The 144,179-nt window shown below is 38.6% G+C and overlaps 1 protein-coding gene and 1 long non-coding RNA gene across 2 annotated transcripts; one reads left to right on the top strand and one right to left on the bottom strand.

Moving 5' to 3' along the window:
• The first annotated feature begins 33,902 nt into the window (after positions 1 to 33,902).
• Positions 33,903 to 134,236, top strand: LOC125093885 (uncharacterized). Its single transcript, XR_007125362.1, has 6 exons — positions 33,903 to 34,020; positions 34,825 to 34,962; positions 39,971 to 39,995; positions 42,835 to 42,894; positions 82,382 to 82,473; positions 131,966 to 134,236. It is a non-coding gene; the product is annotated as an uncharacterized LOC125093885 (long non-coding RNA).
• Positions 111,308 to 118,710, bottom strand: CXCL13 (C-X-C motif chemokine ligand 13). The gene is made up of 4 exons (XM_047719615.1): positions 118,582 to 118,710; positions 116,654 to 116,786; positions 112,476 to 112,553; positions 111,308 to 112,187 (listed from the first exon to the last, which is right to left on the bottom strand). Exons 1-4 carry the CDS (start codon positions 118,643 to 118,645, stop codon positions 112,133 to 112,135), a joined length of 330 nt encoding a protein of 109 aa, XP_047575571.1. The 5' UTR covers positions 118,646 to 118,710; the 3' UTR covers positions 111,308 to 112,132.
• Positions 134,237 to 144,179: the final 9,943 nt, after the last annotated feature.

Genomic DNA, 144,179 nt, shown 5'->3' with positions numbered 1-144,179 from the left:
CCTCCTCAATTTCTTCCAGAAGTGTTCTGTAGTTTCTAGAGTACAGATCTTTTATCTCTTTGTTTTGGCTTATTCCTAGGTAGCCAGTGGTTTTTGGGTGCAATTGTGAATGGGGTCACTTCCTTAATTTCTCTTTCTTGAGTCCCATTGTTTGTGTATAGAAGTGAAAGTGATTTCTGTGCATTGATTTTATATCCTGCCACATTGTTGAATTGCTATATGAGTTCTAGCTATTTTGGGGTGGAGTCTTTTGGGTTTCCCGCATAAAGTATCATATCATCTGCAGAGAGAGAATTTGACTTCTTCTTTGCCAATTTGAATACCTTTTCTTTTTGTTGTTTGATTGCTGAGTTGGAATTTCTAGTACTATGTTGAACAATAGTGGTGAGAGAGGGCATCCCTGGAGTGCTCCTGACCTTAGGGGAAAAGCTTTCAGTTTTTCCCCATTAAGAATGATATTCATTGTGGGCTTTCCATAGATGGCTTTTATGATGTTGAGGTATGTTCTTTCTATCCTTATGGTTTGAAGAGTTTTAATCAAGAAAGGATGCTGTATTTTGTCGAATGCTTCCTTTGCATCAATTGAGAGGATCATACGGTTCTTGTCTTTTCTTTTTTTAATGTGCCATATTACGTTGATTGATTTGCAAATGTTGAACCACCCTTCAAGCCCAGGAATAAATCCCACCTGGTAATGGTGAATAGTCCTTTTAATGTACTGTTGGGTCTTTTGGCTAGGATCTTGGTATTTTGGCATTCCTGTTTGTCAGGGATATCGATCTGTAATTTTAATGTTTTTTTTTTTGGTGGGGTCTTTGTCCGGTTTGGGGATCAAGGTAATGCTTGCCTCATAGAATGAGTTTGGAAATTTTCCTTCCATTTATATTTTTTGAAACAGCTTCAGAAGAATAGGTATGATTTCTTCTATAAGTGTTTGGTAGAATTCCCCTGGGAAGCCATCTGGCCATGGACTCTTGTTTTTTGGGAGGGTTTTGATTATTGCTTCAATTTCCTTGCAGCTTATTGGTCTTTCAGATCGCCTATTTCTTCCTGTTTCAGTCTTGGTAGTTTATAAGTTTCCAGGAATGCATCCATTTCTTCCATATTGCCTAATTTGTTGGCTTAAAGTTGAGGATAAATATTTCTAGTGATTGTTTCTATTTTGTTGGTATTAGTCATGATCTCTCCCCTTTCATTCATGATTTTATTAATTTGGGTCCTTTCTCTTTTCTTTTGGATAAGTCTGGCCAGAAGTTTATTATTCTTATTAATTCTTTCAAAGAACCAGCTTCTAGTTTTGTTGATCTGTTTTACTGTCTTTTTCTGGTTTCTATTTCATTGATTTCTCCTCTAATCTTTATTAATTCTCTTCTCCTGCTGGGTTTAGGCTTTATTTGCTGTTCTTTCTCCAGGTCCTTTAGGTGTAAGGTTAGCTTGTGCATTTTGGATTTTTCTAATTTTTTAAGAGAGGCTTGGATGGTTATATACTTCCCTCTTAGGACTGCCTTTGCAGTATTCCATATGTTTTGATCCGATTTTTGATTCTCATTAGTTTCAGTGAATTGTTTAAGTTCTTCTTTAATTTCTTGGTTGACCCATTCATTCTTTAGCAGAATGCTCTTTAACCTATAGGTGTTTGAGTTCCTTCTAAATTTCTTCTTGTGACTGAGTTCTGTTTTCAAAGCATTGGGGTCTGAAAATATTCAGGGAATAATTTCAGTCTTTTGGTATCTGTTGAGACTCGATTTGTGACCAGTTATGTGAACTATTCTGGAGAAAGTTCCATGTGCACTCGGGAAGAATGTGTATTCTGTTATTTTAGGTGGAATGTTTTGTATATGTCTGTGAAGTCCATCCGTCCCAATGTGTCATTCAAAACTCTTGTTTCTTTGTTGATCTTCTGCTTGGATCTGTCATTGCTCTGAGCGGAGTGCTGAAGTCTCCTACTATCAATGTATTATTATTGATATGTTTCTTTACTTTGGTTATTAATTGGTTTATAGAATTGACTGCTCCCATGTTGGGGGCATAGATATCTAACAATTGTTAAATCTTCTTGTTGGTAGACCCTTAAGTATGATATAGTGTCTCTCTACATCTCTTACTACTGTCTTTGGTTTGACATCTAATTTGTTTGATATGAGGATTACCACCCCAGCTTTATATTGAGCTCCATTATTATGGTAAATGCTTCTCCATCCCTTCACTTTCCATCTGGAGGTATCTTTAGGTTTGAAATGCCTCTCTTGTAGACAACATATGGATGGGTCCTGCTTTTTTTTTTTAATCCAATCTGATACTATGTGTCTTTTAATTGGAGTATTCAGCCAATTTACATTTAGAGTAACTATTGAAAGATATGTATTTCATGCCATTGTATAACCAGTAAAGTCCCTGTTTCTATAGATTGTCCCTGCTACTTTTTGGTCTGTGTTGCTCCTGGGATATCTCTTCACTTACAATATACCCCTTACTATTGCAGGGCTGTCTTAGTGGTCACATATTATTTCACTTTCTGTCTGCCCTAGAAACTCTTTATCTCTCCTTCCACTCTGATTGATAGCCTTGGTGGATAAAGCCTTACTGGATAAAATTCTTGGCTGCATTTTCTTTTCATTTAGCACCCTGAATATATCTTGCCAGCCCTTTCTGGCTTGTCAGTGTCTATGGATAGTTCTGATGTAATTCTGATGTTCATCCTTCTATACATAAGAAATTTCTTCCCCCTAGGTGCTCTCAGGGTAGTTTCCTCAGCTGTAAGATTTGCAAGCTACACTGTTATGTCAAGATGTTGATCTTGGGAGGAGTCATCTCTGCCTCTTGGGTATGAATGTTTGTTTCCTTCCCCAGATTATGGATGTTCTCAGCCATTATTTGCTCAAATATAGCTTTTAGTCCCCCCACCCCCCTCTTTCTTCACCCCTTCTTGGATCTTGATGCTCCTGATACTGGTTCTTTTCAATGTATCATTAAATTCCCTAAGTCTCTCTTCATATGCTATGTGTTATTTTTCTTTTTTCTTCAGTTTCCTTCCTTTCCATCAGCCTGTGTTCTAGATCACTTTTTCTCTCCTCTGCCTTACTTACCCTAGCCCTTAAAGCATCCAATTTAGACTGCACTCCATACATAGCATTTTTACTTTTGGTCTGATTAAATCTCATTTATGCCCTTAGAGATTCTGTATTGTCATGTATGCTTTTTTCAAGCCTAGCTAAAGCTATTTGCTTTCCTGAATTCCATCTCTGACATCTATGAATATCTATTATATCTACTATCTACTATCTATCTATTATCTATTATATCTACTATCTACTATCTAATACCTATTAGTTCTGTGGCAGAAGACATTGTCTTTGGTTCTTTTCTTTGTTGATCATTCCTTCTCCTAGTCATTCTGTCAAGGGATGGTTGAGTAAATGAACAGAATCCAACATATCAACCACAACCCAAGTAAAATGCACCCTAGGAAAACAAAAAACAAACAAACAAAAAACCCAAAACAAAATGCAGCCTAGATAAAATCCAAAGTGATCAAAAGCTACCACAGATATGCAAACAAAGCCAAGATGATCCAAAACAAACAAACAAAAAAGAGTGGGGGGGGGGAGACTATAATCTGTCAGGGTGGACAAAGCAGGGTGATCTATCTGCCTGTTCATGATTGATTATTGGTCTCTGTGTCAGAAGACTCTATATCCCCCAATTGCAAAGAAATCAGAAAAAAAATATATCAAGATAAAATGGGTAGAGTGAAAAACAGTCTAATATTGGGCATAAGTCTGTAAGACATGGCTGTAAAAAATAAAAGTTAAAAAGCGACTTAAAAACAGAAGTTGGGAAATTAGAATCCATTTGAAATGGGAACAGGGTAAAAAAAAAAGAAAAAAATAAACAAAAGAGAAATGTAAAATTTTAGCCTCAAGTATAATCGAGTCATGAGGGAACACCTGGAGCTCTGTATATTATTTTCCCCTGGTGCTGGAATTTTACAGTCCTATGAGAAATGAGCTTATCATTCACCTGTTCTTCCAGTCTGTCTTCTGAGAGAGGGGCCTGCTGCTTGGCTTCTCAGGTGTCTTTGCCTGGATGGAGTTGCCTACCCCTTTTCAGGGGGATGGGCTTAATGTGAGCTGGTGGTCTGTGTGGCTTTTGTTCCCTTTCTCTTCTCATTCTGCTTCTCTTTAGAGGGTCAGAGCAAATATGATGGTGCAGGAATATCTGGCCTAGATACACAAGTTCGGGCTCCCCTTTCTTCAATAAACCCTCCAGGTCAAACCATCTCCACTTCTGTGTGTACCAAACTCCACAGACTCAACGCTATTCATGACTGCTGCAACTCTCCCAGGGACTTCTGGAGACCCATGAGCATCTCTGTGCTTTGTGCCTTTGCAATTGCTAGTGGCCATGGGCTTTTTCATGCACCACCCTCTTCTGCAGCTCCCAGGTCATGGCTGGGTGCCCCCTGGTGTCCTTTCAGGGGCCACACTGCCCTGAAAGTTGTTGCTCAGTGGTTGGTGCAGCCACTTCATATCTCCCCTGGGATGCTAAACAGCGTGCACCTTCTAGTCCTTTTCAGGGTGGTCAGGCAGAGAGTGGTCTCCCTACTGGCCCAGCTCAATGTTTATGGTGACCAGAGCTGGGTCCCTTCTGGGTTCACTGACCATAACCAGTCTCCCTGCTCCACTGCTTGCACACTGTATCAGTTTAGGCTCACCTGTTCTTTCTGAGTCTTCTGGGATCCTGAGACCACAATGATCCACCTAGAATTCTGCTGTATTCATCCCCTGTGCCCTTTTCAAAAATAGATGTCTCTCACTGGAGCAGATTTCTAAGGGTTCCTGTTTTGTGCTCTGGTGTTATATCACTTTTCTGGTGGCTGGCTTATGAAGGCTCCCTCCCCTCCATGGGGAGGGGTATTTCCCCATGGAAATCTTTGGTATTTCCCCCAAAGATTCAAGGTTCTACATCTCCTACCTGGCAAAAAGTGGTCATTTTTCTTCTTGTAGAGACATAGATTAATTTTCTTACATCTCTTGTTGAATTTGTGTGTGTTCAGAATGGTTTGATAGATATCCAGCTAAATTTGAGGGACCAGATGAAATGAGGTCCCCTACTCTGCCACCATCTTGCACCTCCCTCTTGATATTCTCATTTTTGTTCATGCATCATTTCCTGATTTTTTTTTTTTTTTAGTAGTTGTCTATCTGTGTTTTCTTACAGTTCACTGACCATTTAAAAGAGGGTTATTTTAAATTCTTTGTCAGGTAACAACTCATAGATGTCCGTTTCCTTAGAGTCAGTTTCTAGAGATTTATTTTGTTTCTTTGATTTTGCCATGTTTCCCTGTTGCATTTTATGCTGTGTTATATTTTGCTGGAAATTGGACGCTTGAAAGAATGAGCACCTCTACCATTCTTTACAAACTGGCTTTCTATGGGGGAAGCCCTCTACTAATCAGCCTGGCTAGAGATTCTGGAGGCCTCTAAAGTGTTTTCTGGAGATGTGTCTTCTCGGCTTGTACATATAATTTCCCAGCTAGAGAGGTTTGCCTTTTTCTTTTTCTGAAGTTCATATCCTATCGTTTCCTCTGATGTCTCTCTGAATTGCAGGTTCTCAGGTTCTGCAAGAAGCTACTGAGTTCTCCTTTGTTCTCAGTGTCCCTCAGACATCCAAAGCACGTCAGCTCCCTGTCAGTGTTCCAAATTGGGTTAGACAGAAACCAGTACTTGGTAGTACATGAAAAGCTGGAATGTTAGATGGTATTCTACTCTTTCCTTCCTGAGGGAGAAGTCATGAATTGGGTATTTTATCCTGGTCGAGCTGAGCTGTGCCAACTTGGTGAAAGCATTATCTTGGATAAAATGTAATGGCTTTTGTTACTCATCTCAACACCACTATTCTTGTCTCTGCACTAGCCTGGAGTACTATAACTTCTTAATTGTTTTCTGGAGTTCTCAAAAAGACTCTTTGTACCACTTACTGCCGTCAAGTTGGTGTCTCTATGGGGGAATGAGGTTTGGGCTTCCCATTTATCTTGTTGATGTCACTCCTAATTGGAACATTTTTGAGTGAACTTAATTTATATGTAATATATAACAATGGGGACACTTTTGAGAGGGGTGGTTAAAATCATTAAAATGATATAATTTTTGGAATTTATTAACTTTGTAAGATATTGGCTTTGCTACACTGGTAGCACCTATAAAACAGTTCTATTTAAAAATATTTGCAAAAAAATCTTTGCAATTAAATTATATACTTATGTATGTCAAGCCAAAATACCTATATTTATTTATAATAACTACAAAAGCCAAGTAAATTTATCTCAAATGTTGAAATTTTAAATTGAATTACAATGACATTAACAATGGTGAGAGCTGTTTCACTTTCATCATAATGAACTAAACTTGATTCCCTACAATACAAGAAATACAAGACTTATCCTAAATAACTTTCTCTCAGAAGTGTCTGAAGACTTTGAAGTGAAATTGACATATTTTAACACTTTGAGAAGTTCTTCTGCTATTGGAGTCAACCCATTGGTAGTTCTCACTTTACTTTTGTACATGCAAAAAACACTTAGAGCTGAAAATGAGCAAAATAATTTATAAATTTGCTCCAAATGAAGTCATGCTTTATCTGGAAATATATAAGTACTAACTCCTGAAGCTACATGTGTTAAATCTGCTTCTTTGGGCACAGTTCTTACATAACAACTACTAACTTTTTATAGAAGGAATTACATTGTCCTTTTTTTTCCCCCTTAGGTAATCATTCTGTTGAAGCGTAATTTATGTAACCCACAGGAAAATGCGCAGATTGTAAAGGATGGAATTTTATAAACACTTTGAATCAAGAAATAGAACATTAGCACCATCCGATTCTCCCACCATTATACATCCTTCTTCCCTAAGGGTAATCATTATCCTGATACTTAGCATTATCAGTTATGTTGCTTACTTTTAAACTTCACATAAAATTTTTTTTGCCTTTCACTCCTTTGCCTCAATATTATATTTGTGAAATTCATCCATATTTCATATAACAGGCGCATCTCTCTTTTCTTTGCTGCAAAGTATTCTTGTGTGTGAATGCCACAATTTATTTAGCTGTTTTACTAAACTTCCACTATTTCTTTTCAGTTTTGACTATTATGAACACTCTTGTACCTTTTGGGGGTGCTTATATACTCATTTTTGTTGACTATATGCCCAGTAGTAGAGTTGCTATGTCATAGGGTAGTCATGTGTTCAGTTTTAATAGATACTGCAAAACAGATATTCTGCATCTGGATTACTTGGGCTCACCCATATTTCCTGTCTGGAGGCCCAGTAGCTTCAGGCATCTCAGGGGCTGGGGGATAGGCCTCTGTATAATTAGTTGCTACGCTGAGTTGCCATTGAAGACAGCAGCATGGAACACTTCCCTCTTCTGATTTCTTTGTAGGGAAGGGGTAAACTTGGTTAGTCCCTCTTCACCCCCAAAGCCCAGGAAGTGAGGAGTGGTGGGGAAGAGAATTGCTAGTAAGTAAGAGGGTATCTGGAGATTGGCATTTTCTTTCCTAGTTGCTCTTTGTCATGGCCTTGTTGACTTCCTCTTACCTGAGAAGGGGAAAGATCAGGAAAGAAGTGAGAAGATATAGTGTATGATAATGCAGGTAAGGAAGGAAATTTGTGTTTCCAAATATGTACAGAAAATGGATCTGGCCCATTTCCACATACAGCAGAATTGAGACCATGGAACATAGCTGAAATTTGGGGTTGCAGGCTTGCTGTTCTAGTAGGTAACAAAGGGGCATGCACTCAGAAGAACATGGTATGAGGCCTCCAGCTGGAAAATATGACTGAATCTCTCAAGGGACTACCAAACCTAGACAAATTACTTGGGATAAATTCCTCATCAGTGAACCTGTTGGTCACTGGTTCCCCACATCTTGTCTGTGGACAGCAAGCTTGATCAGTGGTGATGATCAAAAGAAAGGAAACAGCAGCATTGCCTGGGCTGTTCCATAACCAGAAGTCTTTTTCTCTGACCCCTCTGAGGTTAGACTCAAAAGAAGGGACATTGCAGGGAAGGAGGATGTGCTATGAAAGGGAATCCCCACGTACTCCACCCATACCTGCCTAAAGCTTTAAGTCTAGTTGCAAGGTAGGTGGGAGAGTCTATCAAATAAGTGATTGATATTTAAAAATAAATAGGACTTCATAAACAAAAACATTCTGTTATAATAACTGGAAGGGAGAGCAAATAAATGGACTAGAGAAGAGACAACAGTAGGGGTCCTGCTATCCAGTAAAAAGAAGGATTCACAGAACAGAATTAAAGATATTTGTTAGAAAAATAAAATAGTTTTATATTTGTACGCAAGTTGTTGAGGCTGCTGGATCAAATCCATTACATAATCTGACATTAATTTCTTGGCTAATGTCACCTGCACCAAGAAGACAAGGCCTGCATCTTTTTTTGGCCCCCACTATATCCCTATGCTGGGACTTAGCAGATGATGGTTCAATATTTGGTGAATGGGTAACATGAATGATCTATTTTTTTCATTACCACTATTTATGTTCTAACTAAAAGCTTGCACAGACTCCTAATGATAATTAAATGCTTTCTGAAGGCAATTGTTTGCAAAAGTATAATACCGTAACATTCAATTTGCAACATCGTTTGAAAAATCTAGCTTTGTGTCTAGAGTTAAAGGAGTAGTTAAAGTAAAATTTACAGAGATTCTGCTTTTCAATTAGCAACTAGTATTAGTCAGTCTAAAACTTTAACTTATTACTTAAATTGAGAAAAAACTGAACAGAAAAATGTGATTAACAAATAAAACAAATACTTATTTATATGTCTACAAGCTTCTTTCCAAATTGGTTTACTTTACAATTGGGAGCAGATTGGGCTATTAAAATTTGCCTATTGCTACTCAGTTTGAACTTTATGGTATTTTTATTACATTGAGAAAGATTTGTTCCAAGAAAATCCAATTACTAATTGCATAAATAATGGTGAGTTCCGGCCAATACCAGAATGGCAGTATAAGTGGCTAGGCTAAAACTTTTATCTGTTCAAGTTTAGTGTGATCCAGGGATCTACCTACTTTTTGTGGGGTGGAATACTCTCTGGGGCATTGAAGTTTATCCTATAGTGATCTTATTTATATGGTAATTATTTTAATCACATGGCATGGACTCCAGGATGATGTTTTACAGAAAGTTCCATAACAAGTCATTCATATTCATTTTCTTTAATAATTTATTAGGGGCCTATACTAGAACAAACAAGCAACATATCTCTTTTCTATGTTTAATAAACCTTTTATTTTAGAACAATATGGGTGCAAAGAGTTCCCATATATTCTGAACCCAGTTTCCCTATGGTTAACGTCTTGCATTAGTATGGTACATTTGCTCTAATTAATGAACCAGTATTGATATATTATTTTTTTTTAAGATTTTATTTATTTATTTGACAGAGAGAAATCACAAGTAGGCAGAGAGGCAGGCAGAGAGAGAGGAGGAAGCAGGCTCCCTGCTGAGCAGAAAGCCCAATGTGGGGCTCGAACCCAGGACCTGGGATCATGACCTGAGCTGAAGGCAGCGGCTTAACCCACTGAGCCACCCAGGCGCCCCAGTATTGATATATTATTAGCTAAAATCCATAATTTATTCAGATTTCTTTATTACCTAATGTCCTTTTTTCATTCCAGGTTCTCATTCAGGATACTACATTTTATTTACTTATTTATTCAGTTGTTTATTTATTCGAAAGATAGTGAGAGCATATAAGCAGGGGAGCAGCAGAGGCAGCAGGAGAAGCAGGATTCCCACTGAGCAGGGATTCCCCCCAAGGGCTCTATCCCAGGACCCTGGGACCATGACCTGAGACAAAGGCAGACACTTCAACTGACTGAGCCACCCAGGCACCCCAACACATTACATTTAATTGTCATATCTGCTTTGGCTCCTCTTGGCTATGACAGTTTCTCCAACTTTTCTTGGTTTTGAGGACTTTGACAATTTTGAGGAATATTCATCAGGTATTTTGTAGAATATCCCTCATTTGGGATTTTTTTTTTTTTTTGAGAGATAAAGCTGGGGGAGGGGCAAAGGGAGAGAGAATCTTAAACAGGCTGCACACCCAGTGCAGAGCCTGATGGAAGGCTTGATCTCATGACCCTGAGAACCATGATCTGAACTGAAATCAAGAATCAGACATTTAAATGACTAAGCCTCCTAGGTGCCCCTCATTTGAGACTTCTCTGATTTCTTTTTAAAATCATGACTAGACTAGAGTTACGTGTTTGGGGGAGGAAGACCACAGAAATAAAGGGCCATTCTCATCACATCATATCAAAGGTACATACTATCCTGGGGGAAATTGGAGGGGAGATGAACCACGAGAGACTGTGGACTCTGAAAAACAATCTGAGGGTTTTGGAGGGGTGGGGGTGGGAGGTTGGGGGAGCCAGGTGGTGGGTATTAGGGAGGGGATGTATTGCATGGAGCACTGGGTGTGGTGCATAAGCAATGAATTCTGGAACACGAAAAAGAAATTAAAAAAAATAAAATTTTTTTAAAAAAGGTACATGCTATCAGCATGTCTTGTTGCTGTTGATACTGACGGGATCACTTGCTTGATAATATAGTGTTTGTCAGTTTTCTTTACTGTGAAGTTCCTTTCGCCCAATACTCTTTGGAAGGAAGTAAAATTTACCTATATTTGAGGACAGGTTAGATTTCTTTAAAACTCCAGTTTTATATTAATTTTATTCTGGCATTACCTTCTGGATCATGTCATACATGAGTATGCCACTCATGTACAAGTGTTCATACACAACATCTCTCTTTTTTCTTGTCTCTACACAAAGAGATCCAAAAAGGTCTACACAGAGAGATCTCAGAGTTAAAATCCTGGCTATGAATAAGCTTCTCTTTATGCCAGAAACTTATCAAAGTTTATACACTGAAGCCCGAGATTTGAAAGGGCAGGTTGTTTTTTTACATTTTTATTTAAATTTACTTAGTTAACATACTGTATAATATTAGTTTCAGGTGTACAAAATAGTCCACTTCCATACATCACTTGGTGCTCGCCATAAGTGCACTCCTTAATCCTGAAAGAGAAATTTCTAAAAATTATTCATGTACATTCAAAAATGAAACTCAAAGATGAAACTCAGACATAAAAGAAGCCACTACCTCTTGTTTTGATAGACTGTAGATAAAATGATACTAAAATATGGGTCCAGCACTCTTTATTAAGGAGTAATGGACTTGCCAAAGCCCAGCTTTGAAAATGGTTACTGGTCCCCCCCACCACGAAAACCCCAGAAATTTGACCTGCTAACTTCTATTTCTATTTGGAAACTGGGTTCAGTACCCAGTGGGTCTCAGGGGAGAGAAACATAATTTCTTTCTCAAAGGAGGACACATATTCATCATTTCTTCTTGTTGTTTTTACTGTTAGCAATTATGCAGAATAAAAAAATAGTATTAAAAACAAGAAATAGTGGCAAAAAATGCCCTCAAACACAAATAGTTGGTTGGTCTTCACTGAAATGAAAGTAGCTAAGTCCTTTCATAGCCACATTTCCAAAATTCCAATTAGTGGACTGTCTCAGTCTGTTTTTAGGAACCCTGTCTGGGTTAAATCCTGGACCAATTTCTTTATTACTTAGGTAGACATAACTAGCAACAGCACTAATGCAAATCTACTGAGGGTCTCTTCCATTTTGGGGGCTATGGCCTCTTCTATTCCTGGCTTCTAATCACCTGGGTAAGGAAAGACATTCCCTTTGGACTTTCAGCCCTTAACTTTGGATATCTGAGCTGACTCTGAGTCATTTTCTTCATTCCTCCTGAAAGCCTCAGTAGAACTGGCTACTAAACATCCTCCCTTATTTTCTGATATGTTGTTGATAAAAAATGAACTAGTAAAGAGGAAATGTTTAATGATAATTAGGAAAAGGAATACCATGTGGCATTCTATAGGATGAATGCATTCAGAATTTGTAAATTCTGTAGGAGATGGCCCTGAAGGAAAACAAAACAAAACAAAACAAAACAAACAAAAACCCAAAACGTTCCTTATTCTTCTGATACCAGAGGAGCTGAGAAGAGTATAGTATCACACTGTGTAATAGATATAATATCAAATATTATTACTTCAACAGGTAATCAGTATAAAACTATCAATGAAACAATTCACATTTTTTTTTTTTTTACTGTCTGAAATTCAGTTTCCATTTTATACTTACGGCACACCTTAATTCAGAAGCTACATTTTCAGTGGTTAAAATGAAATAGTCCAGCTAACACAAAACTGTGTTTTTAAAAAACTTTAAAAAAATTTTTTCAGTGTTCCAAGATTCATTGTTTATGCACCACACCCAGTGCTCCACATAATACATGCTCTCCCCAATACCCACCACCAGGCAAACCTAACCCCCAACTCCCCTCCCCTTCAAAACCCTCAGTTTGTTTCTCAGAGTCCACAGTCTCTCATGCTTCATCTCCCCCTCCGATTTTCCCCAATTCACTCTTCCTTTCTTTCTCCTTGTCCTCCATGCTATTTGTTATGCTCCACAAATAAGTGAAACCATATGATAATTGACTCTTTCTGCTTGACTTATTTCACTCAGCATAATCTCCTCCAGTCCTGTCCATGTTGATACAAAAGTTGGGTATTCATCCTTTCTGATGGAGGCATAATATTCCATTTTATATATGAACCATATCTTCTTTATCCATTCATCTGTTGAAGGGCCTCTTGGCTCATTCCACAGTTTGGTGACTGTGGCCATTGCTGCTATGAACATTGGGGTACATATGGCAGAAAGTATTTTACACTGCTTCAGTTTTTACACTTAAATGAATTAAGCTTTAATGAAATTAAAAAATTTAGTTCCTCAGTTATGCTACACATTTTTAAATAAATATTTTTAGAAAGATTTATTTATTTATTTGTCAGAGAGAGAGAGAGAGCATGTAGAAGCAGGGGGAGCAGCAGGCAGAGGGAGAAGGAGGCTCCCTGCTGAGGAAGGAGCCTGATGCAGGACTTGATTCCAGGACCCTGGAATCTGGAGTCATGACCTAAGCCAAAGGCAGATGCTTAACCAACTGAGTCACCCAGGCGTCCCAAGTTATGCTACACATTTTTCAAGTATTCAATAGCCACATGTAGCTAGTGGCCACCAAATTGGACAATTTAAGTATTGATTGAGATACAAAGCACTTTTAAGTTGGATAATGAGAGTTCATAAAGGTGGTCCTTACCATCTCTGCAAGACAGAAGTTAAAAGTCCTTTTTGAGGGCTAGAGAAAAGCCTGCTGGTGTGTGGCAAGGCTCCGATGCAGCCAGAGGTTTAACTGTGTGGTAGAACAACTTACTACTGTGGTTGTGAGATTGCCCTGGTACCACTGGTCAGTACAGCACTGGGAAAAACACCACAAGTCTGGATTTCCTGAGACTTGGGAATTCTTTAGGAACTTGTGGTATGAGATCAGGGGGGTAAGTGAATGTAGGATAAAGATAGAGCAAAATTGAGATTGTGGACCAAGATGTAAGGAAATGACTTAAATGAAGCAATCAGGTAAACAGGGAGGTGTGAAGGGATAGGATGGGTAATGAGGGCAAAGTGGTGGCTCAGTGTTCAGACAGGATTGTAGGATTGGAGAGAGGGTTTTCATCATGTGATACTATAATAGGATGTTAAAATGGGTTCTTCCAGTTGAACAGAATTACCATATATCCTCCTTTTCTATCTAAATTCCTCCACTTGTCTCCAGAACAGCATAAGCCTACTAATGCCCATGGACCAACTCTGGCCACCACACATTTTTGTAATTAAGGATTATTTGCACAACCATGCTCATTCATTTCTTTTTGTCTATAACACGGTTATTTGTCTGTAACATGGTTATTTGTCTGTAACACGGTTATTTGTCTGTAACATGGTTATTTGCACAACCATGCTCATTCATTTCTTTTTGTCTGTAACACACTGCTTTTTCAGAATCACCTTGAGTGCTTAACATATGCTTCCCAAAATTTGGCTGGCACAGAGATTAGTTCCTGAAAAAATGTCTCATGAGGAAAGCCTACTTGGAGGGTGCCTTGTTAGAGCAAGGGGAAGGGACCATAGTGGCAGTGATATGGACCTGATAAAGTGACTGGTCTCCTTCTCCTCTTCCCCAGTTTATTTTACCATTAAATTTGCCATCTTAAAATATACAGTTCAGTGGATTTTAGATGAGTAAGAGAGTTGTGCAACTATCACCATTATCTAAATGTGGAATATTTCTGTCTCCCAAAAGAGACCCCATATCCATTAGCAGTCATTCCCCATTCCATTTCTTCCGCCCATCTGCTGTAGTTAACCACTAATCAACTTTCTGTATCTATAGATTTGCCCACTTGGGACAGTTCATGTAAATGGAATTATATAAAATATTGCCCCCCCTTTTGGGGGGTCTGCTGGTTTATCTGTGTTTTAGCATGAATCAGTGCTTTATTATTTTTTATGGCTGAGTAATACTTCATTGTGTGGGTATACCATATTTGTCTATCCATTGAACAGGTGAGGGATATTTGTTTTTGATATTACAAATAATGTTATTATGAATATTTGTGTTTCAAGTTTTTGTTTGAATGTCTGTTTTCACTTCTCTTCAGTGTATATCTGAGAGTGGAATTGCTGAGTCATATGTAAATTTATGTTCATCATTTTGAGGAATTTCCAGAGTGTTTGCAAAGCTGCTGTAGCATTGTACAGTTCCACCAACAATGAGAATGCAATATATGAGAATTCAGATTTCTCCACATCTTTGCCAATACTTCTTATTGTCTCTCTCTTTTTTTAAAAAAGATTTTTATTTATCTATTTGACAGACAGAGATCACAAGTAGGCAGAGAGGCAGGCAGAGAGAGAGAGAGGAGGAAGCAGGCTCCCCGCTGAGCAGAGAGCCCCATGCGGGGCTTGATCCCAGGACCCTGGGATCATGACCTGAGCTGAAGGCAGAGGCTTTAACCCACTGAGCCACCCAGGTGTCCATCTCTCTCTTTTTTTTAACCTATAACCAGACTAGTAGGTATTAAGTGGTATCTGATTGTAGTTTTGGTTTTCATTACACTAATGATACTGATGTTGAGCATCTTTCCATGTGTTTATTGGCCATTTGTATATTTTCTTTGAAGAAATGTATTCAATTCCTTTTGTCAATTTAAAAAATTGGATAACTTGTCTTTTTATTATTGAGTTATGGATTGCTGTTTTTGAGTTGTCTTAAAGGATTTCTGCCATACAGGTCTGTTGGGAAGAGTGAGAAGGTCAGACCCTCAGAGACCACCAGAAGTCAGAGCCTGGGAGAGACCATAAGGAGGAGATATCACTTTTGCTAAAGGAATGTAGATGAGTCTCCTAAAAATCCATAAAAGCACTAAAGAGAAAAAGAGCCAGAATTTGGGCATGAAACAAGAGATTTCAGTGGCATCAGTGTAATGAGACTTCTCCTTTTCCTTACATCTTTCCCTTCCACTTACCTCAACTTCCCTAGAAGTAAAAATGAGTGACTAATTAACCAGTAACAGGGGAGGAGATAGAGGGAAATAGCTCAAAGAGTAAGGGGGAAGAAGCACTTGAATGGACTAAAAGAGTGAAATTTTGATTTAGATTTAATTGAACTTTTTTACCACATCAAAGCTATTTATTTACCATGAAGCTATTGACACCCAGGAGGAACCAGAAAAAAACATGGGACCTGCCTGAAGTTTCATTCAGGGAATGGGAAAGGCTGAACAAGTTCAATGGACTCAAAGACAGTTGTATGAAAATAAACACTAAGCTAGTTTATAATGTCACCCCTACTCAGTCCAGCTTATTTGATAAACCAGTTACAAGATCTTAGAACCGGTCAGCACTCAGTATAAACTTCTAAGGACTGACTGTGTGTGCATGGGTAGTGGGGGCGCATCTAGGTGAAGTGAATTAGGAGGAAAGGAAGAAAAGCCTGAGCATGTGAAAGGCCCGGATGTTGGCTGGATGGTCAACTTTGATATTGTAATACATTTACAGGATGGTAGGGAGCGTGGTAGGAATGAAAACTGAGTTTGACTTCAAGGAAGCTGAGGGATGGCCCTAGAGTCTATGGATGACAGCCATAGGTATGTTGGGAGAATCCTGTATGGACAGAATAACTGTGACTATTGATAAGTGTTTTGGAGCTATGGTCTGGAAGCTTCAGTGAGGAGTATGCCAACCATATCTTGGTTTGCTTTTGGGTTAGACTGGAAGAAAGGATGGCCACTAATTGAGAAACTTGAGGAAAAAAAAAAAGAAAGTATGTGTACAGTTAATAAAGTTTGGAAAGGGACAATGAAAGAAGCCAGCAAAGGTTGTTAATGGGAAGAAGCAAGGATAATGGATAAGTTCAAGGGCAGGAATAAGACTGAGAGGATAGTAAGGGCAGGGTCTAAGAGGTCTATGCAGAGAGGCCAGTGATTTTATGGATGAATGGGTTGGAGGAAGTAGCAGGCAGACAGGGGAAGTGGGAACAATGGAACTGTTGGCAGAAATACATGTCTTAAATTTTCCATTATAAATTTGATATATTGGTGTCATCAACCCGGTCATATGAGTAATGACCTCATTAAGTTGCACCCCCCAAATGCCATAGCTAATAAGAACTTGGGGTTTATCTGACTAGTGATTTTTTTATTGTGAAATTCTTCAATTTTATAAAGGGAATTTCCAGTGGAAATAATAGGCTGTAATTTGTTTACTTGGCAAAATACCATTAGACTAAGCTAAGTACCTTCTTACACAAAGATATGATAACAGAAGTTTACCTGCCAAGTGGTTTTAGAATGAGATGGTAGGGAAAATTTTCCTGACCTGCAAAGCAAAGAAAAAGCTCTGAAAGATACGATATTATTATAGATTAAGGAAAACATAGCTATGAAAAAGTGGGAATGAAAACGTTGGCCAATTAATGAATAAACTGGGTGAAAATCAAACAAAAGACTAGTTGGAATGGTTTTAAGTTGTTAGCCAAAGATTTATCCTTAATATTGGAATAAATTAAAAAAAAACCTTTTCAGGACTGCCTTGTTTAGATTTTTTTGCCTCTATCTTCCTTACAGGGTGTATTTGGTGCTTAAAAGGGACAGAGAGGAAAAAGGAGGAGAGTGTTAAATAAAGCACAAAAATACTTAGATGACATGTTATCAAATACATAAGAAGTTTATTAAAAATGTACTTCTGCAGTTTTAAACTTTATTTTCTTTAATCAAGGTGTGCCTGTTGAATCTTGATCTTGCATCTAACACTGCAGCAAGAGCTATGCATGATTTAGTGAAAGTGGAGGCATGATACTTGACTTCATGGAGCTTACACACTCTTAGGAAAACAAGACCAACCACATGTCTACATGTGGTGACACAAAGGACAATGCAGGAGACTTTGAAATAAATTACTTAACTGAATGTGATCATGCATATCAACATAAATGAAAAATAACAATTTCATAGTTAAAGTAATTGCTAGATTGTAGTAAGATGAAGAATGTTTCTTGCAAGATACTATTTCATAACAATTGTAAAAAAAGTTGCTCTTGACTATATCTGTTAAAGCCAAATTCTAACTCAATAAAGGTAGGCAATCCATCAGAATTATTTCCTAGAGTTTGCTCCATGGAACAGTAGTATCCTGAGATGTTTTGAGAAAAAGGATTCTGTTGTCAAATTTGAGAAATGTGGCATACCGTGTCTCCTTCTTGGGTAATTATAGTAACATTTGCATGCTAAAGGTTCTGAGAAACCCAGCAGCAAAGAACTCATGTTAAAACTGTACAATTCTGGCACAAAAACAGACACATAGATCAGTGGAACAGAATAGAGAATCCAGAAATGGACCCTCAACTCTATGGTCAATAAATCTTTGACAAAGCAGGAAAGAGTATCCAGTGGAAAAAGTTTTTTCAACAAATGGTGCTGGGAAAATTGGACAGCCACATCCAGAAGAATGAAACTGGACCATTCCTTACACCACACAAAAAAATAGAGTCAAAATAGATGAAAGATCTCAATGTGAGACAGGAATCCATCAAAATCCTTGAGGAGAACACAAGCAACAACCTCTTCAACCACAGGCAACAACCTCTTCAACCTTGGCCACTGCAACTTCTTCCTAGAAACATCATCAAAGGCAAGGGAATCAAGGGCAAAAATAAACTTTTTGGACTTCATCAAGATCAAAAGCTTTTGCACAGCAAAGGGAACAGTCAACAAAAGCAAAAGACAACTGACAGAATGGGAGAGGATATTTGCAAACGACATACCAGATAAAGGGCTAGTACCCAAAATCTATAAAGAACTTATCAAACTCAACACCCAAAGAACAAATAATCCAATCAAGGAATGGGCAGAGGACATGAACAGACATTTCTCCAAAGAAGGCATACAAATGACCAACAGACACATGAAAAAGTGCTCCACATCACTCGGCATCAGGGAAATATAAATCAAAACCAGAATGAGACACCACCTCACACCAGTCAGAATGGCTAAAATTAACAACACAGGAAACAACAAATGTTGGCAAGGATGCAGAAAAAGGGGAACCCTCTTACACTGTTGGTGGGAATGCAAGCTGGTACAGTCACTGTGGAAAACAGTATGCAGGTTCCTCAGGAAGTTAAAAATAGAGCTACCCTATGACCCAGATATAGCACTACTAGGTATTTATCCAAGTGATACATATACAGTGATTCAAAGGGACATATGTACCTGAATGTTTATAGCAGCAATGTCCACAATAGCCAAACTGTGGAGAGAGCTTAGATGTCCATCAACAGATTAATGGATAAAGAAGAGTGTGTGTGTGTGTGTGTGTGTGTGTGTGTGTGTGTGTGTGTGTGTAATGGAATATTACTCAGCCATCAAAAAGAGTGAAGTCTTCACATTTGCATGATGTGGATGGAAGTAGAGGGTATTATGGTAAGCAAAATAAGTCAATCAGAGAAAGAGAAATACCATACCATTTCACTCAGATGTGGAATTTAAGAAACAAAACAGGTGAACATAGGGAAAGGGAAGGAAAAATAAAATAAGAGGAAAACAGAGGGAGGCAAACAATAAGAGACTCTTAACCATAGGAAACAAACAAGGTTGCTGGAGGGGTGGTGGGTGGGGGGATGAGGTACTTGGGTGTTGGGCATTAAGTAGGCCACCTGAAGTAATGAGCACTGGGTGTTATATGCAACTGATGAATCACTAAATTCTACTTCTGAAATTAATAATATGTGTTAATTAAGTTGAATTTAAATAAAAAAATTTAAAAAACCTGTACAAGCCTACACATCCCAAACTTATAAAAATTGCTGAACCCACTTTGGCAAATGGTATGTTAAAGGATACACATGAGATGCTCAGGATTTGATGACTTGGAAAAGCAAAGTAAAACTAATTTGCACCTGGTCAGGGGTTTATTTATCAACATTCTGAATAAAATCCAAGGCCCTAGTGACCTAGCCTCTGCACAGAATCATAGGAAGTGAAAAAACAAATATGACTCCAGGTGCCTTGAGGAATAGTATAGACCTTTACTGTTGGAGTTTTATATAGCATACCACATAGAAGTCTTCCCAATGATTTTCTTTAAATATCTACATTTCCTAAATGTCTGTTTTCGTCCAGTCATCAATGTATTTCCCCTGCTCTGTTTTAATACATGTTTCTTCTACTATCTTGCTGCTCAACTCTGTTTGCTTCTTTCTTCATCTCCACTCTTTTTGGACCCATCTTCCAGCTGGTAGTGACTGGTAAGACTTGAGCGCACCTACTAGCTATATTATTCCATTCTGAGGCAGTTGTGGAACCCAGAAGGTCCATTCCTCTTGTTTCTCTTGATCCCAGTGGGGGGATATAAAGGGAGCCCCTTGACAGTCCTCTTCTCACTTTTACTCTCAAAGTGTTTCTTTGGTTTTTATAATCGAGCACTTTTAGTGATAAGCTCCCTGTTATCTATCAACGACACTTCCAATTGGATTGAATATCCCTGAAGGAATTTTAATTTTTTAAAGTGCTAATAGTTCTTTATTATATCAGATTAAAGCCAATAGATATTCCTAAGGAATAATGACAAAATTTTGCCAGATTCAGATCTATAAAATAGCTTCTATTCTGCATTTAAACTTAGGATTTCCCCCTTTCTACTTCAAAAAGTTGATAAATTAACCAGAACAGTGCCTCCTCACTCAAAGCTACAAAAGTAGAAATCAATGAAGTTGAAAAATTAAGATAAAACTATACATACAGTTGAGTGCTGGTATAGGGGACAATGGTACCCCAGAATGGAAGAGGACCTAGTGCCATTGATGCAGAGAGACCAGGAAAGCTCCATAACCCATACCCTTTTCCATCCACGAACTTGGTCTTGGAAGGCAGTGCAAGCTCCATGACAGGGTGATATCAGGGTAGTATTCAAGTCTGATTGAAATGAAGAAAGGATAGCAAGGATGCCACATACCTCAGCCTCTGGGCATTTCTTCACCCTGACCTTTCCTCCTATATCCTGAGAACTATATGGGGTGAAACATGCTTATTTGAGAGTTAGCTTATTAAATCTGATTTGACATAATGTATATAAAAATTAAGTGACTAAAATAGAAAACCCAGTAACAGAGATGAATTCCAAAGTGCATGCAACTGAAACACAACTGGTTTCTGTGTGTTGACTTTGTATCCTGCCACATTGCTGAATTCCTGTATGAGTTCTAGCAATTTTGGGCTGGAGTCTTTTGGGTTTTCCACATAAAGTATCGTGTCATCTGCAAAGAGTGAGAGTTTGACTTCTTCTTTGCCGATTTGAATGCCTTTTATTTCTTTTTATTGTCGATTGGTGAGGCTAGGACTTCTAATACTATGTTGAACAACAGTGGTGAGAGTGGGCATCCCTGTCATATTCCTGATGTTAGGGGAAAAGCTCTCAGTTTTTCCCCACTGAGAATGATATTCACTGTGGGCTCTTCATAGATGGCTTTTATGATATTGAGGTATGTTCTCTCTATCCTTACACTGTAATCAAGAAAGGATGCTGCATTTTGTTAAATGCATTTTCTGCATCAATAAAATAAATCAATTTTATTAATCTGCTCTATCATGTTGATTGATTTGTGAATGTTGAACCACCCTTGCAGCCCAGGAATAAATCCCACTTAGTCATAGTGTATAATTTTTTTAGTGACTGTTGGATCCTATTAGCTAGGATCTTGGTGAGTATTTTGGCATCTGTGTTCATCAGGGATATTTGTCTGTAATTTTTGGTTTTGGTGGTGTCTTTCTCTGGTTTTGGGATCAAGGTATTGCTAGCCTCACAGAAAGTGTTTGGAAGTTTTACTTCCCTCCCTCCCTTCCTTCCTTCCTTCCTTCCTTCCTTCCTTCCTTCCTTCCTTCCTTCCTTCCTTCTTTTTGAATCAGTTTCAGAGGTATAGGTATTATTTCTTCTTAAATGTTTGGTAGAATTCCCCTGGGAAACCGTCTGGTCCTGGATTCTTGTTTGTTGGGAGATTTTTGGTGACTGCTTCAATTTCCTTGCTGGTTATAGATCTGTTCAGGTTTTCTATTTCTTTCTGGTTCAGTTTTAGTTGTCTATATTCTCTAGGAATGCATCCATTTCTTCCCGATTGTCAAATTTGCTGGCATATAGTTGTTCATAATACGTTCTTAAAATTGTTTGTATTTCTTTGGTGTTGGATGTGATCTCTCCTCTTTCATTCATGATTTTATTAATTTGGATCTTCTCTTTTCTTTTTGATAAGTCTGGCCAGGACTTTATCCATCTTATTAATTCTTTCAAAGAGACAGCTCCTAGTTTTGTTGAGTTGTTCTGCTGTTCTTTTGGTTTCTATTTCATTGATTTGTGTTCTGATCTTTATTATTTTTCTTTTCCTGTTGGATTTAGGCTTTATTTGCTGACCTTTCTACAGCTCCTTTAGTTGTAGGGTTAGGTTGTGAATTTGAGACCTTTCTTATTTCTTGAGAAAGGCTTGTATTGCTATGTACATTCCTCTTAGGACTGCCTTTGCTGCATGCCAAAGATTTTGAATGTTGTGTTTTCATTTTCATTTGTTTCCATGAAATTGTTTAATTTTTCTTTGATTTCCTGGTTGACCCATTCATTCTTGAGCAGGACACTCTTTAGCCTCCATGTTCTTGCGTTCTTTCCAAATTTCCTTTTGTGCTTGAGTTCAAATTTCAAAGCATTGTGGTCTAAAAATATGCAGGGAATGATCCCAATCTTTTGGCACCAGTTGAGACCTGATTTGTGACCCAGGATGTGATCTATTCTGGGGAATATTCAATGTGCACTAGAGAAGAATGTGTATTCTGTTGCTTTGGGATGGAATTTTCTAAATATATCTGTGATGTCCATCTCATCCAGATGTGATGTCTTCTGAAAAATGTTCGATGTGCACATAAGAAGAATGTGTATTTGTTGCTTTAGAATGGAATGCTCTGTCTATATCTGTGAAGTCCAACTAGTCCAATGTGTTATTCAAAGCCCTCGTTTTCTTGTTGGTCTTTTAAAAATTTTTTATATTTTTATTTTTTATTATGTACAATTAGTCAACATATAGTAAGTACATCATTAGTTTTTGATGTAGTATGCAATGATTCATTAGTTATGCATAACACCCAGTTCTTATCACAACATGTGTCCTCCTTAATATCCATCATCCAGTTACTCTATTCCCCCACCCCTTCCCTTTTATGACCCTCAGTTTGTTTCCCGAAGTCCAGAGTCTCTCACACTTTGTCTCCCTCTCTGATTTTTCCCATTCATTTTCCCCCTCCCCCTACGGTTCTCTGCATTATTCCTTATATTCAACATATGAGTGAAACCATACGATAATTGTCTTTCTCTGCTTGACCTATTTATGACCTAATCTTTGACAATGCAGGAAAGAATATCCAATGGAAAAAAGACAGTCTTTCCAATAAATTTTGCTGGGAAAATTAGACAGCCACATGCAAAGAATGAAACTGGACCATTCTCTTATACCTTGTTGATCTTCTGCTTAGATGATCTGTCTGTTGCAGTGAGTAGGGTGTTGAAGTCTCCTACTGTTACTGTATTATTATCAATGTATTTCTTTAATTTCTTAAGGTTTCAGCTATGATTTGCTCAAATATACCTTCTGTCCTTCTCTCTTTTCTTCCTCCCAATAATTCTAATATTGTTTTGCTTTAGGGTATGGATGATTTCTCAAGGCCTTCCCTCATGGTCAGTTATTTGTTTTTCTCTCTTTTCCTTAGCTTCTTTCCTTTCTATCATCTTGTCTTCTATGCCACTGACTCTTCTGCCTCATTTACCATAGCTGTTAGAACATCTATTTTAGACTGCCTCTCAGTTAAAGCATTTTTAACTTTGGCCCGATTAGATTTCACTTCTGCACTAAGAGATTTCTCTAGTGTCTTTTATGCTTTTTTCAAGTCCAGCTAGTAACTTTATAATCATCATTCTGAATTCCAGCTCTGACCATTTTACTTATATCCACATGGATAGATATTGCCTCTGGTTCTCTTTTATTGTGATTTCTTCTTTCTAGTCATTTTCCCCAGAGAAGAATGGATGAAAAAGAGAACAAAGAAAAAAATAACAACCATGACTGAAGCACAATACATATTAGACAAATTCAAAGAGGCCAGAACCAGAAAAGAAAATTAAAGGGTAGGGGGAGAGAGAATCCAGGTGTACAAAACCAGGTGATCCACTTGGTTATGGTGTATTTTGGTCTGTTTGTTAGAAGACACTGAATCCTGAAACTCTAAAGAAAGCAAAACTGATTTATATACTAAAATAAAATTGAATGCAGTAATGGAAGCCAAAGAAGAATATATCTATAAAATGTAAATGTAAAAATGAAAGTTTAAAAAAGGCTTAAAAAGAAAGAGTTGACAAAATAAGAAACTAGTTGAAAAGGAAAAAAAAGAAAAAAGAGAGAAGGAAATTTTTAAATTGAAAGAAAAGAATCATGAGAAGAATTCTATATTCTATTTTCCTCTGGCACTGGAGTTCTGCAGTTCTGTGTGCTCAGTAAGCTTGGTATTTTCCTTCTGTTCCAGCTGATTTTCTGGGGAAGGGGCTGCTGCACTGATTCTCAGGTGTCTTTGCCTGGGCATAGTTGTACCTCCCCTTGGCAGTGGGCTGGGCTCGGTGTAAGCTACTTCTGGTTGCTCTATGTGGCTTTGCTCCCTTAAGGCGTTCTGCACTGCTTTAGAGTATGAAAATAAAAATGACTGCACCCTTATCTCCAGCCGTGGAGCTGAAAGATCATGGCACCCTCTCTTAGGTAAACCCTCAGGGAAAAGCCATTTTCACTTTGTGTGCACCAAACCCTGTAAACTCCAGCCATATGTGCCCACACAGATCCTCCCAGGGAAAGGCAGAGGTTCCATGAGTTCTTGCCCTTTGCTGGGCCCTTGCATGGAGAGCAGTCACCTAAACATACCACGGTTTGTTGGCAAACTGAGCTGAGAGCCCCTTCCCAGGCTCACTGAGGGTGGCTAGTTTCCCTGCTTCAATGCTTGGGAACTCTGCTGGCTCAAGCACTGCCTTTTTTCCCTGTGATCATGGGGATCCTGGGACCACACTGTCCCACCTAGGCTTCTGCCTTGTTTCACCACCTGAGGACCTTTCAGACAGGGGTGTCTCTCATTGGAGCATGTTTCTAAGGGTTCTGATTTTGCCCTCCAGGCTATATCACTTCTGGTAACCAGCTTAATGGAAGCTCACTGTGACTGCTGTTTATCTTCCAGTATATCCCTTCAGATTCACATCTCCACACCTCCACCCTTCCAGAAAGTGGTCACTTTTCTACTTGTAGAATTCTAATTATTTTCTTACATCTCAGGTTGAATTCATAGGTGTTCAGAATGATTTGATAGTTATCGAGTTAAATTCAAGTTGAGGGAAATTGGAGGGGGAGATGAACCATGAGAGACTATGGACTCTGAAAAACAAACTGAGGGTTTTGAAGGGGCGGGGAGGTGGGAAGTTGGGCCAGCCTTGTGGTGGGTATTGTGGAGGGCACGTATTGCATGGAGCACTGGGTGTGGTGCATAAACAATGAATTCTAGTATACTGAAAAGTAATTAAAAAATAAAAAATTAAAAAAAAAGGGACCAGAGGAAATGAGGTTCCCTACTCTTCCACCGTCTTGCCTTTCTCCTCTAGATGACCTTTTTTGACAACAGTTTTAAGCAGATGTTGAAATTCAAAAATTTCTTGGTCTTTGAGACCAAGGAGAAATTTAAAAAAACAGCAATAACAAAAAAAGCCAAGTGGAATAGAGTATATATGTGTCATGAAGTATTATAGAATACTTAACTGGGGCTTTAATCTCTAAGATTTTGTGAAACCTATTTTAGAGAAAATTGAAGTTGGGAATGATATCAGATGCCTTTTTTTTTTCTTTAGGTTCAGATCTTATTGGGGTCACTTCCTTGTGTGTATTAAACACAGGGCTGTTTGCTGTCACACTTCTAAAGCTTCTTTTAACAGGCCAAAGAAGGATGCCAGTGATTCCAAAATAGGGATAATGACCTTTTCTTCTAATTGGCATTACACTGTGGGAAAGATTTATTAAGACACTTAAGAGATTAATTGAAAATTAAAACAAAACAAAACAAAACAAAACCATGTGAGGGATTTTGTCCCAGAAGAAAATCTTACGAGTTGTCTTTTTCTGTTTAAAGTTGAATGGTTGCACATTTTTCCTTAAGTGTCAAGGTAATACACACCATTAAGGAGAGTACTAAGTACTTCTTGTGTTAACTCTGTTCTTCCTCTCATAGAATCCCAACTTTTAGTTTATCATTTAGGTACTTTGCTAAAATACTCTTTTGTAGTCAGATGTGATGAAATGAATAAAATCCGACCTATGATATATAAATAGAATTTCTGGTAAGTCACCTCAAAGGTGCTTAAGTGCTTTTTTCCCTCTCTCTGTCCTGTTATAGGGAACATGGGCATATTGCTTAAATATCCATCCCCACTTTGGATAATGAGAATGAGAGCAACTGCTTAAGGATGGCAAAGAAGCTAAGAGGTGCCTGAATCTCTGAGGACTATTCAGGTACTATGTCAGCTTGGGACTGTCTATTCTGATATAGTTTTATGTGAAAGAGAAAGAACTATCTCACTTTTTTGAGTCACGTTTTCTAATCTTTCTCATACACAGGCAAAGCTAATCATGACTGATACAAATATTAAGATTAATTTTTATGTTTAATACAAAAAATACAGAATTTCCTTAGAGTAGTTTTTGTGTTTATTTAAGGAAAGTGCATGGCAGAAAGATACATTCAGCTTCTAAAAAGTAAGTTAATGAAATCCATATAAAGAAAATGAATCTCAACTTCTACCTGACATCTGAGACAAAATTCAATTTGAGGTGAGTTAAAGGCCTAAACGTGAAAGCTTGCTATTGGGTTTTAGGAGAAAACAGAGGAGAATATCTTTGTGACTTGAGAGCAGGCAGACTTTTCTTAGGACAAAGAAAATAGTAACTGTAAAAAGAAAAGTTGGTTCAAATTATGTTATCAAAAATTTAATACTTAGGCTCATCAACAGTCATCACTATAAAAGGATGAATAGGCAAGTTACAGAGTTAGAAAAAAAAATTTGTAAAACATATATCCCACAAAGGAATTGTATCCAGGATATATAAGGAACTCTTGCAGTTCAACAATAAAAAGAAATTAAAAACATGAACAAAGATTTGTGTAGATACTTCACAAAGGAAAATAATGAACAACCATTAAGCATATAAAAACTATTTGATATTAGTCATCACAAGAATGAAAATTAAAACTACAATCCTGTACCATTATCTAAACACTAAAATAGATAAAATTAACAACACTGACAATATTAAGATTGGGCAAGAATGTGGAACAAACAAAACTCTTGTACATTTTTTTGGTATGACTGTGAAAAGATACAAAAATTTAGTATTTACCTAAGAAAAATAAAACCGGGTGTTCACAATTAGACTTGTATAAGAATATTCTAGCGGTCTTATTAATAATAGCCCCAAACTGGCTATTTGGAAACAAACAGGAGCTAGTGAATGGCTGAACTAATTGTGCTATATGCATAAAATGGGATGCTAGTTAGCAATAAAAAGGAACAAATACAGATACAGGCAGCAAAGTGGATGAATACCAAAAACGTTACACTGAGGGAATGAAACTTTCTCTGCGAAGTGTCTGTTAAAGTTGTTTGCCCAATTTTAAATTGGGTTATGTGTTTTCATATTATTGAGTTGTAAGAGTACTTTATGATTTTAGATACAAGTCGTTTGTATTGTGAGTATTTTACATACCAGCATTTGGTATATCTTGGTGAGTATGCTATGTACCCTAGAAAAGAATGTGTAAAAAAAAAAAAAAAGAATGCGTATTGTGCTGTTCTTAGGTTATAGTATTCTATAAATATCAACTGAATCAAGTTGGTAGTGTTTTCCAGATCTTCTATATTACTGAATTTTATCTGTCTTTGATAAAATTCAGGAAAAAATATAAATTACTGAATTTTATCTGTCTTTGATAAAATTCAGGAAAAAATATAAATAAAATTTTTATTCAATAAGAATAAAATAAAGTTGCTCTGAGAAAGGGGCATTCAAATAGCCAACTATGACTGCAAATTTTTCTTTCTCCCTTTAGTTTTCTCAGTTTAGTTTTACATGTTCTAAAGCTCTCTTTTTAGGTGTATAAATATTTAGGGTTGTTATGTCTTAATAAATGGCTCCTTTTATCATGATGAGATATTTCTCTTTATTACTAGTATTACCCTTATTCTTGAATTGTATTTTATCTGATATTGATATAGTCCCAACAGGTTCTTTTTGCTTGCTGTTTGCATGTTATGTTTTTCCATCCTTTTATTTTTTAGAGGGTTTTATTTATTTGAGAGAGAGAGAGAGAGAGCACAAGTTGGGGGAGGAGGGTCAGAGGCAGAAGGACAAACAGACTTTTTGTTGAACAGGGAGCCCAGCATGGGGATTGATCATTGTACCCCAAGGCAGGTGCTTAACAAACTAAGCGATCCAGGTGCCCCTATTTTTCTATCCTTTTAATTTTAATCTATTTGTATCTTTACATTTTAAAGTGCATCTTTTATAGGTAGTGCTATGGACTGAATTGTGTCCTCCAAAAATCAAAATCATACATTGAATGTATTTGGAAATAGCATTCTTTGTTTTTTTGTTTGTTTTTGTTTTTGTTTTTGTGGTGTGTGTGTGTGTGTGTGTGTGTGTATAGGTGAGCCTGGCGGTGGGTATTAAGGAGGGCACGTATTGCATGGAGCACTGGGTGTAGTGCATAAACAATGCATCTTGGAACACTGAAAAAAATAAAATTAAATTAAAAAAAATAAAGAAGGAAATCAGTGCTATAAAAATCCATTTTATCAAAGAGAAATACCACGAAGAATCTTATATGTGGACAGTAGTTCAAGAGTTGTTGCTGTGTTCCCCTAATTTTATAATGGTTCTTTTATTTAAATAGGAATTTCAAAGGGCATGGGAGAGAAGAGGGTCCAGGTTCCATATTGTCTGACACTATTGTGTTCTAGTAATGTGCTTTTATTTTTTACTATGTTATGTTAGTCACCATACAGTACTCCATTAGCTTTTGATGTAGCATTCCAAGATTCATTGTTTATGTATAACAGCCAGTGCTTTAAACATTATTTTTCCTTCAGAATTTTTAATTCCACATAGGAACACACTGTAACTTTAAAGGATATAATCCAAATGTGTCAAGTATGCTCAGAATGGCTCTGTGGCCTTCTGACCTCAAAAAAAATAAAAAATAAATCAGTGAAGCAGTGTGATATGAATATTGAATTAAAGCTCAAGAAGTACAGACATTGTCATATTTTTCAAGAATGATTAATGATATGGGAAAATATTTGTAATATGATAAAAGTAGCATACAGTCTAGTGTTTTAGGGCAAGTCACTCAAATCTTTCTAATCATAATTTTTCCCATGAAAATAATGTTAAGGAAAACTTAAAGTTAATATAGAGATATTTATCATCCTGTCTCTTTTACAACCTTGAAAAGTTCAAGAGAGAGAAAATTTATATCAAAGTTTTTATTTAATAGGTAGTCCACAATGTCCAGATTCAACCAGAAATCTGTTCTTCCCTGAAGTCCCATTTTTTATAAGATGGCGTATATAGTAGTAGTTAAGGGTCTTTAGAACCATACTAAAGACATTTGCTTTAGAGCCAATTATTGCCTTGGGGTGCCTAGGGGCTTCAGTCACTTAAGTGACTGACTCTTGTTTTCAGCTTAGGTCATGATCTTAGGGTCTAACCCCATCTTGGGCCTCTCACTCAGCTGGGAGTCTACTTGAGGAATCTCTCTCTCTCCCTTTGCCCCTCCTCCTGCTCCCTCCCTCTCTCAAATAAATGAATCCCCCCAAAATAAATATTGGTTTAACTGCTTACTTATTGAGAATCCTTGGTAAACTGTTTAAACTCTTACACTTAAATTCTTAAGCTTAAATTCTGAGATTACTTAAATGTAAAGTAGGGGTGATAATCATACTTTCTTCATAAGACTGTTATGAGAATCAAATGAATGTCCACAAAACCCTTAGAATAATAGAGCCATGCATGAAAGCTTTGAATAAATATTAACTTCAAAAATGATAACTGCCCAATCATGCATATTTAGGAAATTGTTGTTCAGCAGCTTCTAAAATGGATCCCAGTGATCCCTGCCCCTTTTTTACTCATACTCATGTATAATCCTTTTCCCTTTAGTGTGGGCTAGAGAGGCTTGTTAATAACTAACTGAATACGGGAAAAGTGACGGGATGTCACTTCTGAGATGGGATTATAAAAGATGGTGGTTTCTGTCTTGCTTGTACTCTGTCTCTCTGGTTCTTTTTGCTTATTCACTTTGATAAAGAAAACAGCCATATTATGAGCTTCCAATAGCCGGTGAGTAACTGAGGCCCTCAGTCCAAGAACCTGCCAGGAACTGAATCCTGCAAGCAACCATGCAAGTGAGCTGGGAAGAGGGCTCTTCCCTATTCAAGTCTTGAGATGATTGCAGTCCCTCTTACAACCTAATTGGAACCTTGTGACAGACACTGAGCCAGAGGACTCAGCTAAGCTGCACCTAGATTCCTTACCCATAGAAATTGTGAGATAATATTTGCTTTTTTAATTCACTAAGTCTGGAATAATTTGTTATCCCTAAATAATACATATTTGGTACTAGGGGTGATGTGCCTTAGTAACAACTACTTAAAAAATTTCAGAGCTGTGGCCTTTCATGAACTGAATAATGACCTGGTCCTTCGATCCTTCTGAAGTCTGAACACATTACAGGTACTTCCTTAGCTTTATCTCTAGATCATTTTTCTAACAGTACACAGACGTCACTTTTTAATTTTAGCATTTTTTGTTCTCTGAGGAGGAGGAAAGTTTTCTTTTCTTTCATTTTTCTTTTGTTATTATGTTCAATTAGCCAGCATATAGTACATAATTAGTTTTTGAAGGAGAATTTTCGAAACCATCCATTTCTGTCTCTTTTCCAATTAATTGCTCTGCCCTCTTGTATTTCCCTACTTACATAAGCAGCAAGAAGAAACTAGCACCTTCAATACCCTTCTTGGAAATCTCATCTATGTTACCAAGTTCATAGGTATTTTTCTGCTTCCCATATAAATGCAGATGACAGTTTTTCTGCCGATACGTAACAAGAATTCCTGCAGTTCCCCCTCTTACACTGTTGGTGGGAATGTAAGTTAGTGCAGCCACTTTGGAAAACAGAGTGGAGATTCCTCAAGAAATTAAAAACAGAGCTACCCTATGACCCTGCAATTGCACTACTGGGTATTTACCCCAAAGATACAGATGTAGTGAAGAGAAGGGCCATCTATACCCCAATGTTTATAACAGTCACCAAACTGTGGAAAGAACAAAGATGCTCTTCAACAGACGAATGGAAAAAGAAGGTATGGTCCATATATACAATGGAATATTGTGCCTCCATTGGAAATGATGAATATCCAAATTTTATATCAACATGGATGGGACTGGAGGAGATTATGCTGAGTGAAATAAGTCAAGCAGAGACAATCACTTGTCATATGGTTTCACTTACTTGTGGAGCATAAGGAATAACATGGAGGACATTAAAAGGAGAGGAAAAGTGAATTGGTGGAAATTGGAGGGGGAGAAAAAGCCTGAGAGACTGTGGACTCTGAGAAACAAACTGAGGGGTTTGGCGGGGAGGGGGGTGGGGAGTTGGGTGAGCCTGATGGTGGGTATTAAGGAAGGCACATATTGCATGGACTACTGGATGTGGCCACAAACAATGAATCTTGGAACACTGAAAAAATAAAATTAAATTTAAAAAAAAATTCTTGCAGCTCCCAATAGCATGTTTCTCACTTCCCTTTTATCCCTCCCAGGCAGCATCCCCAAAGTCCAGATGTCTTTCTTTTTTTTTTTCTTTTTTAAGATTTTATTTATTTATTTGACAGACAGAGATCAAAAGTAGGCAGAGAGAGAGGTGGAGGGGGCAGGAAGCAGGCTCCCCACTGAGCAGGGAGCCTGATGTGGGGCTCGATCCTAGGACCCTGAGATCATGACCCGAGCCAAAGCAGAGGCTTAGCCCACTGAGCCACCGAGGTGTCCCAAGGTCCAGATTTCTACTGCCAGTTTATTCAAAGCAACTTAGGTTTCCTTTATTGTGTTCCTTAAAATCTTTCCAGCCTCCTCCTGCTGCCTGGTCCTCATAGGCCTCCAACAGCTGGCCCAGGAAGGATTATACTATGGTCTCAGCCTTCTCAGCAGGAGTGCAGTGTAAAGAAGAACTTATCTAGAAGAGATTTATGGGTGCAGCATTTGTTTAACAGTGTGAACACCAATACATTTCACAGAAGTTCTAGAACGTTTTTGAGAAAATTGTATCCACAGATACACCACTGGCTTGGACTGAAAGGGACAGGGACAGGACATAATGAAAAGTGGCAATTAGGCCTCCAAAATTCTACGGGTGGAAACAGGCTGAGAAAATTATTCAGTTACATTTTTTTTCCATGAAAAAAGGAAGGATGACTCAAAGGGTGGATAGTAGCCCAGATAGTAGAGCCAAGAGCCATAGGGAATTATTCTTGGGCCTTAAAAACTATTGGAGAAACCTCCAACATTTTCCTTATTGGATTTCAGAATTGCTATGGGCAGTGACTCCTTTGTGTATCTCATTTTCCTCCCTCCTGGAGCAGGAGCATTTACAGTGATTACCCTATGCTTGCACTATCATTGTGTTTTGGGTGTATATGAAACAGATAACCATAGCTTTAGAGCTACAGATCTACAGATTGAGAGGAACTGTACTCAAAGGATGTGTTTAGGAGATATATCCAAGAGCCTCATCCATACCTGGATCTTACTTAGATGAGAAGATTATGGATTTTGATACCAATACACACAGCCCAGTAAATTATTCTCATTTATATTCTCATTTATTTAGTCACTTATTGAATGCTTACTGTTTACAAGTCTCTGAGTTACATTCAGGGTATTAAAAGTTAAATAAAACATGGTTCCTTACTTTAAGTTTTGTGGGAAAGACAGAGAGGTAAACCCAAAATACTACCATAGTGAAATGAGTACTACATAGTGATAAGCCCAGCATGCAATGGGAGCAGAACTCTAGCATCTAAATAAGGAAAGCCAGAGAAGGAGTTCTGATGAGGCAATAGCTGATCCAAGTACTAAAGGACAAGTAGAAGTTATTTGGGTTGAACTGTATGAAATTTCCATTCTTATAGTTCAGAAATGATTGATTATTGGTAATTTATTATGGTACAACCTTATAGGAAGGTGAGGAGTGTTATAAGCAGAGGACTTCCAGTTGAATATAATAAATTGAGCACAAATATGTTTATTCACACTTGAACTTTTTTCTTAGGATGAGTTAATTGTTTTATCTGTTATTGTATAAGTTACTAGCTCAGGAGTCTGAGATATTTCCTGTGAAGACCCTGAAGCAAACATTGAGTGAAATAGTCCAGAGCCCTAAATGGGTTAATTTGTCCATCTCTATTAACACCACTCTGATGTTGATAGGAGACAGCTGGGTTCTCTCTATATGAACAGGTGACACATTTGTCCTGGAAGGGAGAACAATTCCAAGGAAAATCAACCACCACAGGGAAACTGATGAATATGCCATTTCAAAAAAATCTAACACATTATCACATCTTATGATCATTAGCCAACTTCCAATAATTCCATCCTTAGTATGATTGTGAGGACACTGAAGGTGGATGAAATGTTGATCATTGAGTCTCACCAGTTTTGTTTTTCTTTTTTTTAAAGATTTTCTTTATTTATTTCACAGACAGAGATCACAAGTAGGCAGAGAAAGAGAGAGAGAGGAGGAAGCAGGCTCTCTGCCGAGCAGAGAGCCTGATGCGGGGCTTGATCCCAGGACCCTGGGATCATGATCTGAGTGGAAGGCAGAGGCTTCAACCCACTGAGCCACCCAGGCGCCCCCAGTTTTGTTTTTCTTAAGAATATGAATCACAAATGGCTTTTCACTAATGCTACTTTTAGAGTGTCTTTATATAATTTTCATTGAATATTTTGACTCTTTACCCTGCTATTGCTTGGTTTGACTTAAGAAAACTGTAATGAACACACTGGGTTTTGTTTGTTCATTTGATTTTGTGTGTTTCTTGGGAGTAGTTAAATGAAAATGGGGAATTTCATTAAAAAAAAAAACAGGGATGGGTTTTTGCTTCCTCTTTTGCTTCTGCAGGGATCAAGAGGACATATACACAACAAAAGGGAGCCATATAACTAGAATGTTTGGAACTACTGACTAAGAGGAAGAAAAACTGTAACTACCTTGCTTCTCTGGGGAGGAATGATTCTCAGCACCCTGGGTGATGAACTTAAAGGTTTCAAGGCTGAAGAGGTCTTTCTTTTTCTCACATTTTAAACAATCTCAACTTTATTTGCCCAGAGTGTTCAATTCCAATATTGCAGTAGAAATGTCTGAAAAACTGTCAACACTTGATTTTAGATCAAGCATCCTGGCTGATTCCCAGCCTGAAACATAAAGGGTCCTACATGGCATAGGCCTCAGGTCACATGGGAAATCACAGAAAAAGGCAGCCTGGTTGAAGGAGGGGAAGGGAGCTGCCCAGGCCTGTTCTGGGTCCAATCCTGGCCTTACTCTATTGTGGTGGGACCTACCCTCTAACAGAGACTGGAAATCTGAAAATCCCACTGAAATGACATTAAAGAAATTTTTAAAAGGGAAAAATCCAGGAGCAGAGATACCAAGAGAAAAAGGACATATATATGGTTATATAACAAATGGACAAGTGGTAATTAACTTAGTGGACCAGAGTAAGTAGAATCCTCTTTGAAAGTAAAGGAAACTCAGAAGAGGAATAACTCATTCCATAAAACTCACATAATAGACATGAAAAAGTATTCACATCAAGGATATTTCTGAACTTTGTATCAAATAGGAGATATTTAAACCTCTCAGAGATTGAAAAGAAAAAGAGCAGAGATTATATACAATTGATCAGTAATTAGAATCATATCAAATTTGTTCATACCAATGCTGAAGGCTAGAATTTGAAAGAGCAATGTCTTTTAACTTCTGAGGAAAATAATTCCAACCTATATTTTGATACAGACACAAAGAAAGGTATAATTAAGCAATTTTTAGATATCAATGTCTCAAAAAGTTTCCCTTTCTTTTTAGAAAGCTATTGTAGGATATGCTCCAACAAAAGAAAGGATTAGCCAGTGGATCCAACATGGGAAGAGGTAAAGGAAGATTTTAGGATGACAACTGCACCAACCAGCCTAGATTCGAACAGGAATGAAAAGATCAGGACAGGTGTATCAAAGAAAAAGATGAAACTGACTGATTATCAGACACATTTGAAGTTATTGGAAAGAAATTCTTTTTTTAGGGATTTTGAAGATTAATAAATGATAAGTACAGAGAAAACAAACAAATTAAAAACAAGACAATTATTAAATCTGGGGAAAATAAACAGGACAGAGACTGTCATCAAAGTATCTACATGGACCTTCTGTGATGAATACTTAAAGTCAGAATAATATTAACACTAAATGTTGAGCTAACCATACATTATAACTAGAAGAATCAAGGTACTGGAAATCATGTATGTATGTTATATAGCTAAATCCTTAACATATACAGTTGGAAGTCCATAAATAATTAATAATACCAAACCTGAAAAAAATTAAGAATAATATAAGCATGTAATTTAGAAATATGGAGCCAAATAAAAGAAGACATAATAAAAGAATAAATTTTGGTTGTTTCTGGGTATTAAGAGTCAGGAGGGAGAAACTTACATAAGTCTTGTAGAACTGTTTCACTCTTCCAAACCAAGTACATTTTTTAAATTTTGAAAATAAAACAAGGATAATTCTAATCAGAAGGAACAGGCTTGCTTAAAATATTCTAACTCCTCTAGGGAGTTGTAGAGTTGTATCATGGCTTTAATGGAGGTTGGATGAGGGAGAATTACAGGAGATGGCAAAGTCAGGAGACCCAGCTTGTAGGGCCATATGATGAGCCAAATACTTTGACCTTAAACTTGAAAGATATAAAGGAGATACCAAAAGATCTTAAACTTGGGAATGGCATGGTCGTGGTTATTTTAGAAAGTTCAGTCATGAAAGGTCAATGAAAGAAAAGTGATTCTATTGCCTCCATGCTCCTTATAGACAATGTACAGTGCTTGGGAGAGGAGATTCGTTAGGATGTGAATATCTGAGTGTCCTCAGAATGTGATTGTTCAGAGGTTGGCTGGGTGGACTAGTGCTATGAAAAGGACCAACACTAAGTTCTCTCCTGTGGGAAGTTTACAAAAACTTCTAAAAACTTGTAAAATCATGCAAGGAGATTCTGCTCCCTGGTTGCAAAGCTCTGAAACAGGTAGGATGTCACAATGGGAGCCAGAGGGAAAATGGTACTCTCAAGACAAGAGTTACATGCTCCAACAACTGAGCAGGCCAGGTGCCCCTACAATGTACTTGTTGCCTAGGAGACCTGCCATTCTATTCCCAGCATTTCTACTCTCTGGGCTCCATCTCTGCACAACACAGTTTCATAGGTCCCCATGCCTTTGTTCAAGCTCTCCCCTCCACTCGAAGTCATTTCCCCTTCTATTCACATATACAAACACTGCTTATTTTTCAAAACGCAGCAGATTTTCCCTCGTCCAGCCAGTAAGAGTCAAGCCCTCCTCTCTCAATCCTGCTGTCACAGCTCTTGTATTACGTCAGGCAATATAGTTACCTACCAGTGAGACGATGAGCAGCTTAAGAGTAGAGACTATGTTTCACTCATTTCTGTTTCCCCTTACAGTTCAGTGAGTAGGAGCTCAGTAATGCTTGGCTGAGATCTCCAAGGGCATTTGAACTTCATTTATATGATTTGCTCTAGTCCTCAATTCCCCATGGAAGCTGCCCTTGGCTGCCTTAAATGGGCGAGTCAGATTTACTGCTGCTGCTTCAATGGGGAAAGATGGCTGAAAAGGTGGGCAGGTGCCTTCAAACTCTTCAGCATAATGTCTTTAGAATCTTGGAAGAAACAGAGATGCTGAAGTGTGGAAGAAGTAGGGAAGGAGTAGCTATGGCTGCCTAGGCTGGCCTATTCAAAACCAGTCATTTCACTGTTTTTTGTTGTTGTTGTTGTTGTTGTTTGTTTGTTTGTTTTTAAACCACACATTCCCTTTATATCAAATTGACTGATTTTCAGTCCTGCCCCCCCGTGGTTCCAGGAAACACCTACAAAGCAATGAATCATCATTATACGCTGTTGTATTAGAAATATTCTATTTCCCAACAATATAATTATCTGAAAATCAGGAAAAGATTCTAAAGCTAAGTCATTGTATTGAGGAAAGTAGGAATGAAGGAGAAATTCTGGACCAGTCTTAATTACATTAAAGTAGAATTCACTTACTCAGAGGTGTGATTTTTACAGGCCCTTGCCCAAAGTCTCTCTATATCCTTGATCTAGATTTGATTTTAGATTTTTATGTGATGATAATAAAATGTTAATAAAAATACCCAATATCTGGAAGATAGAGCTTTATACTTTATACCATTCTATTAATTTGAACATGCTTTGAAGTGAAGTGGAACATATTTCATAGAATCTTTCATTGGGAGTACTTTATTTCATTCAGAAGATGTTTCCTTATAAGCCAGTTGGGATAGAAACAAAGATTTGATCTTGGATATCAGCCCTTTGTACTGTCATTTGCAAATATCTTCTTCCATTCTGTGGGTTGCTTCCTTGTTTTGTTGACTGTTTCCTTTGCTGTGCAGAAGCTTTTGATCTTGATGAAGTTCCAAAAGTTCACTTTTGTTTTTGTTTCCTTTTGCCTTTAGAGACATATCTTGAAAGAAGTTGTTGGGCGGATGTTGAAGAGGTTACTGCCTATGTTCTCCTCTAGGATTTTGATAGATTTCTGCCTCACATTGAGGTCTTTTATCCATTTCGAGTTTATCTTTGTGTATAGTGTAAGAGAATGGTGGAGTTTCATTCTTCCATACATAGCTGTCCAATTTTCCCAGCACCTTTTATTGAAGAGACTGTCTTTTTTCCACTGGATACTTTGTATCCAGTGATAGTCTTTGTTGAAGACTATTTGACCATAGAGTTGAAGGTCCATATCTGGGCTCTCTACTCTGTTCCACTGGTCTGTGTGTCTATTTTTGTGCCAGTACCATACTGTCTTGGTGATCACAGCTTTGTAGTAGAACTTAAAATCAGGCAATGTGATGGCCCCAGTTTTGTTTTTCTTTTTCAACATTTCCTTAGCAATTTGGGGTCTCTTCTGGTTCCTAAATTTTAGGGTTGTTTGTTCCAGATCTTTGAAAAATGCTGAACAAAACAGATAATCATGTCAAAAAATGAGCAGAAGACATGAACAGACAATTCTCCAAAGAAGACATACAAATGGCTAATAGACACATGAAAAAATGGTCATCATCATTAGCTATCAGGGAAATTCGAATCAAAACCACATTGCAATAACACCTTACACAAGTTAAAATGGCCTAAATTAACAAGACAGGAAACAAGATGTGTTGGAGAGTATGTGGAGAAAGGGGAACCCTCCTACACTGTTGGTGGGAATGCAAGTTGGTGTAGCCACTTTGGAAAACAGTATGGAGACTCCTTAAGAAATTAAAAATAGAGCTTCTCTATGACCTGTAATTTCACTACTGGGTATTTACCACAAAGATACAGATGTAATGAAAAGAAGGGCCATCTGTACCCCAATGTTCATAGCAGCAATGGCCACAGTCACCAAACTGTGGAAAGAACCAAGATGCCCTTCAACAGATGAATGGATAAAGAATACGTGGTCCATATATACAATGGAGTATTATGCTTCCATCAGAAAGGATGAATACCCAACTTTTGTATCAACATGAATGAGATTGGAAGAGATTATGCTAAATAAAAGAAATCAAGCAGAGAGAGTCAATTATCATATGGTTTTGCTTACTTGTGAAGCATAAGGAATAACATGGAGTACATAGGGAGATGGAGAGGAGAAGTGAGTTGAGGGAAATTGGAGGGGGAGATGAAGTATGAGAGACTGTAGACTCTGAGAAAGAAAGTGAGGGTTTTGGAGGGGAGGTGTGTGGGGGGTTGAGTGAGCCTGGTGGTGGGTATTATGGAGGGCACATATTGCATGGAGCACTGAGTGTGGTGCATAAACAATGAATTTTGGAACACAGAAAAGAAATAAAGAAAGAAACAAAGATTTGTAAAAGTCTCAAGTGTAGACAGAGCTTCCTATTGCAGAACAAGTGGAGAACTTTTTCTAATTGTACTAAGACTCAAAAATAGCAGTAAGTAGAATCAGAAGCAGAGAGAAAATGAAGCCAGGATCAGATACATTGCCTGAGGTTTGGCTTCTATGCAAATGTACTTGTTTAATCAATCTTTAGAAATTTACACTTGGAATTTTTGGCACATTAAACATGTGTCTCCTGCTCTGAAGTTTAAGTTAATCAAGACTCAGAAACAATGCAATTTTTATAACTAATTTCATGTGCTATAATCAAATAATTGGATGTGTTTTGGGGATTTATCTACTTACTCAAAGGTTTATATGTGTGAAGGTAGCTGCACTAGGTGTGAAAATGTGAAGACTATTTTCTTCTAGGTCAATGAAATTTTAAAGGCAGCAGCGATAGATTTTATCACCAAAATGAAAATCCATTTCACTGAGGACACAGAGAAAATGTGGAAGAAGTTTACCTTGGAAATGGGAATTGCGAAACAGCCTGTATGGTTCATCAAGTTGAAGTCTAGGATGATCATGTCAATGTAGTGTAACAGAATATTGGAAATACATATTACCTTAGTGAGCTAGGATTAATTTTGATCCTGCACATCTGGCCTATGACATCCATTAACAACATGCTGCCTGTGATGTAAATCAGATCCCAGGGCTCACAATGCATATCCATAGTGGGGAATAGCAGACACCTGTTGTTTGCACAGCACCTTTCTTTCTGGGAAGCCATCTTGCTCACACACCTTTATCACCTCTTCAGTCCTCTTGAACTCAGCTGTCTCTGGTTCTGGTTCTGTGTGGATTCCAACTGACTTCACATGGGAGCAATTTGACAGTGCCTCACTTTTCTGCTTACAACACGCTCTTCTTGCCTTTCATCCTTGAGTTCCGTAGCACAAATAAAATTCCTAAATGTTTTATCAGCTATAACTGAGAGTACTGGCTAACGCAAGGGAGAAGATGTAGAGTGTCAGCTCCATTAAAAATGTTATTGTAATCCTCATCCAAATCTCAGAAGTTGATATGATTCATTCTATTTTCTAGATGGAGAAACTAAGAATCAGCAAAGGTAAGTAGCTGGGCCAAGGTCATGTGGCTCTTAAATAATAGAACTAGAATTTCAACTAGGTCCACCTGATTCTTAACTTACTATTTTTTAAAAAAAATTTATTTTTAAATTTCTTTTCAGTGTTCCAGAATTCATTGTTTATGCACCACACACAGTGCTCCATGCAATATGTGATTATTATTTACACATAGCTTGTTGCCTCTCAAATACTGATAATATAATGGCTGAAATTGAATGCATTGGGTTTTTTAAAAGTTAGGATAAAGCCATTATCTAACTTAATAAAATTCAACTTTAAAAGGAGCAAAGAGTAGGCCTATAGAAACACAAAAACCACACACACAAAAAATGTGTAATGGGAGCAAGAATGGAGAAGTGAAAGTGTAGTGAGAGTCAGGAAACATGAATTTTAACTCTGATCCTGCCACTAATTGGCTATGTAGTCTTAGGTCAGTCCCTTAAAGTCATAGAATTCAGAACAGAAAGAAACCTCAGATTACCTTTCGTTCTGTATGCTAGCTTACCTCTTAGGAAAATTTACCCCAAGTGTTTCCATCAAGTTTGGTCAGCATTGTGGCAGAGGGTGCTGTTATCTCTTAGAAATATTAGTGCCCAGGGTGATTGATCTTAGAAGACCATTTGTGCTCTCCTACCTCTCTGTGACCACATTGCAATCTTTCCCCCATTAACCTCCTTCTACTCTCAGGTTACTCAATTGTGCAGTTCTGTACCTATGGGAAAATTTTTCTTGAGTCCATTTGACAAATACTAATTCAGACTTCCTTTTCATGCTTTTATTTCCCCAAGTTAGTTATGTTGCATAAGGCCATTTAGATACATTAACAAGAAGTAGAATAGCAAACACCTATACAGTTTCACTGTGTGCTACAACTGTTTGTGAGTGCATATAACATAATAATATGTTAATAATTATATTATTATAAAATATATATTCATGCTTTTATCCTCATAACAACCTTATGAGGACAGTGCTATTATTGCACCGATTTTGTGGGCTAGGAAACCAAGATATGGAGAGGTTACTTGCTTAAGATGGTAAGCTGGGAAGTAGTCAGAGTCTCCCTTTTGGCTGTACCAAGGATATTCTGTGGGGCTTAGCTTTTTTAGGCCTTAGTTCTAATATGTGAAATGGGATGAAAACAAAATTTTGTGTTTTCTCTGGTGCATTTACTGTGGTGCATGAAGTATGTAATTCATTCTGCATTGTCTCCAATATTTATTTTTTGAATTAAGCTTTCTTGGAAATTCTCTCTCACTATTTTGTAATCTGTAGGCAAACCAGTGGGCAAAGTGGGAATGATGGAGACACTTCAAGGACTAGGTCCTCAAACTTAATCAATTAATTAATTAGGGTTGTGTGTCTTCCTCTTTGTTTTCTATTCCAACATTAGGCTCAGATGACAGAAAGAACACTGAATGATGAAGACACCATAAATCATTTTTGGCCTTGTCTTTACTCTGACATCTACTAGGATATGACCTTGGCAAGGCTATTACCCAGCTTGGATTTTACTCTTTCTTCATCTGGAGAGGGGGATTAATTTGGTTAGATGATTCCTGCTACTTGTTCTGACTCTGAGAACAGAGTGGTTTTGAATCTGTGGTTCGGTCATCTTTTCTTTTCTTCTTTTTTCTTTTTTTTAAGATTTTATTTATTTATTTGACAGAGAGAGAGATCACAAGTAGGCAGAGAGGCAGGCAGAAAGAGAGGGGGAAGCAGGCTCCCTGCTGAGCAGAGAGCCCAATGTGGGGCTCCATCCTAGGACCCTGAGACCATGACCTGAGCTGAAGGCAGAGGCTTAACCCACTGAGCCGCCCAGGCGCTCCACCGTCATCTTTTCTTTACCACATTTAAGATTGGACATACTTCAGTTTCTAAAGAGAAAGTTTAATAAGGGGAAGAAAACATTTCTTAGGATAGGGTGAGCCCAAGATGAAAAAGTAATAGCTTGTTTGAAATCACATATTCCCGAGCACACTGTAGTATGTTTACTTTCATTTTTCTCCCCCATACAAGGAAGGACTCCAGTGGAAAAAATCCCTATCTAGAACAAACACTGTTCATAGAGCTCATGTTGAAACTTAAAGGAGAAAGTTCTGATTAGAGAGCTATTTTGCCATTGTCTCAATAATCCAGAACAACAGTATATTGTCATGCAAGGTCCTTCATGGCAAAGAGAGGACTTTGAGGTTTCTTTTGTTCTTCATGGGGAAACTGGAATCAATAGTTACTGTCAAACAGGAGTGAAATATTAATAATTACTGCTGAACATGGACCAAATATGTGGTGGTCAAATCTTAAGATTCACAGAGTAGCTTATTTTGTTTAGTTTCTCAAAGAATGAACATACAAATTAGAAATATGTTTTTCCAGACAAGTCTCATCTAAGACCATTTTGTTCCTGTTTTTAAGAACCAGTTCTCAGGGAAGAGACACAACTTTTCACCAACGGCATAAACACAAAGGCTGTGGAATTTAATTTCCCTGGGTGTTAATTTAAAAATCTCTTAGTCCTTCAAGTAATAATGTTAACTACCCACATGAAAAATTGGTTATTTGACCTTCAAGGTCAGGACGGGTGCAATGAGGAGAGGATAGGGAACTTACAATTGGGTGATTTGAGGTGGAAATGATGCCAGTCAAACTACCATCTGAGGATAAAGGCAAATGAAGCCTTGGAGCACTCCTAATCTGAAAATTCTATTAAAAGTCTTTGGAAGCCTTTCCAATGATTTGGGGCAACTTGAGGGTAGGCCTTATGATTCGCAACCTGAAAAGACCTTATAAACCATTTATTTGAATTCTATTATTTTACAGAAAAAATTGCAGCAGAAGAGACTGAGGAGACTTAGGCCCTACACAAATCAACCTGTTGAGGTACAGCCCTATCATGTCTCTTTTTGCCTCCTGCACCAAGGGTTGTTTCAAATCTCTATTTTCTCCAAGCTCCTGAGCATACCAACACCCCCTTCACTCTCAACAAATGAATGGGCTTCCATCTCACAGAAAAAATAGAAACTGTAAGACAAAAACTTTCTCGACTTCTTGCTGCCAGTTCTGAATTGACACTTCTGCTCCTTTCCTCCTGCAAGAGAAGAGGAGGCCCCCTACTGTTGGAGGCTAATATCTTTGCCTATGTTGTGTTGCCATGTTCTCAGAATTGCCATGAGCTGTCAATTGCCATCTAGGGATCTTGGTCAATTGAGTATACCCTCACTCTGCTGTGTCCTCAATCTCTCTCTCTCTCTCTCTCTCATTCTCTCTCTGTTGGCTTTTCTGCATTCAAGGAGACTTCAACTTTATCAGTATGTTTTATTCCTTTTAGTAAAAAGAAAAAAAATTAAGTTAAATATATTGAGATTTGTTGCTTCTTGTGGCAGGTACATGGGAGTTTATTATTTTCATCTCTACCCTTTATATCAACATTTTTTTTTTACTCCAAAAAAGCAAAAAAACTGTGAGCAGTATTATGGGTTCAGTAAAGATCAGAGACTATAGCTGCAAAATAATATCTGTCTGCAGGGATTAGACACAGCTACTGTTCCTCTAATTTTCACACTGAAGGAAGTTTTGGGTCCTGCTGATTGAAGTTTAAAAAAAAAAAAGGAAAAAGAAAGAGAAAACTGAATCAGAGAGAGTGTTCTGTTTACATTTGAGTAGGGGACTTCCAGAACTCCATTTTGGCAGTTGTGGGATGATTTAATTATAGGTGGTCCAAAAAAGCTGGCTGGAAGTGATCTTTTGGAATTTTAAAAACCTTTTCAGCAATGTTACTAAGAACATTCTCAACCAGTATAAAAACACAAAAAATATCAAAGTTTATCCATTTATTGGATTCTCAAATACCAATTGGCAACTAGTATGCAAGACAGAATCAATAAGAAGATGGATCTCCCCTTATCCTCAATGCTATTTGTTTTGCTCCACAAATAAGTGAAACCATATGATAATTGACTCTCTCTGCTGGAGAACAAGGGGGGATGGAGAGGAGAAGGGAGTTGAGGGAAATTGGAAGGGGAGGTGAACGAGGAGAGACTATGGACTCTGAAAAACAATTGGAGGGTTTTGAAGGAGCGGGGGGTGGGAGGTTGGGGGAACCAGGTGGTGGGTATTGGAGAGGGCATGGATTGCATCGAGCACTGGGTGTGGTGCAAAAACAATGAATACTGTTACGCTGAAAACAAATAAAAAATAATTTTTTAAAAAAAGAAGATGGATCAATTTTTTAAAAAAATTTCTGCTATTATATGATTTCTGATTTCTTAAGGAAAATTGCAACTGTTCTAGAAAAAATTTCTTACTTTCCTATTCCCAGATCCACAAAACCAGATCCTGTTTTTACCCATTTTTTCCTCCTTTATATTGAATAGAGTAACTGCCCTTCATCTCCATTCAAGGCCAATGCCTCCCCATGTGCCTAGGTCCTCCCCTTTTAACTCCTTTCTGTACCTGTGTTCCATGTCTTGCCTCTTCTCTGTCTTCAACCTTTGCCTCTCCTTTAGGTCATCCCCATAGCATTTAAACCTATTTCCATTTTTCTCTCTTTAAAAAAGAAACTTCTCCATTGATTTCACAATGACCTCTAGCACACCTCCAATCTCCTCTCTTACCTTCACAACCAAACTTCTTAAAAGGGAATTCCTTCCTTCCTTCCTTCCTTTTTCTTCATTTTTAAAAACGATTTTATTTATTTATCTGACAGAGAGATAGAAAGAGCAAAACTGGGCATAGTGGCAGTCTGAGGGAGAGGGAGAAACAGGCTCCCCACTCAGCAGGGAGCCCAATGCAGAGCTCCATCCCAGGACCCTGGGATCATGAGCTGAGCCAAAGGCAGACACTTAACTGAGCCACTAAGGGAATTTCTTAAGAAAAAAAACCCCAGTGAGTGTCTACTCTTGCTATCCACATTTCTCCAACCCCTCTCATTCCTCAATCTAGTCCATCAAGCCCTGACACCAGACCATGCCCCTGTTATGGTACCATTGACCTCAGTGTCAGGATATTGAGAGGTGAGAAGGGAGCAACTTTCTTCTTTGTTATCATTTCTCTAAGGAATTGGACAAAATATTAGGCAAATACCATAGTTTTTCTGGTTATTCTCAGGGATTAAGAAAGAATTTAATTTTTTAGGAGATTAAAATATTTATATTAGCTGGGACTGGAATTTCTTTTTCCCCAATCCAAATTAAAACTTCTCTTCTAGCTCAGGTTTGTTGTAAGTGGAAAATCTGTAGTGAAGAAGGGAGCATGGGCAGCTTTTGTAGTGTCTATCTTCTGAAACTTGTCTTCTACTTACAATACCTTTTTTGCCTCCTCCAGGGTTGGTGCACAAAAATTTTTCCCTGGGGCGCCTGGGTGGCTCAGTGGGTTAAGCCGCTGCCTTCGGCTCAGGTCATGATCTCAGGGTCCTGGGATCGAGCCCCGTATCGGGCTCTCTGCTCAGCAGGGAGCCTGCTCCCTCCTCTCTCTGCCTGCCTCTCTGCCTGCTTGTGATCTCTCTCTGTGTCAAATAAATAAATAAAATCTTTAAAAAAAATTTTTTTTCCCTGACTTGTGTAGTTGTAATCTGGCGTTGATGGTTATAAAAGGTACCTGCATCTTATGCATTTGAGAGGACATAGTCTAATCCTCATATGTTATATACTACACATATATACAGAACATACATACACACAACATACAACATACAACATACATTCAAACAACATACACATACACACAACTATGTGGGTCCCTAAAGATTATATACATAAAGAGGTTTCATATATATGTGTGCATATATATATATATGAGAAAAAGGGAGAGAGAGAACTTTATTTCAACAATAGTAATTTTAAAAACAATGTGATTAGTTTGGCTATTGTGGACATTGCTGCTATAAACATTAAGGTGCATGTGCCCCTTCAGATCACTATATTTGTATCTTTAGGGTAAATACCCAGTAGTGCAATTGCTGGGTTATAGGGTAGCTCTATTTTCAACTTTTTGAGGAACCTCCATACTGTTTTCCAGATGTCAAGTGATTTTGAGCACTTTTTCATGTGTCTGTTGGCCATTAGGATGTCTTCTTTGCAGAAATGTTTGTTCATGTCTTCTTCCCATTTCTTTGTTGGATTATTCATCTGTTGGGTGTTGAGTTTGATAAGTTCTTTATAGATTTTGGATACTAGCCCTTTATCTGATAGGTCATTTGCAAATATCTTCTTGCATTCCGTCAGTTGTCTTTTGGTTTTGTTGATGGTTTTCTTTGCTGTGCAAAAGCTTTTGATCTTGATGAAGTCCCAATGATATGATATTATGCCCTTGCTTCCCTTGCCTTTGGCGATGTTTCTAGGAAGAAGTTGCTGCAGCTGAGGTCGAAGAGGTTGCTGCCTGTGTTCTCAAGGACTTTGATGGATTCCTGTCTCTCAGTGAGGTCTTTCATCCATTTTGAGTCTATTTTTGTGTGTGGTGTAAGGAAATGGTCCAGTTTGATTTTTCTACATGGGGGTGTCCAATTTTCCCAACACCATTTGTTGAAGAGACTGTCTTTTTGCCATTGGACATTATTTTCCTCCTTTATCAGAGATTAGTTGACCATAGAGTTGAGGGTCCATTTCTGGGCTCTCTATTCTGTTCCATTGATCTATGTGTTTTTGTGCTAGTACCATACTGTCTTGATGATGACAGCTTTGTAACAGAGTTTAAAGTCTGGAGTTGTGATGCCACCAACTTTGGCTTTCTTTTTCAATATTGCTCTGGCTATTGGGGGTCTTTTCTGGTTCCATGTAAATTTTACGATTATTTGTTCCATATCTTTGAAAAATTGATGATATTTTGATAGGGATTGCATTAAATGTGTAGACTGCTTTAAGTAGCACAGACATTTTCACAATATTTGTTCTTCCAATCCATGAGCATGGAACGTTTTTCCATTTCTTTGTGTCTTCCTCAAATTCTTTCTTGAGTATTCTATAGTTTTTTGAGTACAGATTATTTGCTTTTTGGTTATATTTATTTCTATATATGTTATGGTTTGGGTGAAGTTGTAAATGGGATCAACTCTTTAATTTCTCTTTCTCTGTCTTGCTTTTGGTGTCTAGAAATGTAATTGATTTCTGTGCATTGATTTTATATCCTGACACTTCACTGAATTCCTGTATGAGTTCTAGCAGTTTTGGGGTGGAGTCTTTTGGGTTTTCCACATAAAGTATCATCTCTTCTGTAGAGTGAGAGTTTGACTTTTTTGCTGATTCAGATGCATCTTATTTCTTTTTATTGTCTGATAGCTGAGGCTAAGACTTCTGGTACTATGCTGAATGGCAGTGGTGACAGTGGACATCCCTGCCATGCTCCTGACCTTAGGGGAAAAGCTCTGTTTTTCCCCATTGAGAATGATAATCACTGTGGGTTTTTCATAGATGGCTTTTTATGATATTGAGGTGTGTACTCTCTATCCCTACACTGTGAAGAGTCTTAATCAAGAAAGGAGGCTGTACTTTGTCAAAAGCTTTTTCAGTATCTACTGAGAGTAGCATATAGTTCTTGTTCTTTCTTTTATTAATGTATTGTATCACATTGATTGATTTGCAGATGCTGAACCAACTTGGTAGCCCAGGAATAAATCCCACTTGGTCATGGTGAGTTATCCTTTTAACGTACTGTTGGATCCTATTGGCGAGTATTTTGGTGAGAATTTTTGCATCTGTGTTCATCAAGGATATTGGTCTGTAATTCTCTTTTTTGATGGGATCTTTGTCTGGTTTTGGGATCAAAGTACTGTTGGCTTCATAAAATGAGTTTGGAAGTTTTCCTTCCATTTCTACTTCTTGGAACAGTTTCAGGAGGATAGATATTAATTCTTCTTTAAATGTTTGGTAGAATTCCCCTGGGAAGCTGTCTGGCCCTAGGCTCTTGTTTGTTGGGAGATTTTTGATGACTGCGTCAATCTTCTTACTGGTTATGGGTCTGTTCAGGTTTTCTATTTCTTCCTGGTTCAATTTTCATAGTTTATTTTCTCTAGGAATGTATCAATTTCTTCCAGAATGTCAAATTTGCTGGCGTACAGCTGCTCATAATATATTCTTATAATTGTTTGTATTTCTTTGGTGTTGGTTGTGATTGCTCCTCTTTCATTCATGATTTTATTTATTTGGATCCTTTCTCTTTTCTTTTTGGTAAGTCTGGCCAGGAGTTTATCCATCTTATTAATTCTTCCAAAGAACCAGCTCCTAGTTTCATTGATCTGTTTGACTGTTCTTTGGTGTCTATTTTATTGATTTGTGCTCTGATCTTTATTATTTCTCTTCTTCTGCTGGGTTTAGGCTTTCTTTGCTGTTCTTTTTCCAGCTCCTTTAGTTGTGGCTTAGTTTGTGTACTTGAAACCTTTCTTGTTTCATGAGAAAGGCTTGTATGGCTATATACTTTCCTCTCAGGACCAGCTTTGCTGTGTCCCAAATATTTTGAACAGTTGTGTTTTCATTTTCATTTGTTTCCATGAATTTTTTCAATTCTTATTTAATTTCCTGGTTGTACCATTCATTCTTTAGTAGGATTCTCTTTTGCCTCCATGTATTTGAGTTCTTTCCAAATTTTCTCTTGTGATTAAGTTCTAGTTTCAAAGCATTGTGGTCTGCAAATATACAGGGAATGATCCCAGTCCTTTGGTACTGGTTGAGACCTGATTTGTGACCCAGGATGTGATCTATTCTGGAGAATGTTCCATGTGCACTAGAGAAGAATGTGTATTCTGTTGCTTTGGGATGGAATGTTCTGAATATATCTGTGATGTCTGTCTGGTCCAGTGCATCATTTAAGGCCTTTATTTTCTTGTTGATCTTTTGCTTAGATTATCTATACATTTCAGTGAGGGGGTTGTTAAAGTCCCCCACTCTTACTGTATTATTGTCAATGTATTTCTTTGATTTTGTTATTAACTGGTTTATATAATTGGCTGCTCCCATGTTAGGGGCATAGATATTTAAAATTGTTAGACCTTCTTGTTGGACAGACCCTTTATGTATGATATAGTGTCCTTCCTCATCTCTTATTATAGTCCTGTCTTTCAATTTAATTTATCTGATATAAGGATTGCCACTCCAGCTTTCTTTTGATGTCCATTAGCATGGTAAATTGTTTTCCACCCCCTCACTTTCAATCCGGAGGTGTCTTTGGGTCTAAAATGAGTTTCTTGCAGACAGCATATTGACGGGTCTTTTTTTTTTTTTTAAATCCATTCTGTTACCCTGTGTCTTTTGATCAGGGCATTTAACCCATATACATTCAGGGTAGCTACTGAAAGATATGAATTTAGAGCCATTGTATTGCCTGTAAGATTACTGTTACTGTATATTGTCTCTATTCCTTTCTGGTTTGTTACGTTTAGGGTCTCTCTTTGCTTAGAGGACCCCTTTCAATATTTCCTGTAGGGCTGGTTTGGTGTTTGCAAATTCTTTTAGTTTTTGTTTGTCCTGGAAGGTTTTTATCTCTCCTTTTTTTTTTTAAAGATTTTATTTAATTATTTGACAGACAGAGACCACAAGTAGGCAGAGAGGCAGGCAGAGAGACAGGGGGGAAGCAGGCTCCCCACTGAGCAGGGAGCCTGATGCAGGGCTCAATCCCAGGACCCTGAGATCATGACCTGAGCTGAAGGCAGAGGCTTACCCCACTGAACCACCCAGGCACCCCTTTATCTCTCCTTCTATTTTCAATGACAGTTTAGCTGGATATAGTATTCTTGGCTACATATTTTTCTCATTTGGTGCTCTGAATATATGATGCCATTTTTTTTGACTGCTATGTATCAATGGATAGGTCTGCTGCCAGTAATATTTCTACCATTGTACATTACAGACCTTTTGTCCAAAGCTGGTTTCAGGATTTTCTCTTTGTTACTGACATTTTAAAATTTTACTTTAGATGATGGGGTGTGGACCTATTTTTATTGATTTTGAGGGGAGTTCTCTGTGCCTCCTGGATTTCGATGCTTATTTCTGTCACCAAATTAGGGAAATTCTCTGCTGTAATTTCCTCCAATATACCTTTTGCCCCCCCTCTCTTTCTCCTTCTTCTGTAATCCCAATTATTCTAATATTGTTTTGTCTTATGGTATCACTTATCTCTCCAATTCTCCCCCTCATGGTCGAGTAGTTGTTTTTCTCTCTTTTTCTCAGCTTCTTTATTCTCTATCATGTGGTTTTCTGTATCACTAATTCTCTCTTCTGCCACATTTATCCTAGGTGTTTGAGCCTCCATTTTTTATTCCACCTCATTAATAAACTTTTTTATTTTGACTTGGTTAGATTTTAGTTCTTTTATTTCTCCAGAAATGGATTTTGTAGTATCTTTTATGCTTTTTAAGGACCATCTATTATCCTTGTAATTGTCTTTCTGAACTCTCATTCTGGCATCTTACTAATGTCCATATTGTTTAAAACCTTGGCAGTTGGTACTGTTGTGTGTGTGTGTGTGTGTGTGTGTGTGTGTGTGTGTGTGTTTGTGCTTTGAGCTGAGTTTTTCCATTTTGTCATTTTGTCCAGAGAAGAAAAGATGAATAAGAGAACAGAATGCTTAAAGGGTAACAATGACACCAGAAAAATATACACTAAGCAAATCAGAAAAGACCCACAACTGGGCATAAAAGAAAGGGAAAAAAATGAAAAAAAAAATAACATGATCAAGTTGGCTTATAGAATAGAGCAACGCAATAGATTTTGGGTATATTTTGGTCTTTTGAAGAAAATGCTTCCCAAAATTTTAAAGAGAGAAAAACTTATATATCTACAAAAATAAGGGTAAGTACAATGAAGGGATGGAATATGAACGTAAAGATGAAAATTAATAATTTTAAAAAAGGAATTGATGGATGCCTGGGTGGCTCAGTGGGTTAAGCCGCTGCCTTCGGCTCAGGTCATGATCTCAGCGTCCTAGGATCGAGTCCTGCATCGGGCTCTCTGCTCAGCAGGGAGCCTGTTTCCCTCTCTCTGCCTGCCTCTCTGCCTACTTGTGATCTCTCTCTCTCTGTCGGATGAATAAATGAAATCTTTAAAAAAAAAAAAAGGAATTGATAAGAAGTTGTTTGAAAAAAAAGGAGGAAAAATTTTTTTTTAAAAAGGGAGAATGTGATCAGGCAGGAGACTAGTATAAAGCCATACACTAGATTTAGGGTATATTTTGGTCTGTTAGAAGGAACTGTATCTCAAGATTTTAAGGAAAGAAAAACATATATATACAAAAAGTGAGATTAAATACAATGAAGTGATAGAATATGACTGTAAAGATGAAAAAAATTTAAAAAAGGAATTGATAAGATGTTGGTTAATATTGGGAAGATGAAAAATTCAGAATATAGAAAAAAACAAAAAAGTAACTTCAAAATATAATGAATTACGGGAAAAAGTGATGAATTCTGTTTATAGCAGCAATGTCCACAATAGCCAAACTATGGAAGGAACCTAGATGTCCATCAACAGATGAATGGATAAAGAAGACGTGATACATATATACAATGGAATACTATGCAGCCATCAAAAGAAATGAAATCTTGCCATTTGTGATGACGTGGATGGAACTAGAGGGTATTATGCTTAGCAAAATAAGTCAATCAGAGAAAGACAACTATCATATGATCTACCTGATATGAGGAAGTGGAGATGCATCGTGGGGGGTTTGGGGTGTAGGAAAAGAATAAATGAAACAAGATGGGTTTGGGAGGGAGAAAAACCATAAGAGACTCTTAATCTCACAAAACAAACTGAGGGTCGCTGGGGGGAGGGGGTAGGGAGAGGGTGGTGGGGTTATGGACATTGGGGAAGGTATGTGCTATCATGAGTGCTGTGAAGTGTGTAAACTTGAAAATTCACAGACCTGTACCCCTGGGGCTAATAATACATTATATGTTAATAAAAAAATTAAAAATAGATAAATAAAATTATAGGGAAAAAAATCAATGAATTCTATGTGCTATACTCCTCTAGTGCTAGAGTTTTACAGTTCTATTTTATCTGTAAACTTTATCTTTGCTGTATATTCTTGCTGATCTCCTGTTCTATGATTCTGTTTTATATATATATATATATATATATATATATATATATATATATATATCCTGTTCTATGATTCTCAAATATCTGTCCAAGGTGGGATTTCACTGCCCTTGCTAGGGGTCAGGATAAGCAATGTGCTTGGGTTTGCTCTTGGTAGCTTTTGTTCTCTGAAAGCTTTCCATACAGCTTTGGAGGATGAGAATGAAAATGGGGGTTCCCAATCTCTAGGTCTGGTGGAGCCAAGAGCTCAGGGCCCTGCTCCTCTGTGAGCACCCCAAGAACATCATTCCTGTCTCTGTGGTCTCTGGCTGTACTCTGTTCTCACCCATCCTGTGACCAAGCATTTCTATATCGGGCACATGGCCCTGCTTGGAGTCTCCAAACCCAGCAGATTCCTGAGGCATGATCCTGTGCTGCTCCTCCTGGTGGAGGAAGGGTGGGGGGTCTCCATGGATCTGCCACTTGTTGGGTCCCTGCTTGAAGAGTAGTCACCCAACTGTGCCTCAGGTCATGGTTTATGGCAACCCCAAGTTGAGAGTCCCCTCCTCAGCTCCATCTTTGCAGCTGGCCTCCCTGCTCTGATACTTGGGAGCTCTGCCATACTGCAGCACTCCTGGTTTTTCTGTGACCCTGAGGATCCTGACACCACAGTGTCCCAGTGAGGGTTCCACCGCCCACGAGGTCACCTGAGCAACGTCCCTCACCAGAGCAGACCTTTAACTAAAAGTTTGGAATTTGTGCTCTGATGCTCTATCACTTGCTAGTAGTTGGTTGACAGAGACTCCTGTCCCCCACGGTCTATCTTCCCATATATTGCCTCAGATTCACTTCTCTGCATGTCCTACCTTCCAGAAAGTAGTCACTTTTCTATTTATAGAATTGCTGCTATTCTTTTCTTCAATCTCCTGTTGAGTTTGTAGGTGTTCAGAATGGTTTGATAACTACCTACCTGAATTCCTTGGACAAGACAAAATTTAGGTCTCCTACTCCTCTGCCATCTTGCTCCTCCTCCTGGATAATCCTTTTAATGTGCTGTTGGATCCTACTAGCTAGGATTTGTTGAGAATTTTGGCTTTCATATTCATCAGGGATATTGGTCTGAGGTTCTCCTTTTTGGTGGGGTCTTTGCCTGGTTTTGGATTCAAGGTAATGCTGATCATAGAATGAGTTTGGAAGTTTTCCTTCTGTTTCTATTTTTTGAAATAGCTTCAAAGGAATAGGTATTATTTCTTTTTTTTCATTTTATTTTATTTTATTTCTTTTCGGTTTCCAGAATTCATTGTATATGCACTACACCCAGTGCTCCATGCAATACATGCCCTCTCAGACCACAATGCTTTGAAACTGGAACTCAACCATAAGAAAAAGTTTGGAAGGAATTGAAACCTTGGAAGCTAAAGACAACCTTGCTTAAGAATATTTGGATCAACCAGGAAATCAAAGAAGAACTTAAACAATTTATGGAAACCAATGAGAATGAAGACACTTCAGTCCAAAACTTATGGGATACAACAAAGGCAGTCCTAAGGGAGAAATATATAGCCATCCAAGCCTCCCTCAAAAAAAGTGAAAAATCCAGAATACATCATCTCTCTTTACACCTTAAAGAACTGGAGAATCAACAAAAAATTAAGCCAACCCCACACACAAGAAGGGAAATAATCAAGACTAGAACAGAGATCAATGAGATAGAAACTAGAGGTACAATAGAACACATCAACAAAACTGGAAGCTGTTTTTTTTAAAAGAATCAATAAGTTCAATAAACCATTGGCCAAACTAATCCAAAAGGAAAGAGAGAGGACCCAAATTAACAAAATTATGAATGAAAAGGGAGAGATCATGACTAACACCAAGGAAATAGAAACAATAATCATAAATTAATACCAACAGTTATATGCCAATAAGTTAAGCAACCTAGATGAAATGGATGCATTCCTGGAAATCTATAAACTTCCAAAACTGAATCAGGAAGAAGTTGACAACCTGAATAGACCAATATCTAGTAACAAGTTTGAAGCAGTGATCAAAAACCTCCCCCAAAACAAGAGCCCAGGACCTGATGGATTCCCTGGAGAATTCTACCAAACATTCAAAGAAGAAATAATTCCTATTCTCCTGAAGCTGTTTCAAAAAATAAAAACAGAAGGAAAACTCCCAGACTCTTTTTATGAAGCCAGCATTGATCCCCAAACCAGGCAAAGACCCCACCAAAAAGGAGAATTTCAGACCAATGTCCCTGAAATATGGATGCTAAGATTCTCAACAAGATCCTAGCTGATATGATCCAAGGTACATTAAAAAAATTATTCACCATGATCAGGTGGGATTTATCCATGGGATGGGAGGGTGGTTCAACATTCACAAACCAATCAATGTGATAGAACAAATCAATAAGAGAGAAGAACCACATGGTCTTCTCAATTGATGCAGAAAAAGCATTTGACAAGATACAGCATCTGTTCCTGATTAAAACAATTCAAAGTATAGGGATAGAGGGAACATTCCTCAACTTCATAAAATCTATCCATGAAAATCCCACATCGAATATCATCCTCAATGGGGAAAAACTGACAGGCTTCCCTTTGAGATCAGGAACATGACAAGGATACCCACTCTTGCCACTCATTCAACATAGTACTAGAAGTCCTAGCAACAGCACTCAGACAAGAAAGAGAAACAAAAGATGTTCAAATTGGCAATGAAGAAGTCAAACTCTCTCTCTTCAGAGATGACATGATACTTTATATGGAAAACCCAAAAGACTCCACCCCAAAACTACTAGAACTCATACAACAATTCAATAATGTGGCAGGATACAAAATCAATGTACAGAAATCAGTTGCTTTCTTATACGCTAACAATGAAAAAATAGAAAGGGAAATGAGGGAATTGATTCCATTTACTATAGCACACACACACAAAATAAAAACATAAGATACCTGGGAATAAACCTAACCAAAGAGGTAAAGGATCTGTACTCAAGGAACTACAGAACACTCATGAAAGAAATTGAAAGACACAGAAAGATGGAAGAACATTCCATGCTCACGGACTGGAAGAATAAACATTGTTAAAATGTCTATACTGCCTAGAGCAATCTATACTTTCAATGCCATCCTGATCAAAATTCCACCAGCATTTTTATTTCTTCTTTGAATGTTTGGTATAATTCCCCAGGGAATCCATCAAGCCCTGGACTCTTGTTTTTTGGGAGGTTTTTGATCATTTTTTTTTCAGTTTTGTTACGGGTTATTGGTCTATTCAGGTTTTCAAATTCTTCTTGTGTCAGTCTTGGTAGTTTATACATTTCCAGGAAGGCGTCCATTTCTTCCAAGTTGCTCAATTTATTGGCATAGAGTTGTTGATAATAATTTCTAATTTTTGTTTCTATTAGAAACAGTATTGTATTAGAAACAAATATTGTTTTTCTTTAGAAACCAATATTCTATTGCTGTTAGTCATGATCTCTCCCCTTTCATTCATATTTTTTACTAATTTGGGTCCTTTCTCTTTTCTTTTGGGTAAATCTGGCCAGTGGTTTATCAATCTTATTAAGTCATTCAAAGAACCAGCTTCTAGTTTCATTGATCTGCTCTACTATGTTTCTGGTTTCTAAATATTGATATCTGCTCTAATCTTAATTGTTTCACTTGTTGTGTGTCGTTTAGGATTTATTTGTTCTTCTTTCTTCAGTTCTTTAAGGTGTGGAGTTAATTTGTGTATTAGGGATTTTTTTTCTTCTTTTTCTTTTCTTTCTTTCTTTCTTTTTCCTTTTTTCTTTTTTTTTTTTTTTTTTTTTTGAGTGAGGCTTGGGTGGCTATGTATTTCCCCTGTTACTGAGAGTGGTGTGTTAAGATTCCCTGCGATTAATGTGTTCATATCAATATGACTCTTTATTTTGATTAACAGTTGGCTTATGTAGTTGGCTGCTCCCATATTGGGGGCATAAATATTTACAGTTGTTAGATATTCTTGGTTCATAGACTCTTTAAGAATGTGTAGTGTCCTTCTGTATCTCTGACTACAGTCTTTAGTTTAAAATCTAATTTATCTGCTATGTGAATCATTACCCCAGCTTTCTTTTGAGGCCCACTGGCATGAAAAATGGTTCTTCATCCCTTCACTTTCAGTCAGAATGTATCTTTAGGTTCAAAATGTGCCTCTTATAGACAGCATATGGATAGGTCCTGTCATTTTATCCAGTCTTCAAGCCTGCGCTGTTTTATGGTAACATTTAGGCTGTTCACATTGAGAGTGATTATTGAAAGATAAGTTTTTATTGACAGCATGTTGCCTGAGAAGTCCTTGTTTCTATAGATTGTCTCTGTAAATCTGTTTACTATGTCATTCTTGGGTTCTGTCTTCTTTTTTTTAAATTATTTTTAAATAATTAAAAAAATTTAAAAAAAATTTATTAACATTTAATGTATTATTAGCCCCAGGGGTACAGGTCTCTGAATCACCGGTTTACACACTTCACAGCACTCACGATAGCACATACCTTCTCCAATATCCATAACCCCATCACCCTCTCCCTACCCCTCTCTCCCCAGCAACCCTGTTTGTTTTGTGAGATTAAGAGTCTCTTATGGTTTTTCTCCCTCCTGATCCCATCTTGGTCCATTTATTCTTTTCCTACCCCCCCAAACCCCCTGTTGCCTCTCAACTTCCTCATATCAGAGAGATCATATGATACTTGTCTTTCTCTGATTGACTCATTTTGCTAAGCATAATACCCTCTAGTTCCATCCACATCATCGCAAATGGCAAGATTTCATTTCGTTTGCATAGTATTCCATTTGCATACCATTTGCATAGCATTCCATTGTGTGTGTGTGTATATATATATATATATATATATATATATATATATATATATATATATATATCACATCTTCTTTATCCATTCATCTGTTGATGGACAGGTTCTAGGTTCTTTCCATAGTTTGGCTATTGTGGACACTGCTGTTATAAACATTCAGGTGTATGTGCTCCTTCGGATCACTGCATTTGTATCTTTAGGGTAAATACCCAGTAAGACAATTGCTGGGTCATAGGGTAAATCTATTTTCAACTTTTTGAGGAACCTTCATGCTGTTTTTCAGAGTGGCTGCACCAGCTTGCATTCCCACCAACAGTGTAGGAGGGTTCCCCTTTCTCCGCATCCTCACCAGCATCTGTTGTTCCCTGACTTGTTAATTTTAGCCATTCTGAGTGGTGTGAGGTGGTATCTCATTGTGGTTCTGATTTGTATTTCCCTGATGCCGAGTGATGTTGAGCACTTTTTCATGTGTCCGTTGGCCATCTGGATGTCTTCTTTGTAGACATGTCTGTTTATGTCCTCTGCCCATTTCTTGATTGGATTATTTGTTCTTTGAGTGCTGAGTTTGCTGAACCCTTTATAGATTTTGGATACTAGCCCTTTATCTGATATGTCATATGCAAATATCTTCTCCCATTCTGCCAGTTGTCTTTTGGTTTTTGTTAACTGTTTCCTTTGCTGTACAAATCTTTTGATCTTGATGAAGTCCCAATAGTTAGTTCATTTTTGCCTTTGCTTCCCTTGCCTTTGGAGATGTTCCTAGGGAGAAGTTGCTGCAGCTGAAGTTGAAGAGGTTGCTGTTTGTGTTCTCCTCAAGGATTTTGATGGATTCCTGTCTCACAGTGAGGACTTTCATCCACTTTGAGTCTATTTGTGTGTGGTATAAGGAAATGGTCCAGTTTCATGTTTCTGCATGTGGCTGTCTAATTTTCCCACCACCATTTGTTGAAGAGACTGTCTTTTTTCAATTGGACATTCTTTCCTGCTTTGTCGAAGATTAGTTGACCATAGAGTTGAGGGTTTATTTCTGGGCTCTCTATTCTGTTCCATTGATCTATGTGTCTGTTTTTGTGCCATACTGTCTTCACGATGACAGCTTTGTAATAGAGCTTGGAGTCTGGAATTGTGATGCCACCAACATTGGCTTTCTTTTTAAACATTCCTCTGGCTATTTGAGGTCTTTCCTGGTTCCACATAAATTTTAGGGTTCTTTGTTCCATTTCTTTGAAAAAAAATGGGACATATTTTGATAGGAATTGCATTAAATGTGTAGATTGTTTTGGGTAGCATAGACATTTTCACAATATTTGTTCTTCCAATCCATGAGCATGGAACACTTTTCCATTTCTTTGTGTCTTCCTCAATTTCTTTCATGAGTATTTTAGTTTTCTGAGTACAGATTCTTTGCCTCTTTGGTTAGGTTTATTCCTAGGTATCTTATGGTTTTGGGTGCAACTATAAATGGGATTGACTCCTTAATTTCTCTTTCTTCTGTCTTCTTGTTGGTTTATAGGAATGCAGCTGATTTCTGTGCATTGATTTTATATCCTGACACTTTACTGAATTCCTGTACAAGTTCTAGCAGATTTGGAGTGGAGACTTTTGGGTTTCCCACATAAAGTACCATATCATCTGCAAAGAATGATAGTTTGACTTCTTCTTAGCTGATTTGGATGCCTTTAATTTCTTTTTGTAGTCTGATTGCTGAGGCTAGGACTTCTAGTACTATGTTGAATAGCAGTGGTGATAATGGACATCCCTGCCGTGTTCCTGACTTTAGAAGAAAAGCTCTCAGTTTTTCTCCATTGAGAATGATATTTGCGGTGGGTTTTTCATAGATGGCTTTGACGATATTGAGGTATGTACCCTCTATCCCTGCACTTTGAAGAGTTTTGATCAAGAAAAGATGTTGTACTTTGTCAAATGCTTTTTTGGCATCTATTGAGAGTATCATATGGTTCTTGTTCTTTTTTTAATTTTTGTATTGTATCACATTGATTGATTTGTGGATGTTGAACCAACCTTGCAGCTCTGGAATAAATCCCACTTGTTCCTGGTGAATAATCATTTTAATGTACTGTTGGATCCTATTGGCTATTATTTTGGTGAGGATTTTCGCATTTGTGTTCATCAAGGATATTGGTCTGTAATTCTTTTTTAAAAATTTTGTTCATTTGACAGAGATCACAAGTAAGCAGAGAGGCAGGCAGAGGTGGGGATGGAGGAAGCAGGCTCCCCTCTGAGCAGAGAGCCCAATGCGGGGCTTTATCCCAGTACACAGAGATCATGACCTGAGCTGAAGGAAGAGGCCCAACCCACTGAGCCACCCAGGTGTCCCTGTGATTCTCTTTTTTGATGGGATCCTTGTCTGGTTTTGGGATCAAGGTGATGCTGGCCTCATAAAATGAGTTTGGAAGTTTTCCTTCCATTTTTATTTTTTGGAATAGTTTCAGGAGAATAGGAATTAATTCTTCTTTAAATATTTGGTAGAATTCCCCCGGGAAGCCTTCTGGCCCTGGGCTCTTGTTTGTTTGGAGATTATTGATGGCTGTTTCAATCCCCTTACTGGTTATGGGTCTGTTCAGGTTTTCCATTCCTTCCTGGTTCAGTTTTGGTAGTTTATATGTCTCTAGGAATGCATCCATTTCTTCCAGAGTGTCAAATTTGCTGGGGTAGAGTTGCTTATAATATGTTCTTATAATTGTTTGTATTTCTTTGGTGTTGGTTGTGATCTGTCCTCTTTCATTCATGATTTTATTTATTTGGGTCCTTTCTCTTTTCTTTTTGATAAGGCTGGCCAGGACTTTATCCATCTTATTAATTCATTCAAGGAACTAGCTCCTAGTTTCATTGATTTGTTCTATTGTTTTTTTGGTTTCCATTTCATTGATTTCTGCTCTAATCTTTATTATTTTTCTTCTCCTGCTGGGTTTAGGCTTTCTTTGTTGTTCTTTCTCTAGCTCCTTTAGGTGTAGAGTTAGGTTGTGTATTTGAGACCTTTCTTGTTTCTTTCTTTCTTTTTTTTTAAAGATTTTTATTTATTTATTTGACAGACAGATCACAAGTAGGCAGAGAGGCAGGCAGAGAGAGAGAGGAGGAAGCAGGCTCCCCACTGAGCAGAGAGCCCGATGTGGGGCTCAATCCCAGGACCCTGGGATCATGACCTGAGCTGAGGGCAGAGGCTTTAACCCACTGAGCCACCCAGGTGCCCCCCTTCCTTGTTTCTTGAGAAAGGCTTGTATCGCTATGTATTTTCCTCTAAGGAATGCCTTTTCTGTGTTCCACAAATTTTGAAAAGTTGTGTTTTCATTACATTTGTTTCCATGAATTTTTTTTAATTCTTCTTTAATTTCCTGGTTGACCCATTCATTCTTTAGTAGGATGCTCTTTAGCCTCCATGTATTTGGGTTCTTTCCAAATTTCCTCTTGTGATTGAGTTCTAGCTTCAGAGCATTGTGGTCTGAAAATATGAAGGGAAGGATCCCAATCTTTTGGTACTGGTTAAGACCTGATTTGTGACCCAGGATGTGATTTATTCTGGAGAATGTTCCATGTAAACCAGAGAAGAATGTGTATTCTGTTGCTTTGGGATGGAATGTTCTGAAAACATCTGTGATGTCCATCTGCTCCAGTTTGTCATTTAAGGCCTTTATTTCCTTGTTCATCTTTTGCTTGGATGATCTGTCCATTTCAGTGAGGGGAGTGTTAAAATACCCTACTATTTTTGTATTATTGTTAGTGTGTTTCTTTGATTTTGTTATTAATTGGTTTATATAGTTGGCTGCTCCCATGTTAGGGGCATAGATATTTAAAATTGTTAGATCTTCCTGTTGGACAGACCTTTGAGTATGATATAGTGTCCTTTGTCATCTCTTATTATAGTGTTTGGCTTAAAATTTATTTTATCTGATATAAGATGGCCACCCCAGGTTTCTTTGGATGTCCATAAGTATGGTAAATGGTTTTATACCCCCTCATTTTCAATCTGGTGTCTTTGGGTCTAAAATGAGTTTCTTGTAGACAGCATATTAATTTTTTTTTTCCATTCTGCTACCCTGTGTCTTTTGATTGGGGGCATTTAGCCCATTTACATTCAGGGTAACTATTGAGATATACGAACTTAGTGCCATTGTATTGCCTGTAAGATTATTGTTACTGTATATTGTCTCTGTTCCTTTCTGGTCTACTACTTTTAGGCTCTCTCTTTGCTTAGAGGTCCCCTTTCAATATTTCCTGTAGAGCTGGTTTGGTGTTTGCAAATTCTTTCAGTTTTTGTTTGTCCTGGAAGCTTTTAATCTCTCTGCTATTTTCAGTGATAGCCTAGCTGGATATAGTATTCTTGGCTGCATGTTTTTCTCATTTAGTGCTCTGAATATATCATGCCAGTTCTTTCTGGCCTCCCAGGTCTCTGTGGATAAGTCCGCTGCCAATCTAATATTTCTACCATTGTATGTTATAGACTTCTTGTCCGGGCTGCTTTCAGGATTTTCTCTGTCACTAAGACTTGTAAGTGTTACTATTAAATGACAGGGTGTGGACCTATCCTTTTTGATTTTGAGGGGGGTTCTTTGCACTTCCTGGGTTTTGATACTTGTTGCCTTTGCCATATTAGGGAAATTCTCTACAATAATTCTCTCCAATATACCTTCTGCTCCCCTCTCTCTTTCTTCTTCTTCTGGAGTCTCATTTATTCTAATGTTGTTTCATCTTATGGTATCGCTTATCTCTCAAATTCTCCCCTTCTGGTCCAGTAGTTGTTTGTCTCTCTTTTGCTCAGCTTCTTTATTCTCTGTCATTTGGTCTTTTATATCACTAATTCTCTCTTCTGCCTCATTTATCCTAGCAGTAAGAGCCTCCATTTTTGATTGCACCTCATTAACAGCTTTTTTTATTTCAGCTTCACTAGATTTTAGTTCTTTTATTTCTCCAGAAATGGATTTTATTTCTCCAGACATGGTTTCTCTAATATCCTCCATGCGTTTTTCATGTCCAGCTTGCACCTTGAGAATCGTCATTCTGAACTCTAGATCTGACATATTACCAATGTCTGTATTGATTATGTCCTTAGCCTTTGGTACTGCCTCTTGTTCTTTTTTTTTTTTTTTTGTGGTGAGTTTTTCCACCTTGTCATTTTATCCAGATAAGAATATATGAAGGAGAGAATAAAATACTAAAAAGGTGGCAAAGATCCCAGAGAAATGTGTGTTAACCAAATCAGAAGAGATCCCAAATCGTGGGGGGAAGAAAGGGTGCAAAAAGAAGTTAAAAAAAAGTAAAAGAAAAAGAAAATATAGATATTAGACTGGTGAATAGAACAGAGCTACCCACTTAATATTGGGAGTACTTTGGGAGTACTTTGGTCTCTTAGAAGAAACTACCTCCCAAAATTTTAAAGAAAGAAAAACATATATATGTATATATACATATGTATATATATGTATACATACACACACACACAAAATAAAGGGTAAACACGATGAGGGGATGGAATATGACTGTAAAGATGAAAATTTTTAGGGAAGTCTTTGTTTTCATTTTGTTTTTCACAACTTTGCTCCTCTTCTCCAGAATAAATAGCGTACTGGGAATGAAAGGCTAAGAAAGAACATATGCCACAAGGACAATGAGAAGACAAAGAAAAGATGAAAAATTTTTTAAAAATTCTAAAAAAAGAGTTGATAAGATAAGTTGGTTGGGAAAAGAGAGAAAAAGGAAGTGGAGAGAATTTGCTTAAGCTGGAGACTAGAACAAAGCCCTGTGCTAGATTTAGGGTGTATTTTGATCTATTAGAAGAAGTTGTATCCCAAAATTTTTTAGAAGAAAAAAACCCTATGTATATACAAAAAATAAAGGTAGATACAATGAAGGATAAAATATGACTATAATAATGAAGGTTCAAAAAGATTTTTTTTAATGAAAGGTATTGTTAGGATAAACTAGTTAAAAATGTTAAAGGAGGAAAGCGTAATAGATTAAAAAATTAGAATAAGAAAAAAATAAAATTAAAAAAATTAATGAACTTTGCAAGACTGAAGAATCATGGGAAGAAAGCCATGAATTCCATGCTTTGCTGTTTTCTCCTCTGGATTTCCACTGCTCTTGATAAGTGAACTTGGTCTTGGCTGGATTTCTACTGATCTTCTGGGGGAGGGGCCTGTTGTAGTGATTATCAAGTGTCTTTGCCCAAGATGGAATTGCACTGGCCTTGCCAGGGACCGGGCTAAGTAATCTGCTCCAGTTCGCTCTTGGAAGCTTTTGTTTTTGACCACTTTCCGTAGAATTCTGGAGGACGGGAATAAAAATGGTGGTCTCCCAATCTCCGGCCTGGAGGAGCAGAGAGCTCGGGGCCTCACTTCTCAGTGCGTCCTCGGAGAAAAGTGCCCAATCACTCCTGTATCCCTGGCCTCTGGCTGCATGCTGAGCCCCCCCAGCCTCTGACTGAGCCTCTCTCTCTCTGGCACATAGCCCCACCTGGAGTCTCCAAACCAAGCAGATCACTGCCGCTCTTCCAGGGAGGTCTCCCCAGATCTGCCACTTGTGGGGTCCCTGCTCAAAGAGCAGTGGCCTGTGCTATGGGATTACAGTTTAAGGTAACCCTAGCTGACAGCTCACTCCTCAGCTCTGTCTCTGTAGCTGGCTTTCCACTTTAATATCTAAAAGCTCTGCAAAACTCAGACACCTCCAATCCTTCTGTGACCCAGCCATACCTGAGACCACGCTGTCTGCATGAGGGCCCCACCCCCGCTTAGCCTCTGGAGCAATGTCCCTCAGTGGAGCAGACTTTTAAAAGTTCAGATTTTGTGCTCTGTTGCTCCACTGCTTGCTGGGAGTCAGCCCTCCCTCCCCGTGGTCTATCTTCCTGTTGCTTTGGATTCACTTCTCTGCAGATCCTACCTTTCAGAAAGTGGTCGATTTTCTGTTTCTAGAATTGCTTCTCTTCTTTTCTTTGATCCCCTGTTGGATTTGTAGGTGTTTGGAATGGTTTGATAAACTATCTAGCTGATCTCCTGCTACCTGATGTGATCTCAGCCTACTAATTCTCTGCCATCTTGACTCCTCTGCCCTCTGTCTTCTTTTATAAGAACTCCCCTTAATATTTCTTGTAGTGCTGGCTTGGTGGTCACATACCCTTTTAAACCTTGCTGGTCTTGGAAGCTCTTTATCTCGCCCTTCATTTTGAATGTCAGCCTTGCTGGATAAAGTATTTTTGGCTGCATATTGTTCTCATTTATTGCCCTTAATATGTCTCACCAGCCCTTTCTTGCTTCCCGGGTTTCTGTGGACAGGTCTAACATTATTCTGATGGTCCTTCCTCTGTACGTAAGGAAAAGCAGGAGAAAATATGCAGTGGAAAAAAGACAGTCTCTTCAATAAATGGTGCTGGGAAAATTGGACAGCTATTTATAGAAGAATGAAACTCGACCATTCTCTTATACCATACACAAAGATAAACTCAAAATGGATAAAAGACCTCAACGTGAGACAGGAATCTATCAAAATCCTAGAGGGGAACATAGGCAGTAACCTCTTCGACATCATCCACAGCAACTTCTTTCAAGACACGTCTCCAAGGCAAAGGAAACAAAAGCAAAAATGAACTTTTGGGACTTCATCAAGATCAAAAGCTTCTGCACAACAAAGGAAACAGTCAACAGAACAAAGAGGCAACCCACGGAATGGGAGAAGATATTCTCAAATGACACTATAGATAAAGGACTGATATCCAAAATCTATAAAGAACTCCTCAAACTCAACACCCTCAAAACAGAAAATCACATCAAAAAATGAGCAGAAGACAGAAACAGACAGTTCACTCCCAGCAGTTCTTTCGGCCATGAAGAGGATCTGAGCAGTGCGCCTCACATCATTCACTAAAGCTACCCTAGGGGTGACAGTCCCCTTACAGGACAATGGTTTGTTCCACTGAGATTCACTTCATCTAAGTTTTAGAGCAGCTCTTCTAGAATTGCGATGGGTCTCTTTTCCTGGGGTAAACCTATAAGACAAAAGTTGGAGGGATGAACTATAGCCTCTATAGTGCTGACATCAAGGCTATGAATGATATACATTATCTCTCTCTTTTACTCTCCATTCTGGTACTTTTTTTTTCTTTTCTTTCTTTCTATTTTTTTTTTCTTGAGAGCAAGCAAGAGAGAAAGGAGCAGAGAAATGGGGTGGGGGGTTGCAGAGAGGGAGAAGCAGAATCCCTGCTGAGTAGGGAGCCTGACATGGGGCTTGATCCCAGGACTCTCAGACCATTACCTGAGCTGTAGGCAGATGCTTAATGACTAAGCCACCCAAGTGCTCCAGTTTATCTCATTCTTGAACACTCTTAACCTGGTTGCCATTCCCTTCTTAAGCTGTGGCTATTTAAGTTATTAATTTGTAGGCCAAATTGGGCAAGGGAATATCCAGAGATGCCTAAGTGAATTGCTTGGATGTCAGACATATTCCTAATATGCCTCTTTCCATGTATAAAGGAGCCTGACTTCTCTGACTCCCCTCACCCCCACCTCCCTAGGATAATGACTCTTCTTGATTGTTTGTCCTTTGAAATGAGTAGTCCATAGTTGCCAGAGGTTGCTATAGCTTAAATCTAATGCATTCCTGCTTTATCCCCAAGCAGAAACATTTTTCTATTGGGGAACTTGTATACCTAAGTCATGAGACATAGAGATGCAAAGATGGGAACCGAAAATCCCAAAGAAGGTCACTGGGAATAATGATAAATAGCTTCCCAACTATTCCTACTCTTTTGTTTCTAGAACCATATATTCTTCATGTTGTAGACACAGCACTATATAGTGATCATTAATTTGGACTGTGTACTGAATCCTTGAGTGTGCCTCATTCTCAGTTTGTCTCTAAGTGGCACTTCAGTTGTGCCCCTAAAGGCTTTCTATCAGTGTATTAGACTAGCAGCATCTAGGTGGCATGATGTAAGGATAATACCAGTAGATCCAGAGGTCATGCATTAGATGCCACATCTTCTTTTCTGTAAAGGGGTTTCTTTGTTCTGATGCAGTGTAATGTGGATCAAACACTTTGTAATTCCTTGTTAGTGGTACTGGCTAAGGCCCCATGGGCAAGAAAGGAAAAACCTCACCAAAAATACGTGTTGTTTCCAGTCAAAATGAGTTTCTGCCCCTTCTTGAATAAAATGAGTCAAAGGTAGTTACTTTGGCACCATGTGACTCCTCAACACTACCAGGTGTTGAATCAGGAGTTCAGGATTGGTTTTTGATGCTGTTGGGATGGTCATTTGGTAGCAACAGTATCTAGATCAGCATTGTTGAATGGGAGGCCATGCCATTGATCCCATGGAGATTATGCCAGTTTCTTCATGTACTCACTGTGCCAACACTCAGGTGGCCAATGACAGAAGATTGATGATGTCATCTGAATAAATCATTCTACACACTTGGTTGTTTAGTGCCTCTTCTGTAGTGGATATGCTTTGATGGATATTAACATGTAGTACAAAGGTCTTTGCTCTGTGCCCACTCCTATAGATCCATATGCTCCAAATCCAGACCTTCATGTTTCCTTTTTTCTACTTTTCTCCTTTCAGGCCTCTGACCAACTGCTAAACCTGTCATTATGAGTCCATGTCATAGTTCAGGCTGCTATAACAAAATACTTTACACTAGGTGGCTTAAACAACAAACATTTATTTCTCACAGTTCTGGAGCTTGGGAAATTCAAGATCAAGATGCCAGCAGATTTGGTGTATGAAGGCCCTCTGCCTGGTTTGCAGACGTCTGTCTTCTTGTAACATGGTCTTTCTTGATGCGTGCGTGTATAGAGGAAGATCTTGTGTTTCTTCTTCTTTTTATAAGGGCATTCATCCATCAAGAGGTCCCCACCCTCATGATATTGTGTGCCAGTCTCATCCTATTGATAGGGTAGATAACCCTATGGGTAGATAACCTATGGGGTAGATAACCAATATTGTGGTTGTTCCAGCCCTTGTAGTTATTATTAGGATTGCAAGATAACCTTCAGCAATAATCTTTAAGAAATTGAAAAAAATAAAGTTTTATTACAGCAGCTGGAAATAACACAGCACACTTGGGGCTACAACATGAGGTTGTAGGTAGAGAGAAGACAGAGTGGGCATGTATGAGTGAGTGTTGCAGGGGACTGGGGTTCTGCTTTTATTGGGTTGAGGATAAAAGACCTAGAGTTTCTTGGGCTCATTCCTATCATGAATTTTAAACATAAGAGTAGGAATTTAAAGCCTGGGAAGACAAAAGGCAAGTGCCTTGAATTGTCAGTTATGGTAATCCACCAGGATTTCTAAAACAAAGGAGGCTCAGTTTGGGGAGGCAGACTTGTCTTTATCTAATCATGTGGCAGTGTGTTTATTGGAGATAACCATGCTTTTAGAAGATGCCTCTCTAAAGTGGATGCCTGACAATCAAAATTTAAATCAGGTACTTGCATTACAAAACCACTGGATCCCTAAACATTTCATTGGTAAGTTTAAACTCCTAAGCCTCCCTGTTTTGTCTTACCCTCTCTGGAGCACATGTGTCTTAGCAAGGTTTTTTAAACATACTTGCCACTTGCTCATCTAGCCTGATCAGCATGATGTCATTAATATAGTGGGCCAGGGTGAAATTCTAGGGGAATATTATATTATATTATATTATAATATAATATAATATTATATTATATTATAATATAATATTATATTATATTATATTATAATATAATATAATATAATATTATATTATATTATGATAGAGGATGGGAAAGTAAACCTAGTCATGAGGATAAACTATATAGTATTTATAGTATACTGTAATCTGTTCCAAGTGAATGAAAACTGTTTCTGAATCTCCTTTCTGATGGGAATGGAAAAGAAACTGTTCACCAGATTAATGTCTGTATACCATGTGATTGAGGACTTGTTAATCCACTGTCAGAGATACTGCACCTGGCCCAGTGTACAATTAGTGTAAATATTTGAGTAAGTTTGGAGAAGGCTATTTTTAGGATACAACTAGTTTTTGTATAGGTTAGACCAGTGAATGAAATGAAGATATGATGGAGATTATCACTCCTGCATCCTTTAGGTCTTTAAGAGTGGTACTAATCTTTGCCATTTTCCCCATGATGCTGTATTTTTTGATTTACTGTATTGCTGGATTATATCAGGTGGGGGTAGTGGTGGGAGTTTCCACTTGATCTTTCATGCTGTACTAGCTCCTTACCATAGGCCAAGGAAAAAATGTAGGGATTTTGCCAACTTCCAAGTATGACTATTTCAATTATACAGTTAGTGATTGGGAAAATAACTACTGGGTAGGTCTGTAAGCTCAGTGAACTCACTGTGAACTGGATCTGGGCCATGATGGTATTTCACATGCCTGGGTATCAGTACCAGCTTACTCCTGGTGTCTAAGAGTTGTCCAAATATGTGGGTATTGTTCTTTCTTCTGTATATAGTTTTCCTAGGAAATGGTCTGTTTGGAGTCATCATTTCCATATGCGTACATATGCGTATCTTATGATGTTGCTGAATCTTTTCTCCTGGAGAATTGGTCTTCTTCTGTCAACTATTTATAGAACCAAAGCATGGCCTCAGGTCTAAAACCTGGGCAAGTGATCATAACTCTTTATTGTCACATCTGACCCCATCTATATTGATTTTTGCTTTTTTTGTAATATAGATTGAACAATACCTTTGTTCACAGCCCATCTATCTTGCCCATATGAATGACGTGTTCTATTAACCATCTCCTATAATTAGTCCTGAGGGTCCAATATTGTCCTTGCTGCACATTATAACTCTATCCTTCTTGTTTCTGGTGGTTAGGTGCTGCCAATTCTCTTATTTCCAGAAGCTGTCATTCCCCCCCCCCCCACTTTTTTAAATCAAGGAGCCCAGTTCTGTCATGGCTTCTGCTACAAGTGCCCTGGTCTACAGAGCAGAGCATCTCAAGGAGGCTAGAGGCCTTCTCAGCACCATTCCTTACTGTTTTGGTTAACTGAGTATCTTCTAGCCCTTCTATCAGACACAATTATGTGATGGGGTTTCCTGTATGAAATAGTGTTTCCACTTCAGCATGCCCACTTTTCTGAAACATTTAATCCCTTCTCACACTGTCTACTGCAGCAAATTTAGCAGTGTTACTTCATTTAGGAGCTTGAGGAAGTGACAGCCCAGACTAAGAACTATCCAGAAATATGTCTGCCTTGGGATTAAATCTTTTACCCCAAGAAATATTCGTAAACTCTGCCTTATCCCGCTTTATGTTCCACCAGCCCCTTGACTTGGCACTCTTAGAGTTTACTTTCACGTGTGCTCTCACAAAGTCTTTTATGTGTGTGTGATTTTATTTTTTTAATTTATTTTTTATTGTGTTATGTTAGTCACCATATAATACATCATTAGTTTTTTTTTTAAGATTTTATTTATTTATTTGACAGAGAGAGATCACAAGTAGACGGAGAGGCAGGCAGAGAGAGAGAGAGAGGGAAGCAGGCTCCCCGCTGAGCAGAGAGCCCGATGCGGGACTAGATCCCGGGACCCTGAGATCATGACCTGAGCCGAAGGCAGCGGCTCAACCCACTGAGCCACCCAGGCGCCCCACATCATTAGTTTTTGATGTAGTGTTCCAAGATTCATTTTTTATGTATAACACCCAGTGCTCTATGCAATATGTGCCCTCCTTCATGCCCATTACCAGGCTCACCCATCCCTCCACCCCCTCCCCTCTAAAACCCTCAGTTTGTTTCTTGGAGTCCACAGTCTCTTGTAGTTCATTTCCCCCTCCAATTCTCCCCCCTTCACTTTTCCTTTCCTTCTCCTAATGTTCTCTATGTTATTCCTTATGTTCCACAAGTAAGTGAAGCCATATGATAATTGACTCTCTCTGCTTGACTTATTTCACTCTCAGCATAACCTCCTCCAGTCCCGCCCATGTTGATGCAAAAGTTGGGTATTCATCCTTTCTGATGGCTGAGTAATATTTCATTGTATATATGGACCACATCTTCTTTCTCCATTCATCTGTGGAAGGGCATCTCAGCTCTTTCCACAGTTTGGCTATTGTAGATATTGTTGCTATGAACACTGGCTGGGATTTATCCCTGGGATGTAAGGGTGGTTCAACATTTGCAAACCAATCAACATGATAGAACAAATCAATAGGAGAAGAGAGAACCACATGGTCCCTTCAATTGAAGCAGAAAAAGCATTTGACAAAATATAGCATCCATTGCTGATTAAAGCTTTTCAGAGTATAGGGATAGAGGGAACATTCCTCAACTTCAAAAAATCCATTTATGAAAAACCCACAGTGAATATTTTCTCAATGGGGAAAAGCTGAGAACCTTCCCATTGAGATCAGGAACACTACAAGGATGCCTACTCTCACCACTCTTGTTCAACATAGTACTACAAGTCCTAGCAACAGCAAACAAACAACAAAAAGAAATAAAAGGTATTCAAGTTCACGAAGAAAAAGTCAAACTCTTTCTCTTCACAGATGACATGATACTTTATGTGGAACCCAAAAGTCTCTACCCCCAAATTACTGGAACTCATACAGCAATTCAGTAATGTGGCAGGATACAAAATCGCACAGAAATCAGTTGCTTTCCTATACACTAACAATTAAACTGTAGAAAGGGAAATTAGAGAATCGATTCCATTTACAATAGCACCAGAAAGCATAAGATACCTTGGAATAAACCTAACCAAAGATATAAAGTATTAAATTTGTTGGGAGTTAGGGATGTGGGGGTGTCACATAAACTCCCTTGCATCATCCAGTCCCTGGATACAGACTGCTCCCAGAAAGAGAGCATGACTGTAACTAAAGGCAATCCCCAGAGATTGCCCACTACATGCCTAGCAGCTGGGGGAATAAATACTTCAGTTCTGAAGGTAGGTCTTGTGGCTCAGTGCAGCCTCCACACCATATCACTTTCCCAGTCCTTACCACACTGTCTGGGTCACTGCTAGGATAAAGTACTTTCACCCAAATCTTTGGATCAGGGCCAGTTTCTGGTGAACACATGAGGTAAAGTGGCCTCTTATGAAGCTAAGCAATTTTAAGACTTACATGGCAGTAGTAAATATAAAAATTACCAATTATTGTAGTAATAGCTAACATTTGAAATACATTTTACAGATAATAATTCATAATCCCACATTATTCATCTCTAAAGTGAGGGTGTTTGACCAGATGATTATCATGGTACCTTCCAACTCAAATGTTCTACCATCTCCTTTTCTGCTCAAGCTGATATCACAACATAAACTCCTGCTTCTCATGGCTGCCGGGGCTCTGTGCCAAATGGCAGAACAATGGGGTAGAAAATGTCTGCAAGGGGCACCTGTGTGGCTCAGTTGGTTAAGCATCTGCCTTTGGCTCAAGTCGTGTTTCCAGGGTCCTAATATTAAACACCACGTTGGGCTCTCCACTGAACAGGGAGCCTGCTTCTCTCTCTCCCTCTGCTGCTCCCCCTGCTTGTGCACACATGTGGGTTCACTCTCTCTCTCTCAGCCAAATAAATAAATAAAATCTTTTTAAAAAGTCTGTGAAAACTGGATTTGAGGTTTCATTTGTTTATGAGACCACTTATTCTGTTAAAGCAGAGATATGGTAAAGCACCCCACACAGTTAAAGGGGTTGAAAACAGTAGTAGAAAGTCTTCTTTGGTCTACTGATATCTAGTAGTTCTTGGGGGCACAGTTAGAGGTGCCTAACAGGTGGAATGTTGGTGACAAATATGCTTCCACAAATTTCCAATGATTAGTGGTATTTTGTGGCTTGGGGCTAGAGATGAGAAGCATCTCCTAATGTGCAGCAGGGACTCATGCCAGGAATAAAAGTGCTAACAGTGCTCCATGGGAGGATAATCCATGTGTGTCTTCACTTCCTACCTCCTGTAAAGGAAAAACATTGTAGGTACATATAATCAGCTGTTAGGGAGGTTGTGGGGGTGGGGAGAAGGAAGTATCGATGGTGATGGTCCACCTTATGGATTTCTATATATGTAGACTCATGCTTGGTTTATTCACATTCAGGTCAGTGTATAGTTAGAGGACACTGTGAAGACTTGGCTCTAGAAATCTCCCCACAAACTTTCCCCACTCTGTAAGTTTATGCACAGCTATGAGTCAGAATGTAGCAAGCTGGATTTATTCCAAATATCTTCAGGCAAATGATGAGATGATCTGTAAAGTAGAAGAGCCCTTTATTCAGTTCTTATTTGAGTTTGACTTAGCGTATTAATTGGAAGGACAGTAAACATTGATGGCAAGAGTGAGGATGTTAGCAAAGTGGATACAAAGAAGCCTCTTTATTATGCCAGAGACTTGGTGAACTTCCTTCTTATAGGGTAACTTAGTTTGTATTTATAGATTTTATCAATACATAACAGCTATTTTTAAAGAATATCATCCAACTAATAACAAATCCAAGCCAAGGAAAGAAGGGGGCAAGATGCTGCTCTAGTTATGTAGAAAAAATGATAAAATTTTAGTAAAGACTGGGTCATAGTTTGGAGAAATTTAAGTTGCTAAGACATTTTCTCTGTTTTTGAAATATATTTGGAATGCAGCATTTCAATAGGACCCTAACAGATACTGTGTGGCTTTTCTCTGCACTAATTACAAAAAGTTACACTGGAGTCAAAGTATTTAAATTTCTCTATGCTCTAGAACTTGGTTTGTTAATCAAATACATAGAATTATAAATTTTTGCATATTGAATTTTTTATGTACCCTAATATGATTAAAATTGATATTAAATAAACTTTTCAGTGTAAAGTCACAGACTTAAATTAGTTATACAGTTCAAATTGAAGTCATGTTTCCTTACAGGCCAGATTCTTTTACTTTATAAATACATGAGTTTGATTTATTCTGTCATCTTTAAAAATGTAATTCTAAACCTTCCTGGCTTGTAAAATCACTTCCCCAAATAGGGAGAGCTCATTCACATAGCCAAATGCAGTGGTAGAAATAAAATTGATGGATCCCAGAGATGTTAAGGAGGTGGGGACAATCGACTCTTGATGAATGGTTTAAAGAGGAAAGTTAGGAGAGGGAGGGGTCAAAGCTGACACTTAAGTTTAATTTTAGTGGATAGTAGTGCCAAAATTTACTGAGATAGGAAGGATCAGAGGAGAAAAGGAATTGGGAGGTATAGCAGTATGAATTTTAGGATTGACAGATGCCTTGGCAGTTGTCCAAGTCACTCTTCTAATTTACAGGTAAGGAAACAGATTCAGAAATCAAGAGGTTTCGTTTTCTTTTAAAAAAAATAATTCCAGTATAGTTAAACACACAGTGTTATATTAGTTTTAGATGTACAATATAGTGATTCAACAACTTTATACATTATCCATGCTCATCCCATAAGTGTACTCTTAACCCCCTCCATGTATTTCTCCCATCCCCCAACCCATCACCCCTCTGTAACCATCAGTTTGTCCTCTATAGTTGAGTCTATTTTTTTGTTTGTCTCTCTCTTCCCCACCGTTTGTTTGTTTTTGTTTCTTAAATTCCATGTTTGAATGAAATGTAGGATTTGCCTTTCTCTGACTGACATATTTCAATTAGCGTTATGCTTTCTAGCTTTATCCTTTTTGCAAATTGCAAGATTTCTTTTTTTAATGGCTGAGTAATATTTCAGTGTGTGTGTGTGTGTGTGTGTGTGTGTGTGTGCGTGTGTATATGTGTGTGACTGTACCACATCCTTATCTACCCATCTATCAAAAAACACTTAGGTTGCTTTCATAATTTGGCTATTGTGAATAATGCTCCTATAAACATAGGGGTGCATATATCCCTTTGAACCAGTGTTTTTGTATTCTTTGGGTAAATATTCAGTTGTGGAATTAGTAGATCAAATGGTATTTCTACTTTAAAATTTTTGAGGACCCTCCATATTATTTTTCATAGTGGCTGCACCAATGCACCAACGGCGCACAGAGCTTCGTTTTTCTTCACATCCTCCCAATACTTGTTTCTTGTGTTTTTGATGTTAGCCATTCTGACAGGTGTGAGGTGATATCTCATTGTGGTCCCCCCGCCCAAATTTGGTTTTGATTTGCTTTTCCCCCATGATAAGGGATGTTGAGCATCTTTTTCAGGTGTCTGTTGGCCATCTGTAGGTCTTTGGAAATATGTCTATTTAGGTCCTCTGCCCATTTTTTAAATTGTATGTGTGTGTGTGTGTGTGTGTGTGTGTGTATGTGTGTGTGTGTGTGTGTGTGTATTGTATTGTGTTGTATTGTATAAGTTCTTTATGTATTTTGGATAATAAGCCTTTATCAGACATGTCACTTGCAAATATCTTTTCCCATTCTGTAGGTTGTCTTTTAGTTTTATTGATGGTTTCCTTTGCCTGAAGAGGATTTTTATTTTCATATAGTTCCAGTAGTTTATTTTTGCTTTTGTTTCCCTTGCCTCAGGAGACATATCTAGAAAGATGTTGCTATGGCCAATGTCAGAGAAATTACTGCCTGTGCTCTCTTCTAGGATTTTTTATGCTTTTAGGTGTCACATTTAGACCCTTAATCCATTTTGAGTTTATTTTTGTGTATGGGGTAAGAAAGTGGTCCAGTTTCATTCTTTTGCATGTAGCTGTCCAGTTTTCCCAAGACCATTTGTTGAAGAGACTGTCATTTTCCCATTGCATGTTCCTGCTTTGTTTGTTGAATATTATTGATAATTATGGGTTTATTTCTGGGTTTTCTGCTCTGTTCCATTGATTTATGTGTCTCTTTTTATGCCAGTACCATACTTTTGTGATTACTACGGCTTTGTAGTGTATTTTGAAATCTGAATTATATACCATTTTGTTCTTCTTATTTAATTCAAAATTGCTTTAGCTATTTGAGATCTTTTGTGGTTCCATACAAATTTTATTTGTTCTAGTGCTGTGAAAAATGCTATTGGTATTTTGATAAGGATTGCATTAAGTCTGTAGATTGCTTTGGGTAGAATGGACATTTTAATAATATTTATTCTCCCAATCTATGAGCATGGAATATTTTCCCATTTGTTTGTTCTCATCTTCAATTCTTTTATTAATGTCTTACAGTTTTCAGAGTACAGATCCTTCATCTCCTTGGTTAAGTTTATTTCTAAGTATTTTATTATTTTTGGTTCAATTCTAAATGAGATTGTTTTCTTATTTTCTGTTACTTCATTATTAGTGTCTAGAAACACAATGGATTTCTGTACATTGATTATGTATCCTGCGACCTTGCTGAATTCAGTTATCAGTTTTAGTAGTTTTTTACTACTATAGATATATATTTTTTATTATGTTGAGGTACGTTCCTTCTAAACCTACTTTGCTGAGGGTTTTAATCATGAATGGATGTTGTACTTTGTCAAATGATTTTTCCGCAGCTATTGAAGTGACCACATGGTTTTATCCTTTCTTTTTTTAGTGTGATGTATCATATTGGTTGATTTGTTAATACTGAATCCCCCCGGGCATCCTGGGGATAAATCCCACTTGATTGAGGTGATTGAGTTTTTAAATGTATTGTTGGATTTAGTTTGCTAAATTTTGTTGAGGATTTTTACATCTTTCATTTGAGATATTGGCCTACACTTTTTTTTTTTTTCCAGAGTCTTTATGTGGTTTTGGTATCAGGGTGATGCTGGCCTCATAGGGGAATTTGGAAGACTTTATTTCTTTTCTTTATTTTTTGGAATAGTTTGAGAAGAATAGGTATTAACTCTTTTTTAAGTGTTTGGCAGTGTTCTTCAGTGAAGCTGTCTGGTCCTGAACTTTTGTTTGTTGGGAGTTTTTTGATTACTGATTAAATTTCATTACAGGTGATTGGTCTGTTTGAATTTCCTAGTTCTTTCTGGTTCAGTTTTCAGAGGTTATATGTTTCTAGGAATTTATCCATTTCTTCTAGGTTGTCCGATTTGTTGCATATAGTTTTTCATAATATTCTCATAATTTTTTTCATTTCTGTTGTGTCAGTTGCAATTTCTCCTATTGGTTTTCTGATTTTATTTATTTGAGTCCCCTCTCTGTCTCTTCTTGGTCAGTCTGGCTAAAGGTTTATCAATTTTAATTGATTTTTCAAAGAACCACTTCCTGGTTTCATTGATCTATTTTATTGTTTTTTAGTTTCTATTTTATTTATTTATACTCTAATCCTTCCTTCTACTGCTTTTGGATTTTGTTTGTTCTTTTTCTAGCTCCTTTAGGTGTAGGGTTATGTTGTTTATTTGTGTGTGTGTGTGTGTGTGTGTGTGTGTTTTGTTTGTTTGTTTGTTTGTTTGTTTTTTACTTCTTCTAGAGGTAGGCCTGTACTGCTACAAACTTTCATCTTAAAACAGCTTTCTCCCAAAGATTTCGGACCCATTGTGTTTTCATTTTCATTTGGCTCCCTGTGTTTGATTTTCTCTTTTATTTCTTGGTTGACTCTTTCCTTGTTTAGTAGCATGTTATTTAACCCCCCTGTATTTGTGTTCTGCTCAGATTTTTAAAAAGATTTTATTTACTTGACAGAGAGAGAGGGAGAGCATGAGCAGGGAGGAGGAGCAAGGGTTAAAGGAGAAGTGGGCTCCCCACTGAGTAGGGAGACCCTGTCCAGATTTTTTCATATGGTTGAGTTCTAGTTTCATAGTGTTATAGTCAAAAAAGGTACATAGTATGACTTCAATCTTTTTGAAATTCTTGAGACTTATTTTGTGTCCTAGCATGTGATTCTGCAGATATTGAAGTGGAGAATATTCTATTCTGGAGAATATTCCATGTGCACTTGAGAAGAATGTGTATTCAGCTGTTTAGGATGGAAATATTTTGAATATGTCTGATAAATCCACCTGGTCTAATGTATCATTCATAGCCACTGTTTTGCTGTTGATTTTGTTTGTTTGGATGATATACCCAAGTGGGGTGTTAATGTCCCCTACTAATACTATATTGTTATTGTTTCATTCCTCTATGTTAATAGGTGCTTTATGTATGTGGGTGCTTCTGTGTTGGCTACATAATTATTTGTAATTGTTATTTCTTCTTGTTGGGTTATTCCCTTTATGATTATGTGGTGTCCTTCTTTGTCTCTTTTACAGTCCTTTTTTTTTAGATTTTATTTTCTATTTTATTTTAAGTGTCCCATGATTCATTGTTTATGCACCACACCCAGTGCTCCATGCAATACATGCCCTTCTTGATACCTACCAGCAGGCTCACCTATCCCACCTCCCCGCTCCTCTCCAAAACCCTCAGTTTGTTTCTCAGGGTCCACAGTCTCTCATGGTTTGTCTCCCCCTCCGATTTCCCCCAATTCACTTTTCCTTTCCTTCTCCTGATGTCCTCCATGTTATTCCTTAGGCGCCACAAGTAAGTGAAACCATATGTACAGTCTGTTTTAAATTCTATTTTGTCTGATATAAATATTGCTACCCCAGCTTTCTTTTCACTTCCATTTCCATGATAAATGTTTTTCTATCTCTTCACTCTCAATCTGTGTGTGTCTTTAGGTCTGAAATGAGTTACATGTAGGAAGTGTATAGATGGGTCTTGCGTTTTTTTATCCATTCCATCACCCTACATCTTTTGATTGGAGTGTATTTACATTTACATTCAAAGTAACTATTGATAGGTATGTACTTATTGCCATTTTACTACTTGTTTTATGTTTGTTTTTGTAGTTCTTCTCTGTTCCTTTCTTCTATTGTTCTCTTCCCTCATGGTTTGTTGGCTTTCTTAACGATATTCCTTTCTCTTTATTATAACTATTTTTTTTTTTTTTTTACTTAAATTCAAGTTAGTTAACATACGGTGCAGCGCTAGTTCCAGGAGCAAAATCCAGTGATTCATAACACACATACAATACTTGGTGCTCATCTCAAGTACCCTCCTTAATGTCCATCCCCCATTTAGCCCTTTCCTCCCACCCACCTGCCGCCTAGCAACCCTCAGTTTGTTCTCTATATTTAAGAGTCTTTTACAATTTGCCTCCCTCTCTCTTTTTATCTTATTTTTCTTTCCCTTCCCCATGTTCATCTGTTTTGTGTCTTAAATTCCACATATGAATGAAATCACATGATATTTGTCTTTCTTTGACTGGCTTCATTCAGTGTAATAAACTCTCGTTCAATCTACATTGTTGCAAATGGCAAGATTTCTTTTTTTTTTTTGATCTCTGAATAATATTGCATTGTATTATATATACCACATCTTCTTTATCCATTTATCAGTCAATGGGCATTTGGGCTCTTTCCAAAATTTGGCTATTGTTGATAATGCTGCTATAAACATTGGGGGGTGTGTGCCCCTTTGAATCATCATTTTTTAATCCTTTGGATAAATACTTAGTAGTGCAATTGCTGGGTTATAGGGTAGTTCTTTTTGGTTTTGGAGGGGAGGACAGTGGGAGGGTGAGCCTGGTGGTGGGTATGATGGAGAGCATATATTACATGGAGCACTGGGTGTGGTGCATAAACAATGAATTCTGGAACACTGAAAAGAAATTAAAAAAAAAATTAAAATTAAATTAAATTAAATTAAAAATTAAACAAAATTTATTGATATATTTGAGAGAAATTTGAGAGAGAAGGGGTAGAGGGACAGAGAGAGAGAGAATGTCGAGCATACTCCCTGTTGAGCCTGGAGCCCAATGTGGGGCTCAATCTCATGACCCTGAGATCATGACCTGAACCAAAATCAAGAGTCTGGGAGTGCCTGGGTGGCTCAGTGGTTTAAAGCCTCTGCCTTTAGCTCAGGTCATGATCCCAGGGTCCTGGGATCGAGCCCTGCATCAGGCTCTCTGCCCTGCAGGGAGCCTGCTTCCTCCTCTCTCTCTCTCTGCCTGCCTCTCTGCCTACTTGTTATCTCTGTCTGTCAAATAAATAAATAAAATCTTAAAAAAAAAATCAAGAGTCTGATGCTTAACTGACTAAGCCACTCAGCTGCCTCAGAGTTGTAGGGTAGTTCTATTTTTAACTTTCTGAGGAAACTCCATACTGTTTTCCAAAGTGGTTGCACCAGTTTGCATTCCCAACAACAGTGCAAAAGGGTTCCCCTTTCCCCATATCCTCACCAACACCTGTTGTTTCCTGAATTGTTAATTTTAGCCACCCTGACAGGTGTGAGATGGTATCTCATTGTGGTTTTAATTTGTATTTCCCTGATGAGGAGTGATGTTGAGTATCTTTGCATATTCTGTTAGTCATCAGGATGTCTTCTTTGGAAAAGTGTCTTTTCAAATCTTCTGCCCATTTCTTAACTGGTTTGTTTTTTGGGTGTTGAATTTTATAAGTTCTTTATAGATTTTGGATACTAACCCTTTATTAGAGATGTCTTTTGCAAATGTCTTCTCCCATTCCAAAGGTTGCCTTTTGGTTTTATTGATTGTTTTTTTCACTGGGCAGAAACTTTTTAACTTGATGAGATCTCATAGTTCATTTTTGCTCTTGTTTTCCTTACCTCTGGAGATATGTCTAGGAAGAATTTGCTGTACCTATGGTCAAAGAGGTTGCCACCTGCTTTCTCCTCTAAGATTTTGATGGCTTCCTTTCTTACATTTAGGTCTTTCATCCATTTTGTACTTATTTTTGTTTTAATGTAAGAAAGTGGTCCAGTTTCATTCTTCTGCATGTGACCCTCCATTATCCCAACACAATTTGTGGAAGAGGCTGTCTTTTTTCCATTGGATATTCCTTCTTGCTTTCTTGAAGATTGGTGGACTACATATTGTGGGTCCCTTTTTGGGTTCTCTATTCTGTTCCATTGACCTATGGGTCTGTTTTTGTGCCAATACCATACTGTCCTGATGAATATGGTTTTGAAATATAGCTTGAAGTCTAGAATTATGGTAACTCCTGCTTTGCTTTTCTTTTTCAGGATTGCTTTGGCTGTTTGGAATCTTTTCTGGTTCCACACAAATTTTAGGATTGTTTGTTCTAGCTCTGTGAAAAATGATGGCAGTATTTTGACAGTGATTGCATTGAATGTGTAGATCACTTTGGGTAGTATATTTTTTCAATATTTGTTCTTCCAGTCTATGAGCATAGAAAGTTTTTCCATTTTTTGGTGTCTTCCTCAATTTCTTTCATAAGTGTTCTATTATTTTCAGGGTACAGATCCTTTACCTCTTTGGTTAGGTTTGGTTCTAGGTATTTTATGGTTTCTGGTGCAACTGTAAATGAGATCAATTTCTTGATTTCTCTTTCTGCTGTTTTATTATTGGTTTATAGAAATGCAACCGATTTCTATACATTTATTTTTATATCCTGCAACTTTGCTGAATTCATGCATCAGTTATAGCAATTTTTGGCTTAATCTTTTGCGTTTTCTACATGAGGTATCATGTTGTCTGCAAATAATGACATTTTGACCTCTTCCTTGCTGATTTGGATGCCTTTTATTTCTTTTTGAGGTTTGATTGTTGAGGCTAGGATTTCCAGTACTATGTTGAACAACAGTGGTGAGAACGGACATCCCTGTCATGTTCCAGACCTTAGGGGAAAAGCCCTCAATTTTTCCCCATTGAGGATGATATTAGCTGTAGGTCTTTTGTATATGGCCTTTATGATATTGAGGTATATTCCTTCTTTCCTTATTTTCTTGAGGGTTTTTATCAAGAAAGGATGCTGTACTTTGTCAAGGGCTTTTTCTGTGTCTATTGAGAGGATCATATGGTTCTTATCCTCTCTTTTATTAATGTGGTGTATCACATTGATTGATTTGTGGATATTAAACCACCCCTTTAGCCCAGGAATAAATCCCACTTGGTCATGGTGAATAATCCTTTAAGTGTACTGTTAGATTTGATTATCTAATATCTTGTTGAGAATTTTGCATCCATGTTCATCAGAGATATTTTTCTCTGATATTTCTCCTTTTTAGTGGGGCCTTAGTTTGGTTATGGAATCAAGGTAATCCTGGTCTCATAGAATGAGTTTGGAAGTTTTCCTTCCATATCTATTTTGAGGAGTGGCTTCAGAAGAATAGGTATTAATTCTTTAAATGTCTGGTAAAATCCCTCTGGGAAGCCATCTTGCCCTGGATTCTTGTGTGTTGGGGGATTTTTGATTACTGATTCAATTTCTTTGCTGGTTATGGGTCTTTTCAGGTTTTCTGTCTTCTTGTTTCAATTTGGTAGTTTATATGTTTCTAGGAATTTATCCATTTTTTTCAAGATTGCATAATTTGTTGGCATAAAATTGCTCATAATATTCTCTAATAATTGTTTGTATTTTTGTGGTGTTGGTTATGATATCTCCTTTTTTACTTGTGATTTTATATATTTGGGTCCTTCATCTTTTCTTTTTGGTAAGTCTGGCTAGGGATTTATCAATTTTGTTAATTCTTTCAAAGAACCTGCTCCTTGTTTCACTGATCTGTTCTAATCTTTTTTTAAAATTCTATATCACTTATTTCTGCTTTAATCTTAATTTTTTCCCTTCTGCTGGTTTTAGACTTTATTTGTTGTTCTTTTCCCTACTCCTTTGTAGGGAGTTTTGTATTTTGTATTGGAAGCTTTTCTTGCTTCTTGAGGAAGGGTGTATTTCTATACACTTCTCTCTTATGACTGCCTTTGGTGCATCCCAGAGGTTTTAAAAGGTTGGGTTTTTGTTTTCATTTGCTTTTGTGTGGGTGTGTGCTTTATAATAAAAATTCTCTTTTAATATCCTGGTTTGCTCATTCATTTTTTTCTTCCCTTTTTAAAAATTAACATATAATGTATTATTTATTTCAGGGGTACAGGTCTGTGATTCATCAGTCTTACATAATTCACAGCATTCACCATAGCACATACCCTCCCCAATGTCTATCACCCTACCACCCTATCCCTCTCATCCCCCTCCCCTCCAGCAACCCTCAGTTTCTTTCCTGAGACCAAGAGTCTCTCAAGGTTTATCTCCCTCTCTGGTTTCATCTTGTTTCATTTATCCCTCCCTTCTCCTATGATCCTCTGTCTTGTTTCTCAAATTCCTCAAATCAGTAAGATCATATGATAATTGTCCCTCTCTGTCCCATTCATTCTTTAGTAGGATGTTCTTTAACTTCCATGTTTTTGTGGTCTTTCCAAATTTTTTTTTGTAGTTGACTTCAAGTTTCATAATATTGGGTCTGAAAATATGCCTAGTATTATCTTGATATTTTTGTATATGTTGAGGGCTGATTTGTGGCCCAGTGTGTGATCTATTCTGGAGCTCTATATGTGCTTGAAAAGAATGTGTATTCTTTGTTTTAGGATAAAATGCTCTGACTATGTCTATTAAGTCCATCTGGCCCAGTATGTCATTCAAAGCCATTGTTTTTTTGTTAATATTCTATTTAGATGATCTGTCCATTGCTGTGAGTGAGGTGTTAAAGTCTTCTACGACTATTATATTATTATCAATGAGTTTCTTTATTTGTTATTAATTGATTTATATATTTGGCTGCTCCCAAGTTTGGGGCATAAGTGTTTACAATTGTTAGATCTTTTTGTTGGCTAGACACCTTTATTATGATATTATGCCCTTCTTTATCTCTTATTTCAGTCTTATTTTAAATTCTAGATTGTCTGATATAAGAATGGCTACTCCAGCCTTCTTTTGATGTCCGTTAGAATGATAGATGGTTCTCTACCCCCTTCACTTTTAATCTGGTGGTGGGTTTTTTTTTTCCTTTTTTAAAAAAATTTCAGTGTTTCAGAATTCATTGTTTATGTACCACATCCAGTGCTCCATTCAATACGTGCCCTTCATAATACCTACCACCAGGCTCACCTCACCCCCACCCACTTCCCCTCCCAAACCCTCAGTTTGTATCTCAGAGTCCACAGTCTGTCATGGTTCATCTCCCCCTCCAATTTCCCCCAATTCACTTTTCCTTTCTTTCTCCTAATGTCCTCCTTGTTATTCCTTATGCTCCATAAGTAAGTAAAGCCATATGATAATTGACACTCTCTGCTTGACTTATTTCACTTAGCATAATCTCTTCCAGTCCTGTCCACGTTGATACAAAAGTTGGGTATTCATCCTTTCTGATGGAGGCATAATACTCCATAGTATATATGGACCATATCTTCTTTATCCATTCATCTGTTGAAGGGCATCTTGGTTCTTTCCACAGTTTGGTGACTGTGGCCATTGCTGCTATGAACATTGGGGTACAGATGGCCCCTCACTTTCACTTTCACTACATCTGCATCTTTGGGGTAAATTACCCAGTAGTGCAATTGTGGGGTCATAGGGAAGCTCTATTTTTAATTTCTTGAGGAATCTCCACACTGTTTTCCAAAGTGTCTGTGCCAACTTGCATTCCCACCAACAGTGTAAGAGGGTTCCCCTTTCTCCACATCCTCTCCAACACATGTTGTTTACTGTCTTGTTAATTTTGGCCATTCTAACTGGTGTAAGGTGGTATCTCAATGTGGTTTTGATTTGAATCTCCTTGATGGCTAATGATGATGAACATTTTTTCATGTGTCTGTTAGTCATTTGTATGTCTTCTTTGGAGAATTGTCTGTTCATGTCTTCTGCCCATTTTTTTTGATGTGATTATCTGTTTTGTATTTGTTGATTTTGAGGAGTACTTTATTGACTTGGATATCAGCCCTTTCTTTGTACTGTCATTTGCAAATATCTTCTCCCATTCTGTGGGTTACTTCTTTGTTTTGTTGACTGTTTCCTTTGCTATGCAGAACGATTCAATGTATAGGGATAGAGGGCACATTCCTCAACTTCATGAAAGCTATCTATGAAAAACACACGACAAATATCATCCTCAATGGGGAAAAGCTGACGCCTTCTCTTTGAGATCAGGAACACGACAAGGATGCCCACTCTCACCACTCTTGTTCAACATAGTACTAGAAGTCCTAGTAACAGCAATCAGACAACAAAGAGAAATAAAAGGTATTCAAATTGGCAATGAAGAAGTCAAACTCTCCCTCTTTGCAGATGACATGATACTTTATATGGTAAATCCAAAAGACTCCACCCCCAAACTACTAGAACTCATATAGCAATTCAGTAATGTGGCAGGATACAAAATCAATGCACAGAAATCAGTTGCATTAACAATGCAAAGACAGAAAGGGAAATGAGAGAATTGATTCCATTTACTATAGCACCAAAAACTATAAGGTACCTGGGAATAAACCTAACCAAAGAGGTAAAGGATCTATACTCAAGGAACTACAGAAAACCCCTGAAAGAAATTGAAAAAGAAACAAAAAGATGGAAGACCATTCCATGCTCATGGATTGGAAGAATAAACATTGTTAAAATGTCTATACTGCCTAGAGAAATCTATACTTTCAATGCCATCCTGATCAAAATTCCACTGGCATTTTTCAAAGAGCTGGAACCAACAGTCCTATAATTTGTCTGGAACCATAAGAGACCCCCAAATTGCTAAGGAAAAGTTGAAAAGGAAAACCAAAACTGGGGGCATCACGTTGCCTGGTTTTAAGCTTTACTACACAGCTGTGATCACCAAGACAGCATGGTACTGGCACAAAAACAGACACTTAGACCAGTGGAACAGAGTAGAGAGTCCAGATATGGACCCTCAACTCTGTGGTCAAATAATCTTCCACAAAGCAGGAAAAAATATCCAGTGGAAAAAAGACAGTCTCTTCAATAAAAGGTGCTGGGAAAATTGGACAGCTATGTACAGAAGAATGAAACTCCACCATTCTTTTACACCATAAACAAAGATAAAATCAAAATGGATAAAAGAAGGCAGGAATCTATCAAAATCCTAGAGGGGAACATAGGCAGTAACCCCTTCAACATCGGCCACAGCAACTTCTTTCAAGATACGTCTCCAAAGGCAAAGGAAATAAAAGCAAAAATGAACTTTTGGGACTTCATCAAGATCAAAAGCTTCTCAGCATAGGTGTGTTTGGTTTTAACATAATATATTGCAAGCAGTATATCAGTGGATTTTTTAAATCCATTCTGATAACCTATATCTTTTTATTGAAGCATTGAGTCCATTTACATTCAGAGTAATTATTGATAGGTATGAATTTAGTGCCATTGCATTACCTGTAAAGTCACTGTTCCTGTAGATAGTCTTTGTTCCTTCATGGTCTTTGTTGCTTTTGGTATCTCTCTCCCCCTCAAAGTGTCCCCTTTAATATTTCTTGCAAAACTGGGTTAGTGTTCACAAATTCCTTTAGTTTTTGCTTGTCTTGGAAGCTCTTTATCTCTCATTCTATTCTGAATGACAGCCTTGCTGGATAAAGTATTCTTGGCTGTATATTTTTCCCATTTAGTATGTTGACTATATCATGCCACTTTTTTCTAGCTTGCCAAATTTCTGTGGACAGGTCTACTGCTAACCTTATGTGTCTACCCTTGTAGGTTAAGAACTTTTTGTTTTTAGCTGCTTTCAGAATCTTCTATCTTTCTTTTTGAATGTTTGCCTCTGATATGTCTTTGTATTAACCCGTTTTTGTTGATTTTGAGAGGAGTTCTCCGTCCCTTCTGGACTTGAGTGCCAGTTTCCTTCCCCAGATTAGGAGGTTCTCAGCTTTTGCCCATTCTTCTTCCGAGACTCCTATGATACAGATATTGCACTTTGTGGAATTGCTGAATCCCCAAAGTCTATATTCATTATCTAATAGTTTTCTTTCCCTCTTGTTTTCAGTTTCATTATTTCCATTATTTTATCTTCTGTATCAACTATTCGATCCTCTGCTTCTTCCATCCTTGCTGTGATTATGTCTACTTGGTTTTGCATCTTAGCTATAACATTTTTAAAATTTCAGCCTCACAAGTTTTTAGGTCTTTTATCTCTGTAGCCAGGGTTTTTCTGGTGTCTTCTATGTTTATGTCAAGCCCAACTAATGTTCCTGTGACTGTTTTAAATTCTTGTTCAGATATATTGCTTATATCTGCTTTGAGCAAATCCCTGGCTGTGATTTCTTCTTGATCTTTCTTTCTGGGAGAATTTCTCCATCCTGTCATTATGTCTAGGTTTCTATCTTTTGTGTATTATGGAAGTTTGTTATGTTTCCTGCTCCCAAGAGTAATAGCTATATTAAGAAGAGGTCCTATACTGTCCAGGGCCTGGCTCTTCAAGAAGTGTTTCTGATGTATGCTGTGTGCATTCTGCTGTTGTGTTTTGGCTGCTCTTTCCCACAGGTCAGTTCTCTACAGAGTTCCTCCTTGCTTGCAGTGGGAGTGTTTGAATCTTTAAATAGATGCACTTGATTTGTTTGTTAAGATAAAACTGATTTTTAAAAAATGCTTTATCCAAGAAAAGAGAAAAGGAAAAGCAACAGAGAAGCAAACAGACAAAATACTATTAGCCTGATTCCAAGGAATAAGAAAGATAGAAGGAAAAAAGAAAAGGGAAAAAAAAAGCTGATCCAAAAAACAAGGAAAGGAAACAAACAAACCAAGAAATGAACAAGAAACTATAAGCCTGATAACAAAGGGAAAAAAAAGGAGAAAAAATGATAAAATAAAAGAAAAAAAGGAAAAGAAAAAAAAGAAGAAAAAATAAAAGTTTCATTCCATTTCCACTAAAACTGAAGCTGATGCTTTGGAGCACTCTTGTGGTCAGCAGTCCTGGTGCATGAACATGGTGGAGTTGAGGGGAGCCTATGTTGGTTTTCTGAGAGAGAGGCCCATTATACTGGCCTACAGTCAGACCTGCCCTTGCAAAGATGCCCTTGCCAGGCTCAGGGGCAGTTTTGGTGTAAGAAACCACCAAACCACCAAGTTGCTTTGGAGGCACTATGTGTCTCTCCCAGGTCTGACCATGCTGGTGGAGGGGTGGGAGTGGGGAGCATGGAAGATATCCTCATCATCACTGGACCTTCTCTTCCTTGGCAAGAGTGATTCATGGCTGCCACTGTTCAGGAGGTCTTCTCAGAAAAGCAAAGAATCTCCTCTCCTGTGTCCTAGGCTTTCATCAGATCACTGCCCTCACCCTGTCTGTGCCTGGCCATTGGCACACCCAGTGCCACAGTTCTCTTGTGTTTTATCTCTGGCTGGTGCCTGAAATTCAAAACTCCAAATCTTAAAGGACCTGAGAATGCACAGACCTGCTCCCCTCCCCCAGAGGAGAGACTCAAGGTGTGTCCAGCGCCATTTTATCCCAGAAAAGCAGTCACACAGCAGGCACTTGATGGCTGGAGTCTATTGTGATGCACGGGAACAAGCTGCAGCTAGGTTATCTGACCTTTGCACACACCTCTGTGCTCTGCTGCTGAACAGCCATTCAGTGGCTCCCAACAAGCCCTTTGTCCTTGGTGAGGCAAAATGCTATCTCCCAAATGTACTCTAGGAAGGGGAGAAATCTCTTCCAGTGTGACCCAGGGGATCCCCTCACCATAGTGTGTTGTGACAACCCAATGTGCAACTCTTTCTCTGGCTGTCTCCCTCTCACTCTGATTTTACTCCACAAAAGAGCTCCCTTCTTTTCCCAGACCACAGCTTTTCTCTCCCCCAGTTCCTGGTCCTGAAGCTTGCATCTGCCATGTTCTCTCTCTTTCTCCAATTGTGCAGATTGTTTTCTCAATCCTCAGATTGATTTCCTAGTTGTTCAAAAAGATTTGATGTTAATCTAGCTGTATTTGAGGGATGAGGCAAGCTCACGGTCCCCCTTACTACTCTACCATCTTACCTGCTGCCTTTTTCTTTATTTCTATTACTAGTTATTTAAAAAAATATTTATTTACTTGAGAAAGAAAGAGAGAGAGAGAGAGTGCACAAGTGGGGGATGGGGCAGAGGGTGAAGAAGTAGATTCCCCCCTGAGCAAGAAGCACGACTCAGGCTCAATCCCAGGACTCTGAGATCATGACCTGAACCAAAGGCACATGATTAACCAACGGAGACACCCAGGTTCCCCTCTATTACTGGTTTTTGGTTTGTCACTACCATTAGGTTTATATATAACATCTTATGCATATAGCAGTCTAAATTAATAGTTACTTAAGTGCAACCCATTCTGAAAACACAAAATTTTTACTTCTCTCCTCCCACCCCCCTGACTGTTTAAGGTATACAGTTTCATACTTTACATCCTTTTATTGTGTGAATTCCTTGACTATGTTTTATACATACACTTAATGTTACTGCTTTTGTGCTTCCTACTTTTCTTACTCCTGCTTATGATCTTTTCTTTCCCCTCACAAAGTTCCCTTTAACATTTCTTGTAGGGCTGCTTTACTGGTGATAAATTCCTTTAACATTTGTTGGTCTGAAAATTCTTTCTCTCTTATTTTATTCTGAATGATAGCCTTGGTGGATAGAATGTTTTTGGTTGCTGGTTTTTTTCTTTTAGCATTTTAACTATATCATGCAACTTTCTTTTGGCCTGCCAAGTTGCTGGTGATGGAAAAATTGGCTGATAGCCTTTTGGGTTTTCTCTTGTATGGAGCTATTTTCTTTTCTTTTTCTGCTTTTATTTTTTTCCCCAAGTTTTATTTAAATTCCAACTAATTAGCATACAGTGCAATATCAGTTTCAGGTGTAGTATTTAGTGGTTCATCACTTACATAAAACACGTGGTGCTCATCATAACAAATGCACTCCTTAATCCCCATCACCTACTTAACCCATCTCTCACCTACCTCCCCTCCAACAACTGTTTCTTCTCTATAGTTAAGAATTTGTTTCTTGTTTTGCCTCTTTTCCCTTAAACCCTGTATTTTCATTTGTTTTGTTTCTTAAATTCTATATATTAGTGAAATCATATGGTGTGTGTCTTTCTCTGATTGACTTATTTTGCCTAGCATAATACTCTAGCTCTATCTGCATCATTGTAAATGGCAAGATTTCATTTCTTTTTATCCCTGAGTAATAATATACCACCTCTTCTTTATCCATTCATCAGTTGATGGACATTTGGGCTGTTTCCATAATTTGGGTATTGTTGATAATGCTGCTATAAACATGAAGGCACATACATCCCTTCAAATTAGTATTTTTGTATTCTTTGGGTAAGTACCCAGTAGTGCAATTGCTGGATTGCAGAGTCGTTCTATTTTTAACTTTTTGAGGGACATCCATATTGTTTTCCAGAGTAGCCACACCAGTTTGCATGCCCACCAACTGTGTAAGAAGGTTCTCCTTTCTCCACATCCTTGCCAACATCATTTCAAGTGTCATTCATTTTAGCCATTCCAACTGGTATGAGGTGCTATTTCATTGTAGTTTTGATTTGTATTTCCCTGATGATGAGTGATGTTGAGCATCTTTTCATGTGTCTGTTTGTCATCTGTATGTTTTCTTTAGAAAAATGTCTGTTCATCCTTTCTTCCCCCTTTTAAACTGGATTGTTTGTTTTTTGGGTGTTGAGTTTGATAAGTTCTTTATATATTTTGTATGCTAACTCTTTATCAGATATGTCATTTGCAAATATCTTCTCCCACTCCAAAGGTTGTCTTTTAGTTTTGTTGACTGTTTCCTTCACTGTGAAGAAACCTTTTATTTTGATGATGTCCCAATAGAAAACTGAATAGCAATATGCAAAAGAATGAAACTGGACCGCTTTTTTTTTTTTTAAGACCATACACAAAAATAAATTCAAAATACATTAAAGAACAGAATCTGAGACAAGAAACCATCAAATCATAGAGGAGAACACAGGCAGTAACCTCTTTGACATTGGCCATAGCATCTTCTTACTAGATATGTCTCTTAAGGCAAGAGAAACAAAAACAAAGTTGATCTCTTGCTGCTTTTAAGTTCTCTCATTATCATTACTTTTTTTCCGTTTTAATTACTGTATGTCCTGGTTTGGACGTCCTTGATTTGATTTTTTGGGGCTTCTCTGTAACTCCTGGATCTAGATTTCTGTTTCCTTTCCTATCTTAGGGGGAGTTTCCAGCTCTTATTTCTTCAAATAAATTTTCTACCTTCTCTTCTGAGATCCCCATAATCAAATGTTATTATGCCTGATGGTGTCACTGAGTTCCCTTAATCTACTTTCACTTTTATTATTGGCTTTTTGCTCTCTTCTCCAGCTCTATTGCCTTCCATTACTCTGTCCTCCAAGTCAATGATCAGTTATTCTGCTTCCTCTAGTCTACTATTTATTCCATCTAGTGTACTTTTAATTTGTTACTGAGTTCTTCATCCCTGATGGGATCTTTTTTATATTTTCTTTCTCTTTGTAAAAGATCTCACTGCAATGTCCCACACTTTTCTCATGTTCACTGAGAAAATTCTGTCCATTACTTTAAATTCTCTATCAGACATATTACTTATATTTGTTTCACTTAGGTCTCTTTCTGTGATTTTGTCTTGTTCTTTCATTTGGGACATATTCCTCTGTATTATTTTGTCTAACTCTTTGTGGCTGTTTCTCTGTGTTAGAAAAATCTGCTACATCTCCTCCTCTTGAGAGCAGTTGGTTCTGTAGTGCCCTACAGTGCAATTTCCCTGTTCGCCAGAAACTGGCACTTCAGGGGTGTCTCCTTTGTGTATTGCATATGCCCCACTGTTGCATATGCCCCACTATGAGCCACTTTTGCCTTTAGTCCAGTCAATGGCTCTCTTTGCCTCTTGCAGGCAGGGCTTGGGTCCTGTGCTTTAGATGTCCTATCTAGGCCACCTGGAGTTTGAGTTGTGTTTGTGGTCAGAGCAGATGTCTGCCCATAGCCCATTGCTGGTGCCAAAATTAGACCAGTGTCAGTGGTTATCTTCTTCTCTCCTCAGTGCAGGAGTCACTTTGTAGTGATGCTGGCCCCTGTTAGGGTTGCTTGCACACTGCCAGGCTTGTGGCACCACTTTAGATGGACTCCTGCCAAGGGTGAGTTGAAGGGTGGGGGCAGGGCATGTGGTGCCAGTGAGTTCTGCACATGTCCACTTTGGGCAGGGACATGCAGCTGCCTGGGAAAACTCTCGCTGAGGATGGCTGGATTGGAGGGGGCAGATCCACAGAAAAACATGGGGATGGGAGCATTGCTAGCAAACTAGGTAGAATGAGTTTGTGCTCATTCCCACAGATGTCTGTGTATCTAGGCCGGGGACCCGGGGAGGGAAATGGTTCCTACCAGCTCCTTTGCTCTTGGAGAAGTTTCCCAAAGATCCATGCCTCTCTAGCACACACTCTGAAAATTGTATGTGAATCTCCTTCCTATATATCCCAGGCATTTTTCAAACTGCTGCTTCTATGCTGTATATCTACAAGGCTATTTGTTGTACTATCTCTTTATTAAAGGCATGGACTCAGTTTCCTCTCACCTTCCTGCTTCTCTCAGATCCAAGTCTGCTTTTTTTTTTTAATTTTTTAAGTTCCAGGTGCTAAACCCCACTGAATGTAAGAACACAAAAAGCCAGGCCCCTCTAGTTTTCAGTCAAATATTATAAAGATTCATCTTCCTAGTTCAGGTCCACTATGACTGGAGTGGCTGGTAGAGGGTCTGTTACTCTCCCTTCTCTACATGCACAGCATCTCTCCCTCCCATGGGCAGTCCCATGGGTCCATTTCATTTCTGATCACATATCCACCCTCTTTACCCTCCTTTATATGGCTGCTTCTTTACATTTAGCTCTGCTAGTCTTCAGGTTGTCTTCTGGGTTATTTACACTGACATGTGTGTTATCTAGTTGTATCTGTGGAATGAGGTGAGCCAGGATCCTCCTATTCTGCCATCTTCCTTGGAAGTCCTAAGTGATTTCATTTTCAATAATAAACCTTTTCCAAAAAAAGAAAGCTTTTCAATGCACAGCTAGAGAGTGACACACGTTTCTCATTTTAGTATTTCTGTCTCAAAAATGAACAAGATGAAGTACAATCCTGAAGAAATTGTTCTTTGTCTTGTAAGTATTGGATTATGGACAAATAAAGCAGATAGTAGAAAAGTTGCTTCAAAGATTTCACTCACATTTTGAGATGATACAAAATAAGGACTTTAAAAAAAAAACTTAAAAAAAAAACTTGTACAAGCAAGTTGTCATTTTGCCTTTGGTAAGACACCACACTCTGCCACCAACTCCACAGATTGGATATGAAGGTAAATGCTAGATGTCAAAATCTATGGCTTGCCCAAGGTTGCAGAACATAAAGAAGCATTTGTGTTGTTAATGTATGTTGGCTTTAGTATTGCTAAAAACCAACCTCAGATTTTGGGCAAGGTTTTCCCAAAGTTACATAAATTTTTTCACTTTGAATTGGCTGGATGATCGTATTAGTCATAGACTCACACCGAGGTTTCCTTTCTGTTCTGAGGAACTCAAGAATTCAGAGCCTGACCACATGGACAATTGAGGAGGCCAAAAAAAGAGAAGACTTCCTCAATTTTAATCTCCTTGGAATTTTAGCTTTTGCTAGGAAAAAAGTCTTCCTGGTTCTTCTCATTGTGACAAGAGACCTAGAGGGAACTTCAAGGCCCCTTCCAGTCAGTAGAGTTCGGAACTGGCCAACATTTCCAGAAATCATAGGCATTCATAGAATGTGGAACCACCCTACCTGTCTTTTGCACAGGAGCACCACGGTTGGTGGTGGACATAACCAATTCCTTCACCCAGGCACCAGGTGGGCTTCTTCAAGAGTGGCCTATTGAGGCCAGACAGTCAAGAGTCTCTCTAAGAAGTACCTAGGGAAAAAAGCTCACTTTCATTAATCATCTAAGGGTAATTGGATAATAAAAGGGAGCATGAATAAAGAAGGTTTAATTTTTCTTTTTTTAACTTTTAATAAATAGGAAAAATTCCTCCAAAGACTAGAATCCAAATTAGAATGATTGTGGCATAGTGAGTCCTACTAAACAAACCCCTATATATGCCTTAAACAAACCCCTATATATGCCCCTCATTGCAACTGAGATTTTCAGATTCTCATTGACTTTAGTGAAAAGTATATCTGCATATGATGTTATCTTACATAAGAAAATGGGAACATGCTTTAATTCTTAAAAATGATGTGCTGCTATTTCCAAAAAGGAATTCTTTGAAGTTGCTCCTAGGCATAAAGTCTACACATTATAATTAATAGTAAAGCACACTACAACCTTCAAAACTAGATGTCAGGCAAAACTTTGAGAAAATGTTTTCTGGCTTTGTGGACATCATGATAATATATCAGGGACACTCACCTTGATAGAAATAGAATATCTATGGCCATACATAGATATTGGATATCTAATAAATGTAATATCTCCTTTATCATAAGAAAGAATCAGTGTGCCCTTTTTTTTTTTTTTTTTTTGCTTATCCTCATTTTTTACTTTCATGAGGTTGGAGGCAGAAAGGGCAGAACATGTAAGTAAAATAAAGAGACATAAAGCATGATTTAGGTAAGGCAATTAAGCGAACTAACCTGCTATTTCTTATAAAGTATGTTAGAAATGGTTTTTTTCTCCCAAGTTTTATTTAAATTCCAGTTGATTAACATATAGTGTAATATTGCTTTCAGGTATAGGATTTAGTGATTTATTACTTACATACAATACCCAGTGTTCATTACAACATATGCCCTCCTTAATACCCATCACCCATTTAAGCCATCCCCACTCCAACCCAGCTCCCTTCTAGTAACCCTCAGTGTGTTCTCTATGGTTAAGAGGCTTTTTCTTGGTTTGTTTCTCTTTTTCACCCCATGTTCATCTGTTAGGTTTCTTAAATTCCACACATGAGTGAAATCATATGGTGTTTGTCTTTCTTTGATTGACTTATTTTGCCTAGCATAATACTAACTCCATCTGCATCACTGCAAATGGCAATATTTCATTCCCTTTTATACCTGAGTAATATAATATACCACCCCTTCTTTTTCCATTCATCAGTTGATGAACATTTGGGCTATTTCCATAATTTGAGTATTGTTGATAATGCTGCTATAAACATCAGGGCACATTTATCTCTTCAAATCAGTATTTTTTCTTTTTAACCTTTTTATTAATTATTTGTATTAACATATAATGTATTATTTGCCCCAGAGATACAGGTCTGTGAATCACTTCAAAGCACTTCAAAACACTTCAAAGCACTCAGCATATCACATACCTTCCTCAATGTCCATAACCCAACCAACCCTCTTCATACCCCCTTCCCCCCAGCAACCCTCAGTTTGTCTTGTGAGACTAAGAGTCTCTTATGCTTTGTCTCCTTCCTGATCCGATCTTGTTTCATTTTTCCTTCCCTACTGCCCAAACCCCCACTTACCTCTCAAATTCCTCATATCAGGGAGATCATATGATAATTGTCTTTCTCTGATTGACTCACTTCGCTCAGCATAATACCCTCTAGTTCCATCCATGTCATTGCAAATGGCAAGATTTCATTTCTTTTGATGGCTACATAGTATTCTATTGTATATATATACCACATCTTCTTTATCCATTCATCTGTTGATGGACATCTAGGTTCTTTCCATAGCTTGGCTGTTGTGGACATTGCTGCTGTAAACATTCGGGTGCACATGTCCTTTCAGATCACTGCATTTCTATCTTTAAGGTAAATATCCAGTAGTACGATTGCTGGGTCATAGGGTAGCTCTATTTTCAACTTTTTGAGGAACCTCCATGCTGTTTTTCAGAGTGGCAGCACCAGCTTACGTTCCCTCCAACAGTGTAGGAGGGTTCCCCTTTCTCTGCATCCTCTCCAACACCTGTCATTTCCTGACTTGTTAATTTTAGCCATTCTGACTGGTATGAGGTGATATCTCTTTGTGGTTTTGATTTGTATTTCCCTGATGCTGAGTGATGTGGAGCATTTTTTCACATGTTTGTTGGCCATCTGGATGTCTTCTTTGCAGAAATGTCTGTTCTTGTCCTCTGCCCCTTTCTTGGTTGGATTATTTGTTCTTTGGGTGTTGAGATTGATAAGTTCTTTATAGGCACTTGGACACTAGCTCTTTATCTGATATGTCATTTGCAAATATCTTCTCCCATTCTGTTAGTTGTCTTTTGGTTTTGTTAACTGTTTCCTTTGCTGTGCAAAAGCTCTTGATCTTGATGAAGTCCCAATAGTTTATTTTTGCTCGTGCTTCCCTTGCCTTTGGCGATGTTTCTAGGAAGAAGTTTCTGTGGCTGAGGTTGAAGAGGTTGCTGCCTGTGTTCTCAAGGATTTTGATGGATTCCTTTCTCACAGTGAGGTCTTTCATCCATTTTGAGTCTATTTTTGTGTGTGGTATAAGGAAATGGTCGAGTTTCATTTTTCTGCATGTGGCTGTCCAATTTTCCCAACAACATTTGTTGAAGAGACCGTCTTTTTTCCATTGGACATTCTTTCCTGCTTTGTGGGAGATTAGTTGACCATAGAGTTGAGGGTCCATTTCTGGGCTCTCTATTCTGTTCCATTGATCTATGTGTTTGTTTTTGTGCCAGTACCATCCTGTCTTCATGATGACAGCTTTGTACTAGAGCTTGAAGTCTGTGATGTAAACCAACTTTGGCTTTCTTTTTCAATATTCCTCTGGCTATTGGGGGTCTTTTCTGGTTCCATATAAATTTTACGATTATTTGTTCCATTTCTTTGAAAAAAATGGATGGTATTTTGATAGGGATTGCATTAAATGTGTAGATTGCTTTAGGTAGCATAGACATTTTCACAATATTTGTTCTTCCACTCCATGAGCATGGAACATTTTTCCATTTCTTTATGTCTTCCTCAATTTCTTTCTTGAGTATTCTATAGTTTTCTGAGTATAGATTCTTTGCCTCTTTGGTTAGGTTAATTCCTAGGTATCTTAGGTTTTGGGTGCAATTGTAAATGCTATTGACACCTAAATTTCTTTCTCCTGTCTTGGTGTTGGTGTATAGAAATGCAACTGACTTCTGAGCATTGATATTATGTCCTGACACTGTACTGAATTCCTGTATGAGTTCTAGCAGTTTGGGAATGGAGTCTTTTGGGTTTTCCACACAAAGTACCATTTAATCTGCAAAGAGTGAGAGTTTGACGACTTCTTTGCCGATTCGGATGCCTTTTATTTCTTTTTGTTGTCTGATTGCTGAGGCTAGGACTTCTAGTACTATATTGAATAGCAGTGATATTGGACATCCCTGCTGCATTCCTGACCTTAGGGGAAAAGCTCTGTTTTTCCCCATTGAGAATGATATTCACTGTGGGTTTTTCATAGATGGCTTTTTATTATATTGAGGTGTGTACCCTCTATCCCTACACTGTGAAGAGTCTTAATCAAGAAAGGAGGCTGTACTTTGTCAAATGCTGTTTCAGCATCTATTGAGAGTATCATATGGTTCTTGTTCTTTCTTCATTAATGTATTGTATCACATTGATTGATTTGCAGATGCTGAACCAACCTTGCATCCAAGGAATAAATCCCACTTGGTCATGGTGAATAATCCTTTTAATGTACTGTTGGATCCTATTGGCTAGTATTTTGGTGAGAATTTTCACATCTGTGTTCATCAAGGATATTTGTCTGTAATTCTCTTTTTTGATGGGATCTTTGTCTGGTTTTGGGATCAAGGTAATGCTGGCCTCATAAAATGAGTTTGGAAGTTTTGCTTCCATTTCTACTTATTGGAACAGTTTCAGGAGGATAGGAATTATTTCTTCTTTAAATGTTTGGTAGAATTTGTAGACTCTGGGAAGCCATCTGGCCTTGGGATCTTGTTTGTTGGGAGATTTTTGATGACTACCTCAATCTCCTTACTGGATATGAGTCTATTCAGGTTTTCTATTTCTTCCTGATTCAGTTTTAGTAGTCTTTATGTCTCTAGGAATGCATCCATTTCTTCCGGATTGTCAAATTATCTGGCATATAGTTGCTCATAATATGTTCTTATAATTGTTTGTATTTCTTTGGTGTTGGTTGTGATCTCTCCTCTTTCATTCATGATTTTATTTATTTGGGTCTTTTCTCTTTTCTTTTTGATAAGGCTGGCCAGGACTTTATCCATCTTATTAAGTTTTTCAAAGAACCAGCTCCTAGTTTTGTTGATTTGTTCTACTGTTCTTTTGGTATCTATTTCATTGATTTTTTTTAATAATCCACTTATATTTATTGTCAAACAGAAATTCTTTACATTAATCCAGTTACAGTGTATTACATATTCTCTTTATTATACATTTTTGTTGTTTTCTTGTCATTGCTTATTGATACTGACTGATGAATGTTATTGTTTCTCATATCATATCCTAATAGTACTAGCAGACCTCTAAATTTGTGCAAATACATTTATACTTTATGTCTTTTTTTTTTTAGTTTTTTTTTTTATTTCTTTTCAGCGTAACAGTATTCATTGTTTTTGCACCACACCCAGTACTCCATGCAATCCGTGCCCTCTCTAATACCCACATAACAAATAGCATGGAGGACAAGATGGAGATGGAGAGGAGAAGGGAGTTGAGGGATATTGGAAGGGGAGGTGAACCATGAGAGACTATGGACTCTGAAAAACAATCTGAGGGTTTTGAAGGGGCAGGGGGTGGGAGATTGGGGGAACCAGGTGGTGGGTATTTCATTGATTTTTGCTCTGATCTTTATTATTTCTCTTCTTCTGCTGAGTTTAGGCTTTCTTTGCTGTTCTTTCTCCAGCTCCTTTAGTTGTAGGGTTAGGTTGTGTACTCAAGACCTTTCTTGTTTCTTGAGAGAGGCTTATATGGCTATATACCTTCCTTTCAAGACAATCTTTGTTTTGTCCCACAGATTTTGAACAGTTGTGTTTTCATTATCATTTGTTTCCATGAATTTTTTCAATTCTTCTTTAACTTCCTGGTTGTCCCATTCACTCTTTAGTAGGATGATCATTAGCCTCCATGTATTTGAGTTCTTTCCAACTTTCCTCTTGTGATTGAGTTCTAGCTTCAGAGCATTGTGATCTGAAAATATGCAGGGAATGATCCCAATCTTTTGGTACCAGTTGAGACCTGATTTGTGACCCAGGATGTTATCTATGCTGGAGAATGTTTCATGTGCACTAGAGAAGAATGTGTACTCTGCTGCTTTGGGATGGAATGTTCTGAATATATCTGTGATGTCCATCTGGTCCAGTGTGTCATTTAAGGCCTTTTTTTCCATGTTGATCTTTTGCTTGGATGATCTGTCCATTTCAGTGAGGGGGGTGTTAAAGTCCTCGACTATGACTGTATTATTGTCAATGTGTTTCTTTGATTTTGTTATTAATTGTTTTATATAATTGGCTGTTTGCTCCCATGTTAGGGGCATAGATATTTAAAATTGTTAGATCTTGTTGGACAGACCCTTTAAGTATGATATAGTGTTGTTCCCCATCTCTTATTATGGTCTTTGGCTTAAAATCTAATTGATCTGATTAAAGGATTGCCACTCCAGCTTTCTTTTACTGTCCATTAGCATGGTAAATGGTTTTACACCCCCTCACTTTAAATCTGGAGGTGACTTTGGATCTAAAATAAGTTTGTTGCAGACAGCATATCGATGGGTCTTTTTATTTTTTTTTTAATCCATTCTGCTACCCTGTGTCTTTTGATTGGGGGCATTTAGCCCATTTACATTCAGGGTAACTATTGAGAGATATGAACTTAGTGCCATTGTATTGCCTGTAAGATTATTGTTACTGTATATTGTCTCTGTTCCTTTCTGTTCTACTACTTTTAGGCTCTCTCTTTGCTTAGAGGACCACTTTCAATACTTCCTGTAGGGCTGGTTTGGTGTTTGCAAATTCTTTTAATTTTTCTTTGTCCTGGAAGCTTTTTACCTCTCATTCTATTTTCAATGGTAGCCTAGTTGGATATAGTATTCTTGGCTGCTTATTTTTCTTGTTTAGTGCTCTGAATATATCATGCTAGTTCTTTCGGCCTGCCAGGTCTCTGTGTATAAGTCTGCTGCCAATCAAACATTTCTACCATTGTATGTTATAGACTTCTTGTTTCAAGCTGCTTTCAGGATTTTCTCTTTGTCACTAAGACTTGTAAGTTTTACTATTAGATGATGGGGTGTGGACCTATTTTTATTGACTTTGAGGGGTATTCTCTGTGCCTTCTAGATTTTGATGCTTGTTCCCTTTGCCATATTAGAGAAATTCTCTATTATAATTTGCTTCAATATACCTTCTGCCCCCCTCTCTCTCTTCTTCTTCTGGAATCCCAATTATTCTAATGTTGTTTCATCTTATGGTTTCACTTATCTCTCGAATTCTCCCCTCTTGGTCCAGTAGTTGTTTGTCTCTCTTTTGCTCAGCTTCTTTATTCTCCATCATTTGGTCTTCTTTATCACTAATTCTCTCTTCTGCCTCATCTGTCCTAGCAGTAAGAGCCTCCATTCTTTATTGCACCTCATTAATACCTTTTTTAGTTTTAGCTTGGTTAGATTTTAGTTCTTTTATTACTCCAGAAAGGGATTTTATTTCTCCAAACAGGGTTACTCTAATATCCTCCATGTGTTTTTCAAGCCCAGCTTGCACCTTGAGAATTGTCATTCTGAACTCTAGATTTGACACATTACCATTGTCTGTATTGATTAGGCCTCTAGCCATCAGTACTGTTCCTTGTTCTTTTTTTTTTGTGGTGAGTTTTTCTGCCTTGTAATTTTATCTAGATAAGAGTATATGAACGAGAGAATAAAATACTAAAAGGGTGTCAAAGACCCCCCCAAAATGCATGCTAACCAAATCAGAAGAGACCCCAGATTGGGGGCAGAATAGAGGGGGTAAGAAGAAATTAAATATATATGTATGTGTGTGTGTATGTGTTTATGTGTGTGTGTATGTATATATATATATTAGACTGGTGAATAGAACAGAGCCACCCACTTGATTTTGGGTGTATTTTGGTCTCTTAGAAGAAACTACCTCCCAAAATTTTAAAGAAAGAAAAACATATATATACATCAATAATGGTAAACATGATAGAGGGATGGAATATGACTGTCAAGAGGAAAATTTAAAAAAGAATTCTAAAAAAGGAATTGATAAGTTGGTTGGAAAAAGAAAGAAAAAACAAAAAAGGGGTGGGGGAGAATGTGCTCATGCTGGAGAGTAGTCCAAAGCTCTATTCTAGATTTAGGGGATATTTTGGTCTATTGGAAGAAATTGTATCCCAAATTTTTTTAGGAAAAGAAAACCCTATATGTATACAAAAAATAAGGTTAAAATCAATGAAGGATAAAACATGACTATAATAATGAAGGTTTAAAAAGTTTTTTAAAAGAAAGGTATTGTTAAGATAAACTAGTTAAAAAACATTAAAAGAGGAAAGTGGAAAAATTAAAAAAATAGAATAAGAAAAAATAAAATTAAAAAATTTAATTTAACTTTGCAATACTGAAGGATCATGGGGAGAAAGCCATGAATTCCTTGCATTGCTTTCCCCTAGCTCTGGAATTCCACTGTTCTTGATCAGTGAGCTTGGTCTTGGCTGGATGTTCTTGCTGATCTTCTGGGGGAGGGCCTGTTGTAGTGATTCTCAAATGTCTTTGCCCGAGGTGGAATTGCGCCACCCTTGCAGGGGCCAGGCTAAGAAATCTGCTCAAGTTCACTCTTGGGAGTTTTTGTTTCCTGGGCACTTTCTGTAGCGCTCTGGAGGATGGGAATGAAAATGGCAGCCTCCCAATCTCCAGCCTGGAGGAGCTGAGAGCTCAAGGCCCCACTCCTCAGTGTACCCTCAGAGAAAAGGGGTCAATCACTCCCATCTCCCTGGTCTCCGGCCACACTCTGGGCTCAGCCAATCTGTGACTGAGTGTTTCTGTCTCTGGTGCACAGTCCCATTTGGAGTCTCCAAACACAGCAGATTCCTGCCTCCAGAGGAGGAAGGTGATTCTCCCTGGATCTGCCACTTGTGGGGTCCCTGCTCAAAGAGCAGTGGTCTGACTGTGCCGCAGATCACAGTTTAAGATAACCCCGAGCTAATAGCTCACTCCTCAGCTCTGTCTCTGGAGTTGGCTTCCCTGTTCTGATACCTGGGATCTCTGCCACACTCAGACACCCTTGATCTTTCAGTGACCCTGTGGGTCCTGAGACTACACTGTCCCTGAGGGGGCTCCACCTCTGATTAGCCTCTGGAGCAATGTCCCTCAATGGAGCAGACTTCTGATTTCAGATTTTGTGCTCCACTGCTCCGCCACTTGCTGGGAACAGTCTCCTCCTCCCTCCTCCCACGGTCTATCTTCCCATCGCTTTGGATTCAGTTCTCTGCTCTGAAAGTTCACCTTTCAGAAAGTGGTTGATTTTCTGTTCCTAGAATTCCTGTTCTTTCCTTCGATCTCCTATTGAGTTTGTAGGTGTCAGAATGGTTTGATATCTATCTAGCTGAACTCCTGCAACCTGCTGTCATTTCAGTCACCTACTCCTCTGCCATCTTGCCTCTCCTCCCTCAAATTAGTAGTTTTGTATCCTTTGGGTAAGTACCCAGTAGTGCAATTGCTGGATTGCAGAGTCGTTCTATTTTTAACTTTTTGAGGGACCTCCATACTGTTTTCCAGAGTAGCCACACCAGTTTGCATGCCCACCAACAGTGTAAGAAGGTTCCCCTTTCTCCACATCCTTGCCAACATCATTTCAAGTGTCATTCATTTTAGCCATTCCAACTGGTGTGAGGTGCTATCTCATTGTAGTTTTGATTTGTATTTCCCTGATGATGAGTGATGTTGAGCATCTTTTCATGTGTCTGTTTGTCATCTGTATGTTTTCTTTAGAAAAATGTCTATTCATCCTTTCTTCCCCCTTTTAAACTGGATTGTTTGTTTTTTGGGTGTTGAGTTTGATAAGTTCTTTATATATTTTGTATGCTAACTCTTTATCAGATATGTCATTTGCAAATATCTTCTCCCACTCCGAAGGTTGTCTTTTAGTTTTGTTGATTGTTTCCTTTGCTGTGAGGAAGCTTTTTATCTTGATGAAGTCTCTTATTACTGGGTCTCAACTTCGCTGAACTTTCAGCAATTATTTTACATCTAATTTGAAATGATGCAGATTAGAACACTGAGTACATATTTTTTCAGCTTAGCACCTGGAAACTAATGACCTGGTATATATTGTCTTGCTCAGATCAGTAAGTCCAAGTCTGTACCAGGTCTCTGCTGACACTGGACTTGTAAGCACATTCCTTCTATTTCTCCCTTTAGTCTCTATTTTGGAGGTAATATGATGAGTCCTATGCTAGTATTAAGCACTATCTTCCTGGATCAGTTCTAGAGAACACTAAATTCCCATGTTTGGGGAGTATGATGTTGTCACATTGCACCATCTGCCACTGGATGCCAGTAGAGACTTAAACTCAAAACATTGAACATGATTATTTGTAGGAGGCTAGTGGGATAACATTCTAAATGGGAGAATAATCCCAACTTCCTGGAATTTGCAAATCCCAGAAATGATCCCAGGTTACATGTAGCTGATCTGAAAATGTTTTTATTCTTAGTTCCCGAAGGGTAGATATTATTTTCATCTGAAAAGTTAGGCTAGTGAGATTCAGAATTTAATTTAATTTCAGTTAATCACTAGTAGGACAAATTTTGATCCAAGATCATCTGCCTTTTCCTCTTTTCATTCTTCTTATCCTGGTTGCAGACCTCGCTTGGGGGTGTTATGGTTCAGCCCTCAAATTTGATTACACATTGTCTTTCTGCAGTGAGTAGACAGGAAGAAATGCAAAAGAGCTTCTCAGCATTAGCTGCATGCAAATCATCTGGGAGTCTTGTTAAAATGAAGGTTCTGATTCAGATTCTGCATTTCTAGCATGCTTTCAAACAATGCTGCTGTTACTTTTTGGAGGACCATGTCTGTGATCCCTGGCAGATGCCTATCTGTGTTGTTTCTGGGAGATACTCTTAAGGGTCACAATCTGAATGGAGAAGGAAGCATGGAATTTGTGCCCAGAGTTAATGTCTCCTCTCTCATGGACTGTATTCAATTTGGTCATGGTATTTGGGGGGCTAACCATCAGGGGATGCTAAAGAATCTCTTTGAAAGAGCTACAGAACCCTGTAAGGTTACTCGAGTACTCTCAGAGTGTCCTAGGCTAGATTCTGGATTGGTGGGGAGGGAATCGTTCAGGAGTGGACAAGAAACAGAAGGGCCTCCAGACCAGAGGCTGTTTCAGAGATGGAGGTGGAGGCTCTGCTGGGAGCCTTGCCCAGAGATAAACAGAAAGGGTGAGGCCAAGGAGGCAATGATAGAGAGGTGGCCCTCTTCATCACCCACATTTGAGGGAGAAGGATGTTAGTCCATTACTTACTTAATAGGGGGTGCTAAGTCTTCTAGCCCTCTATAATTAAAAATATAAGATATTTATTTATGTATTTATTTAATTTTCATATTTCAAAGAAGAGACTATGATTCAGATTAAAGAAAGCATGGTTGTAAGTCAAATTGGTATCTAACATAAGAATGAGCAATTATTTTCTATAATGGAATATATGATGAAGGTATATATGTATAAGCTTCAGTAACTTTTCTTTTAATGAATTGTAATTGAGACAGTCCTCCATTGCACATGTAAAATAATAAACGAGATTATGGTATTTAGAGTCTACCTGCTAGGATTCAAATATCAGAACTGATATTTAGTAGCTGTGTGAATCTGGGCTAACTTTTTATTCTCTCTGAACCTTGGTTTCCTCATTTGACCACTTCTGGATGTGCTTGGTCAATGAGGGCATGGGATATGAAGAGAAGATTGGAGGATGGGAGGAAACAGAGGTAGAAGAACTTATTCTTCCACTCCTTGTTTATACTCAGTTCTTGCGACTGATTCCTTCATGCTTGTGGTTTTTGTCAGGCAATCTAGCTTCCAAGCTGCAGCTCTCCAAAAAGCCTTCCATAATACCACTTCCTTTTCTTCCTCCTTCTCCTTCCCATGTCTTGGTTTAGAGTGGAGTTAAAGACAGGGTGGTTACTGGTCCTGGATGCCCCAAAATTCCTTATTGGTTCCTTTAATCCTGTATACACCGCTAAAATAGTTCATTGCATTCTCTTCAGGTTCCAGCTGAGCATTTTGGTTTCCTAATGGGATCCTAAATGATACAGCAAATAAGAATTTAATAAATATGTCATCTTAAATTTTTAGTGAGAATGTATTCATTATTAATTTTGCTCCAGTGGTATCCTAGAAATATACTAGTGCTCTAATATCATGATATAGTTTTGTTATTTAAAATTTAATAATTTAATAGGAATTAAGCTGGAAGATCTTATTATTACACAATTATGTTTAATTTCAATGACAATTACCAGTTGTTTTAAATCTGTTCAGATGCACAATGGTGGTTACAAATGTGGTTAGATCCTTTTTTCCTAGTCATGTTCTAGGTAATATGGTAAAATATTATTTCCTAAACATTCCAAACAAATTATGTGCTATAAAAGATGCTCTTTGTTTTGCTTACAAAACAAAGAGCTTTTGCTTAAGGTGCTTACTTAATATCTGGGATGCTGTCTGAGAGGCAAAGAAATAAAAATTGGATTCACTGTCTCCAAGAAATTTATAATCCAGTTAGAGAAATAGGATGAACATGTGAAAAGTTATTCTTGTAGTATTATAAATAATAATAAATGAGACAGTTACAAGGCATTCATTCATTTACTCATTCATTCAACAAATATTTCTTTTTTTATAAAGATTTTTATTTATTTATTTGACAGACAGAGATCACAAGTAGGCAGAGAGGCAGGCAGAGAGAGAGGAAGGGAAACAGGCTCTCTGCTGAGCAGAGAGCCCGATGAGGGGATTGATCCCAGGACCCTGGGATCATGACCTGAGCCAAAGGCAGAGGTTTAACCCACTGAGCCGCCCAGGCGCCCCCCACTGAGTCACCCAGGCACCCCTCAACAAATATTTCTTAAACTCCAACTATGTTCCAGGCCATAATTGATGCTAAGGATATATATCTGAGCAAAACCAAACATAGTTCTTGATCACGTGGAGTTTGTAGCTTAATGGGGAGACATATATTTATGTCTCACTAACAATGTATTATTAGTGACTAAGGTAAATGTTCTTAAGGAAAAGAGATATGCTATGAGAGCATATCACAAAAGATCTGACCAAGGCTGTAGGGATGTGAAAAACTTTCCTGGGAAGTGACCCTTGAACTTAGAAATGAAACAGGAGTGACATCATCTGATATGCATATTGTAAGGATCACCTTAGGACATTATAGAGAAGTATCAAAGGGGGTGGAGGATACACACAACTTTAAGTTATTTAATTGGTTCAGGTGAGAATTGATGGCATTTTTGCATAAGGTATTTGTAAAAATGGAGGGTGTGGACAGATTAGGGGAATATTTACAGAAATAGGTCAACAGGGTTTTGTTATGGATTGGATATGGAGCTAGTAGTGACTGAAAATGAATTTTTAAATGAGTCCTAGTTTTGCATCTTGCACACTTACACAATTGTGGAGCTCTCATTGAGGTTAGTAGTGCTGGAACTGAACCATGAATCTTGGCCCTTGACATTGGGTTTTTGAGGTACTTTTGCAAGATACAAACTGGAGATTAGCAGAGTCATTTGGGTAGAATGGAATGAAATTCAGAGGAGAGCCAGGGATGAAAAATAGGGAGTCATTAGTATTTACATGGTAATAAAAATTTGTTCTTAGATATCTCTTGGAGAGAAAATATATGGTGATAAAAGAGGAACAAAGTCACCTTCTCTGTTATTGAGTGGCCAGAGAGAAGGCTGAGCCTGAAAATAAGACTGAGAAGGAATGGCCAGAAAGGTAGGAGGAAATCCAGAAGTTTGTTGTTCTCAGTGACAAGGGGAGAGACTGTAAATCCACTAGTCCTTCTTTCCTGAAAAATTGAGTTCCACCAGATGAGTATGAAACATTGATCATTGTACTTGCCAGCTGTGGCAGATTTAATATTGTTCCCAATTCTTTACCCCTCCCTGTACTAATCTTTGCTGTATGGTTTTGGAGTTCCACTAATGGTGAAATAAACTTTCTGCCCCACTGATATTGGGCAAGGACATATTGCCTTGGCCAGTAAAAGATGAGTGGAAGAAAGTGGTTGATAATTCTGAGCCTCAGCCATGGAGGCATAACATATTTTTGCTCACCTGCCTTCTGCATCTGCCATCACCATGAGAAGAATATGCCCTATCAACTGATCCTCCCAAATAAGAGACATATGGAACAGATCTGAACTAAATAAATAGCCTGAATCAATCCTAAACTCATTCTTGTCAGCTGAACCTCAACTCAACTCAACACACATGAACAAGAAATAAATGCTTTTGTTGTTAGCCACTGAACTACATACCACTTTGGTGGAAATAGCTGAATGATATGGCTACAGTGATCACTGATGACCTTACTGAGAATTTTTTTTTTTACTTTGAAAACATTATAAAAATTTTATTTTGTTTTATTTTATTTTTAAAATTTACTTTTAATTTAATTTAATTTTTTCAGTGTTCCAAGATTCATTGTTTTAGGGATAGTGAGGGAGTGAAAGCCTCATCTGGGAAGTGCAACAGAGAGACCTGGAAAAATGGAGATGTTGAGTATAGACAACTCAAGATGTTTGGCTGTGATGGAGGTAAAGAAAAGGGGGGCAATAGAAGAGGACTAGGAAGAATTTTTTGTTTGTTTTTGTTTTTGAGATGGGAGAGACAAAAAATGTTTAATGGTATGGGGATGGAACAAATTGGAAGTGGCTGATTATAGAGAACAAAAGGATAGTTGTTAGCTCCTGAGATGGTAAGAGGGGCTGAGATTTAAAACACAAATAGAGGGATTGGCCATGGAGGAATGAGGAGGAGAGGTGCCTATTCTGATGTAGCAAAAAGGAATTGACAAGGGAGGAGATTTGGGTAGACTTGTGGATCTAGTGGAGGGAAATAGAAGGTGTCCCATCTTTTTTTAAAGCATTTTTTAAAAGATTTTATTTATTTATTTGGCACACAGAGAGAAAGAGAGACAGTGAGAGTGGGAATACAAGCAGGGGACATGGGAAAATGAGAAACAGGCTTCCCACTGAGCAGGGAGCCTAATGTGGGGCTTGACCCCAGGACCCTGGGATCATGACCTGAAACAAAGGCAGATCCTTAATGACTGAGCCACCTAGGGGCCCAAAAAGGTGTCCTATCTTTTCACTTTAAGTGATTTACTACTTTTCTGTGAAGGAGGGAGAAATACTGTTCAATTAAAGTTAGGCTATAAGTCACATCTGACCACTTCCCAAATGATATAGATGATAAATAAGGAACCCATGTGTTTGTCTTACTCCTTCATATGATTGTCCTTCACTGGTTACAGCTCATGGTATGGTTTGTGGGGACTACAGGATCTGAATGTGGACATCTACAGTACATTGCTGAAAAATTTGTTTTACATAAATGTGTTCACGACTAGAAGACTTAGTATCATTAAGATGCAAATTCTCTCCAATGTGATCTATAAGACTCAATACGATCCCAGTCAAAATCATTTCAGGGGGGGGGAGTAGAAAGGTGACAAGGTGATTCTTTTTTTTTTTAAGGTTTTATTTATTTATTTGAGAGAGAGAGAGAGAGCATGAGAGGGTAGAAGGTCAGAGGGAGAAGCAGACTCCACACGGAGCTGGGAGCCTGATGTGGGATTCAATCCAGGGACTCCAGGATCATGACCTGAGCTGAAGGCAGTTGCTTAACCAACTGAGCCACCCAGGCACCCCGACAAGGCGATTCTAAAATTCATATGGAACAGCAAAGGATATGGGTTCAAAATAATTTTGAAAAAGAACAAAGTAGGAAGAGTCCTGCTACTGAATTTTAAGACTTACTATTAAGCTCCACTAATCAAGACCATATGATACTGGAATGAAGGTAGACATATAGATCATGAAACAGAAGTCTGGAAGTAGAAACCTACATACATAGTCAGCTTCTTTTTGATAATTTTGCCAGTGTAACTCAATGGGGAAAGACTTTCATGTAAGGTACCTAATCTAAATGTATGGATCTAGAATACACACATTAAAAATTGCTCATCATTAGCCATTTCAACTAATTCATACAAATGAAGATAACAAGAGAGTAAACATTTACTAAAATATCTGAAGTTTAAAAGACTAATAATACCAAGTGTTGGCAAAGATGTGAACTGAAATTCTCATATATTGCTGGTGGGAAAGCAAAGTAGTGGAGCCACTTGGGAAAACAGTCTAGCAGCTTCTAATAAAGTTAAATATGCATCTGTCTTATGACCCAGCAATCTCATTAGGTATTTACTCAAGAGAAACAAAATCATATGTTCCCACAAAGATTTGTGTGTGAATGTTGAAAACAGAGTCACAATAGTCGAAAACTGGAAACAACTCAAATGTCCATCAACTGGCGAATGAATCACCTGTGGTGTATCCATATAAGGGAATAGGAGTCAGCAACAATGAAAAATAAACCATTGATGCATTCAATAATACGATGAATCGTGTTATTAAAATCCTATGCAAAGTTAAAGTAGCCAGGCAAAAAGGCTGCATACTGTATAATTCCATTTATATGACGTTCTAGAAAAGGCAAAATTATAGGAACAGAACAGAGCTTGGGAACTGAATGTTTGTATCTCCCCCAAAATTCATGTGTTGAAACTTTGCCCACTGGTGTGTTAGGAGTTGGGAACTTTGGGGGATAATTAGCATCAGATGGGGTTATAAGGGGGGGAGCCCTCATGAATAGGATCACCTTTGAGAAACAGTCTTTTCCTCCTTGGGACTCTATGGTCAGATAGGAGTTAGCAGAGCAATTGAGGCTCAACTCAACTTTGTTAGAGGTTCTCTGCATTCCATTGCTAAGAGCTCCCCGCCTAGTTTGGCCTTCTAGCTCCTTCATTCCATTTCCCAGAGTTGAACATCCTGCTTTGGTCAGCATTATCTTGTGTTTTCTCTTCAGTTCTATTTTACTTCAGATTTTAGTTAATTTGTATGTGTGTATTTGTATGTATGTGGCCATGAATTACCTAAAGTCTCTCTTCCTGTTCCACTCTTCTCCCTTTCTGAACCCAAACCCACTCCGATCAGCTAAAGATCACTTTTCCTCAGACACTCCATCAACTGGCCCAACAAGTCATCCTGCATTTAAATGTGGATTGAGATTCCCTGCTCCAAAAAAATGGGCAGAAGATATGAACAGACACTTCTCCAATGAAGACATACAAATGGCTATCAGACATATGAAAAAATGTTCATCATCACTAGCCATCAGGGAGATTCAAATTAAAACCACATTGAGATACCACCTTACACCACTTAGAATGGCCAAAATTAGCAAGTCAGGAAACAACATGTGTTAGAGGGGATGTGGAGAAAGGGGAACCCTCTTACAGTGTTGGTGAGAATGCAAGTTGGTGCAGCCACTTTGGAGAACAGTGTGGAGATTCCTCAAGAAATTAAAAATAGAGCTTCCCTATGACCCTGCAATTGCACTACTGGGTATTTCCCCCAAAGATACAGATGGAGTGAAAAGAAGGGCCATCTGTACCCCAATGTTCATAGCAGCAATGGCCACGGTCGCCAAACTGTGGAAAGAACCAAAACGCCCTTCAACGGACGAATGGATAAGGAAGATGTGGTCCATATACACTATGGAGTGTTATGCCTCCATCAGAAAGGATGAATACCCAACTTTTGTAGCAACATGGATGGGACTGGAAGAGATTATGCTGAGTGAAAGAAGTCAAGCAGAGAGAGTCAATTATCATATGGTTTCACTTATTTGTGGAGCATAACAAATAGCATGGAGGACAAGGGGAGATGGAGAAGAGAAGGGAGTTGAGGGAAATTGGGAAGGGAGGTGAACCAGGAGAGACTATGGAGTCTGAAAAACAATCTGAGGGTTTTGAAGGGGCGTGGGGTGGGAGGTTGGGGGAACCAGGTGGTGGGTATTGGAGAGGGCACGGATTGTATGGAGCACTGGGTGTGGTGCAAAAACAATGAATACTGTTACACTGAAAATTTAAATAAATAAATAAATAAATAAAGATTCCCTGCTCCAAATTAGGCTGACTACCTCTAAAGCTATGTGACTTTGAGAAGCAGGTATCTGTGTAGCAAGAAAACCAAGTTTCAGAACCCCCCGGCCCTGTTGTTTTGCTTCTCATCCTGCATTTGCCAACTGTCTTCACGTTGCCCTTTCAACGCTGGAATAGCTTGAACCTTCTCAAGCTTTGACTGGCCCTGAAAGGGAGGGTAGACAAAAGGGCTGAGGTAAGGAATACATTTAGGGCTAAATGAACTTTATGCAGTACAGTGTCATGATTAAGACCATTTTCTAAGGAGTCAGGAGGCCCTGGGTTTGAATTCTGAATTTTGTATCTTACTAGTTAATGTGATTTGGGGCAAGTAAATGTCTTATTGCCTCAGCTTCTGCTTTTGTAAAATGCGGCTGGTGATGTCTACACCATATAGAGTCAGCATAGTGTGATGATTAGAAGCGTGAACTCTTCTTCTGTTGAAGGGCATCTTGGCTCTTTCCACAGTTTGGCATTGTGGACATTGCTGCTATGAACTTTGGAGAAGGAAAGGAAAGATGAATTGGGGGAAATTGGAAGGGGACACGAACCATGAGAGACTGTGGACTTTGAGAAACAAACTGAGGGTTTTAGAAGGGACGGGGTTGGGGGATGGGTGAGCTTGGTGGTGGGTATTAAGGAGGGCACATATTGCATGGAGCCTGGGGTGTGGTACATACACAATGCATCTTGGAGCACTGAAAAAAAAAAGTGTGAACTCTTCCTGGGTTTGAATTTTGGCTTGTCAGTAGTTGTATGACCTTGAGCAAGTTACTTCACCCCTGTGTAACTAACAAATTCTACCTCTGTAAAATGAGGGTTCTTAATGGATATCAAGATAATAGTACCTTCCTTAAGTGAAATGGTAATATTTCCTATTTGAAGATCCTGAATATTTATCTAGCTGCATTCTCAAAGAAGACCAAAATAAAACTAAAGAGTGACATGATTCCTGACCTCTAGAAGTAGAAATCTGGAAAAGGCTAGAATCCAGGATTTTGATGGCATTTTATAATTCCTTGTGTGTGCGATAAAGAAATAAACACTGAATTGTAGACAACAGAAAATATAGGATGAATAGGTTCTCTTTACTTCCATCCAAGAAATCTATTTAATAAAAATAAATAAAAAATAAAAAGAGAAAATGAAGTCAGGAGCCAGATACAGCTTCAAACCTGGGTGTGCTGGAATGGGGCCCCTCATGTGTCAAGGGGACTGAGGGACAGTAGGAGAGCGGAGCTCAGCCTACAAGGAGAGTCAGGCTGCATCCAGGGAAGGAAAGAATGGAGATGTAAGGATCTTCTTCTTTTGTTTGTCAAACCCATGCAAAATTTTGTCAAAGGAAACATTGGAGATTTTAAGAATCAATATAATGGAACTGTGAAAATAGGTTTTGTTGAGAGTTTGAAGATTTCTGGAAGAAATAATGACGAGTACACCAAGGAAAAGAGACTCTCATCGTCAAGCATTTTCTCACTGTGTTAATGTTAGGAACAGCTTCACTCACCCACTGCCACATAATTTAGATCTGTAAAAGGCAAGCATCATACAAATAAAAATCAGTATGATGAAATCCTACTTTTCATTATGATGAGTCAGAGAATGTCTAAATTTGAGCAAATGCTCTGTTAAGAATGAGTTGCTCATAATTAAGTAAAACGTTGACTTAGGTTTATTGAAAAGCATTAGATTAATAAGAAACATTATAGAATCAGGTACCAGAGAGCAAGAAAATAAAAGTCTGTGCAAAAGATGTGAGTAAAAAATATTTGTCAAAGCAAATGTATAAAAGAGTACATCTGAACACAAGCTTTTAAATGCTTTTCCTGAGTATTCTATGAATTTAAGTCTGGGATCATTGAATGTTATTAGTTTTTGTATATGACAGTAAATCTTATAAAAGAACTATTAAAAGTAGGACCCCATTTCTCTCAATACGGAGCTTTTAAATGGAAGATATCAACTATGAGAGCCCTCTGTCTCATAAAGTTCCGTGGGTTTCTCAGGCAGGTTTCAAGTCTTTTATGGAAGTCTGCTTTTCTTATGGTATAAAATGATTGAAGTGAATTCCATCATTTCCTTCCTAACTCAAGCCACATGTTTAGACTTGAGATTTAAATTCATATTACCCTATTTTCTAGGAAAATTTAGCACTAAGCAATAGTACTATTGCTATTGCTATTATTTTAATAACACTATTAAAAGAAACCTATGCGATTTATTACTAAGTAACTATCCTCAAAGGAATTTCCTTTGTGATGAATGAGAATGCAAAGCCCAAGTATATAGGGTACCTTATTTTTCAAAAAGCCCAACTTGGCCCCATAAGCTGCTCTAGGGTTATTTTTATATATACTCTCATGCTTGCTTATGTGGGGATGTTCTTTTTCTTGGAAAGGTTCATCCAAATACAAGACTAAAACCCAGAGCAGGTTCAGGGAGGAATACAGGTGTCCTTAGTACAGATATTGATATCACTTCGTCTTTCTTCTAAACCCTGGAGCTGGTCGAGTTGAAGCAGCATTTTTTCTATAATAAAAACAGAAACAAGAGAGTCATGTTTAGAGACTTACTAGAAATTGGCTTTCCCTTAAAGATGTCAAACAAGGAATATTGTACATACTGGCTTCCAATTTAGTTTATTGAGCTACTGAAATAAGTCAACCTCACCCATTTGAAAAGTAATAATAATGAAGAATGAGTATTTGTCTTAAGAATTTCTCATAAATTTAAAATGGTCTCCATTTTGACTACCCATTAAAAGGAAACCCTTCTGTACAAATTGGAATCTGGAAACTCTTGTTATGCCTGACTTACTGTAATGTTTTTATTAATTTTTGTGTCCATTTGGAATGAGGGTTCAAGCATACGACCGACTTATTCTTCTTCCAAACTCTGGGGAAAAAGAAACAAAAATGAAAATAAAGCAGTGTTACATTTTAGTCAATCCTGTGCTTAAGGAGAACTGAGTATAAAAATATTCCTCGGTGAAGTGAAATTGGGGATGGGCAGTTTAGGATCTGAAGTAGGTGATTTGTAGTGTGAGGTCTGAGGAAGGAGGGAAACATTTGCAGAAAAGTCGTGTATGAGCCAGTGGAGCTATAGATAAGGTTTATAGAATCTCAAGTGTCAGGGGTTAATGCTCTGTTGACAGTCTCTCCATGAGTTGAGGTGGACCAAATACATGACCCCAAGGTTGGCTCACTTCGAAATCTGTATCACAATACCTTTAAAATGTATTTGTCCACTGGGCTTGGGAGAACGAAATAAACTCCATAAAACACTCTCTTAGAAAATTTTATTTGTAAAAAAATTCAATGAAATTTAATGTGGGAGAGTGACATCTGCATTTTGTTGTACCTCTAGTTAGTGAGGCTGTCACTGCTTTAAGAGATTCAACAACAGCAAAAGCAGCAATAATAATTACTGGCTAATATCAATCGAGCCCTTGTAATGTGTCAATCACTATGCTCAGCAGGTAGCATGAATTATCTCAAGTTCACACGAATCCTACACTAGAGAACTATTATTTCTTATATTCAGATGAGGAACTTGAGGCTTAGGGTGTTTAAATAAGTTGTCTAAGACTATACAACAAATACGATGGTAGAGCGGCATCCAAATGAATGTTTCCCATCAGGTAGCCACTACTCTACACGGGCAGGATCTGAATGGTTATCAAATGCTGGGCAGTGTCAAATGTTTTCCCTTTGCTGAAAGACATGAGGTTTCCCAGGTGATAGCAAACTGGGACACTCAACTCTATTGGGGTGGACTTTGAACAAAGCAATTTCTTCACATTTACCTTAGTTAGGAAATAACAGAGAGCAAGGATCCAGCCATCTAGCTTTGAAACTACTCTTGTAAATGAATCTTAGAGAGGACCGAGGGCATAGGACTGTTGGCTTCTTGGGCAGAACCTTCTGATTTGGTTTTTGAATTCGTGATGGAAAATAGATTTCTGACCATCTGGATTTTTATCCCAATTGCTATGAATTTCTCATAATTTCCAGCTTTATTCCTATATCTGACTAAAATTCAGAAACACAGAAAATTGGGGAGAAGATATAAAATCAAATTCTTGTCACTTCAAAATGATTGAACTTGACAAAGAAGAAATTAGGGTGCAATACTTCCTCAGGTTGAGAGGTGAGAGATGACTCATGGTAGAGGAAATGTAATTTAAAAAAAGAGAGAACATAGGCAGTAACCTCTTCGCCATTGACCACAGCAACCTCTTTCAAGACACGTCTCCAAAGGCAGAGGAAATAAAAGCGAAAATGAACTTTTGGGACTTTATCAAGATCAAAAGCTTCTGCACGGCAAAGGAAACAGTCAACAAAACAGAGAAGCAACCCACAGAACACGAGAAGATATTCGCAAATGACACTACAGACAAAGGGCTGATATCCAAGATCTATACAGAACTCCTCAAACTCAACACACAGAAAACAGATAATCATGTCAAAAAATGGGCAGAAGATATGAACAGACAATTCTCTGAAGAAGACATACAAATGGCTATCAGACACATGAAAAAATGTTCATCATCACTAGCCATCAGGGAGATTCAAATCAAAATCACATTGAGATACCACCTTACACCAGTTAGAATGGCCAAAATTAAAAAGATGAGAAACAACAAGTGTTGGAAAGGATGTGGAGAAAAGGGAACCCTTTTACACTGTTGGTGGGAATGCAAGTTGGTGTAGCCACTTTGTAAAACACTGTGAATATTCCTTAAGAAATTAAAGGATGTGGTGCATAAACAATGAATTCTGGAACACTGAAAAGAAATTAAAAAAATAAATAAAAATTTTAAACATTAAAAATAGAGCTACCCTGTGACCCTGCAATTGCACTACTGGGTATTTACCCCAAAGATATAGATATAGTGAAAAGAAAGGCCATCTGTACACCAATATTCATAGCAGCCATGACCACAGTTGCCAAACTGTGGAAAGAGCCAAGATGCCGCTCTCTAACAGATGAATGGATAAAGAAGATATGGTCCATAAATACAATGGAATATTATGCCTCCATCAGAAAGGATGAATACACAACTTTTGTATCAACATGAACAAAACTGGAGGAGATTATGCTGAATGAAATAAGTCAAGCAGAGAGAGTCAATTATCATGTAGTTTCACCTACTTGTGGAGCATAAGGAATAACATGGAGGACATGGGGAGACGGAGAGGAGAAGTGAGTTGGGGGAAATCGGAGGGGGAGATGAAGCATGAGAGACTGTGGACTCTGAGAAAGAAACTGAGGGTTTTGGAGGGAAGGGTGGTGGAGTGTTAAGTGAGCCTGGTGGTGAGTATTAAGGAGGGCACGTATTGCATGGAGCACTGGGTGTGGTGCATAAACAATGAATCTTGGAACACTGAAAAAGTAAAGTTAAAAAGAGAGAAAGAGTCTCAGTTTTCTACACAGGCAGAGGAACTGCTCCCCAATAGGTCATGGCTAGACTTGCCATCTCTAAGTTTCTTTTGTTTTTTGTTTTTGTTTTTCTTACTTAAACTCAATAAGCCAACATATAGTACATCATTAGTTTCAGATGTGGTGTTCAACAATTCATCAGTTGCATACACCACCCAGTGCTCACTGACTTCTCTGAGTTTGAGGACAATAATTGTGGTTTAGTTAGAACCTTCATTGGTGAAGACATTAGGGAAAGTGTAATGCCTTTTTAGTGAAAGATTTTCATACGTATTTTTAATAACCCATATTTCCTTTTTACAAGTTGAATCCAGCCAGTGCGAGAGACCCAAAGCACATAGCAAAGTGGGACAAACAAAAGTAGCTGCTTACAAACATTTCTAAAGTCTAAAGAAGTCCAAGGGAAGGGCTGCTGATGAAAATGAAGTCAGGAACGCCCTGAGCAAGATGCTGCACCTAATACTTCAAGGTATTGTGGGTGCTTGGTTCATAAAGATAGATCGAAGAAGGAGAAATCAAAGTTCCAAGTAGTTAAACACAAAAGATCTATAAACTCTATTTAAAATATTAAATGTAACAATCCAACATTGGTTGTACCTCTATTCTATGCCAGGTAAGGGATAAAGCATTGGGAGTAGAGAAACAAAACTGATCCCTGTCTATAAAGAACTTATTTTCTGGTGGGAGTGAAAGAAAGAGAGAGAGAACCACAAACCTGATTATTTTAACATAGCAATGTATAATAATCACAGCTACTTTTACTGAACATTTTTTATATTTATTACTCTGCCGGACACTGTACTATGAGCGTCACATGCAATGTGTAAATTCTCATTTGATGTGCTCTGGAAAATGCTAGGATAGAAGCTGAGCAGATTTATCTGAACTTACTGAAAAGGAAGGGTCACAGAAAAAACATTTCAGTAAAAGAAAATACCTATTGAATTTCTTGCAGCCACTACTGTCCCCTTAGCTTAACTCTTCAAGTTGATCTGAAAGCTAAAGGACAGTTCCATAAAAACAGACGTTCAGCCAAGGACTGTTGTGAATACTTATTTTCTTGCTCTTTAAGTTCTGGGGAGCAAAGTGCCTGCTTTTGCAGTCAATTCGAATTTGGTGGAGAAGAAAAGAGGTTTGGTGGGGGAACACCTGGGTGGAGTCCTGGTTCTTTCTCTTTCTACTGGTGTGCCTCAGGGCAGTCAGTGAACCTTCCTAAGCCTCGTTTCTGCATCCATAGAGGAGTGATAACAGTAGATATAACTTAATAGGGCTCTTAAAGGAATAAGATGAGTGAATGTGCATAAGACACTTAGCTCAGGGCTGAGGCAAAATAGACATTTAACAAATATTACTGAGTCTCATTATTAGCTTGAGAGTTGTAAGCAACTCTCAATGTAAATCACTTTGAGATTCTTGAATAAGAATACTATGCTGTATACCTGAAAGTAATGCAACATTGTATGTCAACAATACTAACAAATACTCTATGGCAATATTTGATCTGATTTTCATGGGGAGAAAAGAATCAGGTAACTTTTTCTCCTGCAACTTACATGACTTCTTTGTTTGGGCACCCATTCCCAGGAAGGAAGACCCGAAGCCTGTCAATGTGGTTGACCGGGATAAAGGCCGAGGTCTCTTGGATGCATTTACACTTTAAGTTTGTATTGTAGGCCTCCAGAACACCTGTAAACACAAGCAGTTATTTTAATCCCCTGGCATATAATGCATAACTTGAATTTAATTACTAATCTTCATATGGTACATTTGAAGATTTAAAAATTTCAAGTCAACGCTTTCACCAAGATGCTTTTAGTTTGTGTATTTCTGCTTGTCTTGGCTTATTTTCAAACATTTTCTACCAAAACCTTAAAAAAAAATAAAATAAAATCAGCTTTCTAAAAACACAATACCTATTGAAATTTGCGATAGTGTTATATTGGTGCTCAGGTGATTGTACAATAAAATTTGAGAACCACCACTCTGGGGACTTACAACTCAGTTATAATTAATACAGTGTTAAGTCAACTGATCTTCGCTCCAAACACATAAAAACCGAAGATATGAATTCCTTACAGCGTCCCCAGAGCAATAATAAGCTGAAACAGGATTGTTCTTATCATGCTCAAATCACCTCCTCCCTTGTCTCTCCAAAGAAATACCACGGAAGAGAGTTTTTGTTTTTGTGTAATATGTTGGTCCTCTGTATCAGTTGGATATCATTACCAACCAAAGACCAATAATTAAAATTCAAGACTATTTTTATTCAACACCACCAGTGATTTGTACTAAATACTTTTCTTTTTAATTTTATTTTTTATAAACATATAATATATTTTTATCCCCAGGGGTACAGGTCTGTGAATTGCCAGGTTTATACACTTCACAGCACTCACCATAGCACATACCCTCCCCAATGTCCATAACCCCAACCCCCTTCTCCCAACCCCCCTCCCCCCATCAACCCTCAGTTTGTTTTGTGAGATTAAGAGTCACTTGTGGTTTGTCTCCCTCCCAATCCTTTTATAAGTAATCTATTTCATGTATTTTAATGAATTCTACCTTCTTTAAATCCAGTGTCTACCACCATGTTTGACAAGCATTTGAAAGAAAAGGGATCTGGCTATCAAGGCATTTACAATTTGGTGGAGGAAACGCATGAACAAAGAGTAAAATGTCACAGAATGTTGTATTTCACACCCAAGATCCAAACAGCATGACGAGAACAGAGAACCTTGGCAGGGCGATGGGAAAGCTTTACGGAGGAAGAGAGAGGTGAAGGTCTTGAAGAATAAAAATAGCACGTGAAGAAAATAACAACTGGAAAACAATTCCTTGCACTTTAAGAACAAAATTTGTTTTTTACACCTGGGCAGAGCATATCATTCTGCACATGCTTCGGCTTTCTTCAGCTGTATAAAAACATCACTTCAACTAGGTATTTATCTACTTATACAAACATAGTCTTCCCATTTGGACTTGGAAGTCTGCTTCTTTGCAGAAATCATATACTTCAGTCTCTGTGTTGTGCTTACAATTGTTCATGTCAGAGCTAGCCGTATAAAATCACGCCAAACATTCCCTGTAGGAGACCAACCTGTTGAGATCAATTATCTTTAAACCCTATAAAAGGTTTAGTCAGAAGGGGTAGAATTGAAAGGTGGAGCAAAGAAGTTGTACATGGGAAGAGTTAGTTAATAGAGCTGAATCTGAAAAAGACCAGGAATAGACAAACCCAGTAGAAGCCACATGGACACAGGACTTCAGTATCTCCATCTGTGGTTAAGAATCTTAACGACATACGTACTTCTAGCCTCTAAGAGTTAAATCTCTAAGCACCTTACTTTTAGAAATTTAGGAGCAGTTGAGTAGTCCCCCCCCCACTAGTCCTATCGCTCCCCATATTCTAATTGAAAAGAAAGAAATGGCTGAAGACTATTTCTGCACAAAGCACAATAACAAAATATATGAAAGTTCTCACCATGGACAGGAGGGAGGCTGCAGACCAGTAGCATGAACAGCAGAGATCCCAGGGTGAACCTCATTCTGCCTCAAGGTGGAGTTCAGACTTCAGCTCTGGGTCTGAACTGTGGGTTCTGAGCACAGAGACTCCTATTTATTATGCCAGTGAGGGCCCTCCCACTGTCTTTGTCTCCAATAGGTCAGCTGTGTCATCATTTTTAAAAGTCCCCAAATACTGCTGAGCTTGCTTTTTTTGAACTCCCCTTGCAAATTTTATGAATTGGCTTCAGAGCACTATAACTATAATGAAATATTTCTTGAAAATGTAGACTATAACTGGTAGGGATACTGCAGAAATTTGGCATGGAGAGAAAGGGAAAAGACATCAGACTGGTGGTTCCACAGCATTCTCTTTAGGATGGCTATCTGTGAACATGGCTTCGATTGCTTCTCTTAGTGGAGGGTCAGCAGGCTTCTCAATGACATTTGAATGCATGCTCCTGGAAATGAGGGACCCTGTCGAGCACACCCTTGTGCCCTGTAAGAAAGGCTATCTAGCCTTTGGCGGGTGCTCAGTAAGTATCTCCTTATTTACAGATTCCTATGCTGACTAGGTTACTGTTTTTCTATCAGAATTTCACACCTTTTATTTCATTATCTGAAATCTATAATTATGTATATAATTTGACCATTATGGAAATCCAGAAAGAAGCAAGTGTGTGTCTCCTCACTGGTGTGCCTGTGTCTTGATGAAGAAAGGGGGCTTTGAGGAAGAGGGTCCTTCTGTCTCTGGGATACAGGTTCTTGAGCTTGAAAGCCAGGTGTCAGTAGAGGGTGTCATGAAATTTCATCAGACGCCAAAGAGAATATTACAGTTTGCTTAACAAGCATATGGGCAGTTTGGTTTTGATCCTGCAAAATAGACCGTGAGGACAATGAGCCCATAGCCTTAGCTCCCTTGCTAGTAGTTCTTTGATAGAAAGAAAGAAAGGAAGGAAGGAAGGGGATGTGGATAATGGGGGTCTGGCCTGGAGTACCACTGGGCTGTCCTAGGAGTGTACAGGTATGGATTTAGGAAACCAGACCCACTGAACCACTGAAAAAATCAGAAGTTTGGGCTTCCTGGTGTGACTTCCTAAACAATTTTATTTTTGCTACTCACTTAGCATTGTAGATGTTTAGCGTCTCAGATGCTCTGTGTTGTATGGGGTGGGGGTTGTGGTGATGTCACACAGCCTTACAATAAGCAATTCTCTTGGCCTGAATGACTGCAGTGACTGAAAACTCATCAGTGTTGAGGCAGTCTATCCCAATGTTTGCACCACACCAATCTAGTTAGAAAGTTCTCCGTATGCATTTGTGAAAGGTACTTCCTTAATAGTTCAGTCAGTTTCTCCTACTTTAACCCCTTATCACCATATGAAAACAATTCTAAATGCTCTTTCATATGATAGCACCCCAAATATTTGAAGACACAGTAAGTGCTAGTTGGGTCCCTCAGGAAGCAGATGCTGAAATGATGTTAGAGTAAAAGAAACTTCTTTTCAGAATGACTCCTGTCATAGATAAAAAAGGGGAAGAGCACAGGTAGGCAGGAAGAGCCTCAGACTGCAGTGCTGGTCCCACAAAGTGTGACAACCTAATGGGGATATCCTGAGAAAAGACTATTAGAGGAGCCCCATAATGGGCAGAAATATCCAGGTCCTACCACCCCTGCCATACTCAGTCATTGGGGCTTCTCTGGAACAGAATGGTGTCTGGTAGAACATGCAAACAGATCCTGGGGATGTTAACAGCTGGAGGCTGTCAGCTAACTATATTTCTCATGGCTGGCCAGCAAGTTATTTCTTTAAGGGAGATCTGAGCAGTGGAACTCCATGGCTGTCACATAGGGTTATTAACTAGAGGTTAAAAGCACAAACTATGGAGTCACCCAGTCAAGGACTTTGGACAGGTCACTTAATTTATCTATGCCTTATATTTACCAGTTTTCACATGGGGATAACACTAACTTTAAAGAATTGTTTGGAGAATGAAATCATTCAATACATGTAGAGTTCTTGGTAGAGTGCCTGACACATATAGTATATGCAATAGATAACCTGCCTGTTTGTCCATTCATCCGTCTATCCATCTAACCATCCATCCAATCATCCATCATCAACAAGGTCTTAACTAATTTCCACTCTAAAACCCACATGTACACATTTCAAAGGTAAATATCTCTAAGTCCTTTAACCTACAATGCAGTTTGAAGTTCTCTCAACTTCTTCTTTCCATTACTTATCTTCAAAAAAGACATTACTTATCTTACCACACAGGGTAAGACTAAAGGAGTCTTATCTTTTTGAAATCTGTTGGGTCTTTTTCTCCTAAATCATGACTGCTCCCTTTTTGCCCTCCCATACTTTCGCTGACTCACACACACATACGCACAAACTCATGCACACACACATCTAAACATCGTAGTACCCCAAGTATGGCTTTGCCAATGCAAACTAGAGGAAGCCCATTACCTCTTTTGTCATAGGGACTATTTTTCTATTGATGCATTCCTAGACTGGATAACATTATTCTGGTCAATTATATTTAGTAGGTAGAAAATGAAATTTGTTTCTTTTGAAAATGGCCAATTTCTTTTTTTGTAAATTTTTTATTTTTTTCAGTGTAACAGTATTCATTATTTTTGCACCACACCCAGTGCTCCATGCAATCCGTGCCCTCTCCAATATCCACGACCTGGATCCCCCAACCTCCCACCCCCCACCCCTTCAAAACCCTCAGGTTGTTTTTCAGAGTCCACAGTCTCTCATGGTTCACCTCCCCTTCCAATTTCCCCCAACTCCCTTCTCCTCTCCATCTCCCCTTGTCCTCCATGCTATTTGTTATGCTCCACAAATAAGTGAAACCATATGATAATTGACTCTCTCTGCTTGACTTCTTTCACTCAGCATAATCTCTTCCAGTCCCGTCCATGTTGCTACAAAAGTTGGGTATTCATCCTTTCTGATGGAGGCATCATACTCCATAGTGTATATGGACCACATCTTCCTTATCCATTCGTCCGTTGAAGGGCATCTTGGTTCTTTCCACAGTTTGGCGATGGTGGCCATTGCTGCTATAAACATTGGGGTACAGATGGCCCTTCTTTTCACTCCATCTGTATCTTTGGGGTAAATACCCAGTAGTGCAATGGCAGGGTCATAGGGAAGAATCATATCAAAAAATGGGCAGAAGATATGAACAGACACTTCTCCAATGAAGACATACAAATGGCTATCAGACACATGAAAATGGCCAATTTCTATGTTTCATTCATTGCATCTTGTGTGATTTGATCTTGGGAACCAAGTGTAGCAGTTTTATATTTGCCTCTGTTATATGTACTGTATATTTCCTTGTTAGAGCAAAAATGAGTGATGCTGATGACAGCAGAAAGAGCATGGTGGCAGAGGTACCCGAAAGAGGACTCCGAGTAAATATAGGAAATTCCCCCATTGGCTCTTGCTAAACATAGGACCACTGGGTCAAGGAGCTAATTCCAGAGCAATTCTAAAGTTTGCTTTTGGTCTTTTTTTTTTTTTTAAGATTTTATTTATTTATTTGACAGAGAGAGATCACAAGCAGGCAGAGAGGCAGGCAGAGAGAGAGGAGGAAGCAGGCTCCCCGCTGAGCAGAGAGCCCGACGCGGGACTCGATCCCAGGACTCTGAGATCATGACCTGAGCCGAAGGCAGCGGCTTAACCCACTGAGCCACCCAGGCGCCCCGCTTTTGGTCTTTTTAATGCCCTGAATCCTGGATTTGCTTATCCTGACTAAAGGAGTCTTATACCTGCCATCCCCAAGGTAGAATTGGAGGTTGGGCAGCTCTCTGGTAGCTAGAAGTTTCAAGTATGACTCCCCATGATCTCTTTTATAGCAGGGGTAAAAAATGCGAAGAGTCTGATTTCAAGAAAAAAAAATTGAACTGATGGATTTAGGGCCCAAGCTGATTTTATTTTTAAAATAACGCTTAAAGATAACTTTGTTTAAAAACATAAAAACACATGGGGTTTCTGGCTGGCTTAGTTGGTTTAGCGTGTGCCTTTGGCTCAGGTTATGATCCTGGGGTCCTGGGATGAGCCCCTAGGAGTGGGGCTCCTTCAGGGAGCCTACTTCCCCCTCTCCCCCATCTCCTTCTGCCCTTCGTCCCTCCCCTCCCCTTTTCCCTCTCCCCCCTCCAGCTCCCCCCATTTGTGTTCTCTTTCTCTCAAATAAATAAATAAATAAAATCTTTAAAAAATATAAAAAACACAACTTGATTTATAACCTGATTTTTAGGATCAGGTATATAAAAACAGGAAAAGTGAGAAAATTATGGGGAGGTTTTTCCCTGTGACTTTGGAAATAGACCAGGTTTTCTCCCCCCATCCAAGAAAAACTATTTTTGAGCACCTCAGTACTCATGGTGCACGGACTAGCACCATCAGCTTCATCTGAGAGGTTGTTGAAAATGCAGGATCTCAGGTCATTTTAGTGATTCCTAGGTGATTTAAATGTACCTTAAAGTCTGAGAAGCACTGGCAGCAGAGCATGAACCACATGCATATTCAAAATTGTCTTCAGAGAAATGTTTGCCCAAGTCATCTGCATAGGGTATGATGTACAGATCCCTTAGTCAGCATGTACAAGAGAAACATGCCCACTGACAGCTAGATGCAGAGGGACATCAATGGAAAGATGTTCTCTCTCAAGATATCAAAAGTGAAATGTCACTCAAATAGGGAGGTAGCAAAACTGGCCAAAGTATCTACTGATCTAGCTAGCCAATAGGTATTGAACAGAGGACCTATCATAGAGTTAAAAATGTTCAGAGGATAAGATTCTTATAATTTTAAGTAGTTTGTAATAAAACAGAAGGTAAGACAAAGGTCACTTTGACCAAATTGAGAACATTTTCTGTTATGCCATTTAAAAAGCAACTCAAGTAGAAAATAGACTTACTGCATTCCATTAACAAATGTTCCAACCTGCTGAAAATCTGGTATCTACGTGCTTCCAATAGATTGGTGGCAGGTAAGAGCTCAGGTTCTGAAATCAGACCATCTAGGCTTATATCCCCCTCCAGCAATTATTTGCCCTGTTATGGTCCTCAAGAGCTCGGTTCCTCATGTATTGGTAGCATTAATTACTATAATACTCCTTAGAGAGTTCTATAGGGAACCCAGTGCCAGGAAAGTGTTCTGTACTCTCAGTGTTTGGGCAAATGGCCAACACTCAATAAATGTAAAAAAAAATGATTTTTTTTTAATTTTTGTGAAAACACAAAAATGTATTAGTTTTTCATTTTTTCTATTTTATTTTCTTTTATTTTATTGTGGTAAGAATACAATATGAGATCTACCCTCTTAACAAATTTTTACGTGTCCCATACAGTACTTTTGACTCTACGTACAGTGTTGTACAGTGGGTCTCTGGATCTTACTCATCTTTTTAAAGAAGCAACTTTGGCTTTGTTTGTAAGTCAAGTTCCTGACATGAATTAAAATGTTATTTAGCCTTGCACTGGACATTTATGATTCCTTGAGTTTAAAGGTCCTCTGGTCAAAAAGCTGTTCCTCTTTGAGACTGATCACCCTCACTTTATTTTTATCCACTTTCAACAAAAATGTTGATCTAACTTCCCTAAGGAGATACCCATGGAGGTTTGTATTAGTTACAAATTTACTGAAGTGTTACAAAGAGGGTGTCTTACCTTTTGCCATCAATTTAATCACAACTGAATTGCTTGAAAAAGTCTGTGGTTCACCTGGTTTTAAGACCCATATCTGCAGAAAAGGTATTTTTCCAAGGTAGTTAAATTTACATTTCAAGTTTTGTTCAAGTTCACCTCAAAAATAGTGAATCCCGGATGAAGCTAAAATGTGCCCCAAACTCCTTTCCTATTTGGTAAGGAAAACAAAAAACAAAAAACAGCGCCCCCCCACCCCCCACCCCAAACCAGAACTCCTTTCCTACCTATTCGGATGGTGATTTCCCAGAAGACTGCTAGGTGGCAGCATTACTTACAAAACAGCCTGCCGGAAGGGAGGGGCCTGTCCTCAGGTAAAGACGGCGGCGCTCACAAGAGGGCTGCCTCGCATTATTATTTCAGCGTTCAAGTCATTTACTTGATTTGGTTTATTGGTTTTTTAAGATATATTTTGAGTTTTGAGATTTTTTTATTAGGCTTACATGTTAATCAGAGGGAAGAAAAACCCCTAAAAATCTGAAATAACCTAACAAATTCCGGGCCAAATCCAAATTCCTGGCCCCAAGGTTGCAAAATCAGATGTATCAGTTCTCTGGCAGGCAATCCCGTTAGGCCTCCGCAGAGCTGGGGGTGAACCTTCTACGATCAGAAAGTTTTCAGAAAACAGTGAGGCTACCACATACCAATGTCAGAGTGTAGTCAGATTTCCCAGCCTTTCCAAGCACAGCACTGTGAACATTAACAAAACAGTCACCTTGTTTCTTTCATTTGAATTCAGTAATATGCACATGATCTCATCACTTGCTTTTTTTCACTGAGCATGTCTTTATGTTATATCCCTACTCAGAGTCCTGCATATTATCAATAAAAGCCAGTGCTCGCATTTTCCAGCAAGAGCACCCCTGTTCGCCTTTGACAGTTTTTGGCATATCACTCAATTCTTTTTGTAACCTCTGACCCTCAGACCTTAGGTGCCCCCAGGCAACCCTCTTGGCCTCACATTCCTTTGCCCACGTCTTCCCTTTGTCCAACAAGACCTTCCTTAAGCTCCTCTTCTCATTGGATGCCCTCTCCCTCCGCAAGCATGTCTTTTCCCTGCTTCAAATTTAGAGGTAAGTCCACTCACATTGGTATCTATCCAACAGCCTACTGGTCATTTCTTCATTGAGGCCTCTTAGGTCTCTTCAACCCATCATATTCAAAACTGAACTTAGTTTCTCCAAAATCTGCTTTATCTCCAGTATTCCCAGTCTCGGTGAAAGGTCTCATCACCCACCCCATTACTCAGAAGCCAGTAAGTCATCCTTCCTTCATTTCCCTTAATCTTGTTCTCCAAGAGCTGCCACTTGTGTATGTTAAAGTGTCTTGGCTTTGTCCACTTTTCTTCATTCTCACTGCTCCCTCCTATGCTAAGTCACCATTGCCTGTTGTTGGACCCACGGCAGGAGGAGCCTGCCAGCTGCTCTCTTCCCATCCCTGCTCCCATCTGTTTTCACGCTGTAGCCGGTCAGTCATCTTTTCAGAGCATAAACCTGATCATCTCATTGGTCTGCTCCAAAAGCTTCTCATTGTCCTTATGTGGCTAAGTCCTTACTTGGATCCTGGCCTTCGCTCCAGTTTTATCTTTCCTCACTCCCTTGCTCTCCACTCAACTTTTCAGGTTGATTTGAGGATGCTGTGCAATCACCCTGCCTTCCATAGGGGTCTGAAGTCCACAGTTTTAACACCTTCAATTTTGTGTTCTAAATTAATATTCCAATTTTGTGTTCTAAATTAATATTTAGAGACTCCAATTTTGTGTTCTAAATTAATATTCCCTTCCTCACTGGCAGCATCTGAATATTTTAAATGTTTTCCTCTAGTTCTACTACAATAGCTTTATTTCTATTTATTCTCAATAAGTAGAAAGAGATGGACTAGAAGTGGAACATGGATATTTTTGAAGCTTAGAATTGGGCACTGCCCTACCTCCTTCTAAGTAGAACATGTTTTTGTGGACTCCCAACTTTTTGGTATATAATGAAGAAAAATTTCCCTAATACCCTTGACTCTACTATATTGATGATTGTTTTCCTGCTGTCCAGGACATCTTTCACTTAGCATAATACCTTCTAGGTCCATCCATGTTGTTGCAAATTGCAAAAATCTCATTCTTTTTTATGGCTGTGTAATATTCCAGTGTGTGTGTGTGTGTGTGTGTGTGTGTGTGCACGAGCGCGCGCTTGTGTATCTTCTTTATCTATCTATGGATGGACACTTGGATTGCTTCTATGTATTGGCTATTTAAATAACACTGCAAGAAACATAGGGGTATGTCTAGCTTTTGGGATTCATAGTTTCATTTTCTTTGGGTAAATTCCTAGTAGTTGAATTACTGGATCATATATTATTTACATTTTTAATTTTTTGAGGAATGTCCATACTGTTCTCCACAGCGGCTGCTCTGGTTTGCATTCCCACCAATAGAGCTCCAGCTTTCCCTTTTCTCTACATCCCTGTCAATGCTTACTATTTCTTGTCCTTTGGATACCTAGCAATTCTGACAGGTGTGACATGATATCTCACTGTAGTTTTCATTTGCATTTCCCTAATGATTAATGATATTTAGTGTCTTTTCAAGTGTCTGTGGCCCATCTGTATGGAAAAATGTCTATTCAGGTCTCCTGTCTATTTTTAATAAGATTATTTATTTCTTGGTATTGAGTTTTATAAGTTCTTTAATTATTTTGGATATTAATCTCTTATCAGATATATCATTTGGAATATCTTCTCCCATTTAGTGGGTTGCCTTTTCATTTTGCTGATGGTTTTCTTCACTGAGCAAAAGCTTTCTGTTTTGGTGTAATCCCAATAGTTTATTTTTGCTTTTGTTTCCCTTGCCACAGGAGACATAACCAGAAAAACGCTGCTAAGGCTGATGTCAAAGAGATTACAGCCAGGTTTTCCTTTAGGAGTTTTATGGTTTTAGGTCTCTTATTAGATCTTTAATCCATTTTGAGTTCGTTTTTGTGTATGGTGTGAGAAAGTGGTTCGGTTTCATTCTTTTGCATGTAGCTGTTCAGTTTCCCAAGGACTATTTATTGAAGAGACTTCTTTTCTTCATTGTAAATTCTTGCTTCCTTTATGTAGATTAGTTGACCACATAAGCATTGGTTTATTTCTAACCTCTCTACCCAGTGGAATATTTTTGTTCTCTTTTTCTCAAGATTGCTTTGCCTATTCAGAGTCTTTTGTGGTTCCATACAAATTTTAAGATTATTTGTTCTAGTTCTGTGAAGGCTTTTTATTTATTTATTTATTATTATTATTTTTTAGTATGACAAAGTCCATAAAGAAGTAGCATGGGATAGTCAATTCTCCATCCCCACCCAAGCTAAAAGACTATTTGGGACCATTAATAGATTGTTGGGATGCCAAATTGAGCACACACTGTGTGATAACATCTCTGGACAGAAACATGCTTATTTGGGGTCCAGAAGATTTTGTCTTAGGAAGTGGGACATAGAACTGGGTAGAGGCCATTTCCGCTAACTGTGCTGAAGATAGCAGTAAGGCTCTGAGACTCTGAAGGTTCAGGGTGACAGAGCAGCATCCTCAGAAGGCTCTGCAGGACAGCAGTGACGGGTCCTGGCAAGAAAGCTAGATCAAAAAATCACGGACAGTATTGTTACACATCTCCCAGAAACCAGTAGGGCACTTCTTGGGGGTGGTGGGTAGAAGTCACATAGACTTCAGGTCAAAGTTTTAGAAGTGTAATATCAGTACATACATGGCTACATTTATAGTCAAAAGCTGTGGCTTTCACACTTTTATGCAGCATTCCTGTGAGTCATGAACAAAGAAAATCTCACTAGACCTCCTTCTATGGTTCAGTTTTATTTAGGATCCATGTGTGAACTAAATCACTATCTTTGCTCTGTTCGTGCCTTCAAATGAACAGACAATTGAGTGTCTATTATATGTCAGGCATTATGCAATGTGCATTAAAAAAAGGTATGGCCCATGCCGTGCAAAAGTCACCCCAAAATTTAGCACCTTCACTGCATGTACTTGGGTTTCTAAGGGCAACCCGTGCTGGCCTACAGTTTAAAAACACGAACTAGCATTACTTTTTTTTTTTAAGGCTTTTATTTATTTATTTGAGAGAGAGTACACAAGCAGGGCATGGGGGAGGAGGCAGAGGGATATGGAGGAACAGACTCGCCACTGAGCAGGGAGAGCAACACAAGGCTCAAACCCTCAACCCTGAGATCATGACCTGAGCTAAAGGCAGATTCTTAACCAACGGAGCCACCCAGGTGCCCCCAAACTAGCATTACTTTTACTCAAGGTGACTGAAATGTTCTAGTACAATTTTTCGTCTTAATTATGGAGTGGAAGAGATCTCAGTAGAAAACTCAAAAGGAGCAGTTGCCCAGACTGAATTAGGTGAACAGAAATTTGAGAGTCATGTCCATAGACCAATCTGCCCCAGTGATATGCAAAAAGGCTTTGTTTCATTGGTTAAAAAAATGTGCTGGTGAATGTTTTAAAACCAGCTTTCCGGAAATAGTCATTTCTGACTTGTGGCATTTGCTACCCATATAAGGTCAGAGAATGTGGAGTTGGCGATTCAAGAACAGTCAGAACTCACCAGCATTAGCACACCATGGGACCTGCCCAGCTGCCCGTCAACAGAGCCAGAGCACTGTCCATGACGTGGAGTGTCTCTTTGTGCCTTGACACTCATCTGAGCAGAAGCCTGGGTGAGCTATGCTGCTCTCCATGGGTGGATGTCCAGAAGGTAGTTTCTGAGCTATGCTGTTGCCCATTGCTCTAATGACAAAATCGATGATTTTGCTCATCAGTGTAAGTCTCGGTGGAATCCTTGACCTGGCCCCTGTCTCAACATTTTGCCTGTTACCCCGTTTGTGAAGGAGACAAACTGGCTTTCACAATCTTGTCCTCCGTAGAAGTAGTGCTACCAAGTCCTTTTCCCTGAGCTTAAGGCATTGGAAGTAGCTCTGCATATCAGGGTTTCTAGGCAGAAGGAGAGTCTGGGCCTCGGTGGACCTGAAACCAGTTGTCTAAGAGCCCACCTCTCTTTCCTTCTTTGGCTCACTGTAGTAGGCTCCTGTGTCTGCTCCCATGTCTGGGGCAGCACTGGTGTTCTTTCCCCTCTACTAGTTGAAATCAGAGTTTTTTGGTTAATCATACCACTGTGGCGTGTGTTCCTTTGTACAAGAACAAACTTTGCCTTCAAATGGTTTCACTGGAAATCAATGTTTTCACTGGGATCAGGAGATCTAGATTTGGAAGCTCATTGTTTTCTGGAGTTGCCTACTTAAACTCTGAGTTCCAAATTTTCTCAGTTGCAGAAAGGGAATAAAATCTGTCTACATGAGGGTGATAAAAGAAATTAGTGTATGTGAAAGTGTTTTATAGAATACAAAATGATTTTGAAATTGAAGGTATTTTACTAACTTCATCATTTCATTTATGTATTTCCATTGATTTTAGTTCCCGAGATTGACTTCCTCAAAGCCACATGAATTTATCAGCTTGGCTTTGGAAACCTGGGACTCAAGGGAATGTTCATTTATCCTCATGACAACACAGTGACAGATCTCCACCTCTGGTATGACTCCCAACAGGGGGTACTTACGGGAGATGACAAGATGACGTGAGGCAATGGTTATTGTTCCTTCTTACTGTAAATTGGAGGTGATTCTCTCTACCCTTTCAAGCTTAATTGGCTCTTAAAATGCTTAAGATGTACTTAGTTTTGTTTTACTAGCAACTGATTCAAAACAGCACATGATCAGGGAAATGGTGCAAGCTTTCAGTTTCTGCTGATCTCTGGTCAAAACTGTATCTTGTTGGCTTGACAAAGAGTGCCTGAGACCACCCGAACCCCAGAAATGATGAAAGAATAGTGCCTAAAGAGAGGGTCTAGAGAGAAGAAAGACCTGAGTTAAAATGACAACTTTGCCCACTTGTTTGTAAGTTATTAACCTTTCTGGGTTACTTAAAGTGGAGCCAACCATACCATAATACACATTTAGCTGCTCAGCATGACAAATTTCTTGTTTTGGGGAAATATCCTATTGTGTGTCTTGGGGGACACAAGTTGTCAGGCACTTTGCTGGCATGAAGGACAGAGTGATAAATGACATGGATAGAAAGCCAGTGCAGGGCTGTGTGAAGTATGGCCTGGGTTCTCTGGGTGTCAGGACCATTTGGGGGACCTATACACCTGTGGATTCCAGAGTCCAACTTACTGGACCCAAATTTATGGGGATCAGACTAGAAAAGCTGCATGGTTAATGAGCTCCCCCGGTTCTGGAGATCTAATAATTCATAACATATTGATAATAGTTAACAGTATTGTGTTTATACTTGAAAGCTGCTAAGAGACTAGATCTTAAAAAAAAAAAATGTTCGCATCACTAAAAAAAAGAAACGATTATTACGTGATGTGCTGGAGGTATATCTAATGCTATGGTAATCATTTTGCAATATATAAGTGGATCAAATCAATACTCTGTACACTTTATTTTATTTTTTTTTAAGATTTTATTGGGGGCACCTGGGTGGCTCAGTGGGTTAAGGCCTCTGCCTTCAGCTCAGGTCGTGATCCTGGAGTCCTGGGAGCCCCACATCGGGCTCTCTGCTCAGCAGGGAGCCTGCTTCCTCCTCTCTCTCTCTCTCTGCCTGCCTCTCTGCCGACTTGTGATCTCTGTCAAATAAATAAACAAAAATCTTTAAAAATAATAAGAAAATAATTTAAAAAGATTTTATTTATTTGTTTGAGAGAGAGCACGAGCAAGGGGAAAGGCAGAAGGAGAGAGGAAGCAGGCTTCCCACTGAGCAAGCAGCCCTATGTGGGCTCCATCCCAGGACTCCAAGATCACCAGCTGAGCTGAAGGCAGACACTTAACTGAGCCACCTAGGTGCCCCACATTGTATGCTCTAAGCTTATACAATGTTATATGTCAGTTAAATCTCAGTTGAAAAAAAAAAATCTCCTCAGGCACTTCTGAGTCTTGGTAAAGTTTGAGAGCCATTCTAATATGGTGATACCAGCCATAAATAGTGTAGGATTTCTTATAGATAAAATTTACATGGCATGAAAAGTTTTTAACAAGCTCTTTAAGGATGCCTGGGTGGCTCAGTTGGCAACATCCCCTTTCAGTGTCCTTGCTCAGCGGGGAGCCTGCTTCTCCCTCTGCCTGCTGTTCCCCCTGCTTTCTCTGGAAATTTCTCTCTCTGACAAAGGAATAAAATCTTTAAAAAAACAAAACAAAACAACAAGATCTTTCTAGTCACAAAACAAAAGCACCAGCCCTACACTTGAGTTTGGAGAAGAGAATTGCACTCATTCTAAACCCCCTGAATTTAGAATGCCTCTAATCCTGTCCCACAGAATCAGTGTGGGACATCTTTGTAGGAGAGGGGGTAATTCATGGGTTACTGCCACGCCGACAGATCTGATCTTAGCCGTTTGGTTTTAAACCCAGGAGCAGAAAAGGCAGGAATTACAATGTGACTTGTAACCACTGACAGTACATTCTTTAGGTCTTTTGGAGGTAAGCTCATGATTAACATTTTGGTACTGTGTTTAACTTTATTCAATTAATATGCCAAATACAATTCTATTTAAAGCCATTTATTTTATTTTTATTTTTTTAAGAAAAAGGAATAACACTTGTATTGGCTGAAATGAGTGAAGAGTTCAAACTTCCCGTAAATTGCCTCTGTGATTCCCCCACAACCATCAGCTTCTTTGAAGTGGGATGGCGGCTTGAATAAGCACTTTTGACCTTGGCCCACACACTGCTCTGCTGGAAGGGAAAGACTCTGTTTTACCTTTGACTGTTCCTTTCTTTTGTGGAAACTGGATTCTAAAGTCAAAGAAGACACATCCTCAAAAGGACATTTCAGACATGCATAGTAAGGGGATAGCAATCTATATATAAATTTGAAGGTTATTTTCTTCTGAATTAAAAATATATCTTACCATCTCCTGGAGCCACTCAATGCAGAGGTCTCTGACTTGGAAGTTCCCTGCAAACCCCAAGGAGCTGTGATCACACGTTCATAAAAATCATCTTCTACGTACTTTGGTCATGGAGAAAATTTACATGGGTCGTGAACTTTTGGTGTATGGGAGATGTGAGTGTGGGGACTGTGCAAGTGTTGAGGGGGACGGAAGGGTGAAGCAGAGTGGCATCACCCTTCTGATAGAGGCACACACAATGTGTTGTGCTTTGTCTACTGAATTGAATGAACCTCCTCCAAACTTCCAAGGTTGAATTGATGGAAAAGGAACATTAGAGAATCTGAGCCTTTCAACAGTTTCAGCTGAAAACACGAACATCTTCCAAAGTTTCTCTGTGACTCTAGTAAAGCAAATGATCTTCCTCAAATATTTGCCAAATGTCACCTCCATGCCAAGTGCTTGGTCTTCGGCCCTGGGGTCAGGAAGAACTCTGATATAACTTTCAACAATTTCCTCCACCCCTTCTACCATCAAAGCAAGGCCCCTGCAAGCACTTCTGTAAATTACAAAATGTATATGGTCCATAATAATCTGTAGCCTTTCCAGCCACGGGAGCCTTAAATAGAAACTTAGACAGACTGAAAATAGAAGTGGCTCAGAGGAAATTGCTTCGACCATGGGGGATAAGTTGCATTTCTGGTAGTTGTAAAAGGGAACTTTCTAACCTCATATCCTTGGGTTTAACTTGCATACATTCTTCATTTAGTGGTTTTAAGGGTAGTGAGCAGTGATTTCTATGGGAGTGTTCATTTTGGCTCTCATTTCTCTCTGTTTGAGACAGGTAGGTTGGGGGTGAGTAGAGCCTAGGGAAAGACCTGGAGAAAGAGAGTCAATGAGGGCAGATGAAGAGAATGGAGGTGAGAGCTAGATCCCTTTTGGGGCTAGAGTGAACTCATAATTTAAAGGACAGAATATCAGGTAGGTAGTTTTGGGGAGAAACTCCATTTGTGAGGTATACACATGCCAAGGACAAATAAGAGATCACTGGTTTTAAATAATTCTCCTGGTGTGCTCTCTCAGGAGACATCCGGGTTGTCGGTAATGAATACAGCTGAATGTCTATCAGGCTGAACCAAGCTGACTGGGGCTTGAAGCTGCTAATGATACTTAGTTGCTGGGACAGGGATTCTCAGAGGTGGGCAGCGGGTGTGAGGCCAGAATCCCTGAGGTTTGGGACCAATCTTCCTCACCCACCCCAATGGTAGTGATCCAGTTTTCTGAATTGTTTTCTTATACCCTCCTAGAGGATGGGAGTGGGTTTAAGAAACAGTAGAAGAAAGTATGTACCCAAATTCACGGTAACATATGATTGTTCGCTGGAACTTTTTCTATGAAGACTACAGTGGTGGAAATAGAGGGGAGCAGCCCTCTTGGAAAATTAATGTACGAGTAGCAACATTTCACCAAAGAGACTTTTTCTCTTTCCTGAATCTACCAAGGGTGAAAAGAGGAAATAAATATCATACAAAGGAAGCAAGACAGAAATCCCCTTGGCCACTGATGCTAGTGCCCCGAATTGTTCCAAAGGCTTTTAGGAATGGTAAGGAGGCTGAGAAGGTGGGCACAAGCATTCCTTGAAAGCAGCAGAAAAGGATGTAAAAAAGAGGTAAAGAATGCTGTTAAGAGTTTATGCCAGTCCTGAGGACTGGCTCCTCTATCTAGTGCCCTCTACAGTCAGGAGCAGAAGCTGTCCTTGACTTAAGCCTGTCTGCACTGCTGCCATCCCTTACATGGCTCCACACCACATGTACTGGACAGTTTCATGCTCACTGTCCTTGCAATCAGTTGCTGGCTGAAGAGTGTAAGAGACCTGAAACTTGAATCCTGGTTCTGCCTCTTTTTCGATACATAGCCTTGGGTGTGTTGTTTTCTTATAAACAAGTTAAAGATTAGAAAACATTTTTTTTTTCTAGTTTTCTAATCTTTAAAGTGATGGTCATTGGAAAACAAGACGGGACTGGGGAGGGAGACAAACCATAAGAGACTCTTAATCTCAGGAAACAAACTGAGAGTTGCTGGGGCTGGGGGTAGTGATAGGGTGTCTGGGTTATGGACATGGGGGAGGGTAGGTGCTATGGGGAGTGCTATGAATTCTGTAAGACTGATGATTCACAGACCTGAACCCCTGAAGCAAATAACACATTATATGTTAATTAACATTATATGTTAATTATATATATATTAATTATTATATATATTATATATATAATATATTATATATTAATTATTATATATATTTAATTAACATTTATGTTAATTAAAAAGAAGTGGTGGTCATTGGAGAATAGATGAGCTGAAGGAGTTAAAGTATTTGACCCAGTGCCCGGCACAGATAACAGCCTCTGTGAAGATTCCAACGAAGCAGATTCCTCATCTCCCTCCTTTGAGCCACTGTCCTGTGAAGAGCCCCCTGCATTATTGCATTCAACCTAAGGAATGCAACCATTTGTTTTTATACATAATTTTTATACATTATCCTTAGCTAGACTGTGAATTCCTGCAGGAGGAGGTCAAACCTTCCGGTTTTGTATTCCTCACACTGTGACTTGAACATGTTCAATGAAAGTTCATGGGACCTCCTGGTTCCTATGCGGACCGAATGCATAAGTGAATGAATGGGGCAGGGGATGGAGGTAGGGGGAAATGAAACTAGAAGTTTTCGTTAACAAAGGGGAATGTTCCAACACAGCATCCTTTTCTTGTTTTGACGGGTTTGGCAAGTTAAGGCAGCAGATTTACCGGATTTTTTCTGTGCACTGTTGACTAGCTTGAGAATCAAGGAAGTCTAGGTTGCGTTTACTTTTAAAGAGCCAGGCAGGGAAGCCTGCTCAGACTTTCAATACTAGGCTGTTGATTGCAGTGACTCAGAAGAAGAAACCTCAAGCTGTTAGGAACCAGTGTGGTTTCGCATTATCTGTCACCTGCTGGAGACGCGGAGTCCCCCCCTCCTTCACATATTAGCCCCACTTGCTGCCATGGGGTCTGCAGTTTGTACGTGGGAGTTGTGGTGGCTAACCATCCTTCATTCTCCCTCCATCTTTAATTGGCGTCTAGATTCTCTCTTTTCTCCCCCCAGGACTTTCACCTGTGCCATAACATTATCCCTTACAGTGTCCCTGACCAGTAGTAAGCTCCCATGAGGCTAACGTCTCAGTCCTCTATTTGCAGTTGGAAAAATGAATTATTTCCCTGAAACCAGAAAACTCTGGCTGCTAAGCAGAGTGAGAAGCTATTACCCAAGTGTCAGAGATCCTGTCCTGAACATGCACCTCTGGTGAGCCACTTAGTGTAGGTAATTGTCAGCATTTCCTGACAGGGCACCTGGTGTTGCCTGGACACAGAGGAATTTTAGATCACGTACGCATATCACCTTTTACCTTCTCTTAAGCTCATAGTCAGCTACTGTGGCATGAGATACACATGTATGAAAGCCATGTATGAAAACCAGGTCATGATATTCCATATTACTGCATGGCCAGAGATACTGCAAACCTTAGCAAAGATGAAAAAAGAAAAGGATCCTGCCACCATCCTGGTTTAAAGAATAGCTCTCTCTAACCAAATTTAATAATCTTATTCCTTTAAAAAATTAAAAAATATATGATTTCAATGTGTCCCTTTGAAAGAGGAAAAGCAAAGTCTAGCCCGGGATGGCCATTGGCGTAGGCCCAGGCCTCGTGTCAGGAAGTGTGTCAGATTTAAACTTTACCCTTAACTTCAAATGAGGTTTTACATACTGTCACGGAGACCCAAGACTATAAAATTGTCTCATTATAATACTAAATGGCCCAAATTAATTTTGTAAGTTGTAATAGCACAATTGTTCTAAGTTTATATATCTCACGTCTTATTTTATTAAATGTAAACATTTAAAATACACTCTTTTTATAACCTTGTTTTTAAAATTTTTTTTATTAACATATAGTATTTTTCTAACCTGGTTTCGACAGGTCCTTGTTACATAGCCTGGGGCTCAGACTCTGGGAAGCACCGAGTGTGAGTGGCGTCTAAGGCCTCAGGGAAACCAGCAGGTGTCGATTTCATCTCTCATGATGAAACTCACTGTGTGCCCTGTGCAGGTGGCAAGGTTCTCAGTCAACTGTAGGTTTATTAGAGTTTTTCAAAAGTTTCATGGCATTCAAACTATACATGGCCAGTTATTTTACACCAAAAGCCTACTTCTAAAAAAGTATTCTTCAAGTGAGTATGGTGACCTAACAATTAGGAGTCATTAGTCATGGACTAGGTTTAAAATGCGGCAGATTTGGTATTCACTGGCTGGAGCAGCTCCTCTTTCCCTGACCCCATGTATATGAATGGAAAGGAGGTGGAGTGTCAAAGGCTCTGCTCACCAGACTATGTAATTACAATTTTTGTATTAGGAGAACAGCTCAGATGCTGTGGCTGAGGAAGGTTAGGAATCAGTACTGTAGCTTCCCAGCCAATGGCGTCAGCCCCAAACCGCTCTGCAGACCTTGAGATTTATCACAAGGTAAGTAAACATTTTTTGAAACTTAATATGTCCTTAAATTAAATGTTCCTGATCTGTATTATCTGAGTTCCCATGCCCCTGAGCATCCACACTTGGAGAGAAATTTTATCCCATTACTTTATTTATGTATTTAATTTATTTTTTATTGTTGAACTATCATTGGTATACACTATTATATTAGTTTCAGGTGTACAACATAGTAATTTGATAATTCTATATATAACTCAGTGCTCACCATTATAATTATAGTCACTGTCACTATACAATGTTATTATAATATTATTGACTAGATTCCCTGTACTGTACTTTTCATCTCCATGATTTATTTATTTTATAGCTGTAAGCTTGTACCTTTTAATCTTCCTCACCAATTTTCCCAACCCCCCACCCCTCTCTCTTCTGGCAACCACGTTTATTCTCTGTATTTAAGAGTCTGTTTTGTGGGTGCCTGGGTGGTCCAGTTGTAAGCATTTGACCCTTGATTTTGTCGCAGGTCATGATCTCAGCGTCATGAGATTGAGCCCCATGTCAGGCTCAGAGCTGAGCATAGACTTGGTTTAAGATTCTCTCATTCCCTCTCCCTCTGCCCGCCCCCCACCCCATACACTCTCCTTTTCTCTCTTTCTCTAAAAAAAAAAAAAAAAAAAAAGGAGTCTGTTTTGTTTCTTCATTTGTTTTTTAAGATACTCCATATAAGCAAGAAAGATTTTAAATAACCAAAATACTAAGATTGAGACTTTTATTAAATAAGAAACCACCAGCTTTGGTAAAGCCTCTGCTTTCAGTGGCCTGACAGGGGTTCTGAGATACAGTGATGCTACAAGATGGTGACCCAGTCGGAGGGGTTCCGAGCACTCCTCTAGAAAAGTGTGCAAGGAGACTTGGGCATACTGCGATACAGTGTGCTCAGCCAGCTCTGTGTCTTCACTTTGCAGTCTTTGGAGAAGGAAGAGTCTCTAGAGCATATATTAGGTCCTGGAAAGGTATAAGTTATAGCTGTCATTAAAGCAGCTTTGGGATCAAGGATAATTGACTTTTAAATGCTTGGATTGCAATGTCTGCTCTATCTCCTTATTCTTGCCATTAAGCAAAACCTAGAGTAAAGCCAGTAGATCGGAATATCCTACTTGTCTCCTCACTTGCCTAAGGGGTGGAAGTCCTTCTCCTTTCAGGCAATTATACCCTCTCCACAAATTCTTCAGATAGTCAATGAGCTGGATATGGGGCTGGTAATAATTCTCCTTCTCTCTCAGGTGATTCCTTGGCATTCTTGTGCCCCAGAAAGTCCAACTGAACCACCGCTTCTCTTCAGTGAATTTTCCAACACTGTTAAAAATGTATCTTCTTAAAGATAATTCAGGTTTTTAGAAGGCTCTGGAAAGATCTTCTTTTCTTTCTGTCAAATTCTGAGATTATTTTGATTTCAGGTAGCAACCCAGGAAAGAATATTTTCTCTATTCTCTACCTATTGGAACAATGTTAACATAAAATAACAAAGGCCTGGAATGGCCTTCTTTCTTATTCTGAACCCATATTGGTTTCATCCACTGTCTAATGAGATAGGGCATGTTGGTGGAATGGCAAGTAGACCGAGGTGATTTGAAAAGTATTGAATGGTCAAAAGAGCTGGATAGGTAAGTATTAGCCAGTGGTTGGGATACAAATCCTGGATATCCATTTATTTTGGTCACATCACAGTTTTTGAGGAATAATATTTAAATGCTATTGTAGGCCTTGGAACAATGCCATTCATCTGTGTGTTGGCCCTAAGCTCAAATGTAGTGTCTTAAATCAGTGACATGGGATGCACCTCCGTCATGAAACCCCCTTGCCCCTTCATTTTAGGACCTTAGCTAGAATAATTTCAGTGGCAACGTTGGCTCATTTTTCTAGTTCCTACTATGGCTGCCACTTACTTAATTTTAAAGGAGGAAAGTGGGAATGAAGGGAGAGGGTGTACCACATACTCCTTCAGGTGGGCCCATTGAAATCTAAGACAACAGCAACAAAAACCAGCACTAATGAACAAAACAGAGCAGATAAACAGTAACAGCAAACACCAAATAAACCCACCTAGTCTTTGAAGAGTACATTTCAGATAGACAGTTATCCTCAATGTCTTCCTTACTTCCCCCAGTTCTTCCCGTACGGCCTAAGAAGAGCCTCGTTGAGGATGAGCATCTAGTGCTTTCTCTGCCAGTCAGAGGGCCTAGTCAGCGCAACATCATAATTTAATCTGGTGAAGAAACAAAAAAGCCTTGCAGCTTTTTATATCCTTACTGCAAGCGCATCTGAGATCCAGGGAAAGGACCCCTCAGTAGACACAAGAAGTGCTGTAGAGAAAGTCCCAATTGAAACGCAAATGAAGTGAAAGGGAAGGAGTAGTTTATTCTGAAAAGCTTGAGGGGTGCATGGGGGAAAATTATTTCCACATCCTTTACTCTCCTATCTTTTCTTCGCTATCTGTAGTAATGGGCTCAGCAGTGGTCACACCTGAATAATATTTGTCAAACCATAAAGCTGGCAGGAACAAGGGAGCAAGGAGAAGAATGTGTCAGCAGGTAAAGAATGGAAAGGTGTCTCTGTGGGATTTTGCATTTGCGTTGAGCTCTTTTCAATTCTCAAAGGACTGAGGTTTGGGCCTAAACCTAGCCAGGTGGTCCAGATGGACCAAGAGTGAACCACAAGAGAAACTTTTGTTCTTCTAGCTCAAGGCTTCAGGTAGCTTTTCTAACAGGCTCCCCAATCTATCTGTAGTCTTTCATGGTCTTCCGACCTCAGGAAGGAGTGTGGAGGGAGCCTGTCTCAGTCAGATTATTCTGTTTAACTGAAAGAAAGTGTTTTAAGCCTTCGTTCCTTACATAAAAAAACTCCAACCCTGACAATACCATGAGCAACAATATCCCCAGCCATGACCTAGATATGAATACTTTTTTCTTGAGTCTGGAGGGCATGGTGACAAAGTCTTGAAATTTTTCTGACGGTTGGAGGTATCTCCCACATGCCTTCTTCTTCTGTTTATTGAAATCTCTGTGGATTTTGGCAACCATTAAATCTCACCTACCCTTGTTAATAGCCTACTAACTGTGACTTCTCTCTTCTATGGCTCTTGTACTAATCCTCCACAAAGTGCAACAGAACCCTTTAAAAAAATTGATGTGATTATGTCCTCTCCCTTGTTTATAACTTTCAATGCCTTACTATTGCTTTTAGGATAAATAACAGAACTCTTACTATGATTTACAAGATCCTGTCTAATCTCTCTAGCCTCACCTTGTATTCTCTTTGTCCTTCCTATATGCTGGTTGTTGTTGTTTTTCTGCCTGGAATGCCTCCTCCCTCTCTCCTTCCCTCTCCCCACCCTACTCATTTGCTATGAGGGGAGAAGCAAAGGATACATAGAAGTTAACGGGACAAACATGACTTGCCCATGGACATCTTCCGTGATCCCACCACCCCTTTCACCTATGTCACCTTCCTTTGTCTTTGTGGTTTCTAAGAACCATGTGATTTCTTTTGGAGTTCTGCCCAGTTGAAAATTATACATTCATGTAATACTCCACCAGACTATAAACTCTATGATGAGAGTGTCTTTTTTGCCCCAGGGCTCATGTTATATATTGGTTTGTTATGATTCTAAATCCACTTGTTTGTGACTTAAGTGGAGTTGTTTTGATCTAGAGGTCAATGTGCCTACATTGAACAAGCTGTGTTGGGGTGTTGTGGTCATCTGTTCTTGATGAGCACTCAGTAGCTATTGTCAGTGCCTCTGGGGACTTATCAGTAAGAACATGTGGAAGAATGGCTATGATGTAATAGTCATTTAAACTTTAAATACTGAGAATTTGTGGGGACTTACCAAGAGTGTCTGGTCTGGGCCAGGCTCCAGTTTGGGTATCTCAGTAGCTCTCTGGAGACCTTGAGGCAGTAGCTCCTACTGTGGCAAAGAAACTCTTTGCCGTCAGTGGTAAAAACCATGAGGCAGCATGATGAAGGAGATCATCTTTCCTGCCAACACCAGACACTTCATTCCCTTAGCAATGTGCTCTAGCAATAAGGGACTTTTGCTTTGTGCTGACTGCAGGACATCATCTCTTCGTTGGCTAAGCTGACTCTTTCAAGAACCAGCTTGTAGAAAGGTATACCTCACCTAAATTTGGACTTTGTTTCTTTTATCTCCCCCTTATTTGGAAGAATAGTGTACTTAGTCTGTCATTGGTTTGGAGCATTTCATTTCTTTTTAGCTTATTAAGAAACATGATCCTGTGTGCTATTGGCTTATGAAATATTATTATCATAAATTATAATTCCTACAGTGAACCTGGGTTAAATAAAGTATTGGTAAAGACAATTTCAGTATCTAAGTATAATTTCCTCTGAACATAACAGCCTGCTTTAGTTAATTGTTTGTTGAATGAGTTGGGCAGCCCGATGCATACAGGGAGGGGGGTAGTCCTTGAGGAAGATCCATGAAATGTCAGAAGAGTTCTGTCTGGGGAAAATAAAAGAAAACTCATTTTCTTGGAGTTTTAAAATTGCTGTGTTAGGGGAGTAGATGATGATTTTTTTCCTTTTCTATTTTCCTATATTTTCTGGGCAGAAGAATGGCAAAGCATTGAAGAAAGTGAGAATTAAGAAAAGAGCATTAGATTTGATGATTTACTGCTCTTTTCTAATGACCTTTAATAAATGAGTTTCGGTTAGAGTAATGAAAATCAAAATCATCAGCAAAGGAGTAGGAGGTAAAGAAATGGCAGCGAATATAAGTTATACCTGACAAGTTTGTAGGTGAAAATAAAGAGGAAGATAAAACAGCTGACTTGAGAAAGTCCCACGATCAACAGAAGACTGTTCAGCTGCGTGAAATCATTTATGCTGATAAATGGCAGGAAAAGTCTCCAGGCTGAAGGGAAAGGAGGTGGTAGAAAGAGATTATAGAGATTTGTGAGGCTTCTGTCCTGAGAGGAAAGGTCCGCGATGCTTAATAGGTGCTCAGTAAATAACGAAATAAACAAGTCCGTGGGATGAGGTGCCTCAGAGGACTGGAGTCTCCTCTCAGGGGTCCTGAGCAGCTAAGAGCCAGGCACTTGTCCCCATGTGGGGATATGGAGCTGCTCATACTGGAGATTCTGATCTCAAGAAGCTGGATTTTTATGTGAGATCCCTTTATTTTGAAAGTTTTGATGACTGACTTAAGCAGAAGTAAGTAAAAATGCCAATATTTAATCAAGCAGCAACCATTTGAAAGCCTGTTTTAGTACCTGTTTCTCCAGACCATAGTTGCTGGCATGGCGTTTAACAGTTTTACTGAGATAAAATTCACAAATACAGCTCACCCATTTAAAGTATATGATTCACTAATGACCTTTAATAAAAGAGCTTTAGTAGAGTAATGAAAACATTAGTAAATGTTAGTAAAGTTAGTTGTTTTTAGCAAATTCACAGCAAATTCACAGACACATGCAACCATTACCACAGATAACTCTAACACACTTTCATCATCAAAAAGAGATCTTGGACCCTTTAGTTATCACTCCTCTATCTGCCTCCTTCCTCACCCCAAGGCAATCACTGATCTACTTTCTGTCTCTGTAGACCCACCTATTCTGGACATTCCATTTAAATGGAATTGCATGTTGTGTTGGGACAGGTTCTTTCACTAGGCAGTGGTATTTTTTAAGGGAAGAATTAGGAATATGAAGAATTTGGAAGGACTTTAATCTCAGTGAAAGGAAGTCTAATACCAAGGTGATTAGGGAAGAGTACGTAAGATTTGAAAACCATCTTCTGGATACCTAAAGGTATTCTGAGCTGCATGTGTGGACACCTCAAGGATCAGTCTGTGGGAAAGCTTTGATTCTGATCATCTGCACCAGGGCTGAGAGGTTGCTGGTATGCATAAGCTTGGCTGTGTCAGTAGTTTGTACAGCTGAGGGTTGACCAGATTGTGCCTGTGCCTGCCTATTGCTAAAAGATAAAAGTATCATGCTGGGTTACACAGCTGTTCTTTGGTGTGTGATCCTTGAGTAAGTCCTTAATTCTAGTTACTAGCATTGCCCAGAATAAGCATGCAATAGAGAGAGAATAATCCAAGGATCCTGGGTGCCTGGACCCAAAACTTCTATGGTTATCTGATTATAACAAAGACAATCATCCAAAGAAGAAGACAGTCATCCTGTGCAAAGAAGCAGAGCATTTTCAGGGCAGCTGAGCATACCTATGTTCCTGAGGGAGCTAGCAGGTCTAATTTCAAGGGGTTAGCACTCATGGGGAAAAGAAAATCTTCATCAACAGCCTACCAGGGGACAGGACTATGGAATTTTTAAGAAAACCACAAGAGCAAAGAAGCCTGTTTAAAGTATGGGGCACGAGTTGGACATACAGCTAACAAAGATGGCAAGACTCCTGGGGGATTCCAGCAGCACAGCACACCATGACTTTCCAGTGAGAATATAATTAGGTCTGATGATGGTCGTTTCACCAGTTTGAGCATGTGCTTGGGCCCAGGGATGACCTTGGATGGGCAGAGGACGCTCATCTGTGATGGGGTGACACCAGTAACACCAGCCTCATCACAAAGGCGGCCCCACTCTAGTTTTCCAAAATCCCACCCAGGCAGAGATTCATGAAGAACCTTCTGAACAAAAAGTATTTCGCGTGGGTAAAAGTAGGATCCCATGGGTATCTGAAAGCCAAAATTAAGAGTGCCGATGTGCATCTTCTGCTAGGCATGGGTTTGGAGGAAGGCCTTCCTGTGCCGCATGGAGACGTTCTTCAGGGTCTGCCACTCAGTGCATTCCCTTCCTGCCCCACTGTCTCCAGAGTGTGGTACCTGCAGTGCTGCCGCTCTGGCCTCGCATTCTCGGTGGAGGCGGCAGATGGAAGAAAAGATGATGAAATAAGTTCAAAAGCTGCCTCTCACTGTCCTTTAAGGAATGCCCAGAGACAGCCGTCCAACACTTCTGCTTATGTTTTATGGGGCAGCCCACCTTAACTGTATGCTGCTTTAGTGGTTACATAGTTACTGATATAGAGGAGAAAAGAGCTTCCCTCCATCTTGTGGAAAGCTCTGAATGGATTATAAACCATGCCAAGAAGTATTTGTGGGGAGAGTGGTTACTATTCTTAATATGAAAATTTGGGACATTATCCTGGAATCCTGAATTTTCTTTAATATCATAATTTGCAACCTAACTCAAGAGGTAACAACATGTTGAACATCTAAAACCATGCTTACAGTTGTGTTTTTGAGTTCACAGATGACTGGCTGATAAATTTTACTCGTTGCTATTTAAGATGCTGATTTAGTATAAAAGAAGACAAGGGAACATGCTCTAAAATTAGGAGAGGGAG

This window comes from Lutra lutra, chromosome 2, assembly GCF_902655055.1.
Source record: "Lutra lutra chromosome 2, mLutLut1.2, whole genome shotgun sequence".
Taxonomy (NCBI): domain Eukaryota; kingdom Metazoa; phylum Chordata; class Mammalia; order Carnivora; family Mustelidae; genus Lutra; species Lutra lutra.
The sequence above is the reverse complement of the archived record's forward strand: the minus strand, read 5'-3'. Positions and strand labels throughout refer to the sequence as shown.

Coding starts and splice junctions, on each gene's coding strand:
- CXCL13 (XM_047719615.1), bottom strand. CDS start 118,645: ATGAGGTTCACCCTGGGATCTCTGCTGTTCATGCTACTGGTCTGCAGC. Junction 116,787..118,581: donor CAGCCTCCCTCCTGTCCATG/GTGAGAACTTTC, acceptor TTGTGTTTACAG/GTGTTCTGGAGGCCTACAAT. Junction 112,188..112,475: donor AAATTAATAAAAACATTACA/GTAAGTCAGGCA, acceptor TTTTTATTATAG/AAAAAATGCTGCTTCAACTC.